Source organism: Hyaena hyaena, unplaced genomic scaffold (assembly GCF_003009895.1).
Source record: "Hyaena hyaena isolate Hyena2069 unplaced genomic scaffold, ASM300989v1 scaffold_673, whole genome shotgun sequence".
Classification (NCBI taxonomy): Eukaryota; Metazoa; Chordata; class Mammalia; order Carnivora; family Hyaenidae; genus Hyaena; species Hyaena hyaena.
Genome location: NW_024081308.1, coordinates 957,923 through 1,080,030, shown reverse-complemented (window position 1 = coordinate 1,080,030; position 122,108 = coordinate 957,923). Strand labels below are relative to the sequence as shown.

Here is a 122,108-nt window from a genome sequence, read left to right as displayed (position 1 = left end):
TTCCAATGGCTTCAGATCTTTTCTGTGTGATGTATGGGCGCGAGTGCAAGTACGGAGCTCCTTACTTCTCCGCCATCTTGCCCTCTCTCCCACAGAGCTCCTTTCTATTTGCTAGATGGGATTCTGCTTGATTCATGAGTTTTGCCAATTACATATTCAAATGTACTCAGTTGAATTTTGTGGGTTTTAGAATTTTTATATGTTTATTTATTTATTCTGAGAGAGAGAGCAAGTGGCGGAGGGGCAGAGAGGGAGAAAGAATCCCAAGCAGGCTCCCCAATGTCACAGGGCCTGACGTGGGGGTCGAACCCACAAACTGTGAGATTATAACTTGAGCTGAAACCAAGTGAGTTTTTTTTTTATTTTTGAGAGAGAGATAGAGGGGGAGAGAGAGAGAGAGAGAGGGAGAGACAGAGTCCCAAGCAGGCTCTGCACTACCAGGGCAGAGCCCAACTCAGGGCTCAATCCCACAAACCCCGAGTTCATGACCTGAGCCAAAATCAAGATTTAGATGCCTAACCAACTGATACACCCAGGTACCCTGAATTTTGTGGGTTTTAAAAAATACCATTAAAGAAAATAAAGATATTTGGATCTGTTGGTAAATATGTGTAACATTGAAAGATTACACTGTGAAGAAGGATATGCTTCTAGAAATTACAAAATATATTAATAAATTTGCCAATGTAGAGAGTGCTGGTATGACACATTTTACAATTACTACTTTTTAGTTTTTACTAGGAATTAAGGTTTCTAAAGGTTAAGAATTCTAATTAATATCTGTGACTAATTAATATCTGTGACTAAAGAATTCTAACTAATATCTGTGGAAAATGTTGGGGTCTGGAACCAACAGCCAAGAAAGAATTCTTGAGATGCCGTTGGTGCAAAAAGGTAATTTTATTAAAGCACAGGGGACAAAACCCATGGGCAGAAAGAGCTGCACTGGAATTGTGATCAGTGACTGATTATATACTTTCAAATTGGGAGGGGCTTAGGGACAGCATAAGTCTCTAAGGAATTTTGGAAGCAAAATTTTCCAGGATCCTAAGGGGGCTTGCTGTTGCTAGGAAAAGGTCATTTCTAACTGTCTAGTAAAACCTCAGTCATGAGACCCTTCGGATGCCTATCAGTGGGCCATATGCTTAGAGGATGAATGCTAACATATATTTGGGGGGGAAGTTTTCAAAGCACTTTTTATATGCTAAAGTAAACTTACAGGATCCTGGGGTGAGAGATTGGGGTAAGACTGCCTTTTGTCCTTAACAAAGTATCATCATCTTCAAGGCAGCTGAGCTCCTAGAGGAATGTCACTTTGCCTGTTTTAAGGACTTGTCAATAGGTTGTAAGTTGCAAGGAAATTTAATTTTTTCTTTTGCCTTTGTTTCCCATATTAATTAATGATGCTGGAAATAATAAGGGAAACATCTTTGTTTGCAAGGAAAGTTAAGTGTATGTTTTGTTGAGGAAAAAGAAAGTTGTAAAAGGTTTGTAGAAAAGGAATCTTTGGAAAAGATTTTTTTTTTTTTTTTGGTATGGTCAGGGCTGTCTAGGATGGAAATAAACTTAATTAAGTGAACAAGCTTTAATATCAAAGGTAGGCTGATGCACAATTAAAGTTTGGTTTTCTCTCTGTTAAAAGGACAAACATTTCTTGGACTATTGGTCTGCTCTTTTTTTTTTTTTTTTAAGTTTATTTATTTGGTGAGAGAGAGCAGAGAAGGGGCAGAGAGAGAAGGAGAGAATCCCAAGCAGGCTCTCCACTTGGGACTTTATCTCAGGAACTGTGAGATCAAGACCGGAGCTAAAATCAAGAGTCAGATGCTTAACTGACTGAGCCACTTAGGTGTCCCGGCTCTTGCATCAGCAAGAGATTGTGAAAGGATTTTCTTTAATCTTTTTTTCAAACTTTTATTTTGAGAGAGAGAGTGCGTGTGTGAACAGGAGAGGAACAGAGAGAAGAGGGGGGAGACAGAGAGAGAGAGAGAGAGAGAGAGAGAATCCCAAGCAGGATCCATGCTATTAGCACAGAGCTGACACAGGGCTCCATCTCTCCAACCATGAGATCATGACCTGAGCTGAAATCAAGAGTTGGTTGCCTAAGTGACTGAACCACCCAGGTGCAACAGGATTTTCTTTGCTCTTAAATTAATCTACCTAGAAAACAAAATTTCTGTGTTTTATCAAAATAATGTCCTATGCTTCGTTTTGTCTTAGTTAGGTCTTTGATTACTTAAGAAAACTCAATCTTCTCCGTATTAAAAGAGCTAAGTTTTGCTGACAACTATGTAATCTTCTGTATTTGCCTTTAAAATATTTTACTGTCACTTTGGTTAAATAGATAATTAAGTATTGTTTCATAATGGCCTATGATGCTATTTAATCAAATGTTCAAACATTTTGATATTTTTGACAAATTTCCCATAATACAAATTCTAATCAAAGGCTTTTTGGGGTACCTGGGTGGCTCTGTTGGTTAAGTCTGACTTCGGCTCAGGTCATGGTCTCACGGTCCATGAGTTCGAGCCCCATGTCAGGCTCTGTGCTGACAGCTCAGAGCCTGGAGTCTGCTTTGGATTCTGTGTCTCCCTCTCTCCCTGCCCCTTCCCTGCTCACACTGTGTCTCTCTCTCTCTCAAATATAAATAAACTTTAAAAATTAAAAAAAAAAAAGGTTTTTTGACTTAGAACTAACTTTGAGACATAAGATATTCCAGAGGATCCCTGGAACATCTCAAAGAATTTGTTATCTCTTTTTATAAAAGAGAGATATTAAACGGATTCAACTTACGTAATATGTTAAATTACATGGGAAGCATTGTCAAATAAGTGATGATAAACTTTTTTAGGTTATATTGTATGGACAAATATTTTTAATACAAGAGTTCTAGATATTGTATAAAATTCTTAAAGTTCTGTTATCTTAGTATAGTCATTATTCAGGTTACTCTCTTAAGATGTATGTCATAAAAACAACCCAATTCTCTTGTCACTTACATTATGATGAACTCTCATCAGATTTTTAACCATGGCATTTTAAAGTTTTTGCTACTATAGACAGTTATTGTTTTACTCTGATGCTTCTGCAAATATATTTCATCTTCAAGGAGATTTGTGGAAAGGATTTTGACTAACACAGGTTTCTGGTAATTTTAAGGTCATAAAGCTGAACTAGGTAGGAATTTCCAGAATTAATGGGAAAGAAAAAAACCCGGATTCAAGCAAAACAAGTATTAATTACATGGGACTACATGATCTAAGGATAATAATTATAAATACTTAGGAGTTTTTGTTTAAAATATTGTTAATTCTTGGGGTGTCTGGCTCAGTCAGAAGAGCATGCAACTCTTGATCTCAGGATTGTGAATTTGATCCCCATGTTGAATGTAGAGATTTCTCAAAAATAAAGAAACACACAAACCTTAAGAAAAAAAATATTGCTATTTTTTCAAATTTTTATTTTTCACATATAAGGAATCTTTCCTGTCAAGCTAACTATGACTTAGAGAAATTTGGTAAGTTGGGTGGCTCAGTAGATTGAGCATCAATCAGACTCTTGATTTTGGCTCAGGTCATGATCTCATGGTTTGTGAGTTTGAGTCCTGCATCCAGACTCTGCACTGGCAGTGCGAAGCCTGTTGGGATTCTTTCTCTTCCCCTCTCTCTCTGCCCCTCCCCTGCTCTCTTTCTCTTTCTCTCTCAATTTGGTAAATTATCCCCTTGTAAGTAGAGCTGAAAATTTTCCATTTTTTCTCCTTACTGGATACCTTCAGAACTCAGAAACTCTTAGTGAGTATTCTTACTTTCATGGCAATATAGTCATTGACATGAGTTTAATAAGAATCTATTCTCCTTGTAACAGGACACAATTGGAAACATTGGTTAAATACCAAGGCTTTAACTAAATATTGTATTTGAGAGAAATATAAATAGACTTAGATGCAACCAGATAGCTTTAAGGAGCTAATGTTGACCTTATGGAGCCAATAAGCCCATTGGAAAAATTGGCCTGGTGCCTGCTTACAGCGTTCCCAGCACCCTTACTAGGTAAGAAAAGTCACTTCCGGGCAAGCACAGGAACTTCAGGATATTTTGGGGATCTTGAGAAGAGAGGAATTCATCCAAATCTCTAGGTATTGCAGTTAAAGTTTTATGGTAAGTCCTTGGTGTGGCTTCTTAGCCTAAAGAGGTTTTAAAAAATTCAATCTTAGATTCCTTATGAAAAGGTCCAGCCAAGTAGATTTAAAAGAGCCTATATGGTCAGTTACTATACTTGATGCACTTAAATAGTAAATAATCAGGCCAACTTTATTAAAACTAGATTTGGTTTGCAGGTGAATTAATCTTGCTGTGATTATCTTTGATAAAAATGAGAGCAATTGTACAGGGAAAAACTACGTTTCAGTAATATACCTTTGTGAGTATAAATTCTAGTGCTGTTAATTGTTTTTGAGATTTTGTTTTCTACCTGTAAAATGGACTGAAGTGAATTCTTCTAATTTACTCCATTTTTCATCTATAATTCTTCAAACTAACATTTCCAATTTTTTCTCACCCTTCTGACTTGGAATCATTGAGAATTAAAACTGCTCTATTCCTGAAGCCATGCAAGCTAAACCTGGACAACTCGATACAAACTTCAGACAAATCACCACAACCATTAATGTATAGACAATCTTCATGCCTGCTGCTGTCCGGCCATTCAGAAAGACCACCAGAGACATTGAAACTGCAAGTCAGGAAAATCTATCAGATTGTTACTGCCAATCTAAATTGTTACTCCATCCAAAGCTGCTTTAAGATGGACATCTAGAAGTCTTGTCTGGCTGCCTTCAGAATTCAGAAACTGGGATTATAATCTACTCCAGTTTGAACCTCTGTTTTTCTTTCTCTCCCCCCTCCTCCACCCCCACAGAAAGCGCTCCTATTAAATATGTGATTGCACCATAGACCTAATATTGGGAGCCCACCTCAATCACAGTCTTTTGAAATGTAACACAACCGTTTTTTTTAAATGTTTATTTATTTATTTATTTTGAGAGCGCGCGCGCACACGAGAGAGCACGCGAGAGTGAGAGAGAGAGAGAGAGCGCGCGAGAGTGAGAGAGAGCAAGAGTGAGAGTGAGAGAGAGAGAGAGCATGAGCAGCAGAGTGGCAGATAGAGACAGAGACACAGAATCCAAAGCAGGCTCCAGGCTCTGAGCTGTTAGCACAGAGCCCAATGTGGGGCTCAAACCCAAAAACTGTGAGATCATGACCTGGGCTGAAGTCAGACGCTTAACTGACTAAGCCACCCAGATGCCCCTGAAACGAGACACAACTGTTTAAATTAACTGGCCTATTCTCAAGACTAATATCCTAGTTGACTGAGCTGGAGTTATCAACCAGGTTAACTTCTGGACTGTGAAAATTCTTGGGGAAGTTTCAAAGGTGCGAGTGAAGGGGTTCACAACAAGTCTCCCAAAGGGCAGGGCAGCTCAGTCAGTTAAGCGTCCAACTCTTGGTTTTGGCTCAGGTCATAATCTCATGGTTTATGAGTTCAAGCCCCCAGTCAGGCTCTATGCTGACAGTATGGGGCCTGCTTAGGATTTTCTCTCTCCCTCTTTCTCTGCCCCTCCCCTGCTTGTGCTTTCTTTCTCAAAATCAATAAATAAACTTAAAAAAAAGAACAAGTTTCCCCAAAATGTGCCACTTTGGCATGTGGACTATTTTCAGTTGAAGGCACTTAAAATCCAGCAGACTCAAGAAAAATTTTTACTTCTCCTTAAACTACCTAAAAGAATTTAGATAGGAGGCTTGGTCCAGAAAGAGAAGTTTACCAAGAGAAAACTTTTTTTCCCCATATAACAGGATAAACATCTAATTACCAAATACCTGCTCTGCTCTCATTGTTCTATGAATCACCCCCCTCCTCTTTGATCCCCTAGACCTCTATCCCATTCCTTAGCTTACGATGGCATATAAGCCTCAATTGCCAGGTTTGTCCTTGAGTTTCATGACCTTATGGCACCCCATATTCATGTAATCAACTTTGTTATTCTCTTGTTAATTTGTTTTATGTTAATCTGATTATTAGAACCAGCCACAGACACTGGAAGTGTAGAAGGAAAACTTTTTCCTTCTCAACAATCTCGGGAGATACCATGTCTTTAATATAAATAATCAGTTTCAGTACCAGAACTTTGGAAACCAGGACCATTAGATTGTGGGATATTTCCGGAGGGAGGTTTCATGTATTTACTTGTAAATTACACTATGTAAGGGGAAAGGCTGGCTGACTGCTCAATTTTCTGTTACCACGACTTCTACTTCCCATAGATTATTGTCTTTATTGATAAAAATTTTCACTATGTATCTAAGGACCTTTTAAAAATTTTCACTATGTATATAAGGACCTTTTGTCCCCCCCATGTATTTCAATCCTTTCAGGCAGCTCTGTCTCACAGAACTTTGATGATATGTGTGTTCTGTGATACATTAGCCACTAGGTATACGTGGCTATTGAGCGTTTGAAATGTGGCTAGTGCAACTGATGAACTGAATTCTTAATTTTTGTGAAAGAAAAAATTATTCACATGAAAGAAAATTTCACAGAAAATTATTCTGTGAAAGAAAAAATTATTCATGGGATTTCATATTGAAAATGGTGAGGTAGGAAGACTTTGTTCAAAGTGTGGGGGACTACTGCAATGGGTTATGCAGTGGTGGAGAGATTGAGATCAACTTTGAATGAGGCAGCATCCAATCTACTAGACAGAGATGACCTGAGGAGCTGCATAAATGGAAAGACCTTTAGAGGCAGAAGGGGGCAGTAACCACTGACTTATACTAAGCAGAAAAAGAGATTGGTGACTGCAAAGTTACTTTCCTTCAGAGGCTGGCATAGGTCTATCAGGCAGCTTACCTAACTAGTGCTGATCAGGTGACTCCTAATTGACTCATTTAAGATCCCATTAGAGGGAGACCTGAAACATTAATTAAGGGTAGGTTTGGTGACAGGGGGCTTAAGAAGCAACTCCATTTTAGGACTGTTGTCTTGTTTTTAACACAGAAAGCAATCTGCATTCTGACTAAACTAACCTAATTGGATTCTTGCTGAAGGCAGGCCAGGGTGATCAGACATCACCTGGGGGATAGCGGAAGATGAGGAACCTGATTAAATATCCAGGGTGATCAGATATTGAGAATGGGGGATTCTGGATAAATTGGCTTAGTGAGATTCGTGCTAAAATTGGGCAATGCAGAGAAACACGAAGTCCAAAGTCAAGGCCTAGTTGAAAAAGTGCTCAGAGGAACTTGCATAGAATTTGGTCAAGAAATGACTCTTCGTCATTTCACTTAATTTTAATTAAAATTTAAACTTTATATTGGACAGCATAGCTAAAATTTTTCTAACCCCTCACATTTCTTATGATGATATAACAAATACTATAAGCATTTAGAGTTTACCAGCAATGAATTACCTTAATCTGAAGAGATGATTTCCATAACCAGCATGTTTGTGCTGTAAAAGATGATTTGTCATTTTTATAGGTAACAATTTTTAAGTCGTATTGACACCTGTATTCTCCCTAACTCCAGGAGAGGCTGCCTCTCCTTTTGCTATAGTGGCTTATGTGACACAAACCCCTAAAGTATACAAGAGCTGGCATCAGGGCTGGTTTATACTCTTTAAGAGAACTGAGAAATTTGTTTCAAACTTGGACACAGGTTGCTAAACTGACCTAGAAGACACTGAAAATGACAATACCGCATTAAAAAAAATTAGGACTAAGGAGAGAAAGAAAAATGGGACAGCAAGAATTAAGGAGGTCTTCCCAAGGGACCTTGTTAGCCTGCTCCATTCCTGGGAAATTCGCGGTACTGCCCCTCCTCTCCTGGGCCAGTGAGCGCAGGTCCAGGGATCCCGCCACCTTCCGCCCAACTTTCCGACAACCGCCTCCGGGTGGTCCCCTTGGCCCCGCCCCCTCCACCTGGGCGCCCTATGGACCACGCCTCTCCCGAGCGCCCCGCCCCGCCGCCGTCCGATTCCGGGAGGCGCGAGTCGGCGCGCTGACGTCCGACGCTCCAGGTACTTTCCCCGCGGCCGGCCGGGCCCGGCGTGGGGGCGGGGCGGGGCGCGGAGCGCGCATGCGCCGCAGCGCCAGCGCTCTCCCCGGATCGTGCGGGGCCTGAGCCTCTCCGCCGGCGCAGGCTCCGCTCGCGCGAGCTTGCTCCCGCCGCCATGTCTGCCACCGTCGAGCGGGAGTTTGAGGAGTTGGATGCTGAGAATCGCTGGCAGCAGCTGTACTTGGTGAGTCACGGGCTCGCGCAGCAGCCTCAGTCCTCCGCCGAGGTCCCAGGCTCGCGCCCGCCGGCTCCCTCCCGCCTCCCCCGCCTCCTGCTCGGGCGGAAGTGGTGGCGCGCGGGCCGCGTCAGGGGCGCGCGTGCGCCGACCGAGTCTCTGGTCCCTGTGGAAAAAAAAGACTTTAGATTGGGGGTGTTCTTCGTGAGCGCAAGCGCAAAGTCAGTTCTCGAAGGCGGCTCCACAGCGGCACCTGGTGGCGGGCGAGGACGGGCTCCGCGGCCGGGGCGCGGGGGGAAACCCGGGAGGCGGGGGGTACCGGTGAGACCCGCGGGCGATCCGAGAAGCAGCTGGGGGCCGTGAGGAGCCCCGGCGAGGCGGGGGCGACGAGGCTTGTGGGGGGCGCGGGCGGGCGGCCGGGAGCCGGCTGCAGCCTCGCGGTCGCTCGCACGCCCCGGTGCCAGGCTCTGCCCGTGGACACCTTCTTCGCTGGCCAGGTGTTCTGTGCCCGAGCGGGCGGAGGCCGGTTGCGGCACCCATTTCCGAACGCGCGGCGGGCTCTTGCCCCGGTTGTTGTGAGTGGCTCCCGGGCCTCTCGAAATGGCAGTGCCTAGCCGTACTGGTGGCGGAAGCTCCTGGGGAATCAGCAGTCTTCAGCGCGTGGGTCGTCCTCCACAAACAGCTTCCAGAAACGAGAATAGGATTTGGTTGTGTTAGTTAAAAGAAAGAATAAGGGTGTTCTCTTTTAAGTTTTCCTTACTGAGAAATACTTAACATACAGTAAAACTCACAGATTTTATCCGTGGAATTCAGCGAGTTTTCTAGATGTATATACCTGTGCAAACATCAAGTCAAAATAAAGAGCCTTTCCTCGAAGGTGCTGTCATTGCCCTTCTTCCGTCCCATAGACCACCTCTGTTCTGCTTTCTTACCACCATACGGTAATCTTGCTTGTTATCGAGCTCATCTGAATAGAATCATGTAGTTGAATTCTTTTGTGACTAGCTTCTTCAGATCAGCTAGAGAACCCTTTAATTCAAATAGGACTTTATGCCTTTTAAAATGATTTAGATGCCTGTTCTGTACCGTTTAATTATTAGCATATTATTCCCAAGATTGAATTGAGTGGTTGGTCAGTTAAATGCTGCTCCTGCTGTTCGGTTCAGTCCTTTTACAGTTCAAAAAAAAAAAGTTTTCCTGTAAATTTGGATGATCCTGGTTTCCCCCCATTTCATTTAATTAAATAACAGTAAAAAAGTGTTTCCTTGGTCATTATGATTAGAATGTAACATTTTCTTCTTGAACGCATTAGCAGGAAGTGTAATAAATACCCTGATTCACAGGAGTACAGAGTATGTGAGAATAGGGTACTAACTTTCGAGAATGCTGGTAAGGGCTTTACCATTTATAGAACATTTTAAATGCAAATTCTAGTAGGAATCTTTATGTGAGAGCCTGCCAGCTGTGTCTTCTCCAGTTACGTTTGTTTAAATAGAAGCTACTCTCTCCAAGTTGCTAGTGAGAAATCAAAATACAGATTTGAGAAAAGAAAGGTGAATACTGCAGCTTTATTCAGTGTAACAATTGGGTGAGGCAGTGTGATTTTGGGGGAGGGGATGGGGGTATATTTAATATCTTTGAAAATTTAATGAAAAGTGTAATCCTCTCACCAGAAAAATGTACTTTCTTGCATCCACTGAAAATTTCACATTCAGTTTCAAGGAGTTCAGGAAACTCTTCTATGGACTAATGCCAAGGAATCCTTTAGTGGGTTGGTCATTGCACTTATTATTTTTTCGTAATGGAAGAAGAAGAGCATTAGTTTGGTCAGTAGAAATCACGTAATACACATGGTTTTACAGTAAAAGTAGGTCACGAACCAAGAAAGGTAGTAATGGAAAGCAAGTCTAGGAAGAGATTTTCCTTTGACTCTAGAATATCTATTCAGCTGGATTGCAAATGTACTGAGCATCAGTGGTGTGCCAGCCCTGGCTTTGGACCTTGGAGATTCAACAGAGAATGCAGCAGAGTTCCTTCCCTTGAGGAGCTCACATTCTAGGACTTGTTCTTTAGAGGTCCTCATTGCAATTCCCCATTTTCACTCATTTACTCATTAGACTGTGTCCCAGCCTTGAGGATCCAGCCTGCCATAGAGTAGTAAATGGGTAAGAAGATGAACACACAAAAGAAATGCAAAAACACAGGGTGCTGCCTAATCACCCAGAGGGGTGCACCTGGGAATTCTGGTTGATGCTTCCTGGAGGAGGGATGACCTTACCTAAGTCGTAAAGGACAAGTTGGCCAGGTGAAGAGAATAAGGGAGGGGGAAAGAATTTGTGTTCCAGAGAAGGAAGGAATGTGTACAAAGGCACAGATCATAGCATGCCAAGAGGACTACCAACAAATTAGCAAGATCAGTCTACTAGTGTGATGGATGGGGCTAACTGTAAGCAAGTAGCACAGGGAAGTAGTCTGTTGAAATAAACCTGAAGAGAAATGGTGATCTCCTGAACTAAGGCAGTGGCAGGAGGAATGAAGGAAGGGGAGATACAGATTTAAGTTCTAGAGGGATAGATGTATTTGGTCTTGAAACTGTTCAATTCAGTTTGAGATACCTGTGAGACATCAAAATGGAAATGTTTAATATGTAAATTTGGAGATCAGGAGAGGCCTGAGCTGTAAATAGGATTTTGGAAATCCTGAACACATAGGTAGTACTTAAGGTCCTAGACGTGGATGAGATCCTCCAGGGGAAATATGAAGAGTTTGAAAATGCTGAAGGCCAGCAACAGAAATCTTGACCACCAACAACAATTAAGGGCATAGGTAAAGAAAGAGAAGCTTGCTAAAAAGAGTGGAGAGGAATAGCCATGGAAGTGGGGAGAAAATCAATGGTGAGTGTGAGAGGAGTTGATGGTTAGGAGGGCCACATACAGCAGATGGCACAAATAAAGTCAAAACTGAAAGGGTCCATTGACTTAATCAACAGATACTTTTTTTAAAATTAAAAAGTGTTTTTTAATGTTGATTCATTTTTGAGAGAGAGGCAGAGACAGCGTTTGAGCAGGGGAGGGATAGAGACAGTAAGAGGGACAGAGTCAGAGGAAGACACAGAATCTGAAGCAGGCTCCAGGCTCTGAGCTGTCAGCACATGAGGCTCAAACCCATGAACCATGAAATCTTGACCTGAGCCAAAGTCACATGCCTAACCGACTGAGCTGCCCAGGAACCCCAACAGATGCCTTTAAAGAGAGCAGTTTTCAGTGGAGTACAGAAGTCAGATGCTGGGCATTGAGAAGAGAAAGTGGGAAGAAGTACAAGCAAGTTTAGACCTTTCTTTTAATAAGCCCAGCTTGACCAGTGGAGTGGGGAAAGTAGCTAAAATGAAGCACAATTATGCCCCTTCTCTACTGAAAACCTTCAGTGGTTTCCCATTGCTCATAGTGTAAAATTCAGATCCTTCTGTGGCTCTTAAGACCACATGGCCTGTCTGCCCATATGACTTTCTTCCCTCTTTTCCCCTGGGTTCTGTTCCTTGAAATGTGCATGACCATTCTCCCCTGAGGGCCTTTATAATTGTAGCTGTCTTGGCCTTAGCACAACTTCTCCCCCTTTTCCCCGCATTTTTGCTTAAGTACCTCCTACTCCTCCCTGTAGTCTCACTTCCTTAGGGGGTGCCTTCCTGACCCTCCCATGCAGGATATGATCCCCTGTTACATACTCCATAGCATCCCACGACTTCCCCTTTCATAGCAATGCGTTGGATGTAATGCAGCAGCAGATTATTTAGGCAACACAAATTTGCCTTAAGCAAACCGCTATTAAATAGGAAAAAAATGCTAAAGTGAACTCTGCTTTATCACAGGACTGGGTGATATTTGTGTTAGGTTTTTTTGTTTTGTTTTTTGTTTTGTTTTTGGATTAGGAAAAGAAAAGCTTTGCTCTTGTTAAAAAAATTTTTTTAAACGTTTATTTATTTGTTTTGAGAGAGAGAGAGAGCACAAGCAGGGGAGAGGCAGAGAAGAGAGAGAATTTCAAGCAGGCTCTGCACCATCAGCACAGAGCTTGATGCAGGGCTTGAATTAATGAACTGTGAGATAATAACCTGAGCCAAGATCAAGAGTCAGCCGCTTAACCAACTGAGCCACACAGGCACCCCAGAAAAGCTTTGCTCTTAGGCAAAAAGTAGATATAACTAAAAGTTGTACTTGCTTAGTGGTATGAGAGTTTTTACTTTAACACCTTCTTGAAAGTCTTGCAGGAGCAGTGTATTTATTATTTTGAGTCTGAGACTCTTTGGCCCCTTACTTCTTTTTACCCAGGTTGAAAAGTTGGTTTTATAACACAACTTTTGATAATAGGAGCTTTTGGGTCAGAATGGAACAGACTATGAATTTATCTTCTTCACTACCTCATCAGATCAGTGCCAGTGCCTTGTACAGGTACAGTATCATATACTAGGTAAATGGTAATTATTTGTTGAATGATGATTTCTTACCAGAAAAGGGTGACTTGATATGTTTACATGTTGGGGGAGGAGGGAGGGATAAATCTAAAGAGGGAGGTTGGAGGTTGAAGAAATAGAAGGGATTACTGTTGGAGCTAGAAACCTTGGAAAGTAGGAGCTGATGGGAGCTCAACAGGTTGAAAAACTGGCCTTGAAAGGGCACAACTAGCAGAAGTGTGAGATTGCTAGAAAAATCTAATTCAGTCTGACTGACAAACTAGTGACATTACTGTAGTCTAAGGTTAACTCTGGCTTTTTGAGAAATGTTCATGATTGGTTTTTTTTTTTTTTTTGGCCTTTAGTCACTGTTGATTGCTGTCTGAATCAGGCTGGGCATGAGAAGGGCAGAGAAAGAATGGAGTTTTGTGAGCTTTCAGGGAAGGGAGTATGACTGTAGGGAAATAGCAAAAACAAAACAAAACAAAACAAAACAGAAACGTAAGCCATGGAATAATGTTTCTAGTAAATGGTAGCTCAGAAAGAATTTAGTTGACTAATCAGAGTTCGGGAACAACGGAACTCTTAACTGGTCATTTTTCTTTGTTAGAAATTTGTAGTTCAGGATGCCTGGGTGGCTCAGTCCATTAAGTGTCTGACTTCTGTTCAGGCCATGATCTCATGGTTCATAAGTTCAAGGCCTGCATCTGACTCTCTTCTGTTAGTGCACAACATGCTTTGGATCCTCTGTCTCCCTCTCTTTCTGCCCCTTCCCGTTTGCATGTGCGTGTACACTCCCCGCCCCGCCCCCCTAATAAGGAAACATTTTAAAAAAAGAAACTTGTAGTTCAAATATTGTCAGAGTGCAAGCGGGTGTTTTTTGTTTTGTTTTGTTTTGTATTGTTTGAGAGAGAGTGCGCACAAGCAGGGAAGGAGTGGGGGGAACAGAAGATCCAAAGTGAGCTCTGTGCTACCAGCAGCTACTCCTGTGCGGGGCTCAAACCCCATGAGTCACAAGATTATGACCTGAGCCGAATGCTCAATTGACTGAGCTGCCCAGGTGCCTCAAGAGCAGTTTTTACCACTTGGGAATCAGCTAAGTTTTGGAAGTAAGGTATTACGGGAAGTCTTCCTCTAGTATTTATAGTGGGTGGTCATAGGGTAAAGCAGAGCTTTTTTACTCTAAAACAGTTCCTTTGCAGTGTGTACTACACTTTGTCTTACAGTTGTTTAATCTTAGGGCTTGGGGTTTCACATCATGGTATGTGCTCCTGCTGTATCAGACTCCTTGAATTTCCTTGAAAGTAACCTGTTTTCTCACACCTTGGAGTCTTTGCACATGTTGGATATATTCTGTGCCTACCTTATCTATCTAGGAAACCTCTTTCAGACTAGACTGTGGCAAATCTTAGGCAAATCTTTATGTTCCTTCTGTGATTCCTGAACCCTCTATGTTCTTTTATTGGAGTATAAATCACATCGTTTTGTAACTACTTGTCTGTCTAGCTCCTTAAGGAATGCTTTGTTTTTGTTTCCCCACAATTTGCCTGTAGTTCTGAGACATGTTAGCTGCCCGGTAGTCACTAAACAAAATAATACTGTTTTCTTATAAAATGTCACTACCTTGGGGCACCTGGCTGGCTCAGTCAGTGGAGCATGTGACTCTTGATCTCAGGGTTGTGAGTTCGAGCCCAACATTGTGTGTAGAGATTACTTAAAAATAAAGTCTTAAAAAAAGAAATGTCAGCACCTTGGTTTATTTTAGATCCCTTATTGACAGCTGAGGAGACACCTGTCCAACATGAGGTTGTGACAAGGTTATGTAAGGTTACCATATCCAACAGTGATACAGATGGGACCCAAATCCTGTCCTTATGATTCTTATTTCTGTGTTACCCCAGTTTGTCAGTGTGACTGCTTATGTTGCTTTCTCCTTAAGATCTATCTACTTGAGATTAATGGAACAGATTTGAATTTTTCATAGCAAGGAGGGAGTGGAATGTGTTATAATAGGTAGAGATTTTGGGATTGGAGGCCTTTATTTAACACAGTATCTGGGATCCATGGATTAGACTGGAAAGTGATTTCCCGGTCCCCTGAAACTGTATACTAAATTGTGCATATGGGTGGGTATACCTGAGTATTTCATTTCTAAGTGATTCCATATCTTTTGTCACATCCTCACATGAATCTCTGTGACAATAGGTAAGGACCACTGCTTTAAGGGAGGGCAGCCTTGGGAATGGTGCCCCAGTAGAGAATATATAGCTGGAAGTTATAACTAGGTTTGCCTCTGATGTATGTTCTGTAGTATTGATGCCTGCCTGTAATTATGGAAATCCAGACAGTGACAGTTGTCCTCTAGCCTTTCTAGCTTGCCTCTTTTTCAACTTCTTGATTTCAATCAGAAGTTCCAAGAACTCTTTTTGGCTTCCTGAAGATTGCTAATATGTGCATGATTCTCTATCCCAGTTGAAGACCTGTTACAGCTCTTGCAGCCTCCTGTTCTGTCTCCCTGCTTGATATCCTCTTACCCTGCACAATCTTGTCCAGAGAATAAACCAGGGATAGGGACTGATCAGCTCTAGGGAAGCAAGATGAAAATTCACATGAGTGCGTTCTTCACATTCTCGAATGAGCATACATAGAATTTTTCTCCCTTGGAAATTCTTATCCAGATACTCTGTGTTCTCTGTTACTGCCCATGGTGTGGTATTTTCACTTAGTACTCTGTTAAAGTCACTATTTTTTGGTGGTAAGCTTTTGGGGCTTGTTTAAACCAATTGGCAGATTATAATTTTTATAATACTCTCCATTACTTTGGACAATATGCTTAGTTAGGTACTAAGTCAGTCTGTCATGTAAAATTTAAAGCAGCTAAACTGAGAAAGAAGTACAGTTTAGCAGGATAATTTTAAAGATTATAAATTCTGATGCTACTGTTCTGAGTAGAATAGTAAACTTTTCATGTTACAATCTTAATTGAAATGATGTTCTAGCTTGCTGGGCTGTTGTTTGAAATAGCTGTTAAAAATGAATGTAGTGCTATTTAAACATTTAAAAAATAATTCATTTTTGAGAGACAGAGACAGAGAGCATGGCGGCGGAGGGGGGGTGGGGGGGGGAGAGAGAGAGAGAGATACAGAGAGAGATACAGAATCTGAAGCAGGTTCCAGGCTCTGAACTGGTAGCACAGAGCCTGATGCAGGGCTTGAACCCATAAACCGTGAGATCATGACCTGAGCCAAATGCATAACCGACTGAGCCACACAGGCGCCCCAGTACTATTTTAAATGTATTTAATGCAGTGCTAATTTAATGTTCTGTTTATGGTATAGTAGTTATAAAGATTTAGGCAGTTATTTTGGCTTAACAGTGAAATCCTTGCTTTTAAAGAACTTAAACATCTTTAGGCGCCTTTAAAAATGGAACCTATGAACAATACTTAAAATCCTCTAAAATTTAGCTTGTGATTTCAGACTGTTGGGGTTGATGACCTCCAGGAAAGAAGTCTTGGTCAAGAAACTGATTTCAGATTACATTTTTATCTGTGGATTTCTGGTATTTTTTCAATGTGTTACTTTTATGTTTGTTTTAATGTGCTCTTCTGATTCTTTTTGCCATTCAGTATGTCTCACTTAATATGCTCTTTGTTCTGTTTATTTCATTTGGTATATGTTGCTGATCATTTCTAACTTTGTTTCAACTACTTTAATTCCTCTGGATAAAATCTCATACCGAATTATTTTGTTTCTTCTTTCACTATACTTGAACAGTTTTATACTCTGAAAGCTCTCCTTTTTGCAGTTTATAGTTGACCTGTGAACAATGTAGTGTTAGAGGTGCTGACCCCTGCACAAAAATCCACATATAACTTTTGAGTCCCCGAAATTTAACTACTAATAGCCAACTGTTGACTGGAAGCCTTACTGATAACATAGTCAATTAACATAGTTTGTACGTTATGTGTATTATATACTGTATTGTTACAACAAAGTAAGGTGGAGAAAAGACGATGTAATTAAGAACATCGTAAGGAAGAGAAAGTACCCATTTTATTCAAGAGTCAGCTGTAGTTAATACTGCTTCCAGGAATTCTTTAAATAGGTTAGGTAAGGTGATATGATTCCCAGAGTGTAAACCACTCACTCTTCCTAGTCAAGGTCAGTATGCTGGTGTAACTTTAGAAAACTGCAGTTACTCCATGACAGTGGAAACTGCTTCTGCACTGATTTATGTTTTTATGTTTTTTTTTATTTTTTTTATGTTTTATTTATTTCTAGGAGAGAGAGAGAGACAGCATGAGCAGGGGAGGGTCAGAGAGAGAGGGAGTGACAGACTGAAACAGGCTCCAGGCTCTGAGCTGGCAGTCAGCACAGAGCCCGACTTGGGGCTCGAACCCACTAACCGCGAGATCATGACCTAAGCGAAAGTCGGACGCTTAACCGACTAAGCCACCCAGGCGCCCCTATGTTTTTATGTTTTAATCATTGCTTGCCTCCCTCATTCCCTCCTTCTGTTTATCACACCCCTCTGAAACAAATATTAGCATACTGTTCTATACCTTGATTTTTTCACTCAGTGTATTATTGGAAATCTTTCCATCTAGATGTGTTCATTTTAACAGTTTAATAGTATTCATTATTTAACCATTCATCTATAATGGACCTGCAGATTATTTCTAGTGTTTCAATATTATAAACAATGCTGCAGTGAATAACCTTACAAAGAAGTTGTATCAATGTGCACTTCCATCAATGGTATAAGAAAGTGCTTGTTTCCTTATACTTTCACCTACTGAGTTATATTATCCAACTTTCTGATCATTATATGAGAGGTGAAAAATAGTCTTACTGTGGTTGTAATTTGCATTTCTACTGTTATGAGTGAAGTTGAACAGCTTTTCTTTTTTCTTTATTTACCTAAATTTTTAAAAAAATGTTTATTTCTTTTTGAGAGACAGAGGAAGCATGAGCAGAGCGGCAGAGAGGGAGGGAGACACAGACTGTGAAGCAGGCTCCAGGCTCTGAGCTGTCAGCACAGAGCCTAGTGCAGGGCTTTAACTCACGAGCTGTGAGATCATGACCTGAGCTTAACTGACTGAGCCACCCAGGTGCTCCACTTTTCTTTTCTTTTTTCTTTTTAAAGCCATTTGTATTTCCTTTATTTTTTTGATATATTGGAGATCTTTATACATTAAGGAAGTTAAGCTTTTGTCATATATTGCAAATACTTTTCAATCTATCAATTACATTTTGACCTTGTTTATGGTATTTTTTTCAGTAGAAAACTTAAGTTTTTATAAAATCAAGATTTACAGCCTTTCTAGGTTTTTGTGCCCTGGCTTAGAAAGACCTTGTCTATTCTATGATTACAAAAAATTTCCTCCAGTATTTTCTTATACAATTTTATGGTGGTTTTTTTTTTTTTTTTTTTTTTTTTTAATGTTTAAAAGCTCCATCAGGACCTTATTCTGATAAAAGGAATGAGGTAGACATCCAATTAAATTTTTTTGTGTGTGGCAAAATATATATAAAATATGCCATTTTAGCCATTTTAGGTGTACAATTCAATGTCATTGATTCCATTCATAGTGTTGTGCAACCTTTACCACTGTTTCCAAAACCCTTTCAGCGCCCCAAATAGAAACTCTGTACCCATTAAGCAATAACTCCCTATTTCCTCTCCCCCATTTATTAACTTCTGCTCTACTTTCTATCTGTGAATTTGCCTATTCTAGAGACCTCATGCAAGTGAAATCATAGTGTTTTCCCTTTGTGTCTGACTTATTTGACTTAGCATAATGTTATCAAGGTGGAACTATGTACTACCCTGTTCTCAACTTCATTCCTTTTTATGGCTAATATTTTTTTTTGGTATGTATACACCACATTTTGCTTCTCCGTTCATCTGTTAATGGACATTTAGGTCGTTTGTACCTTTTGACTATGAATAATTCTTCTGTGAGCATGGCTGTGCAGATAGCCATTGGAGTCCTTGTTTTTAATTGTTTTGGATTTGGACCTAGAAGTAGAGTTGCTGGATAATATGGTAATTCTGTGTTTAGCTTTTTGAGTAACTGTGAATTGTTTTCTTTAGTGGCTGCAACATTTTACCTTCCCATTAGCAGTGTTTAAGGATTCTGATGTCTTCATACCCTCACAAACGTTTATTTTCCATTTTTTAAAATTATAGTCATGCCAGTAGGTATGAAATGGTTTAGATTGCATTTCTGTAATGACTAAGGAATGTTGACTGTCTTTTTCATGTGTTTATTGACTGATTGTATATCTTTGGAGAAATGTCTATTCAAGTCCTTCACTTCCCCGCCCCAAGACTTCATTTTTAAGAGCAATTTTAGGCTCACAGCAAAATTGAGGGAAAGATACAGAAATGCTCACATACCTCCTGCCCCCACACATGTATATCCTTCCTTTTATCAAAACCCCTCACCGGAGTGGTATGTTTATTACAAATGATGAGACTACATTGATATATTGTAATCATCCAAAGTCCATAGTTTACCTTGGGGTTCATTTTTGATGGTGGACATTCTGTGGGTTTGAACAAATGTATCCAGCATTATGGCATCATATGTAAAAATCCTGTGCTCTCCCTATTCATTCCTAATCCCCGTCCCCAACCACATTGATTTCTTTTACTGTTTGCATAGTTTTGCCTTTTCTAAAATGTCATATGGTTGGAATCCTATAGTAAGTATCTTTTTCAGATTGGCTTCTTTCACTTAGTTATATGCATTTAATATTCCTACATGTCTTCATGGCTTCATAGTTCATTTCTTTTGAACACTGAATAATAGTCCATTATCTGGATGTACCATAGTTTGTTTATCCCTTCACCTGCTAAGGGGCATCTTGGTTGCTTCCAAGTTTTGGCAGTTCTGAATAAAGTTGCTAAAAACATCAGGTTTTTGTGTAGACATAAGTTTTCTACTTCTTTGGGTAAATACCAAGGAGTGCAATTGCTGGATCATGTGGTAAGAATATGTTTAGCTTTGTAGGCCAAAACAGCCAAACTTTTTAAAAGTGGCTGTACCTTGGGGCGCCTGGGTGGCTAAATCTGTTAAGCGTCCGACTTTCACTTAGGTCATGATCTCACGGTTTGTGGGTTCGAGCCCCGCGTCGGGCTCTGTGCTGACTGCCAGCTCAGAGCCTGGAGCCTGTTTCAGTCTGTGACTCCCTCTCTCTCTGACTCTTCCCTGCTCACGCTGTCTCTCTCTCTCTGTCTCTCTCTCCTAGACATAAATAAAACATTTAAAAAAAAATTAAAAAAAAAAAGTGGCTGTACCTTGTTGGTGGGAATGCAAACTGGTGTAGCCACTCTGGAAAACCGTATGGAGGTTCCTCAGAAACTTAAAAACAGAACTACCCTGTGGCCCAGCAATTGCACTACTAGGTATTTATTCAAAGGAGACAAAAATACTGGATTTAAAGGGTACATGCACTCCCATGTTTATAGCAGCACTGTCAACAATAGCCAAATTATGGAAAGAGCCCAAATGCCCATTGACTGATGAATGGATAAAGAAAGATATGGAATGAGTGAATACACACACACATATAGAGACACATATACATATGCACAAACACACACACACAATGGAATATTAGCCATCAAAAGAATGAAATTTTACCATTTGCAACGAAGTGGTTGGAACTAGAATGTATTATGCTAAGTGAAATAAGTCTGAGAAAATACCATATGATTTCACTCATATGTGGTATTTTGTAAAAATGTTTAGTTTTCAGAGAGAGACAGAGCCAGAGCAGCAGCAGGGGAGGGGCAGAGAGAGAGAGGGAGACACAGACTCTGAAGCAGGCCCCAGGCTCTGAGCTGTCAGCACAGTCCCGATGCGGGACTCGAACCCATGAACCATAAGATCATGACCGGAGCCGGAGTCGGATGCTCAACTGACTGAGCCACCCAGACTCCCCCATATGTGGTATTTAAGAAAGAAAACATGAACATAGGGGAAGGGAAGGAAAAATAAGATAAAAACAGAGGGAAGCAAACCTGTAAGAGACTCTGAATTATAGAGAACAAACTGAAGGTCACTGGAGGGGAGGTGGATGGAGGTGGGGGGATGAGCTAGATGGGTGATGGGTGTTAAAGAGGGCCCTTGTTGTGATGAGCAGTGGGTGTTATATGTAAGCGATGTATCACTGAATTCTACCCCTGAAGCCAATACTGCACTGTAGGTTAACTAACTTGAATTTAAATAAAATCTTGGAAGAAGAAAAAACCAAAACACAACAACGTGGCTGCACCATTTTGTATTATCACCAACAATGAAAGAGAGTTACTGTGTTTTATGTCTTTATCAGCATTTGGTGTTGTCACTGTTCCAGATTTTGGCCATTCTAATAAGTGTCTGCCTATTTTTATGTTGTTTGTCCTTTTGTTGTTGCTTGGTAGGAGTTTTTTGTATATTGTGGTTATTAATCCCTTGTCAGAGATATGATATGCAAATATTTTCTCCCAATATATGTGTTTCCTTTTAGCTGTGTGTTGTCATTTGACGTTCAAAAGACTTTAATTTTGATGAAGTCCTATGTATTTTTTGGTCACCTTGTGCTTTTGGTGTCATAATTTAAGAAACCATTACCCTATCCATGATTATGAATATTTTCAATCCCTATGTTTTCTTCTAAGAGTTTTGTAGTTTTAGCTCTTACATTAGGTCTTTGATCTATTTTACTTAACTTTTGCATATGATAGTGGGCCAGTTTCATTCTTTTGCTTGTGGATATCCAGTTTTCCCAGTACCATTTGTTGAGAGACTTTCCTTTCCACATTGAATGATTTTGGCCTGCTTGTTGAAAATCAAATGACCATAGATCTGAGGTTTTATTTCTGAATTCTGTATCCTCTTCCATTGATTTCTGTGACTGTCTTCATGTTATACTACATTGATTTGATTACTGTAGCTTTGTGGTAAGTTTTGTGATTGGGAAGTAGGAGTCTTCCAACTTTGTTATTCTTTTTCAAGATTGTTTCAACTCTTCAGGGTCCTGTGAAATTCCATATGAATATTGGGATGAGTTTTTTCATTTGTGCAAAAATTGTCACTGGTGTTTTTATAGAGATTGCATTGAATTAGTGTATCACTTTGGGCCGTTTTGCCATTTTAGTATTCATATCTTCCAGTCCATGAATATAGGATGTTTTTGTATTCATTTAGGTTGTCTTTAATTTCAGCTGTGTTTTCTATTTTTTAATATACAAGTCTTTCACCTTTTTGGTTACGTTTATTCCTAATTATAGTATTCTTTTTGATTCTATTGTAATTGGGATTGTTTTCTTAATTTTCTTCTTTGGATTCATTGCTGGTGTATAGAAATACAGCTGATTTTTGTGTGTTGATTTTGTGCTTTGCAGCGTTGTTGAATTTGCTTATTAGCTCTAACAGGCTTTTTCATGTGGGTTCTTTAGGATTTTCGGCATAAATAAAACATTATATCATTTGTGAATAAAGATAGTTTAACTGCTTTCTTTCCCATTTGGATGCCTATTTTATTTTATTTATTGCCCAGTTGCTCTGGCTAAAACTTCAGTATATATTGAATAGAAGTGCTGAAAATGGAGGAGGGGGGCCGCCTGGCTGACTCCATTTGTAGAGTATGTGATTCTTGATTCTTGGGGTTTATTAGCTGGAGCCCCATGTTGGATGTCAGGATTGCTTAAAAATAAAATAAAATATTAAAAAAAAAAAAAAGTAATGAAAGTGGGAATCCTTGTCTTGTTTCTCACTGATTTTTCCCCCTATATAACTGCCTGCTTTTATGATATGGTTTGTTGAGTATCCTGTACCTCATTCCTTCCTCTGTGGAATTCCTCTGTGTGTATTGGGTGAATGAAGCATGAGCAAATGCCTGTATAGTCTGATCTCTGCACTTGTTCATCCCCATTTCTTGTATTTTCCTCTCTTAAGCACCACAGGTTTTGTGCTGCTTATCCTTCTTGTAAGATACCAGTTATTCATGCTTTCATTTATTTGCTTCTTATGTACCTTCACATCTTTGTGACTATGAACAAGCTGTGTTGTCTGTTGGACCTGTCATTCTCTACTTGTGTCATACTCCTGGTCATTCTTCAGGTCTGTTCATCGAGTGTGCTCTTTACTCCTCCCAGTGAAAATAAGTCCACTTTCTGTGTTTAATCAATTAATTAATTAATTTAGTTTGTTTATTTCTGAGAGACCGTGCAAGTGGGGGAGGGGCAGAGAGAGAGGGAGTCAGAATCAGATGTGGGGCTTAAACTCATGAACCATGAGATCATGACCTGAGCTGAACTCAGATGCTTAATCTATTGAGCCACCAGATGCCCCTCTGTGTTTATTTTACATGTGAGCATACTTTTCTTATGCTACTTATTAGACTGGCTCCTTGATAGTCTCATGAAAATTCTCAAGTCTGATTATAAAAAAAGAGAAAGTCATTAGATACAGTTGTACAAATAGCAGTAAACATTAATAACAAGAATAGTGATGGATAATGATAAATGGACATAATTTTCCAGGTCCTTAATCTCATGCAATAGAAGCTTTTTGTTGTTGTTCTTATTTATCATTGAAATAACCAAAATGCAGTGATAAGAAAAAACCTACATTATTATTTAACACGAGAGAAGGGTCTTACCCATATATTTGAGGCTTAGAGGATTTTTTTTCCACTTTTATTGAGAAATCACTATACATTTAAGGTGTACAGCATGATGGTTTGATTTACATGTATTGTAGAATGATTACTACGGTAGATTCAGCTAACATCCATCTTCTTGTATAAATACAATCAAAAGAAAAGAAAGGAAGGAGAAAATTTTCTTGTGATGAGAACTTTTAGGATTTACTCTCAGCAACATTTCTGTGTATCACACAGCAGTGTTAGCAATAGTTACCATGTTACATTACCTCTCTAGTACTTATTTATCTTATAACTGGAAGTTTGTATCTTTTGACTACCTTCCTCCAATTCCAAGATTTAGGGGATTTTGATAGTAAACAGTGTAAGCATCTGCAAAAACTTGGGTAAGAGCTGATGCCTACATATTCTGTGAAGATGGAACAAATGTTAGACATATGAAAAGTTCAGCTCAAAGACTCACGGGGCGCCTGTGTGGCTCAGTTGATTAAGCATTGACACTTGTTCTAAAGTCATTCATGATCTCATGGTTTGTGAGATTGAGCCCTGTATCAGGGTCTGCTCTGAGGAGCCTGCTTGGGATTCTCTCTCTCTCTGTCCCTCCCCTGCTGATGTGTGCGTGCTCTCTTTCTCCTTCAAAATAAATTAATAAACTTAAAAAATTTAAGACTCACTAGCAGAATAGTGCAGAATACCAAGTTAGCTTGAGAAAAATCTCTGAATTTGGGAAAAAGATTTTTTAAACCGAATATTCTGATACAGTATTTAAAACACATAAAGATCTCAAATCTTTGTGATAGGCAGTTCTGAAAGAACAGAGGACCTTGAGACAAAGCAATGACCAAAGAAATAAGGGAGAATATCTCTGAGCTGAAGAAAGCCTTGAATTTCAAGATCAAAGGGGACCACAAAGCCTTCATCAGGAATATATTTATTTATTTATTTATTTATTTTTTTACAAATAGTTTATTGTCAAATTAGTTTCTACATAACACTCAGTGCTCATCCCCAAAGTGCCCTCCTTCATGCCCATCCCCCCCTCCCCCCCACATCCATCAGTCCTCAGTTTTTGTCAGCATTCAAGAGTCTCTCATGGTTTGCCTCTCTCCCTTTCCCCCACCATTTCCGCCCTTCTTCTCCCCCTTGGTCCTCCGTCAAGTTCCTCCTAATCCTCCTATACGTGCAAACATATGGTATTTGTCCTTCTCTGCCCATCAGGAATATATTTAAAAAGCATGAAAACCTAGGTGCATCCTGATGAATTTTCTAAGTATTCAGGATAAAGAAAAAGATCTGCAAAGTAGAAAAACAAGTAATCTTTAGAGAAGAATCAATCAGATTTGCATCAGGCAAATACACTCTGACATTGAATGCCAGTAGATAATGGAGAAATGTCACCCAAGAGCTGAGAGAAATGGAATAGGTATAGAAAGTAGGTTTGGGCAGTGAACCCAAGTACAATCTAGAGTTAATGCTATATAGTTATAATTATAGTTGTGAACCTTACTTAGAGGATAAGAAATATTTTTGAAATAGCTGCAAATGTAAAAAAAAAAAAATAGGAATCTAAAGTTCTAGATTATTTCAAGAAGATATGGGGGATTGAGCTTTAGGAAGAGGGAAGTGAAACCTATGGTAATTGTACTATAGATTTTACCAGTAAAGATTTATTAATAGGTGCTTTCACATTAGTAGAAGAATACAAGTTCAAACATAGTTTTGCAAAATTTTAAGACTAATTCCTGGTAAAATGGGAATGGTGCTTTTACTTCTAAATTACTAGAAGGAGAGAGGAACAAAGAAAACTTGATTAATACAGAAAAAACAGGGGGAAAAGGAAATATGGAAGCATTGTATTGAAAACAGCTGATCATCTTTTGCTGAAAAAAGAAATCAAGAGTGCCGTTAAAGACTCTAGAAAATAATGAGATGATGCTATTCTAAACTTACAGAATTTGAAGTTTAGAAGTTTGGAAGTCTTTAAAGCAAGAAAAACAAAAAAAAAATGAGCTAAGTATTTTATTCAAACTAGAGGAATGATAAAATGAAACATAGCTTTAGAAAGGCAGATGGAATACAAAGGAAAGGTAGAAATACATGAGTAAGCATTTCCTCTTCCCTTTCCAAATAGGTAGTTCATTTTTACCTAAGATTATAGCCCTAAAACTAATGTGTGATTGACAGATATTTTCTAGAGATAAAGTATAAAACACCATTTCCAGATTTATTCTGGGAATATAAAGATGGTTAGTGTGAGGGGTTGTAACAATATAGAATTCATCCTCATTGATTAAAGGACAAAGAAAAGTGTAGTCATGAGATCAGATAAAATTAAGCAACAAAATTTTTTTAAATACTTAAGAGTATACTTAAGAAATGTGTTGGGTTTTATTTACAATGGCACCAAAACCCATAAAATACCTAGGAATAAACCTAGCCAAAGAGGTGAAAAATCTACACACTGAAAACTATAGAAAGCTTATAAAAGAAATTGAAGAAGACATACAAAAAAAGGAAAAATATTCCATGCTCCTATACTGGAAGAATATATATTGTTAAAATGTGAAGTCTACCCAAAGCAGTCTACGTATTCAATGCAACTCCTATCAAAATAACACCAGCATTCTTCACAGAGCTAGAACAAACAATCCTAAAATTTGTATGGAGCCAGAAAAGACCCCGAATAGCCAAAGCAGTCCTGAGAGAGAAAACCGAAGTGGCAGGCATCACAATCCCGAACTTCAAGATGTATTACAAAGCTGTAATCATCAAGACAGTAGGGTACTGGCACAAAAATGGACACTCAGATCAATGGAACAGAATAGAGAGCCATAAATGGACCCCCCATTGCATGACCAGCTAATCTTTGACAAGGCAGGAAAGAATATTCAATGGAATAAAGACAAGCCTCTTCAGCAAATGGTGCTGGGAAAACTGGACAGAGACATGCAGAAAGATGAACCTGGACCACTTTCTTACACCATACACCAAAATAAAATGGATGAAAGACCTAAATGTAAGACAGGAAGCCATCAAAATCCTAGAGGAGAAAGCAGGCAAAAACCTCTTTGACCTTGGCTGCAGCAACTTCTTAATACATTTCCAGAGGTAATGGAAACAAAAGCAAAACTGAACTATTGGGACTTCATCAGAATAAAAACCTTCTGCACATTAAACAATCAGCAAAACTAAAAGGCAACCCACAGAATGGGAGAAGATATTTGCAAACGACGTATTAGAAAAAGGGTTAGTATCCAAAATCTATAGAGAACTTATCAAACTCAACACCCAAAAAAACCAAATAATCCAGTGAAGAAATGGACAAAAGACATGAATAGACACTTCTCCAAAGAAGATATCCAGATGGCCAACTGACACATGAAAAAATGCTCTACATCACTCATCATCAGGGAAATACAAATCAAAAGCCACAATGAGATATCACCTCACACCCGTCAAAATGGCTAAATTTAACAACTCAGGCAACAACAAATGTTGTTGCGAGGATGTGGAGGAGGATCTCTTTTGCACTGCTGGTGGGAATGCAAACTGGTGTAGCCCCTCTGGAAAACAGTATGGCGGTTCCTCAAAAAGTTAAAAATAGAACTACGTTATGACCCAGCAATTGCACTACTAGGTATTTATCCAAAGGATACAGGAGTGCTGTTTCAAAGGGACACATGCACCCCTGTGTTCATAGCAGTGCCATGGACAATAGCTAAATTATGGAAAGAGCCCAAATGTCCATTATGGATGAATGGTTAACGAAGATGTAGTATATATATACAATGGAGTATTACTCGGCAATCAAAAAGAATGAAGTCTTGCCATTTGCAACTAGGTGGATGGAACTAGAGAGCATTATACTAAGTGAAATTAGAGAAAAACAAGTAACATATGACTTCACTCTTATGAGGAATTTAAGGTACAAAACAGATGAACATAAGGGAAGGGAAGCAAAAATAATATAAAAATGGGGAGGGTGACAAAACATAAGGGACTCTTAAATAGAACAAACGGAGTGTGGCTGGAGGGGGTGTGGGTGGGGGGATGGGCTAAATGGGTAAGGGGCGTTAAGGAAGGCACTTGCTGGGAAGAGCACTGGGTGTTATACATGGGATGCATCACTAGACTCTATTGCTGAAATCATTATTGTACTATATGCTAACTAACTTGGGTATAAATTTAAAAATAAGTAAAATTTTAAAAAAGAAATGTATTGGGTTTGTTTAAATAAAAAAAAAAACAGTGAGGAAGACTTAAATAAATGGAGAAAGATAAGCAGTTCCTGGTGAAAGAGTTGGTGTTATAGAGATGTCAGCTCTCCCTAGATTGACAAATAGATAACATGTGTGTGTAATTTTTTACAAATTAGCATAAGGAAGACTTAAATTTAAGGTTCATCTGACAGGGTAAACAGTCCAGAAAAATCAGACATTTAAGGACCAAGAGAAAACAAAGGATAAGATGTTAGTCCAACTGGTATTGTTGAGAATGAGACAAAAACCTCATTTCTAGCCTTTTTTGAGAAATACTGGCAAAATATGCTCTTGATCCAGAAGTTCCATTTTTAGAGGGTTATGAAAAAAACATTTTTGTCACATTGTTTTTAATAATTGTGAAGTTTAGGAAATCTAATTGTCCAAGGAATTGGACAAAATAAGTTATAGTGTATTTTATGACAAAAGATTTTACATTCAGTAATTAAAAATGATGGTTGGGAGTATATGGACAGGAAAAAAAATCCATGCTATTTTAAGAGATTAAAAGCAGGTGTATAGGGGCGCCTGGGTGGCTTAGTCGGTTAAGCGTCCGACTTTCGCTTAGGGCATGATCTTGCGGTTCGTGGGTTCGAGCCCTGCGTCGGGCTCTGTGCTGACTGCCAGCTCCGAGCCTGGAGCCTGTTTCAGTCTGTGACTCCCTCTCTCTCTGACCCTCCCCTGCTCACGCTGTCTCTCTCTCTCTCTCCTAGAAATAAATAAAACATTAAAAAAAATAATAAAAGCAGGTGTATAAACAGTATGAATGTATAGTTCCATTTTTATTTTTAAAAACTTAAAATTAAGGAATATGTTAATATCTATTTATCCATAAAGTGAAAAGTCCAGAAATCTTGATTATTTCTGATTGTGTGGTAGTGGATAATTTTTCTTTTTGCTGATCTGTAGAGTTCTCTTAAGTTCTGACAATGAATAGATATTTATTAAGCGGCGCCTGGGTGGCTTAGTCGGTTAAGCATTGGACTTTGGCTCACGTCATGATCTCAGAGTTTGTGAGTTCAAGCCCCGTGTTAGGTTCTGTGCTGACAACTCAGAACCTGGAGCCTGGTTAGGATTCTGTGTCTCCTCTCTCTGTTTCCCTCCCCTGCTCATGATCTGTCTGTCTGTCTGTCTCTCTCTCTCTCAAAAATAAGTGAACATTAAAAAATACATGTATATATATTTATTAAAAAGTCAGTAAAATTTTTTTCTCTCCCAGCAAATCACATATAAAACCTCAAAGTAGAGCACTCTGGCCAGTTGATAGAGAGACAAAAAACTATTTATAATAATCCCTTGAAGCTATAATTGTGTTATCATCCAGTTAAATTAATGTTTTTGATGACTCCTGAAGGGGTTAGATGATGTTGAGTATGTTCTTGTTTTAGGAGACAAATAGGTAATGAATTTTAGAAATCATTTCATTAAGATGTAAATATTTTGTGTTTTAAAAAAAGTTACGGGTTATTTGGAATTTTACTTTTATTTATTTATTTTTAAAAAATTTTTAATGTTTATTATTTTTGAGATAGAGAGACAGAGGGTGAGCGAGGGAGGGGCAGAGAGTGAGTGGGAGACACAGAATCTGAAACAAGATCCAGGCTCTGAGCTGTCAGCGCCAGAGCCCAGAGTGGTGCTTGAACTCAGGAATGACGAGATCATGACCTGAACTGAAGTCGGACACTCAACCAACTGAGCCACCCAGGTGCCCTTTTTTAATATATTTTTTATAGTTTATTTTTTTGAGAGAGACAGCATAAGTGGGGTAGGGGCGCAGAGAGAGAGAGAGAGAGAGAGAGAGTCCCAAACAGCACAGAGAGAATCCCACACTGTCAGCACAGAGCCTGATGCGGGGCTCAAACTCACGAACCATGAGATCACGACCTGAGCCGAATCAGACACTTAACTGACTGAGCCACCCAGGTGCCCCATTTATTTATCTTTAAATGTTTATTTATTTATTTTAAGAGAGAGAGAGAGAATGAGAGAGAGCATGAGCAGGGGAGGGACAGAGAGAGAGGAGAGGATCCCAAGCAGGCTCCACATTGTCAGAGCAGAGCCTGACACAGGATTGGATGCTACGAACCATGAGATCATGACCTGAGCCGAAATCAAGAATTGGCAAAAAAGAGTTGCTTTTACTGAGCCACCCAGGTGCTGCTGGAAAGTTTACTTTTAAAAGTATATCAGAGAAAACAAGATGAATGGAATCTTAGGCTCTTAGGGTTAACAAGATTGTAAAGGAAATTTTCAGTCACTTAGAACACTAACATTTTTATGGGCGTATCCATTTGAAACCAGATGTTTATATTTTATTTTTTTAAGTTTATTTATTTAGAGAGACAGAGACAGCATGAGTGGGGGAGGGGCAGAGAGAGAGGGAGAAGAGAGAAAATCCCCAGCAGGCTCTGCACTATTAGCCCAGAGCTGACGTGAAACTGCAAGATCATGACCTGTTCTGAAACCGAGAGTCGGACACTTAACCGACTGAGCCACCCAAGCGCCCCTGAAACTAAATGTTTATATTTTAAAATACGTAGGGGCGCCTGGGTGGCTCAGTTGGTTAAGCATCCAACTTCAGCCCAGGTTATGATTTCACAGTTTGTGAGTTCTAACCCTGCTTTTGGTTCTGTACTGACAGCTCGGAGCCTGGAGCCTGCTTCAGATTCTGTGTCTCCCTCACTGCTCATGCTCTCTCTCTCTCTCTCAAAAATAAATAAGCATTAAAAAAAATTTTAAATATGTAACTTAAGTCATTCATAAAGATACATAGAAAATATTTTTCTTATTTCACTTCTAGTAACTATATGCACTATCACGATTTTTTTTGTTCTAAAGAGTTTGTAATTTAGACTTAGTTCAGATTGTTTTGTTTATAAGAGCTGTCTCTAGAAGAAAAATAGATATCAATGTCAAACACTGTACTTATATTTAAGAATTTCTTACTCTCAATCTTGCAAAATGAATAGTTTTTCAAATAATTTTTCCATTTTTGTCCAGGGCATGTTATTGTCTTATATCGAGGAAAATAAACATTTTATTGAGCTGAATGGTTTCATGTGGGACTTGTAAAAGGTTGACATTCAGTCTTCTGTCAAAATAAGATCCATAGTAACATATAGTAGTACAGTGGTACTATAATAGCAATGTCATGGGATAGATGGTAGCTATACTTATGGTCAGTGTACCATAATGCATAAACATGTCAAATCACTAAGCTGTACATCTGAAACTAATGTAACACTGTGTGTCAACTATACAAAAAAATAAATATTCATAGATGTGAATGGCATTCAAGGGTATATGTCAAGGATAGGCATGGCTATTGTTTATGAAGTGCAGAGTAGCTGGATAATTAACAAGGAAGTATCTTTTTCTTGCATGTTACCCTAGCATTATTTGAGCATCACCCAATTTGCTTTTATAGTAGAGTCATTTTAGCTCCTTACTCATCATGTCAAAATAAATTTCAAGATAGATGAAATGTTATGGTAGATGAAAATATTAGATAAAATAATAGGAGAAAGTAGGTATGTTGAAGGTAAGTATGTTCAGAATTTAGAGTTAGAATCTTCTTTTTTTTTTTTTTTTTTTTAATGTTTATTTTTGAGAGAGCGCGCACATGTGCAAGCGGGGAAGGGGCAGAGAGAGAGGGGGATAGAGGGTCCGAAGAGGACTCTGTACCGACAGCAGCCAGCTGGGTGTGGGGCTCAAACTCTTGAACCATAAGATTGTGACCTGAACCAAAGTGGGACCCTGGACTGATTGAGCCACCCAGATGCCCCTAAAGTTAGAATCTTCTTCCTGGAGATGGCCGGGTGGCTCAGTTGGTTAAGTGTTTGACTCTTGGTTTCGGCTCAGGTCGTCATCTCACAGTTCCTGGGTTTGAGTCCCACATGTGCTCTTGTGCTAACAGTGCAGAGCCTGCTTGGGATTCTCTACCGCTCTCTGCTCCTCACTCTCTCTCTCTCTCTCCCCCCCTCTTTCTAAATGAATGAATGAATGAATGAATGAATGAATAGAATCTTCCGCCTGTGTATAAGTTATAAGATCATTGGCTGAAGTGGATTGTTTTATGTTCCAGAAATTAGGCTTTGTTGGAAAGGAGGTGATGGGCAATCTTAATAGAGTCATGTATGTATATAAATTGCAAATATGCCAAAGAGCTAAATGAATTTTTCTCCCAAATAGCAAATAGTGGCTCAGTTCCATTTATTGATTTTGTTATCCCTTTGTTTATCTCATGTATTATCATTCCAGGAGACTATGTGAGTTTATACTACTGCTGAGATGGTAGAACTGCCTGGTTTTTAAACAGCTATGTGATATTCAGTTGGATGTACCACAGTTTTTTCAACCCGTCTTTCCCCTGTCATTGGACATTTAGGTTATTTCTAGCCTTTCAACATTATAAGTAACTCCGTGAAAGAGGTCTTTGTACATGAGTTACCTACATTTTGGATTATTGCCACTGAAGGAGAAATAACTAATGCGCCCATAATTTCTAGTGGTTTTTTTTTTTTTGAGCCAAAATCATATAAAAATAAATTGGATTTTTAAAATTTTTTGCTTAAATTACTCTTTGAAACAAAGATCCTTCCTGTTTAGATTTAGCTTTAATTAGGTGAGAGTTGGTATTAGAACAGTGGTTTTCAACTGGATATTGGTGGGGTATATTTGTGGTGGATTTAGTTGCACATGGACATTGGCAACATCTGAAGCGGTTTGTCACAGCTGGGAGGAGGGATTCTGCTGCCATCTGATGAGTAGAGGTCAGGGTTGCTGTTGCTAACCAGCCCATGGTGCACCTGACGGTCCCCACAGCAACAAATTGTCCAGCCCCAAATGTCAGTGGTGCTGAGGTTGAGAAACTTTGGATTTGCAGGTTTTACTGCTGACAAGAAACATTCTTGTAGTCTTTAAGGCCACTGTTGATGGGTTCACTCTGCTATTGGAGGGCAGTGTTTTAGCATCAAACATCAGTAGAGTCTGATTTTGACAAATATGATACAGACCTCATGAATAGCTCAATGCCTGTCTTCCCATTCGCGTTTTGAGAAACACCATGTATATTATTTTTTATACAAAATGCTTATAAAATTATTTATTTTTGTGTGTTGAGTATTCTTGAAAATGCCTCATCAGCGCCAGGCCTAGTTATTGTTGAGATTTGGCTACACTGTGTGAATTAGTTAGATATCTGGATTTAGCTGCATGAAGAAGAATATCATGCAATAGTTGACTTAACAAATAGAGGCTTACTTTTCTTATTTGGTGATAGTTCTGGGGATTGGAGTCCAAGCTGTTACTGTGGCTCCACGATGTCATCAGTAACTCAGCTTCCCTCTTTCTGCTTAGCCTTCCTTAGAACGTGCTTTTTACCTTGTTGGCACAGGGAGTCTCCTGCCCATTTCCATCCCTTACTCCTAGCATCCAAACCAGTACCTCGGACAGGCAGATGTGAGAAGGACACAGGTCAGCAGAGCCAGCCCAGTGATTTCTGCTTGTTCTCTGGCTGGAACGGTGTCCCATGACTATTCTTACCTGTATTGGAGGCTGGGAAATACGGGTTTTTAGTTAGGCTAACTGTACGTTGGAAAGTAAAATTAAGAACTTTGGGTAAGAAAGAATGGGTATTGGGATAGATAGGCAACTGGTATGTACCTCTGGAGCTGCTTTTTTAAGTTTTGCGGGGTCTGTGTTGAGCTTGACTATAGTCTGGCATGGTGACGAAAAAAAGTATTAGGGGTTCTGGTCTTCCTAAATGCACTGAAATTAAAGAAAGGTAAAGAGGAACAAATAATAACACTGGAAATTTGAGAGGATGGACCCAGTAAGAGTTATGATGGTTTTTTATTTTAATTAACTGAGAAAATAGAATGTATTTGTTATGAATGTATCTCTTAACTCCAAGAGCTTGGCTGTTTCACGGTGCTTTGTAAATTAAAATGTCTTCCCTACCTCTATATTTGGGGCTCCATCCTATTAAAAGATTTTTTTTGAAACATCAGTAATAATTTGTCACAGTGTTCACAAATAAATAAGTGTGTTTCTTTAGGCTAAAAATTGGAATCAGATACTGACAGATGGACTTAACTGTGGAAAAATAGGTTTAAAAAAATGTTTAATGTTTATTCACTTTTGAGAGACAGAGAGAGACAGAGTGTCAGCAGAGGAGGGACAGAGAGAGGGAGACACAGAATCTGAAGCAGGCTCTAGGCTCTGAGCTGTTAGCACAGAGCCTGACGTGGGGCTGGAACTCACGAACCATGAGATCATGACCTGAGCTGAAGTTGGACACTTAGTCCACTGAGCCACCCAGGTGCCCTTAAATTTTTTTTAATGTTTTGTTTTTGAGGGAGGGGAGAGAGAGAGAAAGAGCGCGAGCGTGAGCGAGGGCCCGCAAGTTGGGGAGGGGGCAGAGAGAGGGAGACACAGAATCTGAAGTAGTCTCCAGGCTCTGAGCTGTCAGCGCAGAGCCTGTCACGGGGCTAGAACCCATGGATTGGGAAATCATGACCTGAACGAGATCATAACCCACTGAGCCACCTAGGTGTCCCTGGAAAATAGGTTTATATGCATAACACAAGCATTGAAGAAGGACTCATGTAATGGAGGGACCCTCTTTGCCTATTAAAAAAAATTTTTTTAATTGAAGAAGTTCTTTATATAATGTGGGTAATAGTCCTTTATCAGATACATGATTTGCAATGATTTTCTCCCATTTTGTGGATTGTAACAACTTTTCAATCTGATTTTAAAACTATATAGCATTAGGACTGATATTATACTAGTATTTATTAGAATTTTATTTTATCTTAAGGTAATAATATTAATTCAAGAATATATAAATATATGGTTTAAGATCCAAATGGCACAAAAAGTGCCCAATAAAAAGGAGTTAAAAGGACAAGTTACTTTGGAAAGAAAGAGGGGCAGGGTAGGGGGGAAACTCTTTAGCTATATCTGATGTATGGGGTTTTCTTTTTTTAATTATGTACATTTCAGGTGTACAACTTTACTATTTGACATCTGTATGCACGATAGAGTGATTACCACCACAGGACTATTTACATTCCATCACCATGTAATTGGCCTCCTTCACCCATTTCATCCACCCATAAACCCCCTTCCCCATAGGTAATCTCTAGTTTGCTCTCTGTATCTGTAAGTTTTTTATTTTATTTTGTTTTGTTTTTTTAGATTTTTACATGTGAGTGAATCATGCAGTATTTGTCTTTCTCCTGTGACTTATTTCATTTAGCATACCTCAGGGCCTGTCTGTGCTGTAACAAATGGCAAGGTTTCATTCTTGTTTATGGCTGAGTACTAGTCCATTGTTTTATTTATATATATTTCATATCTTCTTTATATATTCATCAGTCAATGGACGTTTAAGTTCTTTTCCACATCTTGGCTATTGTAAATGATGCTGCTGCAATGATGTGTTTTATTCCTTTTCCAAAAAGAGATTTGAATGAGATATTCAAAAGTGGCAATAAATATTTAATTTCACTGATGGTAACATGAGTGTGATATTTTTCTGTTTTTCTGTTTGATATCTTTTTTTTTTTTTAAATGTTTTTTTTCTTTGTGAGAGAGAGACAGCGTGAGCAGGGGAGGGTCACAGAGAGAGGGAGATACAGACTCTGAAATAGGCTCCAGGCTCTGAGCTGGCAGTCAGCACAGAGCCCGACGCGGGGCTCGAACCCACGAACCGCAAGATCATGACCTAAGCGAAAGTTGGACGCTTAACCAACTAAGCCACCCAGGCACCCCTGTTTGATATCTTTTATAATTAAAACAACTTTTTTAGTTACATAAATCTGTACCCTTCCCTAGATGTTCAGTCTTCCTCCTTGGAAGTTACGAACATCTCTTCTAGAATTATTCAGTGTATTCTCAGGCATATTTATGTTTGAGTGGAGTGCTCACTTCCCCCATGGGAGCCTGTTCTTTTGTACTTTTTTTCACTACACAGTGTATCTTTGAGATTGTGTCGCATGACTGTCGCACTTGGTGTCCTTTTTACTGATTCTCATGTATTCTGCTGCATTGGTGCATTATGATTTATCTCCCCAGTTCACTCCTGAAGGACACTTATATTCTTGCTAATTTTTTCACTTCTATGTACAGTGCACATCCTTGTGCATAAATCTTTGCACATAGCCGTGTGGCTATGTGATCTAAATTCCTAGAGGGTAAAATGTGTGAGTCAAATTTATGATCTTAGTAAATCATTCTCAAACGCTGCATCTGTGTACATTCTGTCAGTCAGAGAGAGAGAGAGACAGAGTGCAAGTGGGGAGGGGCAGAGAGAGAGGGAGACACAGAATCTGAAGCAGGCTCCAGGCCCCGAGCTGTTAGCACAGAGCCTGTGGGGCCTGAACCCAGGGATCGTGAGATCATGACCCGAGCTTAAGTCGTATGTTCAACCACTTGAGCCACCCAGGCACCCCTTTTTCCAACTTCTTATATGAGGCTGTGTAACTTTGATACTAAAACAAATAAATAACACGCAAATAGAAAACTAGAGGTCAGTTTAACTTAAAAACACGGGTGCATACATTTTAAATTAAATAATGATGGTACATCCAGACAGTGGAATATTATTCAGCACTAAAGAAAAGTGAGCTATCAAGTCATGAAAAGACATGGAGGAACCTTAAAATCATATTACTAAGTGAAAATCTGTTAATTGTAGTTTAGCACATTACCAGAGTACAGGAGAAAAGCTATATGATCACTTTATAAATGTAGGGAAAACATTGAATAAAATTCAATACCCATTCATGATTAAAAAAAAATGTTTAGCTAACTAGAAGTTGAAGAGAACCATCTTAATTAAAAAAAAATTTTTAATGTTTTATGTATTTCTGAGAGAGAGACAGCATGAGCAGGGGAGGGTCAGAGAGAGAGGGAGATACAGAATCTGAAACAGGCTCCAGGCTCTGAGCTAGCTGTCAGCACAGAGCCCAGTGCGGGGCTCGAACCCATGAACTGTGAGATCATGACCTGAGCCGAAGTCGGACACTTAACTGACTGAGCCACCCAGGCACCCCAGAACCATCTTAATTTGAAAAGGGTTTTGATCAGAAACCCAAAGCAAGTTATGTTTAGTGGTTAAATCTTAGAGGCAGTTGTTTCCAAATCGGGAGAAAAAATATGTCTATTTGATATTGAGTAGGTGATCCTAGCCAAGGAAATTAGATAAGTAAGAGAAACAAGAGGTGTAAATAAATAAGAAATATGAAATATAGGGAAGAGACAGAATGATCACTTTGGTTTTATTGAGAAATTCAGAGTCACTGGAAAATAATAGAGAGCTCAGCAAGATTGCTGGATGAGACAGACATATTAAAAGTCAGTAAAAACAATTGTAGAGTGTGTGTGTGTCACATTGAATTTTCCAAAGTGGCCAAACCAACATACCCTCTGCACACACAGTGTGACTGAGACTTCCTGCCACTGGTCTATGTCTCCCTACTCTTTGCATCTTAGAAGGCTCAGTAGGTGAAAATATGAACTAGAAAGTTACCTGTGCTGGGGCTGGTGGCATTTAAGAGGGTGAAGAACCCATAGTAAGGTCATTTGCTAAGTGACTTCAATAATTTATTTATGCCTAAATTTATAAAATTATCTGGTGCCTAACTTTTAAAACCCTTTTTCTCACACGTGATAGTGGACCAAAGACCCAATGAATTTTTGCTGGTAATGCACACTTTAAAGCAATTTTTTAAATGTTTGTTTATTTTTGAAAGAGAGGGGGAGAGAGAGAGCGTGTGCCAGCGAGCATGAGCGGGGGAGGGGCAGAGAGAGACAGAGACACCGAATCTGAAGCAGGCTCCAGGCTCTGAGCTGTCAGCATGCTTAACCAACTGAGCCACCCAGCTGCTCTTCACTTTTTTTTTTAAATGTTTCTGTTTTTACCAAAATTCTCAGAATAACGTGTTCTATTTGGGTGAAAAAACCTGGTCATGCTGGATATACCAAATAGATGAGTGCCTAGTGCAGCTGTATCCTCACAGAATTTCTCCCATTGGGGAACACAGAAAACTGTAAGGGTCCTAAAATGAGCTTCTGTCCTAGTGGTGGTTGCTAAGCACTTAAGGCTCTATAAATAAAATTTGAGGATATTTCTGGACTCAGAGTAACAGTAATATGGCATAAAGATGAAGAAATAAAGTGTTTTTTAAAAAAAATTTTAATGTTTATTTATTTTTGGGAGCTAGAGTATGAGCAGGGGAGGGGCAGAGACAGAGGGAGACACAGAATGTGAAGTAGGCTCAGGCTCTGAGCTGTCAGTATAGAGCCTGACACAGGCTCGAACCCGCGAACCATGAGATCATGACCTGTGCTGAAGTTAGATGCTTAATTGACTGAATCACCCAGATGTCCCAGATAAAGAAATAGATTAAAGTTTTAAGGTAGAAACTCCAAATAGAGATAGATATTATTGGTAGTTTAGTCAGAAATCTGAGTGTGATGTGGTTAGCCTAGATACCGCCAATGCATTAGTTCTGTATTACATGAAGTGTTTAAGGTTGCTTGTAGGGGTTGAATATTGCATGGCAATATATAAATTCATCAAGAGCAGAGACTTTGGTGCCTGAACAACCTTTGTTCAGTCCTGGGGTCTGCCACTTACTGGTTTTGTGACCTTTGACAGATTATTTAATCTCTCAAAGCCTGTCATCCCTCACAGGGATAATTGTTCCTATTGGTGTTGTGAGAATTGAAATAAATAATATAGGCAATGTGCTTTGTGTTGTACTTGGCATATCATAAGTGTTCAATAAATGTTACTTTATACTGGCTGGGAAGGTATCTTTTGCTATATACAATTTAAGAGGAATATTAAAATATATTTTTGTTATTTTAAGGAAATTCGCAATGAGTCCCATGACTATCCTCATAGAGTGGCCAAGTTTCCAGAAAACAGAAATCGAAACAGATACAGAGATGTAAGCCCATGTAAGTACTTGTGGGTTTGTGTGCATGTGTATGTTTGTTGGTTTGTTTTTGGAAGCAGGTTACGAAGAAAAAGATTTGGGATAGGGTTGATAAGTGCAGTGGTTTTTTTGCATATTAACATAATAAACGTCTTTAAAGAAAAATTTCAAAGCCTAGAACAGTAGAAGGAAGGAAAATTGCTCATAATAATTTAATCCTTCAAACGCAGCCACTGTTACCTTGGTGTATTTTCTACTAATCTTTTTTTCTTATGCATAATTTCCTTTCTTTAAAATAATTATAGTCATATATGTGTGTATATGTATTCATAAAATACTTCCTTTTCATATTATTCTATAGGCTTTATAAGTATTACTTAAAATATTTATCAGTATAGTTTGCTTTTTTCCCCAAATTATAAAGTTGTATGTACTCACTGTAGAAAAGTTTTAAAACAGAAATGTGTAAAGGAAAAAGACCCATAAATTAAAAACAAATAAAAGCTTTTGGGTTTATAGTCTTTTTGTATTTTTTCTGAATAAACATATATACACATTCTTTTAAATTTAAAATTAGAATCCTTCACATGTTAATTGTAGCTCTTTTCCCACCTAGCAATATATTATAAACGTTTTCCTATACTAAGTCTTTTAGTGGCTTTCATAGCGGCTTTGGATGTGCCATTCTTTTGTGTAACGGTCCCCTTGTGATTGAACTTTTGGAGTCTGATGTACCCAGTCATGTACACACAGTGATGGTTCGGTTTTAGTGTGCCGAGTCCTCCTGTGTAGGCTGAATAATCTCACTCTACTCAAGGTGGTAGAGTATATACCCTTATGTATATTGTATTCCTTGTTAGAAGGGTATGGACATTCCATTGAAAATCTTAATTACTGGGGGAAAAGTCCATACTTTATTTATTCCATGAACAGAATGTTTGTCTTCCTGTTGACGAAGTACATGTCCATGAAAAATATGTTGGCTAAGTTTGGACAAATCGAATGAGAACTAATCTGTTAAAATACTTCATGTCTACTGTCATCAATTACTTATTAAATACTGTGTTTCTCTTAAATGCTTTTTTCCTTACCAATTAGCAGTGTTTGTAAATATTAGTAGCCCGCAGAGAGTGGTTTTCTGCTTTTTCACTTAAAGCACGCTTGAAGATATGACCAACTTCCTCTGAAACCTGGCCCACTATGGGTCTGTTTGTGCAGGGAATGGGGGTGTGAGCAGTGCTTCTAACATGTAGATGCTCCTTCCCCCTGTCCAAATTTCTGGTTGAGTATCCTTGAGCTAGAGACACTAATCTCCAGTGTTCACCATGAGTTTGGAGACCACATGTTCCAGTTGTACACTTCGCTTTGTTGCCTTTAATTAAAAAAAAAAACAACAAAAAACAAAAACTTCTTATTTTGATCATTGTAGATTTGCTTGCAGTTGTGAGAAATAGAACTTAGACGTCCTGCATACTCTTCACTTGGTTTTCCCCGGTGTAACCTCTTAGGTAACTGCAACCAGGAAATCAGCATGGATGCAACTCATTCAGATCTCCCCAGTTTTACCTGCACTTAGTTGTGGTTGTGTTCAGTTCTGTGCAGCTCTGTCACACAGAAGAGCATGGGATCACCACAGTCTGGTCACAGACCAGTGGACCAGTCCCACCACAAGATTTCTCCCTTTTGTGGCCCCAGCCACCTCCTTCCCTTCCTCTTGCTCCAAACAACCAGTTGCTTTTGTTTTTTGCATAGATCTGTTGTAATTGCAATCACTGGATATGCTAATTGATGTTTGGATTCCCTCATTAGTTTGATCAAATTGATCTAAATGGAGGAATTGGTAAAAATTGGAACTGAGACATTTAAAAGTAAGACATTTGTAACTTAAACTCCTTCCAGGTTACACAAATCAATGAAATAGTTGTGACTTGTCTCTTAAATGTTAGACTCTTTACCCAACTGCCTATTGGACAGGTCAAGTTGAAGGCTTCAAGGAGAGCTTAGTTTTTACTAAGTGTCCTTACTAACTCTGCCTCCATCCTCACTAGCTTGGGCTCTTATCTGTTGTATTTTCAGGAAGAGAGCCATTCGCCTTGTCTGGCTACCTAGTATTAGGAACAGGTATTTCTTCCTCAGAGGAGATGTGGCCCCGTGCCCCCTGCTGTCTTTCTGGCCACTCTCTATATATGGTGGTCCCTGGAGCTGCACTCTACTCTGGGCATGCCACTCAGTGAACCCTGTCCCCTCATCTTCCATGGAAGCCTGGCTGTCTCCTGAGTAAACTACCTTTCTGTCTTTCAGGCAGGGGCTACTTGTTCTTGTTTCCCCTGTAACCACAGAGCTTCCTAGTCCAAGCCATTACTTTCCACCTTGCATATTAAAATAATCTGCTCTGAGGCTCATGCTATCCAGACATATCACATTAGCGCCCTTAGGTCTCTCCTTTCCCAACTTCATAGTTCCCATGTCACAGCCTCCTCTCACACGTTTGCCAAAGGCTTGAATGCCAAGGACGTTGTTCACTATCTTCCTCTTTGCCCTCTTCTCTCAGTACTTCTTTTATCTTGCCTGGATGGCGTTGTGTCCCTGGGAAGGAACCATATGATGCCATAGACTTACGGTTCTGGGCCTCTCGGTTCTCAACCTGAAATCTTAAACACCACCGTCTTGAGGGCTACTTTCTGTCTTCCCAGCCCTTGACTTCACCAGGATCTTTAGTTCTTGACTTTTTCATGTATTGTAGTACATTACTTCCTTCCACACCCTACTTATTGCATAATGACTTTCTTTTTTTTTTTTTTTAAATGTTTTATTTATTTCTAGGAGAGAAAGAGAGAGAGCGTGAGCAGGGGAGGGTCAGAGAGAGAGGGAGTCACAGACTGAAACAGGCTCCAGGCTCCGAGCTGGCAGTCAGCACAGAGCCCGACGCGGGGCTCGAACCCACGAACCGCGAGATCATGACCTAAGCGAAAGTCGGACGCTTAACCGACTAAGCCACCCAGGCGCCCCAATGACTTTCTTATTCTAATATGTTAGAAAAATAACCTCTGTGGATCTCTGATTCTACCTAACCCTGTGAAACCTTGCCTCGAATAGTCCGTCGTTGAGCTTCTATAATCGTTGGGCTCGTGTGTGTGCCTTGGGTGAGCTTGGGCACTGGCTGGGCCTGGGATGCCTCGCTGTCCTCCTCCACACCCTCGTCATTCCCACGGCCCCTCTGATCTGGCTCGTCCCAGAGGAAGCCGGCTCTCAACCCACTCTCAATGTCTGCTCCTCTCAGAATGTGATCTGCCTTCAGTCTTGCAGAGAAACATTTTAAAAATCAGGAAGTAACTCTTCAGCTTCATATTCTACCACCTGGAAACTTACTTCTCTCTGCATTCATCTTTTTCTAAAGTCCCAGGAGAAAAACCTCCCTTCTCTGGTCCTAGGTTCTAGGTATCCCAATGCCTCAATCCTCCTCAGGGACCTCATTTTCTGCCATTACCATTCTTACTCATGTCTTCTACCTTTTTTTCACAGCTCCTTTCCCTTATTCTGTAAATGTGCTTCAGCCTCTTCTCATCTCAACCCTCTTCTCCTATCTTAGCCCCACTTGCCCTATTACCTGTGTGGACATAAGCACACGCACAGCTGTGTGCACACAGAGTCTCAAAAGAAAACACCATACTGTTTGCCTCTCCATCCTCATCACCTGTGCATTCTTCAGCCCGTGGTTCTGCTCCGACCTCCCCACTGAAACTTTTATTCTAAAGTACCGTTTTGAAGCTTTCTAGTTTTCAAATGCGATGAGACTTTCCGTTAGTTGCTTTTCTTATCGCTTGTGACTTTTGACAATGTTGACTCTGCCTTCCTTCCCTAAAAGCACATTTTTTCTAATTTTGCTATTACTTCTCTGGCTAGTCACCCATTTCAGAGCTTACCTTTCTCAGTTGACTTTGTCTTCTTCAGGGTGCTGTCTCTGTGTCTCCCTCCTTCTCACTCTTAACACTTGTATGAATGGTCTCATCTTCTGTGGTTTATTGCTGTGTCTCTCTGCTTATCACCCTAAATCTCATCTTCAGCCTAGATCTCTCCTCTTAGCCATAGACCCATTTATGCAGGGCACTCACCTCTGTGTGGATGTCCTGTAGCTGCCTCAGACTCAGTATGCCTAGATACAGAGCTGGCATTCCTCCCCACACAGGGTCCCAGCCCTGAGACCTGCTTTTTCTGCCTTTCCCCCCCCATACCTGTAAATGGTACTACTATTGACATATTTGCTGCAGTGAGAAACTCAGACTCCTTTCCCATTCAGCTCCCATATGTACTTAATAACAAAGTAATTATAATTCCATTTCCACAATGTATTTTTTTAAGATTTTATTTTTAAGTAATCTCTATACCCAATGTGGAGCTTGAACTCACAACCCCAAGATCAAGCATCACATTCTCCACCAACTGAGCCAGCCAGGCTGTTTCTTTTTTTCTTTTCTTTTCTTTTTTTTTTTTAATTTTTAATGTTTGTTTATTTTTGAGAGAGATATCGAGTACGAGTAGGGGAGGGACAGTTTCTTTCTTTCTTTTTTAAAATTTTTAATGTTCGTTTATTTCTGAGAGAGAGATAGTGTGCAAGTAGGGGAGGGACAGAGAGGGAGACACAGAATCCGAAGCAGGTTTCAGGCTCTGAGCTGTCAGCCACGGAGCCTGACGTGGGGCTCGAACTCATGAATTGTGAGATCATGACCTGAGCTGAAGTCAGACACTTAACCAACTGAGCCACCCAGGTACCCTGACCAGTTTCTAATATCATTACCTTTTTAGAACATCCTCCTCTTTCTGACCCACATCAGTCAAAATCTTCCAAATATCTCTACAACCACTTCCCCTTGGATGTTATTCTCACACAGTGGAGGAGGTTGTGGAGGTGGTGACTCTCACTAAATCTAGGCAGGCCCAGGAATGTATATTTTTTAAACACTCTCAAGATGATGTGGATGTACCTTACCTGACTGATAGTCACTGTATCATTTAAAAATGTATTTCCATACATAATACTTTACAGTTGTTTGGTTCAGAAAACATGTATTGAAAACCAGCTACAGACAATATGCCTTGCACTCAATACCATGAATACGTGTACCCTGCCCTCTGGTAATTTGCAGTCTAGTGAGGGGGATAAAGACCTGTTGTGCTGTATGTGTCATGAGATAATACTGTGTATTGGTGGAGCTGTTCCTGAGGAGTTAGGGTTGGGTTTTAAGAGAATACATGGTGGGGCACCTGGGTGGTTCAGTTGGTTAAGCGTCCGACTTTGGCTCAGGTCAATGATCTCATGGTTTGTGAGTTTGAGCCCCACATAGGGCTCTGTGCTGACAGTTCAGAGCCTGGAGCCTGCTTCACATTCTGTGTCTCCCTCTCTCTGCCCCACCCTGCACGCACATGCGCTCTCTCTCAAAAATAAATAAACATTAAAAATTTAAAAAAAAAAAAAAAAAAAGGAATACATAGTAACCAGCTAGGTAAAGGGGAACTGAACATAATTTTTTTTTTTTATGCGTCCCAGATTTTTCTAGGTTTTAATTCAGTAGGTCTGGAAATCTGTGTTTTTAAATAGTCTCCTTATGTGATTCTTATATACACAGCTTGGCACCAGTCCTCAGACTGACATATAGAAACTACATTTGGAGGTGTGAATATGAGAACCATATTCAAACAGGGATATTTTGAAATAGACTTTGAAGAAGTCCACAATCTTCCTATAATTGCCATGACCAAAAGATGCCTCCATTGTCTCAATTAATTGTGAGACGATTGTGAAAGAGGCAAGAACTTGGTTGGTTGAGAAGGGAGTAAAAGATTGTAGTAATCACTTTAAGAATTGTGTTGATACTTTGAGAGACTACTGCTAAATTTTGAAATTTTCCTTACTCTTTGCTTTATAGGTAGAAATTCTGTAAATCCTGTATTTGGGTCTGTCACTTATTTTCACTGGCCCTGAAACAGTTTTTTGTTTTTTTTTTTAATTGTGGTTAAAAAAAACACATGACATAAATTGACCCTCTTAACAATTTTTAGGTGTACACTGCAGTATTGTTAACCATATGCATATTGTTATACAACTGGTCTTTTTATCATGCGTGACTGAAACTCTGTACCTATTGAAGAACAACATTGATTTTCCCTTCCACCAGCCCCTGGCAACCACCATTCTACTTTTTGTTTATAACAGTTTGATTACTTTAGATACCTCGTATAAGTAGAATCATGCAATATTTGTCTTTTTGTGGCTAGCCTATTTCACTTAGCATAATATCCTCAAGGGCCATCCATGTGAAACTGTCAGTTTTTAAGGGAAAGTAACGGGCACCTAGGTGGCTCAGTCGGTTAAGCATCCAGCTTTGGCTCAGATCATGATCTCATGGCTCGTGAGTTTGAGCCCCACATTGGGCTCTGTGCTGACAGCTCAGAGCCTGGAGCTTCCTTCTGATTCTGTGTCACACCCCCCCCCCCCCCGCCCTTCTCCCACTCATGATCTCTTTTAGTCTCAAAAATAAATAAAACATTAAAAAAATAAATAAATAAAGGAAAGTAACACAGATTTCTGATTCTGGTAGTGTGGCAGGTTAAATAGTCCATAGTCCCTTACTCATACAAAAAAAGAAGATTCTCAATAAACTTACTTTTTAAAAAGTTACTAGGTGAGGAGGAAGTAAGGAAAACTTCCAGACTTCCTGTGCCCCCCACCTCCTAAAAAAAAAAAAAAAAATCTCAGCAAATGGCATAGCTACTCTGAATGCAAATGCCAGTATTAGCTCTGAAATTTGTATTTACTTAATAAAATAACCTCAAGATTGATTAAGCAAAAAGGAATGAGTGATAGGAAAAACTGACAAGTCCATTTTTATGGACTTCTTAGTAAGATGAAATAGAAGTAAAGAAATAGAAGATTTAACCATGCAGTTAAGCTTAATTTAATAAGAAAAATATGTAAAACCTTATTTCCAACAATTAGAGAATACATTTTCTTCTAGGACTTTGGAATATTTATTAAAAATGGACCATTGACTAGGCTGTAAAGTAAATCTTAACAATTTAAGAATTGCTGTCTTACAGGCCATGTTCTTTACTAGGCTGTAGAGTAAATCTTAACAATTTAAGTATTGATGTCTTACAGGCCATGTTCTTTGACCAGAATTCAATTAAATTATAGATTATTAATAAAAAGATAAAAATTCACATAAATTTGGAGATTTAAAGATTTCCAAGTTAATTCATGGGTCAAGGAGAAATCATAATAAAATGCTTAAAAGTGAACAAGATGTAAAATATGTAAATAAAAAGTGAACAATATATAAAGTACTTAAAACTTTGATAAAGCAGCAAAATAGTAATGCAGGGAAAATATGTTATCTTAAATGTGTTACAATAGAAAGATAAAAATTAATATGTAAAGAATGTGCCCTAGTTCTTTCTATGATCTCATTATAGAACTTTGTTATCCAAACCAGAAAAGTCTAGTAAGAAGACTAAAAGTTACAGGCATATCTCCCTCATGAATATAGATGTAAAGATTAGCAAACTGAATACAGCAGAGTCTGTAAGTTTATTTTAGGAAGATAAGAGTGCTCAACATTAGAAAATCTTTAAAATGTTGGTTCACAACAGTAACTAGGTAAGGGAGAAAAAGTCATGAACATTTCAGTAGGTGCAAAAAGATTATTTAAAGTCAGTTCTTGCCCATGATTAAAAACAAAACACATAGCAAACTAGAAAGGGAGGGGGAACTTCTGTAACTTAATATAATGTAAGTCTAAATGATAACGTGTTAGAAACATTTTTTTAAAAATGAAGAACAAGACAAAGATGCCCACTGTTACCACTTCTGCTTAACATCGTGCTTTAGTCCTAGTCACTACAGAAAGAAGAATAAGAAATAAAAGGCATACAGATTGGGAAAAGAAAAAAGAAACAAAGCTGTCATTTTATCTGACGCTATAACAAACCACCCCAAAACAGTGGCTTAAAACAATAGCAATCAGTTATTGTATATGCAAATCCGGGGATTGATTGGACTCAGGAGATTCTTGCTCAGGGTCTTTCGTGCTGAGTAGCTGGAGCTGGAGTCCCCTTGAGGCCTTCCTCACTCACTTGTGGGCTGTCAGCTGGCACACCTACAGGTGGCATGTCCCCGTGACCTGGACGTCCTTGCAAACAGTAGGCGGGTTTCAGGAGTGAGTATCCGGAGAGAGCCAGCTAGAAACTGCATTGCCTTGTACCACCTGGACTTAGACGTCACATCACTTCTGTCACATTCTTTTAATTAGTGGCCATCCAGGTTCAAGGGGAGAGGACTGAAGCTCTGCCATTAGGTTAAAGAACTTCCAAAGAATTGTGGACATGTTTTGAAACCATCACAATTATAGATGATACTGTTTTCTTCATAATCCAAAAGCACAGATAAATTAAAAGAATTACAAAGAACCACTTTGATAGTCTCAGAATTATAAGACAATTATAAGATAACTTTGAGTTATTAAAACCAGTCTTTATACCTGACAGGAATACGTTTATCATCTTCCTTAGCAGATTTAAATAAAAGCTGTTATACAATAGTAATCAGAGCAAGTAAAGATATAACCTAAATTTTATAGTAAGTGTTATGTAAATATTTGTTAATATTCTTCTTACCCCACCTAAAGTTCAAAAGTAAAGACCTGATAATGTGCCTCATGTTCTCAAAGTCCATTCTGTTGTCTGCTTTCATTCATTCTTTTCTTATTCTTCATTAGGACTTTGGCCTTTGGTTCTATCTTTAATTTTGTTTTATTGTTGTTGTTGCTGTTTTTAATCTTTGATTTTAATCAAGGCAAAATCAAAGCTATTTTGGACTTTTAATAATTTACTTCTACAGGTCACTGCACTGGAGTGTATCCAAGGAATAAGAATTAGAACTCTTAGTGAAGAAGCTAGTATTGATTAGAGGGGGAAAGAAAACTTTTTACTGGAACAACATGATAGCTGACTTTAGATACTTGAATTTCAGATGACAAAAGGAATTCATTATCCTGTATTAAGCTTGAACAATAGAAGTGAGGCTCACGAATGAATAACACAGTTGGTGAATTTCAGGTCTGAATACGCAGGATCTTTCTTGCTCTGAAGAGCTATTTAAACCTACAGATAAACTATACGAACTTAGTGCAGTCTCATTCTTGTAGGTGTTTATTCAGAGTGTGGACTTCTCATCAGAGATATTCTAAAGAGCATTGTGAATAAATTGTAGAGGGTTGGCTAGATAATTTTGAAACATCTCTTGTATGCCTCACTTCTTGCCCCATTCCTCATCCCTTCCTCACTTTCTTCCCCCATTTGCCATTCTCTCCTCTTACACTGTTAATTCCTTAATAGGTGCAGCCTTTTTTTTTTTTTTTTAAACTGAACTGCCTGTCCCCCAGTAAAGTTTTGTTCAGTCTTCAAAACATAGGTATCACTCCTCTGAGAGGTATCCACCAAAAGTTACTAGTTTGCTTTAATAGCACTTTATTTCTGTATTCTGGCTCTAATCTTACTGCCTTATAATTTATTGCATTTACTCTGTAGAGCAGTGACATTCAACAAGGGTGCTTACCATCTCCTAGAAGACATTATGGAAATTAGTGGGGGCTTTTTTCTTCTGGTGTATTTCTATTCAACTATCTACATATATTGAACTATAAATTACTTTCCATTTATTTTATAATTCAGTTAGGGCATTATTGATACTAAAACATTATAGTTTCTGGGGCACCTAGGTGGCTTACTCGGTTAAGTGTCCAACTTCAACTCAGGTCATGATCTCACGGTCCATGAATTCAAGCCCAGCGTCAGGCTCTGTGCTGACAGCTCAGATTCTCTGTCTCCCTCTTTCTCTGCTCCTCCCCCACTCATGTTCTCTCTCTGTGTGTCTCTCAGAAATAATCGTTAAAAAAACATTTAAAAATTATAGTTTCTATTATCTCTAGTAGGGTAGCAAAAAAGGTATTAAAGACATCATTAAGCCTCCCCTCTCTCCTCTGAATAATTCAATCTAAAAGCCCTTGGGTTTGGGGACCCACATGTGGAAGGCATGTAGGTAAGGGAGGGCATCTTGGGGGGCATATTTGAAGAGTTGGGGAAAGGTTGAGTGAACCCTATAATGTTAGGTTAGAATTAGTATATCAGTGGGGTGCCTGGGTGGCTCAGTCAGTTAAGCTGCTGATTCTTGATGTTGGTTCAGGTTATGACCCCATGATTCTGGAGATCGAGCCCAGTGATGAGGCTGCGCTATTGGCACAGAGCCTGCTTGGGATTCTCTCTCTCCCTCTTTTTCTGCTTCTCCCCCACTTATGCTCATGCACTCTCTCGTTCTCTCAAAATAAGTAAAGAAAACATTAAAAAGAAAAGAGTAGCCTGGAATGTCTTATAGTCCCAGAAGGTTAGGGATGCTCAAGAAATGATGAGCCTATGTCAAACGGATATAAAAACCAGCTTAAACCCATGGGCCAAATTTGGGAGTGATTTGAGCATTGAAATAAATAATGGTTATAACCTACTGAATAAAATAGGAATCCATGAACTTGTACTTATATCAGTAACAGGAATAAATAAATGGTGAAAAAGGAAAGATCTACCTTAGTGTAGGATGTCAAGTATTAAATGTTGAAATAAATGCTAAACTTGGTGGGTGAAACTTTGATGAGAAACAAAGTATTTACATAGTCTTAAAGTGCCTTTCTACAAAATACTTATTAATCAGGAGGAGAATAGTAAGTGTGAAGTGGAGAAGTCTTGCAGACACCAACCTTAAACAGGTGATCATGACCAATTATGGGATACATCACATTGAAATCCTGAACTTTCCTATAGAATGCAGTGAGTACAGAGCATCACTCTGTGCTGAACTTGCCAGATGTGTGTTACCTGAACTCATTCATGAGGAAATATCAGACAACTCCAATGAATTGATACTCCATAGTCTTCAGGGGGTTATAAAAACCTTTCCCAGGGAAGACTGAGGAATGGTTCTAGTTTGGAAACTAAAGAAATATGAAATCTAAATGTAACATGGTGATCATGTATTGGATCCTTTTGTTTAAAAGGTATTATTGGGAGAGTGCCTGGGTGGCTCAAGTCAGTTAAGTGTCCAACTCCTGATTTTGGCTTAGGTCATGATCTCAAGCTTTTGGGTTTGAGTCCTGCCTTGGGCTCTATGCTGGGCATGGAGCCTGCTTAAGATTCTCTCCACCTCCCCATCTTTCGGACCCTCTCCTGCTTGCACTCTCTCTCAAAAAAAAAAAAAAAAAAAGTATTCCCTTAAGTACCATATGATCATTAAAAGATTCCAATAAAGAAGTTAAAAAAAAAAAGGTATTAGGACATTTGGTGAAACTTGTCAGGGGTCTGAGTTAATAATGTATCATTAATTTTATGATTTTGATGGCTGTACCGTGGTTAAGTACGTTTGAGTCCTTCTTTGTAGAAAATCTTCAGGGGTAATCAGTTATCATATTTGCACTTGCTGTCATGATTTAGGAAATAATTCTTTGTATTTTCTTGGAATTTTTCTGTAAATTTTGAAATTATTTCAACTTCTACATTTAAAAAAATTTTTTTAGACGTTTTATTTATTTCTAGGAGAGAGAGAGAGAGACAGCGTGAGCAGGGGAGGGTCAGAGAGAGAGGGAGTCACAGACTCTGAAACAGGCTCCAGGCTCTGAGCTGGCAGTCAGCACAGAGCCCGACGCGGGGCTTGAACCCACGAACCACGAGATCATGACCTAAGCGAAAGTCGGACGCTTAACTGACTAAGCCACCCAGGCGCCCCTCAACTTCTACATTTTTAAAAGATTACTTAAAAGGGAGGATACTGAATCCTAGTCAGCGTAAAGGCAAAAAATAAAATAAAAGGCATACACATTTGAAAGGAAGAAATAAAACTGTCTCTGTTTGCAGATAGTCTAGACATGTTATTCTACATAGAAAATCTCAAGAATCTCCAAGGACTAATAAGTGAGTTAAAACAGGTTGCTATATATAAGAGCAGCATATAAAAATTATCTTTCTATATACTAACAATGGACACATGGAAACCAAGATTAAAAATATAAGGTCATTTGCAATTGCTCTTAAAAATGAAATATTTTGGAATAAATCTAACAAGACATGTATAGGGCCAATATATCGAAAACAACAAAACATTGACAAAAGAAATCATTGATGATCTAAATAAATGGAAAACATACCATGTCATGAATTGGAAGTGCCAATGTAGTAAAGATGTCATTTCTCCACAAATTTTTCTGTAGGTTTGACACAATTCCTATCAAAATCTCATGAAGATTTCTTGTAGATATAAACAAGCTTACTCTTAAATATGTGTGAAAAGGCAATGGAACTAAAATAACTAAAACAATTTCAGAAAGGAAGAAGATGATGAAGAATCATTCTGCCTGATTTTAAGATTTACTGTATTAATTATGTATTAATACATTATGTATTAATACTTATACTATAATTATTAAGTATGGTATCAAGTTGATGTGATCTTGGCAGAGGGATAGAAACATAAATTGGAAAACGGAACAGGGAACCTAGAAATGGACTCATGCAAGTATGGTGAACTGATTTTTGACAGAAGTGTAAAGAAATTTAATGGAAGAAGGATGGTCTTTTCAATAGTCAGTACTAGAGCAATTAGACGTCTACAGCACTCCCTAACCCCACAATCTCAACCTAAACTTCCTTATACAAAAATGAAAATGGATCATAGACTTCATTGTAAAGTGTAAAACTTTTAGAATAAACAGGAGGGAATTCAGGACCTAAGGCTAGATGAAGAGTTCTTAATGTGACACCAAAAGCATAGTCCATGGAAGGAAAAAAAATCAGTAAATTGGACTAAACCAGAATTAAAAGCTTTTGCTCTGCTAAAGACCCTGTTAGGGAATTGATGATGAAAAGACAAGGACAGACTGGGAGAAAATACTTAAAAACCGCAAAGAACTCAGACCTAGAATATATAAAGATCTTTCAAAAATTCAACAGTGAAAGACCAAACCATAAAACCAAAAGAAGTCCAGTTAGGAAATGGACAAAAGATTATGAATACAGATGTCAGGTAAGCATAGAAGCATATGAAAAATGTCCTTAACCATTAGGGAAATGAAAATTAAAACGATGGTGAGCGTGAGAGAGTACTACACACCCACTGAACAGCTAAAATAATGAGGCCACAATACTCCAAGAATGTAGAGAAATTGGATCTCATATAAGGTTAGTGAGAATGTGAAATGTGTAGCCACTTTGGAAAATAGTTTGGCAGTTTCTTAAACTGAATGTACCTTATACAACCTGGCCATTGCAGTCCTGGGCATTTGAGAGAACTGCAACTTTATGTCCATATAAAAATGTGTACATGAAGGTGCATAGCAGTTTTATTTGTAATAGCTCCAAATTGCAGACAGCCAAAATGTCCTTCAACAGTTCAGTGGTTAACAAACTGGTATATTCATACCATGACATACTACTCAGCAATAAAAAAGAAATGACCTTTTGATAACATGCAGCAAGTTGGATAGATCTCAGAAGACTCATGCTGAGTCAAAAAATCCAATCTCTAAGGTTACATATTGTGTGATTCCATTTTTACAGCATTCTTGAAATGATAAAATTGTAGAGATAAAGAACAGATTAATGTGTTAGGGATGGGGTTGGTGGGGAGTGTGACTGTAAAGGGATTGCACAGAGGATCTTTGTGGTGATGAAACAGGACTGTATCTTGATTGTGGTAGTGGTTACACAATCTCCGCATGTGATAGAATAGCATAGAACTGTACACACCCCCACAAATGGGTGCCTATAAAATGAGAAATTGGAGTGCATTCTGAGTTATACCAGCATCTTTCCAGGTTTCTGAATTTGATGGCTTCTTGATTTGGGTCCTGGGTAAGGGTACTGTGGTGGGCAGTGGGAATACATGATGAACATGACAGGGTCCCTGGCTACAGAGAGTTTAGCCCTAACAGAAGGCTGCAGATGGCTGGTGGTCTGGCATTACTGTTGCCCCATGGGCTGGGTGGATCAAAAATCTTGTCATAATGGTAGCCTTCTAACAGAGGGCCCCCACTGTAGCCATGACTCATCACTGGGCAGCTCCTATAGAGTACTGGGGACTGGAGGGAGGAGCAGAAATGTGCCAGGGAGGGAACTTAATATCCTGGGGAAACATGGCACATCTTCTAGGACCACCGATTATACTTGGAATGTGGGGAGGGAAGGTGTGGTTGCTTATATATTAAAATACAGATGCATGATGAGGTAGAAATTTTAAGTTCCTATAAATTTTTGAAATAGGACTTTCCAAGGAGTTTTGTATTGGATACTTGGAGTATATTGGGTCAGTCGGTAAAAAATAATAGAGAAGGATTCATTTAGTCCAGCTGAGACTAGTGATGTGGCTCTTACCACAGGGTGTAGTAACTAACTTGGATGCTAGTAATGTTTCTCAAGTAGCAGGTTACTCTTTTCTGTATAAATCACAGCTGTGTCTGTGGTCATGTAGGTTGGTAGAGCTGGGACAGACCTCGGAATCTACATCTTTAGGCCCCGTAGATTTTCTTTCATCTGGACCACAGAGTTCCAGATACTTATACTGGAAAGTTCTGGAGATGTCTGAGCTCTTCCTTTTTACTGAATTAGGTCACTCTTCAAGTCAAGTAACAATCTCCTGCGTAAGTTTCACAATGGTTTAATAGTGATTTGTCATTCTAACAAAATTCTACCATAGTTTAACAATTTAAATGTGAAAATGTTCTGGAATTCAGTGTATAAACAATGCTTGAACACTTGCCAACCTAAATTGTTATGACACTGTACTGGGTAGACACTAAGAAGATGGAAGTAGAAACTCTTTTTCTCAGGGTTAAATTTAGGAGGTGAGGCTAATGAATCAGTACAGATTTTCTTAACTTTCTGAACCTAACTTGCAGGCTGCTTCTCTTCCCTTTTCATTGGACTCAAGCTCCATTATCTGTGTCCCTCAGACATGTTAGGCACATACCCACTTTAAGGTATTTACTCTGTGCTTGGAACACTCTTAACCAAAATATCTGTATGATTGACTCCTCCAAGTCTTTGCTTAAATGTCACTGTGTTAATGAGGCCAGCCTTCCCACCATATTTAGAATTGTAACCAACCCTGTTCCTGCTCCCCAACATGATGTTCCTCTTCACTCTACATTTTCCCCCATTGCATTTGTTACTGTATAACATAGCATTTACTTAGTGGTCTTGGCTGTTGTCTCCCTTTCTGAGAAGGTAAGCTCCACAAGGGTACGGATGGGTCCTAAGTGCCGAGAGCAGTGCCTGGAATGTAGAGGGAATTTAATAAATATTTGGTCTGTATTGTTTCCATGGTGTCCCATGGACTTTTGGGTGTCAGGAAAGTACTTTCCCCCAACTCCTTCTACTCTCCATGCTCTCTCTGTCTTTGAAGGAGCAGTTCTGAGTTTCAAGGAAAATGGTTGAGGTGTTTATTGAGAATATTAAAGTTTAGTATGTCTTATTTTATGCACACTATCAAAGAGAGATGTCAGTGTTCCAAAGTATATTAATGGGTTTTACACATTTTTAAAGGACACTTCTTAAGTCTTCTCTCCATTGCAGAGACATTTAGGGATAGATTAAAGACGTATTTTCAGATTTGGAGATATGTGGAAGTCAAATTTAATCAATTAACATTGTCCTATCAAGTTTAGAAACTTGAAATCTTGATGGTTTAAACAAGATGGAAGTCTCAGACAGTCAACCTATTGTTTGAAAAAGATTGAACCTACTGGAACAACACATACTTACTTGGTTAGCAAGTTGGTGGTGGTGTGCACTGGGACATGTTCCGTTGTAAATCTCTCTGGTCCTACCATGGTTTGGTTTTGTGCTCATCATCTCCTGATTAAATTGTTAGTGCATCAATGTGTTAAGGTGTCTTCTTGTTCCAGTCTATCCTCTAGAGTGCTGGTAGTTATTTTCTTGAAATCAAATGTGCTTGTGTCAGTCCTTTAAAGAGCTTTATTAAAGTAGCCTGTGCCTGGAGCACAGCACACAAGACCCTTCAGAGTCTGACCTTAACATGTTTTGGATCTTTCTGTCTACCCAGTTCTTCAGCCTTTTTGAATTTGCCAGTCTGCGTTATATCATTCCCTTTTATTCCGTGTGTGTGTGTGTGTGTGTGTGTGTGTGTGTGTGTGTGCGTGTGTGTGTGTTCCTTCCTTCTTCATCTATGTAGTGAAGCCTGCTCATCTCACTTGGCTTCCTTAGGCATCAGTTGGTCAGCTTTCTTCCCACGATGCAGTGCAGTTAAGGTAGTGGTAGGAATTACTACTTAATAGAAATGTTAAACTCTTGTATGTTTTCTTCATTAATAAGGTAGTGCTTATGATGACTTGGATTTTAATTCTAGCTCTTCTTTTGGCTCATTGCTTGTTTCATGAGAGGAAATCATAATTATATTTTGGTGTCAATTATTTAACTTACAGAGTGGAAGATGGTTGATATATCTATAAAATGTTTTGCGTTTTTTTTTTTTTGTTTGTTTGTTTATTTTTGAGAGTGAGTGAGCGAGCAGGGGAGGGGCAGAGAGAGAGAGGGAGACAGAATCCCAAAAAGCTCCAGACTCTAAGCTATCAGCACGGAGCCTGATGCAGGGTTTGAACTCACAAATGGTGAGATCATGACCTTAGCCAAAGTCTGACACTTAACCACTGAGCCAACCAGCCACCCTGAAATGCTTTGCATTCTTGCAGGGAGGTCACATATGAATATAGGCATCAGTATTTGAAAACTTACGGTTTCCCCCTAGTTGAGAACAGGAGAATCAATGGGGAACATCTTTCAATGCTATACTAATGGAGATGGTCTTCTTGCCCAGTTGATGATAACAGTTGTTTATCTCTGCCTTGGTGTAACCTAGGGAGAATAGTTATGATGGATGTAAATCCTTTTTCCTGTTTGACCTGGAAGACTTCCCAACTTTCCAAAAGGAGATCTTTTTACAATTATGATAAAAGGTGAACCAGTGAAGGGGTGTTTAAAAAAAAAAGAGGCTTATTATGACATTATTGAAAGAGGAAGCTAATCTGTATTGTCAGCTCAGGCCACAGCTAGAGCGTCACTTCTTGACAGATGAAACCATTTCTCAGAAAACATACTGTTTGAGGGTGGGAGGTGAAGGGAATCTTCATCAGACGTTTGCTTAATTTTTATCCAGTTTACAAGCTGCAGGTCTATTGGATATTGCATTTCTTCATTCTCTTGGTGACAAGAATTAAGAGCAGATGATGCCCCCATTAAAGAAAAAAAAGCATATATTCTTAGTAGTTCAGCCTTTGGTGTTATTAGATGTTGAGAAGTAAGATTTCCTGTGAAGCATGGTTTGGTTGCTTTTCAGTATCTCTTGGAATGTAGTTTGAACTGTCTTCATTTTTCTACCTTTGCTGAATTTTTAAAAAAATAATAAAGAGGGAGATAACCATATATTTACCTAGAATGATGATAAAGTACTGTAGGCTTTAGGCTTATTACTTGGAGCCCAGGTGCTAGAGGATTCCGTGTATTCAGTCACATTTCAGAGGTTTCTGGGCAGAATAAACTCTGGGAGAGGAGAAAGCATTTAACCTTTTGGTGTTTTTGTGTTTGTGTATTTGTACTAATTCAGAAGTCTGAAGTTTGTTTTGGAATGAAGACTTCACAGATTTGGGGCCGACTGGCAGAGAAAGAGGGAACATTTGACTCCCGGTTGTGAGGGGACCTGTGTCCACTCTCACAGATATTTTAAGCCATTACGTGAAGTGATTCTGAGTTGGAGAAGAGGCATTGCCTGTTATCATTGCTAGAGAAATCATAAAGTCAGAATTTCTCATAAAAAGGCGGTGATAGTTTCACTTCCTGAAATGTTCTGTATAGTTACTATCTTTGTAGATAGTTTTAACGTTATATGTTTTATTTAACTCTAGAAACTGTCTTACTTTTGTTTCCTTTGGAATCCAAAAGTTAAATACACTTTAAAGTTTTATTAATCTCCCTAATAGAAAAGAAGAATTTAAAAAAATTCCTAATAATTTAGGTGAATTTGAGAGTTTTGTTTTTAATTCGTCCTGAGGAGAAAATGTAGGTTCAGAGACCATTTGTAGGCAGCTCTAAATAGCTATGGACTTTTCCTAAGGATTACCTTTCTTTTTTAGTCTTAATCTAGCAAAATTAAAAAAATTTTTTCCTTAGAAAATTCAGTGTTCTTTTGCTTTTGTTGATTATATAAATAAATGTTAGAGGGAAGCAGGGCCACTGTTTGGGGCCAGACTCTGCACGACCCTGGGTGCCTTTCAGGTAGCACCAGACCCCGGGGCTCCAGGGAGTGTGTCTGTGCTTTTACCATTGTATGATTCAGTATTTTCCATGTATTGGAGTGACAGCTGGTATAGATTTTGAAGCTAACGGGAAAATAACTGAATTCTAGTTCAAGGTCCTGAGGGGGAGGATGGCAAATATTCTTAAAAACAATCAGCCAGAAGTCTTTCTCTGGGCTTATTTCCTCCATAATTGTGGAAGGGTCTTGGAGGGCAACCTGTAAAATAACTGAATTCCTGGGAAGAGACCGTTTATGGATTCTTGATTCTGTTGGCCAAATTACTTTTTTCACTTGTGCAATAGATATGATTAACCCTTGGGGTTTGTGTTTTCTGTGATTACAACATGAGGAAATACATTCCTTTAGTATTATATTTTAGTGGAACGTGAATTTTAGGGATTGTGTAGCATTCTAAAAGCATACATTCTCCTGATATATGTTTTACAGGAGATTTGTGGTCTTTATTTTGCTAATTAAGTAGCTGACCTTTTTACCATCTCACATAATTTAACAGTTAAAGGGTGATTAAGCTGTTAAAAAAAAAAAGTGACTGTTTAAAAAAAAAAAGTGCTTGCTGACATCATCTTTCCGAGAACACTAGTATAAGTGATTTACTATAACAAGATCTTAGTTTTTCCTGTTGGCAAATGACATGTAATATTTACAGAGGTCTTGGGTTCAGTCCAGCAGAAACAGCTCAGATAAATTGATGTGTGAAACTGTAGCCATTTAACATTTTCTTTCATATGGAGACCATGTGAACAGTTTTTTTTTAGTTTAAAAGTGGGGAGAGAAAGGACATTTAGTGTAGATTTCCTTCAGGGGAGCAGCTTAAATTGAGTGTAATCTCCAGAGTTAAACATCAAACATATGTTCAGTTTATAATTCAGTTATTTGCTTCTGACAGTTGTATATTTAGGATACTAAGCCAGTGTTAATTCTGTTGTATGCACATGACTTTTGTCCCTGAGAAAGCTTCTCCTCCTTTTCTATCAAAATGCTAGAAGGTTGGGGTGCCCGGGGGCTGGCTCAGTCTGTGAAGTGTCAGGCTCAGGTCATGATCTCACTGTTTGCGAATTTGAGCCCCGCATTGGGTTCTCTGCTGTCAGCACAGAGCCTGCCTAGGATCCTTGTTTCCCTCTCTCTCTGTCCCATTCCCCCTCTTCTCAAAAATTAGTAAACATTAAAAAAATGATACAAGGTGAGGTTTTGTAGTCCACATATTTAAATTGGCATAAATTCTAAATCTTTTGAGATTTTTACTCCTCCCCCCCCAGCATGATTTTTAATGGTTTCATTAAAGTAGTACATCTTTCATATATACTGTAATTTACCTGTTAGGCATTTTGGAAATTTGTATTATTTCCCCGTGTGTGTGTGTGTGTGTGTGTGTGTGTGTGTGTGTGTTACTATTGAACTGTTTTTATCTCTGGCTATCATTGTTTACCATCATTCACAGAAATGGAAACCTTGGATTTTAAAGAGTTTACACCTGTAAACCGGGCATCTGAAAATTCTCTTACATAGTCTTATCTGGTGCTTACTAAGGGGTTAGTCATGGCCTGGGCAGCACTTCCAAAAGGTTTTTGGGGAAAAAAAACCTTTACAAAAAATTTTTAATTAAAAAATCATTTTAATTTGCATGTTTTGATTAGTAGTGAGATTAAATAAATGTTTTTCACATTGGGGGTTCCTGGGTGGCTTAGTCGGTTAAGCGTCCGACTTTCGCTTAGGTCATGATCTCGCGGTTCGTGGGTTCCAGCCCCGCGTCGGGCTCTGTGTTGACTGCCAACTCAGAGCCTGGAGCCTGTTTCAGAGTCTGTGACTCCTTCTCTCTCTGACCCTCCCCTGCTCATGCTGTCTCTCTCTCTCTTCTAGAAATAAATAAAAATATTTTAAAAAAATGTTTTTCACATTTATTAATCTTTTGTGTATTGTCCTTGTTCATTTTTTAAAATGGGGCCTCTGTCATTTTCATACTGATCTGTAGGTACTCTTTGTATCTTAATGCTTCTTTGGTTGTATACGCTGTAAATATGTTTTCTTAATTTTGAGGCCTGCTTTTTTTTTAACTAAAGTATATGGACATATATTATTATTACTAGCTTCAGGTGTACAATATAGTGATTCAGCATTTATATACATTTTGAAAGCCTCACCACATTAAGTGTAATTACCATTTGTCATCAGAGAAAGTTTTTACAATATTATTGGCTGTATTCCCTGTGCTGTACTTTTCATCCCTGTGACTTTTACTTACTTTATAACTGGAAGTTTGTAACTTAAAAAAAATTTTTTTTTAAAATTTATTTTTGAAGGAGAAAGAAACAGAGCATAAGTGAGGGAGGAGCAGAAAGGGAGACACAGAATCCAAAGCAGGCCCCAGGCTCTGAGCTGTCAGCACAGAGCCCAATGTGGGGCTTGAATTCACGAACTATGAGATCATGACCTGAGCCGAAGTCGGATGTTCAACCGACTGAGCCACCCAGGCACCCTGGAAGTTTGTAACTCTTAATCCCCTTCATCTGTTTCACTCATCTCCCTACCCTCCTTCTCTCTGACAACCACCGGTTGTTCTCTGTATTTTATTCATTTTATTAATCTTACTATTTTGAATTTTGAATTTTTTAAATTTTAAATTTTTTAAAATTTTATTTTAGAGAGGGAGAAAGAAGATGAGCAGAGGAGAAGGGAGAGAGGGAGAGAGAGAATCTTAAGCAGGCACCATGTTCAGGGTGGAGCTTGACACGGGGCTTGATCCCATGACCTGAGCAGAAATCAAGAGTCAGATGATCAACCAACTGAGACACCCAGGCCCCCCTGTTCTCTGTATTTATGAGTCTGTTTCTGATTTTTGTTTGTTTTATTAATTTTTTAGATTCCATATATAAATGAAGTCATATGGTCTTTTTTTCTTTTTTTGCCTGATTTACTTCAATTAGTGTATTACCCTCTAAGTTATCCATGTTGTTGCAGATGGTGAAATTTTTATTTTTAAAAGTTAGAAATATATCTAAACTAGATATGTTTATCTGTTGTGCTATAATAGTCTACGTAATGAGGCATCTTTAGTTGTCTTATAAAGATTTAGAATAGTCTGGAGTCATACAGCATATGACTCAGTCTCAGGGTCGTGAGTTCAAGCCCCATGTTGGGCATGGAGCCTACTTAAAAAAAATTAGAATATTCTCTCTGTATTTAAATACTTTTAGCACTTAATTTAAATATAGTTAAGTACTAAAAATTATTTAAATATAGTTGAATGCAGATCTATTTTTTTTTTTTAATATTTTTATTTATTTCTAGGAGAGAGAGAGAGAGACAGCATGAGCAGGGGAGAGTCAGAGAGAGAGGGAGTCACAGACTGAAACAGGCTCCAGGCTCTGAGCTGGCAGTCAGCACAGAGCCCGACGTGGGGCTCGAACCCACGAACCGCGAGATCATGACCTAAGGGAAAGTCGGACGCTTAACCGACTAAGCCACCCAGGCGCCCTGAATGCAGATCTATTGAGGAATGAAGCAAATGTAGTTACCATGGAAATCAAGTCATCTATTTGAGGCCAGTTTTCTTTATTGTTGGCAGATCTATCAGTTCTTAGACCCCACGATTCTAAATGGTCCTTTTACTTTTAGGAAGGTAGGTGCTTTATTCCTTTTACTATATTTTACTCTTTGGTCAATTTTTCTAGTTACAATAGCTTACCTACTACAAACAAAAGCATTTCCAGTACCACAGTAAGAAGCAAAAAGATCTCATTTTTATACTTCCAAAAAAAGGAATAACTTAGGACTTGATGCAACTCTCTTGTGGTGCTATTTTTCTTTTTTTGTTTCTTTTACCATTTTATAAATACCTAAAACATTAATATCAAAGCAAAAACTGAGAAATTTGAAATGACAATTATGGTTTATCATTCTCTATTTCAGATGATCACAGTCGTGTTAAACTGCAAAATGCTGAAAATGATTATATTAATGCCAGTTTAGTTGACATAGAAGAGGCGAAAAGGAGTTACATCTTAACACAGGCAAGTGATAACGGTGTCGAGCAGATACTCGGCAATGCAGCTTTTGTGGTTGGTCTGCTTTGAAACATAGCTAAAAGTATGCCTTTACTTCTTTTGGAAATGAAACACTGTTTTGGTTTTTTCTGTTCTTATGTAGTAGAGTGTAGACATTTTAATGTTTTGTGGGTTTATATGTGAACATGAAAATAATTTTTTAATGTTGTACGTTCCAAGAAGGGAAGTGTTTTTAATGAAATGGCTTAAGCCAGTTCTTTTCAGCCAAATTCTCTTCCTTGCTTTACGTTGACACAAATCATTTGTTAATGCTGTTAAGTTCTCTTCACATAACTTGTATCATAATCAGAGGCCCTATGAAAGCCCTTCTTGACCCACTTCTCTGACATATAGTTTCAGAGAATTTGAATGTGTCTTCAATGGGTATCTGCCCTTTGTTCGGAGTGAGGGTGGTAAGACCAGGTGCCCAGAATACTGGCTAGGAAGCCAGAGAACATAACGGTTCCCTTTGGCATTCTGCCTGATTGCTTCTTGGCACATTGGCCACACCTATATTCCAGCACGACTCTTCCATTCTTAGATAATAAAAAGTATTTTGGTTTATTCACACCAGCTTCCCTTTATCAGATGACAGAGACTTAATGAACAGTGCTGCTATATCTCTCAGTTAATGATTTTTAAATTTTAAATATAAGCTGAATGTTCATAATATTTGAGATTTTTAAAAATGTGGATCACAATAACTTGTTATTGAAAGAGAAAACAGGGGCGGCTGGGTGACTCAGTCTTTTAAGCGTTTGGCTCTTGATTTCGGCTCAGGTCATGATCTCATGGTTTGTGAGAGCAAGCCCCGCTTTGGGCTCTGTGCTGACAGTGCAGAACCTGCTTGGGATTCTCTCCCCTTCTCTCTCTGTCCCTCCCCTGCTCATCCCACCCTTGAAACAAATAAACATTAAAAACAAAAAAGAGAATTGGGGTACTGGGTGGCTTAGTCGGTTAAGTGTCCAACTTTGGCTCAGGTCATGATCTCCAGGTTTATGAGTTCGAGCCCCGCATTGGGCTCTGTGCTGACAGCTCAGAGCCTGGTGCCTACTTCAGTTTCTGTGTGTGTTTCTCCCTCTGCCCCTCCTCTGCTTGTGCTCTGTCTCTCTCTGTCTCTCAAAAATTAACGTTAAAAAAAAAATTTTTAAAAGAGAAAACAGTTTCATATAGTAAAAAGATATTCTATTAGACTATTTCTCGTTGACAGGAAATGAAAATTAATTATTTTAAATAAAATGAAACAGCTCCTGTATGTCAAAAATGAAAAGAGAAACAATCTAAATTAAAAAAAAAAAAAAAACTGGCAAAGAACATAAATTCACAGTTCAAAGAAGAATATAAAGGTAGGCAATATACACATGAAAAGATACTCAGTATTTTTATTCATGAGGGAATATAATTTAATAACCGCTTTTCACCATTTAGGACAGCAGAGATTTAAAAGTTCATAATATTCAGTGGTTAAATATGTATGGACATAAAGATACATGTGAGGGTGTTTATTGAAACTTAATTTTAATAGCATCAGACTAGAAATAATCTGTGAGGGACTGGCTAAATAAATTGTACGTATACTATTAATATTGGTTACTTCTAAGAATTAGGAATAAATAGACAAAAAGTCATTTCCTGCCTTTTTGTAATATCTGGCATTTTTCTTATGAGCATTCATGATATTTTTAATAAACTCATTTTTAGAATTCCAATTTACTTTCTATTTGAAAAAACTATAATGTTCAAAAATAGAAAAGAGTAATTAGTCTAGATCCCTGTTTATCACAACCCTCTCTTTCTCTCTTTCTCCCTTTTCCAGTCTCATTTATTGGTTCTTCTTATTGTAGTCCAAATTCTGTAGGTGTATCTCAGGATTCTGATTTAGGTATTTCCCCCCCTTTTCAGTTTAACACTCAAGACTTCAAACTCTCTGGAAACATATGTTCAACCTTTGTATCTTTAGAGAATTTGGACTCTGGATTCATAGTATCTGTGCCCAAATCCTGGTCCTGCTGCTTCACTGGGTGTTCATTCATCTAACAAAGATTTATTTGAGTACCTACTATGTGGTAGGCATTGTTAAATAAAACAGCCATTAAGTAAAAAGGCTGTTATGAACTTTACATTGTAGTGGGGGATAAGATTAATAAGAGCTAGGAATTTTGTAACATTGTTCTGTACTTTGTGTTTTGTATGATTTAAGGCTCAGGCTAACTCTCTCTGGTAAATACTGCCATCACTCTGATTTTATGCATGAGGAATCATCTAAAGAGACCAGGAACATTAAACAGCTTTACCAAGGTCATTCAAGAAGTGACCTGAAGCCAGAATTTGAAGCTCCATTGGCACCATGGGTCATGCTCTTAATCATTCACCTCTACTAGCATAATAAAATTGCCATGTGACCTTGGACAAGCTACCTAATTCCCCAAGCCTGAGTATATGTCTTTATTATTGATATATTATCTATGTATCTATGGAATGATGTTGAACAAAACTCTTATAGTGCCTGGTACTATGGTAAGCCCCCCAGTGACTGTTTGTTGTGGCATTTGTTATTACTTTTTATTATCAGTAGTAGTAATGATGATAATAATAATCCTCTTATAAAATATTATAAATCCCATAACAATAAAAAAATGCCTGATTAATGCCTTCCTAATTGTGTTTAAGCATCCTGTCCCTGTTGGACTGCTGTGCATGTCCTGACAGAATCTCACACATTCAGAGCTGGGAGACTCAGAAGACTGTTTCAGTTTTTTTATGCTTTTGTGAATTTCCACCCTATATTTTCTAGGTCTTTACTGGATATTTTTACCCAGATGACTCATTGACATGGCAAATTCTTCATATTCTACATCTCTCTCTTTCTCTCTCTCTCCTTTTAACCAAGCTATCTCCCTTCCTGTTTTTCTCACCTGGGTTAAAGCTGCCCTCATCATGTACTGAATCCTAATGCAGCAGCTTTTTAGCTTGTTCCCTTGCCACCAGTCCCTCCCATCCTAATCCATCTTTAACAATGCCACCAGAATTATTTTTGTAACATACAAATCTGATCATACCACTTTACTTCTTAAAAACTTTGGTGACTGTTTCCTATGTTCACTTTGCAGGTGGGGTTTCCTACACACTTCCATACTTCCACTTCATCCTCATTGAGTGTTTTGCCCTGAACTTGCACGTGTCTTGCCTTCTGCTTGGAACGTACCCTGACTTCCTCCCCATCTTCCCATGACCCCTCCCTGAATCAGTGCCCTCATCATTTTTAAGGCCCTGCAGTAGCATCCTTCCTACTCCTGAATATCTGATGGTTTACCCCTAATTCTTGGGGCACTTGATATGTTTCATTTAGTAGGGCAAGGACTTCTCCTTGCCTCCTTACTTAGTAAGCTCTTTGAAGGCTGAGAATATTTTAAAGGACAGAGAAAACTAGAGATGCTGTATGTTTATTAAAACCTTAGCTGTTCTGATAGTCCTTTGTTGCTTATTATTTTTGTCATCTTTTCCTTCTGAGTTTTTTGAATTAAAAATAACAACAGCAAAAATATATATATCAGTCCTTGGTCTAAATCTCCACTTTGCAGAAAAAATTGATAGTATTGGGGTGCCTGGGTGGCTCAGTTGGTTAAGTGTCTGACTCTTGGTTTGAGCTCAGGTCATGATCTCATGGATTGTGGGTTCAAGCCCTGTCAGGCTCTGTGCCTACAGTGCAGAGCTTGCCTGTATTCTCTCTCTCTCCCTCTCTCTCTCTGCCCCTCCTCTACTCATGCTATCTCTGTCTCTCTCAAATAAACTTAAAAAAAAGACTTTTAAAAAATTGATAGTATTGCTTGTAGATGGAAGAACTGAGCGATAAACCCACCCTCCTTCTGTTTTGAACCACCCGTGGAGCCTATTTTGGTTTTTTGTGTGTATATACATGAAAGGTGTGACTTCTCTGGTAAATTGATAGATCCATTTCTCTTTTTTTAGATGAAAGAAAGGGCATTCATTTTACTGAGGATTTTCTCATTGCTCTTTTTTATCTTTACACTTTGTTTTGTTTTAGAGTAGCTCAAGTAGATAGTATGCACTGTGGACAACAATGTCTTCAAACATTTGGTTGCAGTTTCTCAAGATTCGAGTAGATTTCTAGCCTTTTTATAATTCAGAAGCTTAGAATTTATTAATTCAAATAATATTTCAGAGCATCTGCTGTACACTAGGGAATACAACTGCCCAAAAGATGCTTTCAGCCTCAAACCACTTGAGTCATCTTGTTTGACATGGGAAACTGATGCTCCAGGACACCTGGCCTCCAGCCCCTTGATGCTGCCCGTCACTCTGCCCCATGAAAGGGATGCGTGCTGACTTATTAGCTGCAGTACAACCTCTCACTTTCACCTTTAAAATTAGTTACAATTTGGCCATGGCCTTTTCATCTCTTATTTGCCCTTACTTCTGCCCTGTGCTACCATTAAGCAAAATGTGAAGATAATTAGAAGTACATAATATGATTTGGTTTTTTCCCCAATGGCAATGTTGTACTATGAACCATTGCCCCTTTTAAATCTGCTATTGAGATTGTACATGCTGTGGTTTTTGTAGATTAACAGCTTTGTAGTGGTTCATGTTCTTTGAGATTTCTGGTTTTTCTGGAATTCTTTTTCTAGTTAACTTGGGGTGGTTGGTTGGCTAGTGATGGCACAGATTTCTTCTGTTGTAAGACTGCCATGATCCATGACAGGGCCTCTCTTCCTGCTGTGAAAGCTGAAGGGGACAGAAATTTCCTTTCTCTACCTCCTTTGCAGCTAGAACATGATCAGTCTTATACATCTGCCCGTGATTTGGACTCTGGTTTCTTTGTAGATTATGCATGAATGTAGATTATGAATGAATGCACCTTAGTATGGCGATGCCAGCAAAACAAGGTGAAAGGAGTATCAGTGTCAGGAGCACTGTCCCAGGCTGACTCCTTTGAGCAGAATCTTGCCTTGACATCGGTTCCTACCAAAGCCGGGCTCTCCAGCCCTCAACAGTGAAAGTCATCTCATAGCCTGAAAAATTCCTTTCCTGCCTAAGTAAATTAAAGTCAGTTTTGATCATTTATAAACAACTAGTACAGACCCGTTTTCTTTTTTAACTCAAATGGATTTAAAGTCATGATTTACTTATTACGATCCAATAGACTATTTTAAACAGGAAACATACTTGAAGGAATTTTCTTTGAGCCTTGTTCCATCTCCCATCTCTTAACCCTACTTTTTCTTGTCTGATCTTACAGGGTCCACTTCCTAATACAGGTTGCCATTTCTGGCTCATGGTTTGGCAGCAAAAGACCAAGGCAGTTGTCATGCTAAACCGAGTTGTGGAGAAAGAATCGGTGAGTAATACTTAATATTTACAACTTGGTGTGTTGCCTGTATCGTTAGCTTACATATGCTTTCATATTTCTTTTGGGATATTGATTCATTCATTAGTTTTGGCCTTGAATTGCTGAAGCCTAGAGGTCAGGGTGTTTCTGACCAGAAGAGCGCTAGTATGTCCTTTTCCTTTCTTGACATAAGCATTTAGGTGACAACTGCACACCACTACCCTCCGAGATGTAAATGTCATGAAACAAATATTGACCAGTAGTGATACATAAATCTTTGGAATCCCTAGGCTTTACTAGAATTTTTATAATTTACTGGGGCTTCTGGGTCGCTCATTCAGTTAAGCATCCGACTCTTGATACCAGCTCAGGTAATGATCTCACAGTTTGCAGGCTTGAGTCCCTCGTTGGGCTCTGCGCTGACAGTGCAGAGCCTGCTTGGAATTCTCTCTCTCTTCTCTCTCTCTGTCCCTACCCTGCTTACACACTTTCTCAAAATAAATAAACTTTAATAAAAATAATTTTTATAATTTATTATTATGAAAATCTTGACATTTTTGTAAAAGATTAAAGTGACAGTTTTTTTTCTTTTTAATTAAAAAAAATTTTTTTTAATGTTTTTTATTTATTTCTGAGAGAGTGAGATAGCGTGAACAGGGGAGGGGCAGAAATAGAGGGAGACACAGATTCTGAAACGGGCTCCAGGCTCTCAGCTAGCTGTCAGCACAGAGCCCGACGTGGGGCTTGAACCCACGAACTGTGAGATCATGACCTGAGCCGAAGTCGGACGCTTAACCAACTGAGCCACCCAGGCACCCCTAAAGTAACAGAGTTTTTTCTTAATGTTTATAAATTTTAATTGGCTGTTAGGTCATGAGACACATCTACATTTACGTGTATAAGTGTGGGTATGTATAAATTTATGAAAACTTGAGGTACAGTCTGAACAAGTACTCATAATTAAGTCTTTAACTTTTGTAGCTTTAGGTTCTTTTTCTGTCAAAGAAGCCAAATTGGAAAGTATTGTCAGTAAGGTCTCTACCAGCCTTAAGATCTTGGACTGTTATACTTCTCAGATCCCTGATTCTTACTTTTTTCTAAATTCATAGTTGGTGGCTTTTAATGATGGTACTAGTTATTCGACTATCTTTCTCATCTGAAATGACAGTGGCATACCAGAATGTTCAGCAATGTTGGCATAGTTATTTATGGTGGCTTTTTCATGGTTTCCCGTGTAACTTAAAAATTAAGTGATAATGACATTGTTTGAACAGTTTGAGCAGCATTGCAAACTAGATGACTTTAAGTTTTATCTCTCTTTTTGGAGTATAATTACTGTATTAACAAGATTAGGCTGTCTCTGGAAATTAGAAATCAAATTTATGGTGCTTGGATCTAGATGCTTAATAAGATTCAGATTTAATATTTTGGGGGAAGATTATTTCATGGGTGGTGTTACTTTGTTTATGAAGAGACCCATAATGTCTTTTTATGGTGTTAGTGGTCATTACTGGTCAGTGCTTACTTAGTTCCTTAATTAATTAGGGGTTATGAAATAGTGATACTTCAGTTTTATCATGCCTTCTTGAATTTCTGTTCGAATACTTAAATAAAAAGAAACTTCCATTCTAGTTAGTTGACCACTTTTATATAGGGAAAGCAGTTTTCAAAATAGAGTTGATCTCCTAGTGTCCTCAGTAGGTGACCAGTTAGGTTTTTTTTGTGTGTGGGGGCAGGGTCTGTGTTCATCAATTATTATGAACTCATAGATTCAAACATTTTTGATTCATTTCACTCCATTGCACTTATTATCCTTATTAGTAGTCAAATTATCCCTCCACTGGTTGGCAAAAATCTCTTCAAGTTGGGCTCTGAGTCAGAAACCTAAGAGTCAAAACCAAAGAGGCTTTAATAAGTTTCTTAATATCTGGAATGACTACTTGTTGCAGGCTCATGTTAACCTCTTCTTCATAGAGTCAGCCATTTCTCTAAGGAGCTTTGGTTTCTTTTATTTTTTTTTTTAAACATTTACTTATTTTTGAGAGACAGAAACAGAGCATGAGCAGGGGAGGGGCAGAGAGAGAGGGAGACATAGAATCCGAAGCAGACTCCAGACTCTGAGCTGTCAGCACAGGGCCTAATGTGGGGCTTGAACCCACAAAGTGTGAGATCATGACCTGAGCCGAAGTCGGTGCTTAACCAGCTGAACCACCCAGGAACCCCTAGTCTTGGTTTCTTTTAATGGGCAATGATGACAATAAAAATAGGGATGTTTACCGATGCTGGGCTGGTCATTGTTTTTAGACGTTTTCGGTGAAGAGAGCTAAGAAAAAAGTATGTTTGTGAGTTAGATAACATACTTCAAGGGTTCATAATGATACTTCCGATTCAAATTTAGAACTGTAGGGGTTACCTTAACCCTTTTACCTTATATCTGTTATCTTCTTTTGCCATAGCATGAATCCTGCTTCTCAAAGACACTGCAGATAAAGACTATCTTATAATGACTCATTAACTTTGTTCTATATTACACACCAGAAATACTCATAGAGTATCAACTCCATTACCAAAGTAATTACTAAACAAGTTTACATTTTTCCCTCTTTTGTTTTTTAAGTTGTGCTTTACCTACATTTGCAGAGTATGTAACATACTATATTCTCTTACATCCCTTTTAACTTCTCAGTTCTACATGTAAATATATATTTAATATTCATGGACTGTTTTGTTGCTGTCTCCCCAGTGTCCTGTTGATAGCTCATTCTCTAGTGGATCCTAAGGAAGGACTCAGGGGCATTAGAGTTCTTCATTTCTTACCTGTCGATGACAGTTTATCTGCTGTCTAATGCTTAAAAGTCACTTTGGCAGGATATAAAATCTTGGCTCACATTTGTTTTTCTTTGAGCAACTTAAATACATTACTCCATTTCTTTCTGGCATTACAGATTACTGCCAAAGTCAATTGGACATCTTATTTTTAAGTCACATGAGTTTTTTGTTTGCTTTTATTTTTATTTTTGTTTTATCTAGGTTACCCAAAGTATTTTTTCTCTTTAAACTCCATTAATTTTACCAAAATATGTCTTAGTGTTGGTCATTCTGGTTCAGGTTTTTCCAAGTGTGGTCTTTCATTATGTGACTTTTAAAGAAAAATGTATTGATTATACTTAATTAATATTTACTGTTTGCTTGCTTTGGTGTTCTTCTTTGGGTTCTCCAATTATGCATGTTAGATTTTCTTTGCTTATTTTATTGTCACTTTCTCTCAAATCCTGTCTCTCTCTTCATCTTTATTTCAGAAATGTCATCCTTTTCTCTTCTTTTATTGTCCAAAGACAGTATCTGCTGCATATATTCACACCTCTTTTCCTTTGAATTTAGTCTTCATTTTGGAAATGATGTGTTTTTTGATTCCTTTTTTTTTTTCCTGTTTCCTATCACCTCGTTTCTGAGTTTTTCTCATTCTGATTTACACTTTCACTTCTTGTATCATATTTAAAATGTCTTTTAGCACCTTTGAAAGTACCAGCTCATAGTATTCATTTGTTTGTGGGTATTGTTACTGTTTGTGATTTGTAGCTGTTTTTGTGATTTGGAAAGGGAGAAATAACCATATTTTTATAAGGTTGTTTTTCTGGTGTCTTTTTCCTAATGAAGTGGCTCTTTATCTCATCTTGCCTCAGTCTGCTGTCTTCATAATTTGGCTTTGGGGAAGATGCTTTTATTGTCACAAATAGGAATTCCATCTCAGTAGTTCTGCCAAAATCTGACAACTCTAGGTAGAGAGAGCTTATCTTCTGATTCACTCCTCTGACTTCCTTTTAGTAAGTTAACATACAGTGTTATTTCTAGAATAGGTAGTATTTAGTAGCAGATTCATAGGTATTTTTAGAAAATACTTGTAAAATAAAGCCTTTTCAATACTGCTTGAAAAAAGATTCCTACAAGAGGTTGATACTTTTCAGAATGTAAAGTGAATGCCAATATGATGTTAAACTTTAGGTGATCGTGCTTTCAAAATGACAGACTCATTTTATTTTATGAACATACCTACCTGTTTATGGCTTTTTTAGTAAAAGTTACAGGAACATTGTATAAACCTGCTTTTATAAAAATGTCAATCTTATTAAAATACATTAAGCAACAAATATAGTGTAACTGTTCATAGATTTGGGTACATGGAAAAAATATGGCATGAATGTGTGTGGTTTGTCTTCCTTTCCCAGCTTTTCACGGTTTCATAATGTCTATAAACTAATAACATATTCTTAAATTTAGGTTAAATGTGCACAGTACTGGCCAACAAAAGACGACCGAGAGATGCTATTTAAAGAAACAGGATTCAGTGTGAAGTTCTTGTCAGAAGATGTGAAGTCATATTATACAGTACATCTACTCCAGTTAGAAAATATCAATGTAAGACTTTTCATGCCCTAAAGATGGGACCTTATATGCTGGTTTTCAGAATTATTCTTTGTCCTTAGATTTGAAGTTTGGGGCTGCACATACATTTTGTTATTATCTGTTATAGTATATAATCATAATTGTTGTGTTTTGTATATGTGGTAGCTCTCTGAGGACTCTTGAGAAAATCTAGAAACTAAGAATTTTAAAGTTCAGCTTGATATATGAGGATTGAAGATAATTTATTAAAATTTCTTGGGGATTAAGAGAGAGAGCTTTAGAATCAGACCAACCTGGATTCAAATCCCAGCTCTGTTGTTGAGTTTAAATGTCCTGTGGGACCTGTTTCTCAGCTTCCCTCATCCTTTCCTAATCTGTAAAGCGGAGATTATAATAACTCCCTTTCAGGGCTGTCGTGACGATCAAATGAAGATGTGTACGCAAAGCACCTGATGCAGACTAGGTGCCCAGTAAACACTGCAGCACTTGGTACTTGCAAGAGTAGCAGGCTATTCACGAAAATAACTTACCGGAATGTTGTTCATTTGAATGATTTCACCACAGAGAAATTTGAGGGAAATGGTGAAATAAGTTTAACATATGATCTCAAGAATATTTATTTGGATCTTTCCCAGAAATCTAAGAATTGTTTCTTATTTCTTGGTTGAGATACGTGTGCTGGTGGATTGTGAGCCTGCTGCTGTCAAGCTGAGGATCAGTACATTTCTACCCCCTTTTACCACCTCCTGGTTTTGCCTTTGTGCTGTGATCAGGATAATGGGGAAATATGAAATGAGAGTGATTCTGAGATGCTCTTAGGAGCTAGGAAAACTAGTAAATAGGAAAATGTTTGCCAAAAAATAATTTCAGGAGTATATCTGTTTCAGTTAACCATTAACTGAATTAAGTGATTAACGTGTGATCATTGATCAAAAAAAAGCTTTATAGAGAAGAGAAGGGATATATAAAGTGCACTCACGCGTGCACGCTTGCATGCGCACGCGCACACACACACACACACACACACACACACACTTTTAGTTATGTAGAAATACCTTGTATAGTTGATCTCCTGGAACCCCTCTGTTTTTTGCTGCCCACTCTAAGCAGAGGTGCAAACTGTGCTTAGGGCCCAGGCCCAACTTCCCATGACATCCATCACTAAGCTTTTCATGTGATTGCTTAGGTTATCTAAGAAGTCTCAGGGTTGGGACTCACAAGGCTTAGATTTATTTATAAATTTCCCTTACTGTAGTTACTTTGCACCAGCTCTTCCATTTACATATGTCTTAGGTTGCCCTGAGATACATCAATAACTGTTTGATACTAGATTGTGCAGTGCTGATTCCCAGAAACAGAACTGCTTTTCCATAAACTTCTCATACTTCTCTGACTCATCTTCTCTTGGTATTTATCCCAAGTACCTCATCTGCTTCTGGCATTAAAATTAATTTGGACAGAGAGGGTCATAGATGTTTTTCCCTGTTTCTGAAACCTATCCTAATTAAGAGTTGAGTATACCTCACATAATAAAATATGTGAGGTATAAATAGACTTTTGCATTTTATCATTTTGCAAAGCACGTTTACATATATATCATTTGACCCATATTCCTCCTATAATTTCATAGAGTAGATATTCTTAATATCTGTATTTCATGTATTTTTTTAAAAACCTAAAGTCCATTAGGTTATAGGAATTTTTCTGGAGATCGATTGATTACTCAGCTAATAAGTGACAGGTTCTAGAACTCAAATCCAAATCTCCTGACTTGTAATGACATGGGGCTAAGTCTTTTGAAAAAAGTATGAATTGCCAAAGTAAAGGAAAACTTTTGGTTCTAAGGCATCTTTCTGGATTTGAGGCCAGCATGTGAACTGGCTAACCACTAGCCAAAACTGTGTTTTAGTTGCTAACAACTGTGAGATTTCCTATTGGCCTGGGTTCAGAGTCTACCATAATTAATAGCACTATTATGTTTACATCCTACTTCACAGTCTTTGGTAAGAGCTAGGAATGTTAGAAGAATAAAGTAACATTTCAGTGTGAGAAGCAGAATTGCATTTGGCTAGGTATTTCAGCTCTGGAACCAGATGGTCTGAGTTTAAATCCCAGCTCTACCAATCCTGGCTGTATGATTGGTCCCACTTACATATTCCCTGTGCCTCAGTTTCTCATCTACAGAATGAGGATAAGGACACACATACCTCATAGGGTTGCTATAAGGATCAGGTGAGTTAATGCTGTAATAGGCCTAGGACTCTGTGCAGGAGTCATAATTATTAGCATTAGTTGTGTGTATCTGTTGCCTTTGTAATATTATTTAGTTGGGAAGGACTGCAGGAGCAAGGGCAATTGACAAGAACAAGCTGAGGGAGACAAATACCAAAGGACAGAGAAAGGTGATAATGCAGTAGGTGAGTGGTCGCCCACCTCACTCTGAGCCACCTCACCCTCACCTCACAACAGCTATGATCTTACACTTCTCTCCATAATTTGAATTTTACCATTCCCTGAGCTGCAGAGAACCAGTTTGCTTCTAAAGGAGTGTGACTTGTATGTATTAACAAATCTGAGGCCAGGGCTATTGTCTGTGCGGGCCCTACTCTTTTAGAGACCTCTGGTCTAAGAGAGCAGTAGAGCCACACACCAGTAGTGCTTCCTAGTGTCTTCGTCAGAGCTGAGAGTTTGAATTTTTGCCCCTGAATCAAGAGATTCCATCTCTGCTTTTAAAGTGGCCCTGTGGCTTGAGCTACAGAGAAGGTTTTGTAGGGCTTTTAAAATATAAGGTGATGTAGAGTGCTTATTTGTCTTTGAGGATTTTCCTTTTAGTTGCCCTTCATTATTTTCCATAATATTGTTGGCCAGCTTTATGTTTATCAAGTTCCAGGAATACTGTTGTAATGCTGGCTGCCTTCTATTTCTCTGTCCCTGTAGAGTTGCCCAAAACAGGATGAGTGCCTAATTAGTATGATGCTCACCTGGGATTTGATTCAAAGTAGTTTAAACAATTTATCCCACCTGGAATGTCATCTTCTCTTCTCTGCCTGTTTATATCCTGCACATCCTTCGGTACCACCTTGTGGCCCGTTCCTTACTTAGGTCTTTCTCAGCTTATCTCTTACACACTCATTCCTGACAGCTATGATCTTACACTTCTCTCCGTAATTTGAATTTTACCATTTTACAGTATATGTATTTACTTTGACTCCATAACAAGGTTCTCAGCTCCCTATGGATAAGAGTCCTTACCTGATAACTTTGTGCTCCCCTCTGCATTGCACTGGGTGAGTGGTATTCTAAAACAGTCATGATCCCTTTACCTTGCTCAGGGGTGCCTGGGTGGCTTAGTCAGTTACGCATCTGACTTTGACTCAGGTTAGGATCTCACGGTTCATGGGTTCGAGCCCCTCATCGGGCTCTGTGCTGACAACTCAGAGCCTGGAGCCTTCTTCACATTCTGTGTCTCCCTCCCACTCTCTCTCTGCCCCTCCCCTGCTCATGCCCTGTCTCTCAAAAATGAATAAACGTAAAAAAAAAATTTTTTTTAAATCCTTCTGTGGCCAGTGCAGAAGTCCAGGGCCCAGCCCAGCCTGGTCCTTCCTCCTTGTTTACCTCCATCTCCTTCTCCTGAACATCTCCTTCAGGAACTCAGGATATGTTCTTGCTAACAGTCGTACACTTCTCAAATAGGTTGTTCCTTGGGGGCCCACACCTCTGTGTATTGCTTTTCTCTCTGCTTAGAATGCAAGTCCCATCCCTACCTGTTTCTGTTACTCTCCTCCTGATCTGGTGAGTTCTGTTCATCTTTCAAAATGAATTACAGTAACTATATCTTTAATACAGATTGTGTGATGAACCTAGCAAAAATTGATGAGGGACTGAACTAAGACAGATCTGATAAAAAAAAAAGTCTGTATTTAGGAGATAGGGTTCCTAAACTTTGCTACTCCTTCGTGTAGAGGCAATATTAAGTGAAATATTAAGTAAATATTTCTAAAACATTGAAAATGTGGAGAGGTTTACAATTGATCGGAGATTTTTAGGGGCTACGGTAGAAGCAATTGGTATAATTATTTCAGAAAAAGTATCTGTTAAGCATTTACCATGTGCACGCATAGGTTGGGTACTTTCCATTTAGTGTTTCATTTATTCCTCACAGTAGCTTTATGAGGTAAGTATTGTTTGTAACAATTTACAGATGACAAAATTGGGCTAATGAAAGTCTTCTGGGAACATAATCTTGGTACTTCTGGAAATACCTGAAGTGTGAAAATAATTGTGCCTAGGACCAAAGAGCTGTAGAAATTTCTTCATAATAATTAGAAAATTTATACTCTTCTCTCTCTGTATAAAATAATAGTTAAACTTGAATTTGAATCGCTTTAGATAACATACACTTAAATTGCCATATGCCAACTGTTCCCCATTGTCTTACACCTATTCAGTTCACAGATTATCTTCCTGGCCTCCATAGATAATGAATTAGATATCCTTCTTCAAGGATAAAATTCTCCTTCAAAAACTGTAAATAAGATTTTGCCTTAAAAAGAGCAGTGAACCACTGACATTTTTTGCAGTGTAGTGTACATCATGCAGCATTTTGCAGAGAACATTTGGCAGGCACATGCACATCGGGATGGAGATGGGGACAGCCACCTAATTGCGGTTGCAACCAGGTGTGCGTGGGGTGTGAGGTCAACAGTGAGGAGATGAGAGGCCAGCTGGGCAGCCCAGGTGGACTGATGTGATTTGGTAACCTGGGAGAAGAAAAGGGTGCTTCCACTAGTTTTGAAATAAGGAGTTTGTCAAAAATTGTAAAGTCTACTTGTAGATCTTGTTTGGAATAAATATGAATTGTGTTTTAGCTCTCTAGCCTTTGGCTGTCCTTTTTTTCCTCCTCTCATTTTTTTTCCAACATGAAGAAGAGAGAAGAGAGATCTAATCAAGCATATAAACATTTCTTTTTTATCTCAGTACTAAGCATATGGATCTTATTGCTTCACGAAGTGGTCTGTTGGGAATTGTATGAGTTTTGTGAGTTGTGATTTTGAATCTTGTTTCGGTAGGGGCACATTAATAAAAATTAACTTCTCAAGAAGTTCTTTAATCTGGTTCTGTTAGGGGAAAGAAAAAGACTGATTCTCAAAAATCTATTAGTGGGGAAGACTACATCATACAAACAGTTGTGAACATTTCTGGGAACTGGCTTTGAGTATCCCAGACAGCATGACCTGAATTTGAAAAAAAAAAAAAAAAATCGAGAGACTGCTAGCCTTGCCAAAAATCATACAAGCAAAGAAAAAGGAAGCATTCGCTCAGGATTGTGGGTTAACTGTAGGTTTTGAGCCAGGAGGTGATGCAGTAAGTGAGCATATAACCACGTTGGAACATTGGGTCACACCCTGCAGAACTCAGCTTGCAGGAGAGAGGGGTTCTGGTGCGACCCCTCCCAGACCTGGATGCTGCAGCAGGTCCACACGGGACCTGGTTGAGGCTCAGATGGACCAAGTCTGAACCTCCTGTGCACTGTCAGCACTGCATAGTGGCAGATGACCACAGCAGGGCAGTTGTCAAGGGGAAAGGGGGCTAAACACTCCCACTTAAATCTTAGACCCTATTTAAAGTAAAATGTGACTGAGTTCTCTATGGCTCTGGGCTAGCCATGGGCTCTAAGACCAGCCACTTGAGCCCATTCCTGTGTTGGTATTGTGTTGTTACCTGCCCATTTATGGCTTTGTAAGAGGAAACTGAAGTTTAGCCTTCTTCATTTGGAGTGTTTTAAATATCTTTTTTAATAAAGTAAATTTAATCCCTCCTCTTTAAAATATATAGTAAGATGTAATCTTTTTAGTGTATAGTTCTGAGTTTTGACAGTACATTCAGTTGTATAACACCCCTCCCCCAGCAAAGTACAGAGCAGCTCCATCACCTCCCCCCTGTGAGCTTCACAAAGTTTCTCAGGTTGCCTGTGTAGTCAGCCTCACCCCATTTCCAGCTTCTGGCACCCTCTGAGCTGATTTTTATTCCTATAATTTTGCTTTTTCCATACTGTCATATCAGTGGGATCATATAGTATGTAGCCTGTAGGGTCTGGCTTACTCTCGAATTTAAAAGGAAATGATTTGAAATCTGGTAATCCCAATGATCATTTTAATTAGTGATAGAGAAATCTTGTAGTGCTTTCAGTATATTGAGAGCCTGTGGATCAGAGTATATTTGGAATTATGAAAGCTGAATGTTAAGAAAAATCAATCACTAAAAGTATGTAATTTGAAATTTTAAAAACAATTTCTGCACTATATTCTATCAGTGTTATACCTCATATAAACAAGTCTGGGACTTAGGCATCTCAATCTCTACTGAAAAAAAAAAAGGAAAATTCATTTTCTGAAAAATTAAAATTAACTTTAATTTTGAAAACTTGTACCCAAAGCACAGTGCTGCAATAATAATCTTTAGCTCTTAACCATTAAAAATATCTTTTTTTATTGTTGCTTATATGGCTTCTCCCTGCGAAAACGTCCTGTAATGAAACTGAGAAATTGTGTAGAGACATGCTTGAGGGTTACTGCTTCGTTTACAGAAATAAAGACTAGAAGGCACTGAAGTGCTCCTTGGGGCAAAAGGCAGCTGGCAGGAGCTTAGGAACATTTTCATAATGAGTTAGTCAGAAATAAAGCTCATCAGGAATATCCAGGAAGTGATCGTGAATGCCAGGCAGGCTTTAAGAGACAGGAAGCATTTAGCATATTGGTAAACCATTTTAGCACATCAGCAAAGTCATATAAACAGTTTTAGGATTGGAAATTATCACCATGGGGAAGAGCAGCAATTAGAAGAGCAATTCCAATTAAAAACGTAAAGATTGTTTCTTTAAATTAATTATTGAGTTGCTTCTCTGAGCCTGTGTAGCAGAATCTACAAGATAACTCATTTAATGAGAAAAATTATGTCTGAAAAATCTTGGGAGTTCTTAAAAAGGAAACCATTAAAGAGTGTAAAATTATACTGATAGAGATTTTTTTAAAATAGAAGAAAAAAACCACTCATCAGGATACATGAATTAAAATACTGGCAACATGTATGGTACAGGTTAGTAGCTAAGAACCCAGACTGCTGCTTCAGCTTCTGGTCTCCTGTTTTCTAAATTTGCAACCTTGGGTCAGTTGCTTAATCTTTGGCCTCTTTTCTCATCTGGAAAATGAGTTTTAATAGGATTGTTGTATGGGTTGAGTTAATACATAAAAAGCTTAGAACGTGCCTGCAAAATAATGTTTTAGAAATGTTAGCTGCTATTAATAAATTCCAAACTCTCCTAAAGAACTCCAAACTTGTGTGAGCGATTATCAAAAACCAAACGAAAAATCATGGTACAAAAGTCCATAAGGATTAAAAGCATTACACAAAATACGTAATCTCTCTGAAATAGTTTTTTTTTTTTTTTTTTAAGGAAAAGAAATTAGAACTAACTTTTCCCCCCTTGATTTTCACTTTGTAGAGTGGTGAAACCAGAACAATATCTCACTTTCATTATACTACCTGGCCAGATTTTGGAGTCCCTGAATCACCAGCTTCATTTCTCAATTTCTTATTTAAAGTGAGAGAATCTGGTTCCCTGAATCCTGAACACGGGCCTGCAGTGATCCACTGTAGTGCAGGCATTGGGCGGTCAGGCACCTTTTCTCTAGTAGATACCTGTCTTGTTCTGGTAAGTGCTTCTTATGATCTCATTTTAGTCTTGTTTAATTTTTACTATTTCCACTGGCAGAAGTGAGCTCTAATGCCACTACCCCAGAACTGTGATCTTTAAACTTAGACTTCTGCCTTCTTTTCAGAAAAACCTAAACAAATCTCATTTATACCCTTTGAACTGCCTATTTGTGAGTGGTGGGACTTGTCCAAGGTGATTCCAGAGATCTCCCAGAAGATTTTTTTTTTTTCCTGGTAGCTTATTTTACAGAAACAATAAGCCTCCCCTTCCTTGTTTTTCAAATATAAATTGATATGTAATATTGAATTCTTTCCTCCTCAGACAAGCACTTCATTTCTCTTGCCTGAGTTTCCTTATTTACAAACTAAAAATAATGACACTGTTTTCCTCACAGGGTTGTTGTGAATATTAAATGAATTAGTACATTTAGAACACTTCGAAGAGTCTCTGATATTTTGTGAGCACTCAATAGATGTTAGTACTGTTATTCCCCAGAGACTCCAATTGGTGCCCTTAGGGACTGTATTCTTTCTTGCCAGTGCATTCCCAGCCCCAGCCTGGACACAGGACATTTTTTAAATATCCATGTTTCCTTACTTGGGGTAGAGAGCACCTCTAGAGAATAGGAATAGTTGAGTCTTAATATACCTACCGTATTACTTTACCACTCTGTCTATATGTAACATATCTCAATCAAAACCTGGATTGTTACATGGCACCTGGCTAGCTCGGTCAGTAGAGCATGCAGCTCTTAATCTTGAGGGTCATGAGTTCAAGCCCCATGTTGGGCATAGAGCATACTTGATTTAAAAATAAAATAAAAAGATGTTTAAAAGAAAGCTAGATTGTTACATTAAAGTGAACTTTGACCTACTTAAAAACTCTGGTGTCTATTTAGTTAATGGTGAATATTAAAAACCAGATTGTGTGTTTGTACCTGTTCCCTGCCAAACAGAACTTCCACTTTTTTCTTTTTCATTTGGAGTGAGGAATATGGTAGTTATAATAACCAGATCTGTAGTCCAGGGCTGGTGCAGGGACTCAGCAGTGTCATAGTGCATCTGGCTTTTTCTGTCTTCACCCTCTCTGGGTGGCTGCTGGACACGGACCTGAAGGCAGAAGGGCACTAGGGAGAAAAATATTTCTGCCAAGACCTTTAAAAAAAAAAAAAGAAGAAGAAGAGCACTAATCTCAGTGGATTTATCTTTACATTAAGTCAGAACCGGCCATAGATCCTCCCTTAGACAAACACTGGCCAAACTGAATGAGATTACTATGATTGGTTTGGAATCAGTTGTATATCAGCTAAAGGCCTCCACCTGCTGCTTGAACAGTTGATGAGTGGGGGTGATGGTGGATTGGGGTACCTGTTTTGTACGGAAAAAGTTACAGCTGCAGTGGTAACTTCTTGTTCTTGGGGGGCACACACCGCCTGTTGTACAGTGCTTCGCAGCCATCCTGTATTGCTTCTCTTTTCCCTAGACTCTAACAACAGAAGGCTTGAATAATTTTTACCTTTCTTGCAGATGGAAAAAGGAGATGATATTAACATTAAACAACTGTTACTGAATATGAGAAAATATCGAATGGGACTTATTCAGACACCAGACCAACTCAGATTTTCATATATGACTATAATAGAAGGAGCAAAATTTATAAAGGGAGATGCAAATATACAGGTAAACTTTTTTAGGGGAAAAAATAATACCTGTGTATTATCTATGATTAGCATCAAATAACTGCACTCCGTTTAAGCACGTGTTTTCTCCCTTCTTTCCAAAAAGCATATTTACATTCACGTGCTAACTCCAGCTGGCCATCTTAAAATGAAAATTTAAGTTTACTGTCTCGTATATACCTCAGCCTCATGTTAAATCTTTTCTGTTACTCAAAAGCCCCAGCGGGAATGAGATTTCATTAAAGAAAGTGAAATGTTCATGTAAGGAGGGTGTACGCATTTAAGTATTTAAATAAACCAGGAAATGTTGGTACTTTCAGCTCATTAAAAACTAGAACTGTGATTATAGAATACTTAGTTTATGTAATAGATACTTAATTTTACAACAGTGAGCGAGTTAGTACTTATGGCAAACATAATGAAATTCCGTAGAAAGTTCTGTTTCTCTGGGTTGCTGGCTGTACTCTCATGAAGATATTTTTATCCACATTTGCAAAAACTAAGTTCAAAGACTGATACCAGAAATCTGTGTAATGTACTAACATAAAATGTAAAATAGAAATAACAGCAGATCCCCATTTCTTGTCTGATCTGACCACATAGTATTTATTGAACGCAAGTAGATAGAATCTCTTTATATTTCTCTTATAAACACATATACCGGCTCTTTAATTTCTGTGATTACTAGCCAAGATAGGAATATTCTGAATAAACTGCCTTTTATAACTCAGATCACACCATCTGTCATACTGGAATTAAATATAAGTTAAGTGTCATGTAGATGTCAGAGACATTAAAATATTCTTAAGCAATTCTGTTCCTCAGCTAACTTTTCTCATCATTAGTATTGTAACTATACAAGACAAACTATTATCAGTAAGATAAAGTTTTATTAAAATCTTGCCATTTGTGACAACATGGGTGGAGCTAGAGAGTATAGTGCTAAGTGAAATGTCAGTCAGACAAAGACAATTACCATATGATTTCATTTGTATGTGGAATTTAAGAAACAAAACAAACAAGCAAAGGGAAATAAGAGAGAGAAGCAAATTGAGAAAGAGACTCTTTACTATAGAGAACAAACTGCTGGTTACTAGAAGGGAAGTGGGTGGGGAGGTGGGTTAAATAGGTAATGGGGATTAGGAAGTGCACTTGTGTTGATGAGCGCAGGGTGATATATGGAATTATTGAATTACTATCTTGTATACCTAAAACTAATGTAACAATGCATGTTAACTGGAATTTTAAAAAAAACAACTTAAAAAATAAAATGAAGAAAGAAAAAGTTTCATTTAAAAGTTTTTTTCAAATCTTTATATAGCATTAAAGAGTAATCTTTAATAAAGAGAAATATGGTATCAGTCTATAAAATACTCAGTATGTACCTTAGGTCCACAAAACATGAGACCCTTCTTCAGAAGTCAGACTTTGGGAACGTTGGGTTTGCTTGGCAGTGAACAGTGATTGAGAAGAAGTAAAAGTTATCTCAGATGTTTAAGATTAGGAAAATGTCTCTTTTTTACCCCAGTGAACTTCTCTGCAGTTTAAATCTGGAGTTTAAGAAAGTTAAATAGTTATACCAAACTTTTTTTCACACTCTTGTACCTTCCCTAGTTGTTCATTGCTCATTTCCTGGATCTTCTTAACACACTGATTGTAGGGAAAGTGTACATCCTTTGGATAGTATCCCTCCCTCCACATTAAAAGGTTTTCAAGTTTCTTTAGTTTTAGAATATATATGTACTTACTGTGGGAGTCTTTCTCACTACGGAGATGAATTTTATGAACATACTTTTTTGTGGTCTTTACTATTATGATAGTGTAATTTGTGGCTAGGGAGAGTTTTTTCTGTCTCAATTTATCTGGTATGGTGTAGCCATCAGAATTCTCCATTTAACTTCATTAGCACTTCATACAAACCCAAGGCATTCTCTGCCCTTTCTTCAGGTAAGACATTGGAAATATCTCTGTTTTTCAGGTACTAAGGATCAGAAAAGTCTGTTATCCATTTGGAGGGATCAGTTTCCACAGAAATGATCTTAAGGCTCCTATAATTTATGTGGTGCTGTAATTTTTTAATTATAAGGATAATTAGTATATGTATTTTAATGAGTAAATATATATGGATTTGTTTATTTTACATAGATATTTTTCTCTGCCTGTAACTTTGCTATCCAATACTGTAGCTATTAGCCACATGTGTTACTGAGTACTTAAAATATGGCTAGTTGGAATCAAGATCTGCTTAAAGTATAAAATACATACCGGATTTTGAAGATTAAATACAGGGGGAAAAAGTATAAAATCTCAATAATTTAAGAAATATTTATTATATGTCTGGGGCACCTGGATGTCTCAGTTGTTTAAATGTCTGACTCCAGATTTTGGCTCAGGTCATGATCTCACGGTTCGTGAGTTCAAGCCCTGTATTGGGATCCATACTAACAGTGTGGAGCCTGCTTGGGATTCTGTCTCTCCCTCTTTCTGCCCTTGCCTTGCTCTCTGTCTCTCAAAGTATATTTTAAAAAAAAACACTTTAAAATATTGATTATATGTTCAAATGATGGTATTTTTTATATTGGGTTAAATAAAACATTTTTAAAATTCATCTTTTTCTAACACAACTACTAGACATTTGAAACTTGTAAGTATCGCTACACTGTATTTCACTGGACATTGATGTTCTAGAAACTTAGCTTAAAATAAAAATCTAAGAGAAGGAAAGTTCCCTGAAATCCTGAATTATAAGACCTACAATCCTAAATTGTAGAAACCCCAAACTGCATGAATATAATTGTCGCCCATAAAACTATCTCTTTTGACATATAAGAATATGATAGCCAAATTATAAAAAGATTTTTCTTTCGCTCCATATGTCTACCTCCTCCTCTTTACCTCTGAATTTTGGGGAAAGTTGATATTTGTAAGAAGAAAGAAGGAAGATTCTGTTTGAGCCTGGTGGCCAGGGGTGTGGGAGGGTGTTACTTCCTGGTCCTGTGTCCCCCCAGAGAACTATCTGTTCAGCAGCACCCAAACCATATTTCTGAGTCTCTGGTATTTTTTCCTAAAGGGGACATCTGTCTTCACCTTCAGTCTTAATTTAGATTTGTACTATGTGAGTGGTATTTTCATTATTGGATACAGTTTTATGTTAGTCTTCCTATGAAGAATTCCAACATAGGTGAATATAAAGTGATTCAGAACCTGTTGGGGGCAAGAAAAGCTGTTAATATACACATCTAAGGCGATTGTTTCTGAAATCAGTAAGGACATGCCATGTGATTATAATCATGTAGCATGTATTTATTTTTGGAAATTTCCAATGACTTTGACCTATATAGATAAATACAGATAAGTTCTAGTTGTCTCTAAGCCATATCATTTACCTTACATCTTTCAGCCTTGGCTGGATATAAAACCACATTGTAGTTTCTAGTATAACCACTTATTAGCATCCTCCCCGTATCCATGATGATAGCAAACCTCATAGAATAAAATATCCAGATTGGCAATTCAGAATTGATCTTGTAAGATCTTTAGTTGGTAATTTGACACTACTAATAAAGCAAATTATTTATTTTTAACAGGTTACAGTGGGTTTCTTCAGTGAGAGATGGGTGGGGGTACAGGCACTGTGCAGGGTGATGTGCAAGCAGCACATGATGTGCGGAGTGTGGTTCATCATGAGCATAGGATTAGAAAGGAAGATGAGAAGTTCTCAGTCTAGATAAGCTGTCCTCCAGGCCTTCAGATGAGAGCTTGAATGAAGTTGTAACTGAGCGCAGTATTGATTCCTTCCTTGGCTTCACTAAGGCAGTGGCAGTGACAAGTAAAGGCAGGAGACTCTGGAGTGCCTGCTTGCTTGTGGGTCACAGGAAAGGCAAAGTTGAGTGAGTTTGCTGCCCAGAGACATGACAGAATGACATTTTCTTTAAAAATTCACTACCATTAAATATCTCCTTTCCTCCACTCCCATTCCCTTTTTCTGAGTCCTTTGCATGTTTGACGGATTCTGAAATTTGTTGCATATTCTGGGAAGTGGTCCAATAAGACTTGATTTTTGTCATTGTCTTGTTTATTGACATTGTTTTGTCCAAGTATAAGGCCACGTTGTTATAATTACGTTCCCCAGTGAAGAGTCGAAATTAAAAAAAAAATTTTTTTTGAACAACCTAAATTCTGGAGACAATTTCTCATTTTTATTGGGTACTTTCTTAAACTGTCTGGTTTAAGAAATTGATGAGTATCTGAAATTGATGACCTTTTTAGACATGCAGTTAATTGTGAGGGATTATAGCATTAAAATCTGGGGGCCTGCTGTTCATTAGCTGCGTAGCCTGGCAAATTACTTCTCTTCTTTCCAACCCATCTCATCTGTAAAAGGGGGTAATCACAACAGTGGTAACACTTCCCTCCTGAGGTTCTTCTGAGGATTAAGAGCTGGTGAAGTTGAAGCATTAGGTCAATGTGAGTATAGTAAGTGCCTGAGAAGTTACCCTGCATGCATCTTCAGTGTACAAAATGCTTCCTGGACTGAGTAACAAAAATGTAAAATGGGAAGAAAGAAACCTGACATAGTCTGATACAAAGTGAAAACATCTTGCTCTTGGGGCACCTGGGTGGCTCAGTCCATTAAGTGTCCCACTCTTGGTTTTGGCTCAGACCATGATCTGATGGCTTTGTGGGTTCAAGCCCCACATTGGGCTCTGCAGTGGCAGTGCGGAGCTTGCTTGGGATTCTCTCTTTGTCTCTCAGCCCCTCCCCTACTTGTGCTGTCTCTCTCTCAAAAAAAAATAAATAAACTTAAAAAAAAACATCTTACTCTCACATTCTGTTATAGTAGTTTCTCAAATATTGGCAGAACACTCTTTCTGGATGTGTCCTACATCCTGTGAGGTCCTTGCTTAAGAGAGGTTGGTTCCATTCCATAATTTCTCATAAGTTCAGAGACTTCTTTCCTTGATGTCTACTCTCTTTCTGGCCTCATCTCTCAGGGCCAAGCTCTCAAGTTCTACCAAACTGTACTGCTTCCTGTCCTCCAAATGTAGCAGGTTACAAAATTTTACATTCTCTGTTTTGTAAATCTACTTTTAAAAAGAAATACATTAATTGTGCATCTTAATAAAATAGCTTTATATGGGAAAGGTGGAGTGTGGTAAAATGCCTTTTTCCTTTTTCAGTCCTCTGTTGGATAATGAAGCAAGTTTGCAACTAATTTATCAGGGTCTCAGTGAATTTTCCAGGGATTTTTTTAAAAAATCTGAATATATAAGCATTGTTTTTAACCATGCCGTTTTTTTACCAAAGCAACTCCAAGGAAAGAATATTTCATTAAGTTCCAGACAAGTATAAATTACAGTGTTACATCTCTGTTCAAGAACATTAAAATCCTCAGGCAGTAAATTACAGAGTCTCTTTCTTATTCATTAGATTCTAGACCCCATGCTTCTCTGATAGGATCTTCTAAGAGGGCCACCCCTGTCCATACCAGGTCATTTTGCACTAGTGTCAGAGTCACAGATCATCAAAACCGTTGGCTCTTACTGTCACCTAGTCTTATCATTGGTAGGGAGACGGATGGTTGTGTTCCTAGGTCCCAGCCCTTGAAGGACTTGAGAGATCCCCATGCCGAGGTTATGCTTGCCTTCTCTCTCTCTGGCTAGCCCTTTGTTGGTGCCTTCATCTTCCTGGTGCCCACATACACTTTGCACCTCTTCCTCTCTCACAACGGATGGTGGCAGTGAGGGCAAAGGAATCTAACATTTGCCAGACATGGTGCTGGGCATGTTGTCTCATTAATCGCAACAGTCTCCCGTGGTAGGTGATGACAGCCTGTTTCATAGATGAAGGAAATGGAATTTCTCTCCTCTTGGTCTAAACCCCTCCTCCTCGCTGAAGTGCAGGCATGCTAGCAGAGTTTTTTCTAACCTGGTGGTAGAGTTGCTACCTGAATCTGCTAGCATATGTGATAGAAAAAAACCAAATTAAAGTCCTTTGACATCAGAGAGACCTGCCTGGAGATCTCACTGTTGTTTCTCCATTAGACCAGACCATGGCAAAGAACTGGGAGATGCTAGATCACATTCAAGTGCCATCTTGGTCACTGTTTGCAGTGTTAACATCGCTGTGGGTTAGGCGTCCAGCAGAATCTGTCTTTGGCTAAAATCTTCCCATGACTCATAGTTCGGTGAGGTCCTGGTATAGTTTGTCTCCAATAGGTTAAAGTCCACTAAATTTCATTAAGATTTAACTGTATAGTGAGGTACATATTAAATGCTTTATTATGTTTTAATTTTGAACTTAACCATCTACAAGAGGTTTTGGCAAAATGCCTTTTTTTCCCATTCATCTGTAACCATCACAGGGATTTCTTAAGTTGAATCTAGAATTTAAGTCATACATATATTTATTTAAAGAAAACCACAATTTTAGTGTTTGCATTTGTTTTTCATTTCTCTTCCCTACCTAGAAACGGTGGAAAGAGCTCTCTAAGGAAGACGTATGTCCTACTTTTGATCATTCACCAACCAAAATAATGACTGAAAAATACAATGGGAATAGGATAGGCCTAGAAGAAGAAAAACTGACAGGTGACAGATACACAGGACTATCCTCTAAAACGCCGGATACCATGGAGGAGAACAGCGAGAGGTAAGCTGATGGTAATAACATGCTTGAAAAGAGGAAACTTTATTTTAATAAATTCAGTGGATATGAACTAATATAGGCCTTTTGTTTATTGAATTACTGTAGCCCTTCATTTATTTATTACCTATGGGCATTTGAGTGGTACGTGATGACCTCCTTGATCTCAAAGAACTTCAGCCCTGTTAAGAAGCCAGTACTGATAGAAACCAGCTGGAAAATGGTTTTAACTCAATACTAACTTGACTCCTAAAGTTAATATAATTAGATGCTAAAACCTATAGTTTATAGAATATGAGTTGTACGAATACCTGCCATTTGTACAAGTATTAGTGTTCATACTTACGGTTGTAATGGAATTGATAACATGCCTTTAATGAAATGATAAAAATATGTAAATGAATATTTAAAAGTCATTCCATTATTGGAAAGGGAAAAGTCTTTTTAAAAAAAATTAAACAAAATACCCTTTTATACTTCTTGAGTTTTGACTCCATATGAATCTGTAAATAATTTCAGGTTTTAAATTAAACAGTTACATTTCTAAGGTTCTAATTATCTCTCACCCATTAGGAAGCTGGTATCCTGAGGTATGAGTGAAAGAGCTCATTCATTTCCCCTCTTCATCTGTCAGTGATGTACTCTCTCTCCTTTTTGTCAAGTAGCTTTATTGTGGAAAATTTCATGTTGTAGTTCTCTTTGTTACATTGGGGTGTTGGGGCACCATGAAAATTGTTGAGTTCTCCTATAAATTACAGTAGCTTCACTTCTGTATTTCACCAGTATAAAAATTATCTGAAATCTTATGAAAGGTAACATTACAGTAAATACATAGTACGTGTGTTATGTATTATACTGAAGGCTTTAGTAACTTAGCATTGTTACACCTTATTTATGGCTCTAGTGGTTTTAGGCTAAAGTTGCTTACTTATTCCTTCTTTCACTTTAAATATAATACTTTTAAGTCAAGAGTTCATATGGTTTTAAATTACCTTATCTTTATTGGTAATAAGATTCTCAGGTTCCTAATGTTGTTTTGGCTAGTACCATGTGCAGAATTAAATGGAACACAGGCGTGATGATTGAATCGGTACCCTTAGTATTTCAGAAGTGTTGATTTTTAATCTTTCCCAAAGAGGAAAACCACTCAGGAGTTATATAGAGTGATTGTGGAGGTGGTTTTATTGGGGGCAAGGAAGGTGGTGCATGCATGCGTATGTTATTTGCTCTTCCCACCCCCCAGGATAGAGCAGACCAGGTCAGGCTTGAAAACAGGCAGGGCCCAGTAGGAAAGTAAGGATTGTGAGCAGAGAAGACTAATTGAGGGGGCAAGGTTGTAGAAGAGTAAAAGGGCATAAAATAAAGATTGCCGTGAAAAATTATATTGTTCAATTCTAATAAATTTTAATACTGATCTTACAGCTTTGCATGAAGGAGGCTAATAAAATAAATCAAGATCTTATTGAAGGAATTTTCAGTTTCAAGGGAATAGAACACAATACTTTCTTTTCTTTCATTTTCATTATTAAATATCCTTCAAGTCAGTTTTTTCATATTGAAGGTCACATTCCTATAGTCATGAAATCAATTTAGTGAATTATAAAAAAAAGCATTTTTTAAATAATAGAATACAATATAATAGAAATTGGAGTTCAAATTAGAGAATAAAATAGATCAGAGTGTCAGAGATAATTACTAAGTATTTTAACATCTTTGCATAATATAAATTCTATATATTGGCATATATATTGTATACATGTAAAAATGTATCTGTATGTGAGGCTACTATGTTGTGATGGTAAGCTATTTCTTGCTGTTGAAGTTTAAAAGCCAGTGTTCTCAATTATAGTGCAACCCATACACCCAAGTCACTGAGTGGAGAACAGTTTGGATAAATGAAACGTCAGTTCGCTTGAATCCTTCTCCTGTGTGTTTGTATAGCGTGAAGTATGTTTGTCAAGACATGTATTGGTAGTAGCCTGTTGTGGGTGTCACTGTAAGGAATTCCATGTGGTCTTCTGTGGACAAGGGTCCACAGGAGTCATTCCCTGCCAATTTGTGGCTTTTGAATTATAGAATTGTGTAGACCAGGGCAGGTTATTACTTGGGCACAATTTCCCTAGGCCCAACTAAGCAAATAGTTTATTGCATCACAAATTGAGAATAGTTCTGGGGCATCTGAGTGGGTCAGTCGGTTAACTGTCCGACTTTGGCTCAGGTCATGATCTCACGGTTCGTGGGTTCGAGCCCCGCGTCGGGCTCTGTGCTGACAGCTCAAAGCCTGGAGCCTGTTTCAGATTCTGTGTCTCCCTCTCTCTCTGACCCTCCCCTGCTCATGTGCTCTCTCTCTCTCTCTCTCTCTCTCTCTCAGAAATAAATAAAACATTTAAAAAATTTAAAAAAAAAAGCAAATTGAGAATAGTTCTTCTCTGGAATTGCATTCTTTTAAGTAATGGCATCTCTTGGTACTTGTTTTCATTCCATTACTAAAAGCATGTATAGTACATTTTTGGAAAGCAAGAGCCTCTATTCCATTTTTCTACATGGGAAAAAAATTCTGTCTTCAACTCAACCGAAACCATAACCAGTTTCTCTAAATATCATGAAAATCCTCTTTAAAAAATCCTCTTGGGGCGCCTGGGTGGCTGAGTCAGTTAAGCATCCGACTTCCGGCCCAGGTCATGATTTCATGGTTCGTGGGTTCGAGCCCCACGTCAGGCTCTGACCCTCTTGGAATTCTCTCTCTGCCCCTCCCCGACTTGCTCTCTCCCTCTGTCTCAAAAAAAAAAAAAAAAAAGATCCCCTTAAACTCTTATATAATACTTAAAGGACTAATTACATAATCCTATAATACTTGGTGAACTCATATTGGGGTGATATGGTAAATATGAACACTGGATAAAAATCATAATTATCTTCTGTATTGTAATGAAAATTTTAAGTGAAATAATCTGTTAAAGATTCTATCTAAATTGCAGTCTGGTTGTTTGGCCTCAGTCTCCTAGCAGAAGCAAATGCATGTATTCTTTTACATATTTTATATATGTTTTACCTGCACTTGAATACAATTTAATTTCTTTTCACTGGCAGGTACACACATATTTGTTAATAATGAATTTTAAATTCAGAGTGAATTCTGGGTAATAATTTTTGCAAGTCATTACAGTAGAGTTCATAGGTATATGGCAGGTAAATGATAGGTATATGATAGGTAAAGTGAGGAAGACATTAAAATCCGAAAAGTACACAGAGATAAGCAAAATAGAGCCCCAAGTTGCAAATATATTTAGGGGGTAAAACAAGATCCCAAATTAGCAACATGACTTATTTACTATAAATTAAATGCTGTGAGGTAAGAATAGAGGGGCTCTAGGGATTGAATGGAGGGAGAAATGGAAAAACAGAATTGAAATTAGAACATTGTTAAAATAATCTAATATATAGTCTGTATTCAAATTTCTCTAGTTGTCTAAAAGACCCACCTTATAGCTTTTAAAAAAAATAACTATATTGAGCATACAGTTCAGTGGATTTAGTACATTGACAGAGTTGTGAAGCCATCACTATAATCTAATTTTGGAATATTTTCATGATCCCAGTCTCTGTAGCTATTTAAAGACACAGTTTGAGATCTAATCAAGGATCATGCATTGTATTTGATTGATCTTTAGTCTCCTTTAATCTGCAACTGTCCACTGCCACTTTTCTGCCTTTCCTTGCTTGACCTTGACAGTTTTGCACCTGCTATACCAGTTGCCTTCTAGAACACCCCACAATCTGGATTCCTTTGCTTGTTTCTCATTATTAGATTCAGGTTAAACATTTTGGGTAGGGAAAAAAAAGTTGGCTCTTAATGTAGTAGACTGACAAGGCATCCAAAATTTTTAATCAAGATCTACAACCAGAGAGTTGTACTTAAGAAAAATTACTATGGTGATAATGTGTAATTCAGAGGCAAGGAAGCTGGTTAGGTTTTTGCTGTATTATAGGAAATAAGTGAAAAGGATATGGATTTTGTGAAAAATTTTTAAAGGGAAGATATAGTAATGTACATATTGCCATTGGCCATTCTTCTTTACAGTGTCCTAGGACCATGTGACCTGGGAGTCAGAGAGCTTCCAGTGGAACATTCTGTATTGAATAGGAGGATGGAAGCTAGAAATAAGAGTGGACAAACAGAGAAATAGACATCCCATGGTAGCATCTTCATGGAAGTATGAAGTAGATAGCTTTTATGAGTGGCCTTTGTGGAAAATCACATGGAAACAACAAAAGTGGCTTGGATGCCAGGGACTCTTCTCCCTCACCTCTTCCGGCTGCTTAGCAAGAAAGCAAGCTGATGGCCTCCAGCTCACATTTCAACAAAAGAAAGCCCCGTACTTATTTTCAGGTCCTACTAAAAGCATTTATTAATAGAAAATTGTACCAGAAATTGCTGAATTATTAGAGTACATCTCTGGACCACTTAGAATATTGAAAATCCTCCCCTTTTTTTCATTCCAGTGTTTTAATGTAAAGTTTTAAAATGGGCTTGGGAGGTGGGTATTTGGGCTCAGGTCCTCTGCATTAGAGTAATTATGTCCTACCATACACCTCCTTTTATTTGTTTTTATTTATTCCTAGTGTTCTACGGAAACGTATTCGAGAGGACAGAAAAGCTAACACGGCTCAGAAGGTGCAGCAGATGAAACAGAGGCTAAATGAGACTGAACGAAAAAGGAAAAGGTGGTTATATTGGCAACCTATTCTCACTAAGATGGGGTTTGTGTCAGTCATTTTGGTAGGCGCTTTCGTTGGCTGGACACTGTTGTTGCAGCAGAATGTCCTATAAATAACAACTCTGCCCTGCAAGCCCCCGCACTCGTAGCTAACAGTGTTGCGTTAGTCACAAGGGTTTGTCTGTTAGCAAATCCTCACGCCCCAGAAACGGTGCGGTAGAATAGACACCAACCAGATAAGCGATATATTCAGTCCCCAGCCCAACATCTCAGGACACTGTCCCCAAACTGTAAACAGCTATCCGAAATAAAGACTTGAATGCTTATTGAAAACTGGTACATTTTGCAACTGTATTCGTACATGTTCAGCATAATATTTCACCTGGCCAGATTGAGAATTCCTCAAAACAAGGATTTGTTTTTGGAGGCTATCTGGATTTTAACCTGCACTTGATAACAAGCAATAAATATTGTGGTTTTATCTACATTATTACTGGAAAGAAAATGACCTTTAAATAATGCGTGTAATGTATAATGTACTGTTGACATGGGCATCAACGTTTTATATTCTTAACCATTTCAGGGTAAATATATTTTATAAGTATTTAATCTTTTGTAGTTAAATGTACTTTTTAAAAGCTCAATATGCAAAATCTGTTACCGTAAAAAAAAATAAATTGTATGTTGATTCAATTGTACTGGATACATTTTCCTAAAGAGAAGTTTGATATGAGCAGTTAGAACTACTCTGAATAAGCACTTTTTACTCTATATTTGCATTTCTTTTATGTTTCACAGTTTTCCCAAATTTAGAAAGAGAAAGAAACAAAAACTTTCCTTAAAAATATCTTTGAAGGAAAATTCTCCTTACTGGCATAGTCAGGTAACATTTTGGTCTCAAGACTTTGTAAAGAAATTGGTTACTGTAAAGCCCATGATGGTACTGTTTATTTTTCGTGAACATTTCAATGTAATTACCCTAATTTATAATTGGGGTAAACCATGATTTAGGAAATAAAAAGAAGGAGCAGCATTTTATTATCCACAATTTCAGTTTACTATACTGAAGTTTTGAAGTAAAAAATTTTCAGGTTCTTTCTACTTCAATAAATAGTATGATGATGTACAAACCTGACCTTGTCCCTTTAACTTCTTAATGGGTATTTTTAAAGCATATTGTCTGATGAATTTAACTGCTCATTTGAGTGCTAGCCTTCTTCATATCCCAACATTCCATTCAGCGTTTCACTTGTTTAACTTAAACTTTAAATAGTTGTTATAAATTTAATTGCTGACATAATAAAATCACATTATTTCACTGGTTTCAAACTACGCTCATTGGATTTCTGAGGGGTCTCCCAGAGATGGTTGGAAGGACTCCAAGCTACCAGCCTTTATTTTCAACCAGAACATGTCTGCTTTATCTATTTTATATACTATATAAGATCACTGCATGAGGTTTAATTATTTTAAGGGGACAGTTAAAATCCTAAAAACAGTTTGAAAACCATTGGTATAGATAGGTATTTTGAACTGATTTTTAGCAGCCTTCTTGAATGTGTTAAATTGTGCTGAAAGTCTGAAAGCAGGATGTAGGTGGTACTACATATTAAATAAGATTTGCGTAACTTGTGCCTGTGTCCTAATTCAGTATTACTGTGTCCTGTAACCTTTAAATGGAGAGGAGGTAAGAGGGACATTTTTTTGTTTTAAATGTCTGTCTGCATTAAACCTGTGTTCAGGTACTGGGACCCGTCATTATTGGTTTAAAACCTTTCTCATTTGCCTTGGTTTATGTTTGCTAAAATGCAGTATATTACTCTGCAAGTAAAATACGGTTAGATCGTACTGAATTTCCAATTGAAAGTAGCCTTGCCTTAAACAAAAAAGGTAAAGACTTCTTACAAAAAAAAAATACTGATAATGATGCCCCTTTGCAGGGTAAATGTGCTTCCCTGGAATCAGGATTTTAGCTTTGCTTTTTGTCTGCTTTCTTTCCTTCTGAGTGGTGTTTGTTGTAATCTATCTGAACAATCATATTCAGTGTAGTAAACATTTGTCGATGAACTTCTGCAGGGGTTAGTCATCTTTCTCCTTTCAAGTAGATCCTGAAGGGTAGTGTGTTGAGTTTTTACCAGTAATAATAATTTTGGTGGGTTCCATGTACTAATTATTAAAATTACATGGCAATGTGCTGTGGTACTCAGGGTCATCATCCTGGCCCCTTTATTGAAAGAGGCGTGGTTGTCACAGGGAAGGATACAGGCTGGGCTCCTGCCTTCTTGGGTAATAGCCAGGTGACAAAGTTAGCAATCCGTGGTAGGTTCTACATTTTACAAAATTTGTCCTTAGGTCTTCCTAATATTTTCTAATTATAACAGATTTTAAAAGTCAGTTCTGTAGTTTGACTTTAATGGGGTAGTATTATTTTTGGAATAGGTTAAGGAAGAAAGAAAGATTTTTTAAAATAAGCCAGAGGCTGTATCGTTTTTAAGAAAGGTATTTACATTAATAGATAGTGCATTTGTGTTCATCTCTGTCCCTGCCGATAAAAACAACAGTCTTTGATTTAATGCCGTCTTCTCTGGTTATACCAGCTGGTCACGTATTTGTTTCCAAGTGTAGCTACGTATTTTATGCTGGCCTATTAGCAGTTTTTATCTATGCTTGCATATATATAACATGTAAAAATATAATTCTCCATTTTTAGTTTATCCATATATAAAAATAATGCCTTTACCTGAATTCTTGGAGGATTAAAAACAGTAACATGTAAAAGTGTATAGAGAACTTCAGAACAATATAAAGATAATTCCTCATGTTTAGGATATATTTTATATATGTGTTCTGTCGTTTTCCTCTTCTACCTTCAAATTAATGCTGACTCTGCATTGATACATTTCTACCAAAATGGATGGACAAAAAAGAGAAAGGAAGTAAAAAAGTGTTGATATTTTTTGTAAATAGCTCTGCTTTAACAGGTATGTTATGAGAAGGAATTACAACTCCTGAGTTAGTTTTATGTACACTGTGCTTTTGTCCCTTTCATATTAAATAAACTAGAATTGATGGAATGAATCAAAAAATATGTATCGGTTTAAAAAGTAGCTTATGATACAGAGTGATCCTCCACTCTTTATAGCAAGTCCTTTGTTTTCAGTGTCAATTCAGAGTGTTGGTTGCTCCCATTTATTGATCATTTTCTATGTACCAGGCACTGTGCTAATAAACACTTTCATAGATTATCCTATTAAATCCTTACAACACGCTTTTGAAGTAGGTGTTATTATTAAGCCACAATCAGCCTGAGACTTAACATTGCTACATTCTTTTATGCTGCAATCATTGAAAAGGCTTTGTAGTATATTTTAGAATTCGATCATTCTCAAAGAAAGACTTACCTTCTACAAGTCATTCCCCTCTTAGAAAAATATCTCAGACTAGATTCTATGTAAATTGACACAGGCCAGAACCTGATTATATTAGAAATATTATCATTAACCTTTGTATATTCTATTTCAACAAGTATCTACATCCCCAGGGTGCCTGCCTGGCTATTGTACAGATTTTAAAATCTAGTCTGCCTTGGTTTTTACTTTCAGACACAAAACTTACAGAGGTTTTTCTTAATGTAGTCTGTTATAAGCCTTATGCCATTACGTGTGTCATCAGAAGTCTAGGAATCACCCCTTCTGTAAACATCAATCTATATTTTTGTCCAGCAGTCCACGTGGGTTTGGCAGGGGAGTGGGGAATAAGGAGTAAAGGTGTTGCACCCCAGTGGTGAGGGGAGCCGAGGTCAGACCTTGGTGCAGTGATCTAGGCTGAAATTAAGTGCGGAAACGTCTGATCTGTGTTCTCCTTTCTACATCAATAGCTAGTAATAAAGTCTCTCTTACTTTAAGAAACCTTTAATTTGGCCTTGACTATTTAGAGGATAGGGGCTCAAAATCTTATGAATAATATTTTGAAGGTAATACTCTTCCACATAACCAAACTAATTTCTCCTGACTTAATATGCGGGTCTTGGTCATTCCCTGAATGACTTATTCTGGAGTCTACCTGTTTCTTTCATCTTCTTGCCTCGTACATTTATTTGGATTGGATTCCATTTTTTTTCTTGTACTTATCTTCAAAGCACTATTTGTTTATTTATTTTTTTAAATGTTTTTATTTATTTCTAGGAGAGAGAGAGAAACAGCGTGAGTAGGGGAGGGTCAGAGAGAGAGGGAGTCACAGACTCTGAAACAGGCTCCAGGCTCTGAGCTGGCCGTCAGCACAGAGCCCGACGCGGGGCTCGAACCCACGAACCGCGAGATCGTGACCTAAGCGAAAGTCGGACGCTTAACCGACTAAGCCACCCAGGCGCCCCGTCAAAGCACTATTTATAGGACAAATCATCAATAACCCCTACAAGAGTGAATATGTTAGAACTTCCAGCTCTCTCTCGTTCCATCGGGTATGTTATGCATAAGTGATGACGTGCCTTGGTGGAAAGAAACTCAGGCTGTACGAGCTGCACGATGCCTGCTCTGCCTGGGAGTCCTCCCCAGTCCAGATACTGCATGCGTTAGGCTATTTCCATGTCCTCGCCAGCGATAGCCATTTCGTTGTTCATCCAGACTTGAGAATTTAGACTTTTAATTTGGGAATTTTAAGCTACTCACTTCCTTGGGTGGTGTTCTAAAGAACAGACTTAAAGGAAAATGGTATTAGTTTGACAATCTCATTTTTCCCTCATTAACAGGAATTTTCTCATTATTTACCACATTCAGATGTGGTACTGAACTCCAACAATAGCAGTTCTGCACAATTGCTTTTCCTCAACATTCTTCAGGAAATAGCTACTAAATTTTGGAAACTTCTTCGGGGAAAATGTTTTCCTCACTGTCATTTATTCCATCACAGAGCATTGCCAAGTGGTAGCAGTGAATCAGATGAGAAGCTTTTACTTGATTTGAAAGGCTTCATCTTTATCAGTAACAACCTGACAGTGAAAAAATTTTAAAGAGCTCTGACCATCTCTGGGTAGTCCACAGGGAGAATGAGAAGTTCAGTCTTTTGAACTCTTTCTATTTTAGTTTCATAATGTAGAAAGGAACATGGGAATTACAGGGTATATTGGCCATATTATGGTCTACTTATATTGTGGCTTTTCATTAAAGAGTGTATTATGTATACACGATGCATATATATACTATATATATATATATATATATACACACACACACACACTATATATATAGTACCTGTTGCATAAACAGTGTTATTATATATAGTGTATATTACATAGTATATATAGTATATAAGAATTGCATGGAAGGTTTTTTTTATTTATAGAGACCATTTTTAAAGAATATCATCAATTCTTTATTGTTGCTCTAAGTCGACAAGATTTTGTAGACACGATGATGTTGGTATTTTAAAATCCTGCTATTAAAAAACTGAAGTTAAGGGGCGCCTGGGTGGCTTAGTCGGTTGAGCGTCCGACTTTCGCTTAGGTCACGATCTCGCGGTTCGTGGGTTCGAGCCCCGCGTCGGGCTCTGTGCTGACTGCCGGCTCAGAGCCTGGAGCCTGTTTCAGTCTGTGACTCCCTCTCTCTCTGGCCCTCCCCTGCTCATGCTGTCTCTCTCTCTCTCTCCTANAAATTAAAAAAAAAAAAAACTGAAGTTAATTTTAGTTTGGTGAATTCGGGAAAGGGAAATTAGATACGTTTGTTTCCTCTATAAGGCGATGCTTTCTTTGCTCACCTTACAGAAGGTTTTGTGATTCTTTTCAGTAAAAAGTAGTGTGAATATGTGGTAGCAGAAAATACTTCAAATGCAGCTTGACTTTCTGTTACTTCAGGTGTGGAGCCAGCTTGGGAAGATTATGCTCTGTCTGTAAACCTGGCCCCATTCCACAATGAGAGTAAGCAGTGTGCGCAGGTGCTTTCTCCAAAGACAGCTTGCAGCATGCATGGCTAACTCTACTCAATTTGTCTGAACCCATTTTACCTTTGACTTGTTAAACAAATCAACAAAAGAGGATTCAAATGAACATATTTTTTTCCTAAGTTAAAGCTCATATGTCTTCTCAGTCCTGCAGATAAACACATTCTTTTAAAATAGTTAAAATAGTTAACACTGCCTATGATTTCATCTTAATTTTCTTATCCCCCAGAATAATATTTACAAAGAAAAAATGAATTTTTAAAAACCCTGTCCAGTTCTTTTAGTTGTTGTAAGTAATGGTTTATCATTGGCAAGTGAATCTGTAACACTGTGCTGGGGAAGATGGCATGGTATGTCAGACACCTACGGTTCTGCCATTCAGCTTAACTGCATAAACTAAATTGAACCTGCTTAACACCTCTTCTACATACATTACCCTATTTTAAGATAAGAAAACCAAGTCAGAGGACGATAAGTAACTTGCCTGTAGTTGCGCAGCTACTACCTGACAGCTGAAGTTCAGACTCCTGTCTGATGGAATTCCAGTAGCTCCAACATCACTCTGCTTCCTTTATGACATATGGACTCTTTTATGGAATATTCAAATACTTAAGTGGGAAAAATCAGACAACCATTTTACTTGTTAAAAACCAAAGTAACACTCTTCTTGTTTTTTAAGTGAAACAAATCAAAAGTTTTTCTCTTCAAAAAATTTTGCGAAAACAGTTTGAACTGCCACTGAACCAGAGAAAAACTGGCACATCAGAATATTCTCTAAACCAAACCATGATTTCATTCGCTGTGATTGAGTGGATTAAATTGCTTTGTTTTGATGAGCTGATTTTCCCAATGCATGGGAAAGAAATATACTTTTTACGTCAGTCAGAGGCAGTAAGAAGTACCTCTCCTTACTCCGTCCGCTTTGGTTGAGGGTTCAGCAGAGCCCAGCAGCAAGCATCCGCAGTAGATTTTGTGACTCATAGACACCTAATGAGAATGTTTCTTGGAGATTTGACATTTCTCTGTGCTGGACAATGAGAGAAATGAGGTATTCAGAACACCAGGTGCTTGGTATTGTTATTCTTCAGTAGGAAGAGTCAGTCATCAGGAAGAAGCCCAGTTTTGTAGTATTTGAAGGTTTTTGACTAAATGTTATGGGAGAATGTGTGGGTGTGGTTTATATTCCTATTTATACATGTGGAGACGCAATAATAACAAGTATTTATTTAGATTTGGGGTGTGTGTGTGTGTGTGTGGTAGCGAAGGAAGTCCGAAGAAGAATAGAAATACCGTTTACCTCCAAAGTTCAGTTACATGTAAATATTGTGAAATACCATCAAAAACTGCCCTTAAAGTAGTTATTTCATCTGTCTGTTGCTTGTTTAAATTCTCATTAATCTTTACGTTTTGACATTAAAATACAATATGTCAATTATTTTATGTCTGTGTTTTCTTTTATATTGATAGAAACCTAAATCATGTCACTTCGGTTCTTTATTGCTATAATCTTTAGTGCTATCCTTCAGGACAAAAAAGCATGCTGCTAACAGTCCGTCACTTAAAGATATAAGCCAACTTTGTGTTCAAACATTACGTTCATAGTATTTTTAGCAGTATGATACAGTGGAGGTCCAAATTGGATTAGACTTTTGCATTGAATTCCAAAGTATTGGTAAGTCTAGCACATACCATATAAATCTTGCTAAACTGTTGTGGGTACATTTTTTTTTTAACCTGTCTGTCTGTCAGTATCTCACATGGAGGTCATTTCTTGAGTAATACAGGATGACCTGAGAAATACATAGTTAGTAATTCTTGCAAAAGCCTGTATGAGTTACGGTGCTTTAACATGAGTCTACCTCAACACCACCAATTCTGTTTGAAAATCGAGCACATAAGCAGATTTACAAAGACAACAATGAAGCACTTAGTGTGGTTGAATGTGATATGTTGGAATGTTTTTTAGTTGCCTTTTTAGTTCATTGTTAGTCCTTTTATGTTTGTGTGTATCTTTGTACGTCTGTGTGTTTGGTAAATATGAATTGAATAGATGACTTCTTATTTTATGTTTTAGGCCAAGATTGACAGACACCTAAATATTCATGACTTGAGAATATTCTGCAGCTATAAATTTTGAACCATTGATGTGCAAAGCAAGACCTGAAGCCCACTCCGGAAACTAAAGTGAGGCTTGATAAACCTGTAGATTGCCTCACATTTGTCTGTTTACAAAGTAAACTTTACATCCAGGGAAAGAAGAGCACCACCAGCAGAAGACTTTGCAGAACTCTCTAATTTGATGTATTGTTAAGTTTTTTTAATGTGTGTATGAAATGTAGAAAGATGTAAAAGAAATAAATTAGGAGAGACTACTTTGTATTGTACTGCCATTCCTACTGTATTTTTATACTTTTTGGCAGCATTAAATATTTTTATTAAATAGACTATGTTGGTTTGTGTGCCTTATCTTAGGACAGCACTTCTTTAGATAATGAATGTTTCCTGAAGGGTTCACTCTCACTTTTTATAACTCACAGTTGATATTTAAATTGAAATTCGTTCAAAACGTTGGTCACTTGCTTTTACAGACTTTCTTTAGTTACCTCTTAAAGAGTCTTCCTGTCAGGATAGGTTAGATGAAAGCACAGAAGAAAAGTTATAATACTCCTTTTGTTACTTAGGAAAGTATTAACATGGATTGCGCTTTCCTCAAACATTTCCTGTTATAAAAAGACCAATGGTCCCCTCCTGAATGAGGCTTTTGGCTTCTTTACCATCGAATTTCCCAACCAACTGATGTGTTTGGGCTGTGTATCCACTCAGTTGTCAGGTTACTGGCAGTATTTTTCTTGTCTCAACACACGCAAGCCTCTGTGTCATGTGAGCATCACCTTAACAGTATAACAAACTCATAATTGGTTTTGTTTTGCCAACTGTGGAACTTTTATAATACTGTTTATTGAATACATCTGTTTCATCTTTTTAAAATGTAATGACTCTCCTTATGTTCATTTTGCCTTGCTTTCCAGCGTTTCTGGTTTATTTTAGGAGTAAGCAAACTCTTGATCCCTAGTAAATCTTTCATAAAGAATGCATGAAAAATTCATTATACCATAAAGTAGTGCAGCAGGATAATCCTCCTTTTTAAAAAATGTTTGTTTATTTTGAGAGAGAGCATGCACGTCTGTGTGCGAGCTGGGGAAGGGCCGAGAGACCAGGGAGAGAGAGAATCCCAAGCAGGCTCTGCACTGACATTGAGGAGTCGGACACAGCTGGCTGAGCCACCCAGGTGCCCCAAGATCATTCTTTTTTTGTGTCAACAAAGTCATTGAAGGTCATCCACACTCAACTTCTATTTCCTCATTTCTCATATTCCCTTTATCCCACAAGTGTCTGACTTTATCTTGTATCACTCCAGAAATGCCCCAGAAAAGTCATCTTAGCTCGCATTGTAGCCAAATATAGTTAACTCTTCGGTTCTTACCTTATATGACTTCTTGACAGCAACATTAAGAACTTCTTCTTTGAAGCTTTCCCCTTAGGCTCCATGAGACCTCTCTCTGCTTTCTTTGCCTCAGTTTTTCTGCCTCTTTGTTTTATTGTGGTAAGAACACTTAGCATGAGGTCTACCCTCTTAACAAACCTTGAAGTGTACATTATTGTTGACTATAGTTAAATGTTTCATAGATCTCTAGAGCTTTTTCATTTTGCTTAACTGAAGTCTTGTGCTTGTTGAATATAATTCCCACTTCCTCCTGCCTCCCCCTCTCCCTGCCATTGGCAATTACCATTCCATTCTTTGATACAATCAATTAGACTATTTTAGGTACTTTATGTAGTGGAATCATGCAGTATTTGGTTTTCTGTGACTAGTTTGTTTTACTTGGCATAATGGTCTTAAGTTTTACCCATGTTTTTGCATACGGCAGAATTTCTCTTTATAAGGCTGAATAGTATTCCATTGTATATATACAGTTCACCCTTGAATGACACAGGTTAGGAACGCCAACATCCACACAGTCAAAAATCTGTTTATAACTTTTGACTCCCCCAAAGCCTAACTACCAAAAGCCTACTGTTGACTGGAAGGCTTACCAATAACATAAACACTTAACACATATCTTATGTTTGTGTTATGTGCTATTGTTACAATAAAGTAAGCTAGAGAAAAGAAAATGTTAGAATCATAAGGAAAAAACATTTCAAGTACTGTACTATATTGACACTATATGTTCTTTGTAAGATGAAATTGTCAGTATCTATATCAGTATTACATGATTCAAAGACTGTAGATGTGATACATATTACTGGATCAAAAATGAAAAGAATGTGAAAAAGAAATTCATATTTCTTTATAGAAATAGTGACTTTGTGTGTTGATAACAAAGAAGCAGCAATATGATTGCATTTTGGTAGCTTGTTGTGATCAGTACAGTTATTTCTCAGTGGCTTAGTGTAATCAATATGGTAGTTGCAAGGGAGCCTAGCATTACAGTAATGAATGGTTATAAAATTTTTATGACATACTGCATTACAGTCGTATTCATAATACAGTATTGGAAACATTAACATTTGATGTATCTAGGCAACATGGTTCATTTGTGAGTTTTTTCAAATTGTTGCAAATCTCCAAAAAATATTTGTAATATATTATTGAAAAATAGCCACAAATATGTGGATCCACAACAGTTCAAACCTGTGTTTTTCAAGAGTCACCTGAAAAGAGTGACTCTAAAGAGTCATTCTTTATCCATTCATCTGTTGATGGACTATTAGGTTGTTTCCACATCTTGACTATCAAGAATAGTGCTGCAGTGAACATGGGAGGGCTAATCTCTCTTCAGAATACTGATTTGATTTTGATTCTTTTGAAAATTTTTTTAATGTTTTCTTTATTTCTGAAAGAGAGAGTGTGAGCAGAGGAGGGTCAGAGAGAGAGGGAGATACAGAATCTGAAGCAGGCTCCAGGCTCTGAGCTAGCTGTCAGCACAGAGCCCGACGCGGGGCTCGAACCCACGAACTGTGAGATCATGACCTGAGCCGAATCGGACGCTTAACCCACTGAGTCACCCACACACCCCTGGATTCTTTTGGATAAATACCCAGGAGTGGGATTGCTGGATCATGTGATAGTTGTATTTTTAATTTTTGAAGGAACCTTCATTCTCCATAGCAGCTGCACCATTTTGCATTCTCACCATCAGAGCACAGGGGTTCCAGTTTCTCCACATTTTCAACACGTGTTGTGTTATTTTTGATAATGCCATTCTTACAGGTATAAGGTGACATCCTGTGTGTGTGTGTGTGTGTGCTCGCGCATGTGCGCACAAGCGCTTATTTCCCTGATGATTAGTGAAGTTGAGCGTTTTATTCTTCTACCTGTGGGTCACATATATGTCTTCCTTGGACAAATGTCTATTCTTTACCTTTTCAACGGGCTTAATAGTTTTTCTGCTATTGTAGGAGTTCCTTATAAATTTTGGAGTCTAACCTTTATCAGGTACATGGTTTGTAAATATTTTCTCTCATTTAGGAGGTTGTCTTTTCATTCTGTTTCTCTTCTGACTCTTGAATATTGGAGCTCCCAGGACTCCATCTTTGGACCTTTGATTTCAGTGTTAACACACTTAACATTGAATGATCTCATCTTTGCCCAAGTCTTTATCTGATTCCTCTGTGATGTTTATATGCAACTTCTTCCACTCCTGCCCCAAATGTCAGTTCTGAGTTATAAACCATGTATCCAATTCCATAAATTTCTTAAACTCCAACATTGAATGCTATCTTCCTCCTGTATTTTCTAGTTAATTTGGTGCCACCTACCAGAAACAGGAGATTCATTCTAAATTCCTCTACTTAGGCTCCACATTCAGTCGGTCACAAAGTTCTCTTAATCTTACTTTAAACTTGCGTTATGGTGGGGAGCACAGCAGTAGCCTCTCGTGCCTCCCAGGCACGCCTGTTTGTGCCAGTCTAGTCTGCACAGCCCCCCAAGAGATTTGAAATAAAGATCTGAGTGTCACCCTCCTTAAAATGATCTAGTGACACTGTAGAAAAACCCACCTTCATTTTAAATCCCGAAGCGCCAGCATGCTGTGTACACCATTTCGTCTTCTGGCTGTTTCCTGACTATCCTCTTTTTTTTAATTGCTTTTGTTTTTTCCCCAGTTTTACTGAAAAATAAGTGACACGCATCACATGATGGCTTGATCTGCATATATTGTGAAATGATCCCTACAGTAGGTTTGGTTAATATCCACCTTCTCACATACATAGGATAAAGAGAAAAATTCTCCTTGTGCTGAAAACTCTTAGGATCTGCTCTCTCAACACCTTTCGTATGTGTCACCGACAGTGTTAACTATAGCAATCGTGTTGTACATTCTGTCCCTAGTACATGTGACTGGAAGTTTGTACCTTTCCCCACTTCTCTCCTCCCCATGCCATCTACCTCTAGTAACCACTAACTTGAGCTCTTTTTCTATGAGTTTGCTGTTTTGTTTACAAATATAAGTGGATTCCACATAGTAAGTGACATTATACAGTATTTGTGTTTTCTCTGACTTCTTTCACTTAGCATAATGCCTTCAGGGTCCATCCATGCCTACGAATAATGCCTTCAGGGTCCATCCTACGAATGGTAGGATTCCCTGTTACTGTTTTTTTATGAATGAATAATTTTCCGTACACATCGCATCATTCTTACCCATTCATCCATTGATGAACACTTAGGTTGTTTCCATGTTTTGGCTATTGTAAATAATGCTGCTATGTGTATGGGAGAGCAGATGCCTTTTTGAGTTTTTGTTTTTGGAAATATTCCTAGAAGTGAAATTGCTGGATGACAAATAGTTCTATTTTTAATTTTTTGAGGAGCCTCCATACTGTTTTTGATAGTGGCTGCACCAATTTACATTCCCACCAAGAGTGCACAGTGTTCCCTTTGTCCATGTCCATCCTCTTATCTTTTTGGTCATGGCCATTCTAACAAGCACGAGGTGATATTGTGGTGGTTTTAATTTGTATTTCCTTGATGACTGATGATGTTGAGCATCTTTTCATGTGTCTATTGGTCGTTTGTATATCTTCTTTGGAAAAATGTTCAGGTCCTTTGTCCATTTTTCAATTGGATTATTTGGATTCTTCTGCTGTTGAGTTGTATGAAGTTCTTTACATATATTTTGGATATTAACCCTTTATCAGATACATAGTTTGCAAATATTTTTTCAAACCTTGTAGATAGTCTTATCACTTGGTTGATGATTTCTTTTGCTGTGCAGAAGCTTTTTAGTTTGATGCAGTCCCACCTGTTTATTTTTGCTTTTGTTGCTTATGTCTTAAGCGTGACTGCCTGTCGTTAAGGGGCACCCTAAGTAGCCGCTATGCCAAACCATTTGGAATTAGTGGAATAATCCTTGCTCATTCATTTGTTGAATGAATATTTACTGAACACTTATGTGGTAAGCACTGTACTAGGCCTTTCGTATTCGGTGATCGGAGGGAGAATATGGTTGTGGTCAACTACAGGACTACAGTCTTGTGGGAGAGCTAAACAATAAGCATGCAAATAAGCAAATGTGCAGTTAAAACTAGTGATAAAGTGCCATGACGAACAGAGGTACCTGCTTAGATGTGGAGAAATGGGCTTTTCAGACTTGGGAAATCAGAAGCAGTTAACTATTCAGGGATGCTAGCACACTGGGGTACTCTCCCTGGATAAGGCTAGGGCCTTATAAGAAGTTTGGCTCAAGAAAAGGAGAGGTCAGTTTATGAAGGCCTTAGGTTAAAGAAAAGGGCATAGATTGCTCCTATCTATTCTTTTGGGATGGCAACAGAAGCCCCCAGAATGGAGAGGGCAGTGGCAAGGCAATGGGGAGCCACTACCCTATGGCCTTTGAGACTCACAGGCCCATCGCTCCTGAGGGTTCTGGCCTTTAAGGGAAGCTCCTCTAAAATAAACTAGATCTGCCACTGCCCATATGATCACCTTTTGATAAAAGTTCATCTTAATTGAATTGGAGATTTAATGTCACCTGGTGGGTCTTTGGATGGTCTCTGCCCAGTAGTTCTTAATGCACCTGAAATGCTGCAGCTAATGACAAACTGAGACCAATGTGAAAACCCCACCACCACGATTGTACTTTGGACAGGAATGTTGGGGAACCCTAGGAGTGAGCAGTGACCAGACTCCTCCCAGGTGGAGACCCATTGGTATGTGTCATGAGACATCTGGGTGCTTGAGGGACTCATTAAGAGCCAACCATACAGCAAAATTCACCCACTGATGCGGTACTTCAAATTGCCTGGCCCAGCAGACAGTTTAAGGAAGCCGAGATAACAGCATGTCAGCCCAGTGCACAATTCCCAGCTTGTCTCAATTGAGGCTGGAGGAAGACTTAAGATCCTCCCACCAAAAGTTGATCAGTTGGTGGGACCCAGAAGGTGCCAGAGACACCCTCTCTGGCTGCCATTCCAAGCAGAAATGGAATAACTACCATTTTAGGTGCGAAGGAGAGAACGGAGTTGAAAAATGCCATAACTTCATGTCTTGAGGGGGGAGATGTGCTGTGGGGTATACAAAATACAAACACACTGCAAGGAGGGGGAGAGAAATCACATTCTTTTATATAGTAATTACATTGGCGTGTGTGGATCAGCCTTGCTGTTGTTACAGGTAAGATTGGAAAGATCTGTGGTAAGTTGTGCACACTAAAAAGAGGCAAAAAACAAACAAAACCACGAAAGAAGTTTATATTAAAACAAGGAATAGAAACTAAGATTATGCCTGGAAAATAATGGTTTCTAAATAGAAAATTAAAAATTCTTAAAAAAAATTTTTTTAATGTTTATTTATTTTTTTAAAATGTTTTATTTATTTCTAGGAGAGAGAGAGAGAGTGTGAGCAGGGGAGGGTCAGAGAGAGAGGGAGTCACAGACTCCGAAACAGGCTCCGGGCTCTGAGCTGGCAGTCAGCACAGAGCCCGACGCGGGGCTCGAACCCACGAACCGCGAGATCATGACCTAAGCGAAAGTCGGACGCCCAACCGACTAAGCCACCCAGGCGCCCCTAATGTTTATTTTTGAAACAGGGAGAGTGCAACCAAGGGAGGGGCAGTGAGACAGGGGAACAGAGGATCCAAAGCAGCTGGGCGCTGACAGCGGAGAGCTAGATCCAGGGCTCGAACTCCTGAACTGTGAGATCAGGACCTGAGCTAAAGTCAGACGCTTAACTGACTGAGCCATCTGGGAGTCCCTGAAAATTAATTCTTAATGCAAATGACCATGATTCCATTTAAGTGTTAAATCTGATTTCAGTGTAGAACTTATGTCAGGGACAGAGACCTTTCCTCTTTACCAAATATTCTGTTTAGTCTTCGTATTTCTGTTCCCCAACCCCACCCCCGCAGCTGCATGGGGCATGTGACTAGTTCTGACTGTGAAATGTGAAAAAAGAAGTGAGGTGGGGAAAGCCCATGCACAATTCTCCTGGCCCTTCCCCTGCCCAGGCAACTGAGGCCAGGTGCTCTGATGGTTTAGCTAAAACTGGCAGAGTCTGCGGGCCTAAGTCCCTAAAAGTGATACCATCAAACGGGATTTCTTGCTAGCCTTCAGGGAACGCATAACGAGAGTGAGAAATGAACTGTAGTGTTAAGCCACTGATATTTTGAGATTGCTTTTTATCCATAACATAGACAACTTAGATACAAAAGGATGGTAATACACTAGCAGTGTTGCGATTGGAAAGGGAGGTGCGTATTTTGTGTTTTGTTTTTTTTTTTTATATTTCCTGTCTCATGTAATACATAATCAGATATATTTTATTGTAAGGATTAGTTTTAACATCTGCCAGATAGATTTTGTACAAATTGGCTTACTTGGAATTTGATCTGAAGACATTCATTCTGGATATTTTTAGAGTCATTTCCAGATCCCTTTCCTGCTATATTGCTGCCAACCAGACTCTTTTGGATGTTCATTTAAAATAATTAGCAGAAGGGCAGTGTTCATAAGTTATCCATAAGACAAAATCCAAATTCTTTAGCCTATAGTTCCAGATAGGTTCTTTGCAAACTTGCCTCTCTCTATCTCTAGCTCTGTGTCTAGCCACTGTGAATGATTTTACATTGTTCTGTTTTAGCATTTTATCTTAGTACGTGTATATAAATGACCATGTTCCAAGAAGATGGAGGCAAATAAACCAGATTTGGTTTTTACCCTTGAGCTTATCAGTCTAGTGACAGCCAGAAACAAGTAAAATTGGAATGTAGTAAGATAAAATGCGTATTTTGTGTTTTTATGGAAACTTTGCTTGAGTCTGGGGCTTTTAATCTGAGGAAGAGAGGCTACCTCACTCTTAATACAAGATCATTGTCATGCAGCCCAGAGATTCTACTACTTTTTTCAAATTTAGATTTTAGTTAACACACAGCGCAGTATTTGTTTCAGGAGCAGGGTTCAGTGATTCATCACTTACAAACAACACCCAGTGCCCATCACAGCAAGTGCCCTCTTTAGTACCCATCACCCATCTAGCCAATCACCCACGCACCTCCCTCTATCAACCCTCAGTTTGTTCTCTATCATTAAGAGTCTCTTGTGATTTGTTTCCCTCTCCCTTCTCCCCCCCCCATTCTACTACTTTCTACCAAACATTTATATTGATCTATTCAAACCGAGTGAATTCTACAGTTAAGTTTTTAATCTGTCACCTAGATTTAAAATGCAAAGATGGACTTCCTTCTACAGGGAGATAGAAATTTTAAAAGTACATTAAGTGTGGATATACACAGCAGACATAACAGATATGGAAGAATGTTATGGACATTGCTGAGCAAAGAGGAAATCATTTGTATTGGAGGAGGACAAATTATTGGTGTTCATTAGTAAGAATGTGTGAAGTTGGGGTAAAGGAAAAGTGAATACCTTGTGAAGAGAACAAACCAAAGCACTGGAGGAAGTGGACCTAGAGGGGCCATGGCACCTTTTAGAGGTTAGGAGAGAGGAGCAGTTGCAGAGAGAGGCCTCGTGACCAGGGAGGCTCACTGAGCTTTGGGAGGCCATCATCCCGGAGCACCCAGCCAAGCCGCGCTGCCATTTCTAGCCTTGGAAACAGCTTACGTTGCCTGTCTAGGCACGACTCAGTGGGCTGAAAGAGCCATGGCAGCAGGAAGTAGACTGAGATGTGGGGGGATACTGCACTCCCCCGCTGCCAAGTGAGGAGAAATGGAATCAAGTTTGGATGTGTTGTTTCTCAGAATAATGAGCCTCCAGATGGAGATGTCAGCTGCTCTCTGAAAGGAGGCTAAGCTCTCATAACCTTCTCACCCTTTCTCACCCCAATGGCCAGTGACCATTTGTGGAGGTGACAGAATGGGTTTGGACCGTCCCATTATCCATAACGGCCCCAGTGCTGTTAGTTCACCTGGAATATGGAAATCCTTCAGGGTCACAAAGGAGGTCAGTTAAGAAATCTTGTGGCTACTACGAACACACTGGAGGAAAGAATGGCCTTTACAGGATAGAAATTCAGGTACATGTAGTTCAGGACTGGTTGGGCAACTCAGGGAGCCATGTGCTATCTATTTGTCTACTCTACCATGCATGGGTCTATTCTCAATGTTATCTGAAGTCCAAGAGAGCTGCTGGACCTCCAGTGATCACATTCGCATTCTGGGAGAGCAGTAGCTGCCCTGGCTCGTTCAGCTTGCATAAGCAGGCTCCCCTGAAGCTGGCGTTCCACTTCCACTCTCACCTCCTTTGCCAGAATTTGACCACAAGGAGTGGCCAAGGACGTCTAAATATTTCAGCTGGGTATATTGCTGCTCTGTGTAAATGGAGTTCAGCCACCCCCACACAACCTAGTATAGGCATTAAAAATAAATCCATCGCTCTTTTCTGCTGACATCCAAGCAGGAAGCTGAATGCCTGGTAAATGTGTTTGGTTTGGGGAACAATCCCTCAGTACGTTCCTGGGTCCATGTAGCACAAGAGAAGTGTCTTCACATTTCACCTCTGTGGTGCTCAATCAATAATTATAGAATGCAAAACTGGAAGAATGGACATGGCACCATTTTGTCCATGTAAGGCTTCATGTTTCTGCACTGAGCTTTCTATGACCGTACTTTCTCTACTAGAAACTTCAAGGATATCACTACTCTAGCCAGGATTTGAGTGGAGGGTATGGTATGTATGGAAGAATGTATGGTAAGCATAATAATGCAATATTACTATCAAGATGTGCCAATTTTATGAACTGATTCTTATAGGACCCAGACATCGTTTTTGTAAGCTATATGAAACAAAAGAGATTATTTCCACTGGATTTTTTTTATGTTACTGAAGTATCTGAATAATTCTTAATATTAATTTGCTTGTGTTTGGGACATTCACTTCCACACTCACAACTTTGTGGATGTTTCTGTCCTTGGCAACCAACAAACTGGAGCTATACAAGGAGGAAGATTCTAGGAAATTTGTTCTTCTTCTGCTTCATTAGAACCTGCCACATGGCCCCATTCCAATTGTCTGCATCCTTTCTAGTCGGCGCCCTAATATTAACACAAGAGACCCTGGAAGGCAATTAATTCAATCCACGTTGTAATTAAGCCATGCTCGGGTTAGACTTGGGGGTGTACTTTTCAGAAATCTTAGTCTTCCCTATGGGCGCCTGGGTGGCTCATTTTGTTAAGTGTCTGACTCTTGATATCAGCTCATGTCACGATCTCACAGTTCATGAGATTGAGCACCACATCTGCTCCGTTAGTGCAGAGCCTGCTTGGGATTCTCTCTCTCCTTTTTTCTCTCAAAATAAATAAATAAGCATTAAAAAAGAAAAAGAAATCTTAGCCCTCCCTGTGGATATAGTATATTAGGGTTTTGTTTTGAGCAGCCATAGAAATGTTCAGATGCCTTATGTGGACTTTGAGCTGAGAATTTAGAGCCTTGAGATTCTTATTCTCTTTCTTCCAAGCTCTCCAGCACACTTTATTAGAAACAAGCAACCGGCTTTATTTTTACTAAAGGCCTCTGTGGCCGCAAGTGCTTGATCATCTAGAGCCTTGCCTTCTCTAGGTATCTATTTGGTTACATTTATCTACAGATGATAATTTGAGCCAACTGTTTTGCCAGAGCATGCCATAGACCGTCAGGGTCCCTGTTACCACAGGAAATAGAGTCATTAATATCTTTCAATCTAATCAGACCAGACAGCCAAATTCAGAAAGCCCAGTATCAACTGAGAGAATTCAGCTTTAAGATTGTGTTCCTCGGGGCTCCTGGGTAGCTCAGTCGGTTAAGCAACTGACTTCGGCTCAGGTCATGATCTTGCGGTTTGTAGGTTCAAGCCTCACGTCAGGCTCTGCGCTGACAGCTCAGAGCCTGGAGCCTGGTTCAGATTCTGTGTCTCCCTCTCTCTCTGACCCTCCCCTGCTCATGCTCTGTCTCTCTCTTTCTCTCTCAAAAATAAATAAATATTAAAAAACTTTTTTTTAAAGCTTCTGTTCCTCTGGAAGCACCCCACTACCAGTACCAAATTCTGTTATCAGTCAGGGATCAATCCGAGAAGCAGGACCACTGGGAGGTATGGGTATATGTAGGTATAAATGAAACTATTTGTCAAGGCCTCTCGCATCTGTGGAAGCCAGTTAAGCAGGCTCTTTAAAGCTGTTGTCTCAGCATCTGGCCTAGAACCTGAAGTCCACAGAGTGGGCCAGGGTTACGAAGGGTTGTAAAGTGGGGAAAGCAAGGACAAGTGGTGACCAACAAGCCTAAGCTGGACCCATGAGGTTGGACTGGACACTGTGACAGCTCTGACAGCCTCTAGTGGTATGGGTGTCCTGCAGGAGAAGCTGGCACCGTTTGCCCCAACCTGACCCAGGGCTTGGCTCAGGGAAGGTGGAACGGTGCAGCCCACTGCTTTCCCATACCCACAAGGTGAGCCCACTGGCAAGCGGCAATGTGTACAAGCCATGTAATGCCTACTGCTTCATGTCTACCCTCCAAATCTCCCATAAGCACGTCTCCTATGGCCACCCTAACTGGAAATGCACAAGGAGGTAAATTCTGGGAAATGTAGTTCAGCCTAGCAAAATTGGACATATTCCAAAGCCACCACATTGCTAATATTTGTATACTAGGATTAGATATCACAAAGGATTTCCGGAACCAGATCAACAAAACTGCTGCAATAGACCACTCTCTAAGAGAGAACGGAAAGAACTTATTCTGAATCCTCCCTTGCAATGGTATTTACTGTAAGCAGTTGTCTCTGTAACTGGTCAAGTGCTTCCCCAAACTGCTAATACTGGTGTTATGAATCTGCAAGTCATGCTGCCTTCAATTAAAGCGGCTCCAATTCCGGAGGTAAGGAACAGTATTCTGGTGTGCAGTGTGGTTTGTCTTAGTAACTCTCCTGTTAAATAGTCCTTGGCCTAATGATCCTCTAGTCTGCAGGGAAAGAAGAAATTCAGCTTTTAATAGCCTACTAACTTGCCCCTATCTGTTAACTAGCCCCCTATCTTGGGTTTCCCAGAAACCAAATCTAAATGACTTGTAAACTAGAAAAACTGCTGATAGGCAGGAAGAGAATACATAAAGGTGTATGCACACACACACACACACACACACACACAGAGTATGCACATGTACATGCATAAACCACATCCACATAATTGGTTTTGTTGTTAGTACACATTTCACAGATCACAGTCTAGGTATAGAGAACTGTTAATATTTTCCTATAATCAAACTTAATTTTTGCCTTGAGTGTTCAATCTGCTTGATAAGCAGAAGAGCAAAGTACTCTCTTCCAGGTAAATGTGGTCAGTGGAGGCAGGTAGAGGTGCCAGCCTGAGGTTCTACCCCTCCTCCTCTCTGCAGAGGCATCTGAATTCTCACCTGCATCTTGGCACAGAGGATGGGAAGGGTGGGATCGTGGTCCCGGCGTATCTCCTGCACGGCCTCGGGTTTGAGCAGCCTGGGGGCACGCTGGCTGGAGGCACAGTCCGGAGGCCTCTGCAGCCCTCTTTCAGCCTCCCAGGACACTTGAGGATGGGGAGGGAGGCTCAAGGGGCCGTCTCGTACTGCTGCCTCTTACATCTGCTCTGTGCTATGTCCTGTGAGACCAGGGACAGCTGGGGGGCTGGCAGTCCCCCAGGCTGTACCCTGAAAAGAGGGCCCAGGCCTCTTCTCTCTCAGACTCTCTCTGGGCTTTCTATTGTTTCTTGCCTATAGTATTACAGACCAAGCCACAGACAGTGGCTGGGAACAACAGACATTCATCTTCTCGCAGTTCTAGAGGATAGAAGCTCATGATCAAGGTGCCCGGGAATTCACTTTCTGGCTAGCGCTCTCTTGGTGGCTGGAGACTCCCGCCTTCTCTCTGTGCCCTCACATGGCCTTTCCTTGGTGCCTGTGCACAGGCAGAGCAAGCTTTCTGGAATCTCTCCCTCTTCTTGCAAGGACACCAGCCCTGTTGAATTAGGGCCCCGATCTAATGACCTCATCTAACCTTCAGTGTCTCCTTAAAGGCCCTGTCTCCGAAAACAGTCACAGTGGAGTTAGGGCTTCAACATGTGAATTTTGAAAGGGGGACACAATTCAGTCTGTAACACCCCATTCTTGGCTCTAATGGGAAGCAGGGTGCATGGTGTCTCCTGAGAAACAAGTATTTTCTCCTCGAACATTTTATGTCTTTTTGAAGACATTTGACTGTATAAACTCTTTGCTTTAATCCTTTTGTATTCTTGGCCTTTTGGCACTTAAAACTTCAATTCCTTTCTCCAGAACTGACTCCTTTCTGGATGTCTGGGAATGTTTCCTATCTTACTTTGGAGAGGGCTACAAGGGAGTTCACATATTATTATTTTCTAATTTTTTTTTAACATTTATTCTTTTGAGAGGCAGGGAGAGACAGATTGTGAGCAGGGGAGGGGCAGAGAGAGAGGGACACACAGAATCGGAAGCAGGATCCAGGCTCTGAGCTGTCAGCACAGAGCCTGATGCGGGGCTCGAACCCACGAACCGTGAGATCATGACCTGAGCTGAAGTCAGATGCTCAACCGACTGAGCCACCCAGGAGCCCCAAGAGTTCACATATTTGAAACTGAATCAAGCTGTAAAGTTAAGATTTGTGTACTTCACTATCAGTAGGTTACTACTCAATTTTATTTTTTTTAAAGAAGCCCAACTCTAGGGCGCCTGGGTGGCTCAGTTGGTTAAGCTTCCGACTTCGGCTTAGGTCATGATCTCACCATTGATGAGTTCGAGCCCCACGTCAACCTCAGTGCTAACAGCTCAGAGCCTGGAGCCTGCTTCAGATACTGTGTCTCCCTCTCTCTGACATTCCCCTGCTCACGCGGCCACTTTCTCTCTCAGAAATAAATAAAATATTAAAAAAATTTTTTTTCTTGAAAAAGAAGCCCAACTCTTATTAGCAAAAACATTTGCTTTCATGAAGACTCGGGGGGTTTCAGGAACCTAGATAACCTAGATTTTAAGTCCAGCATTCAGCACGGGCCATCTCTTGTATTCTTTTCAGGATAAACCTTTCGAGGCTGAAGCATTGGATTTGGATGTGCCTGACTGAAGGGGGAGATGGTCACCCTGTGCCTTGCAAAAGGACTGGGGAGAATGTCAGTTCATAAATACACAGCAGTAGCAGTAGCAGTGTCTTTGGTTGAACCCACCAAGAAGAAAAACCCCAATAGCACAGCGGGGGATCTAGCAGCCTGGGAATATGAGGGTGAAATAGTTTTTGGTACATATAAATATATATGTATATATTTATATTTATATGTTTATATTTTAGGTATATTAATATTAATATTTTATGTTTTTAAAAATTTTCATTTATTTCTGAGAGACAGAAACAGAGCACGAGCAGGGGAGGGGCAGGGAGAAAGGGAGAGACAGAATCTGAAGCAGGCTCCAGGCTCTGAGCTGTCAGCACAGAGCCCGACGCGGGGTTCAAACTCACAAACTGTGGGATCATGACCTGAGCCAAAGTCAGGAGCTTAACAGACTGAGCCACCCAGGTGCCCCTTAAAATTTATTATTTTAAATATATACTTCTATTTCTATCTTACCATGACCATGTATTGCATAAAAAGTAACATCTGCACCGTTAAATAATACTTCATACAATCTACTAAAAATGACACGGACGATGTCATTCATATTGTGAATTCAAGAGCGAAAATTCAATAACAGTGGGTGTAGTAAAAGTACAGCTTTGCTCGCTCACACACACCCAGCTGGAAAGAATCACTCTAAAATGTAGGCCTGGGGACTGAGAATTGGGGCTTTATCCATTTTGTTTCTCCACATCGTCTCTGTTGGAAATTGTTTGCAGCTAGCCTCTGTTCCTTTCATAACTCAAACTTCTTCCTGACCAAAACATTTTGCCAGTGGGAGTAAGTCTGGGTATGACCTTTTCTATTAAATAATGTGACATTTCATTAAGAATTTTAAGCTCCATTTTTGAGGCTGATTCAAACCCTTTACACTGAGGGGAATTCCACTTGGGAAGTAATGCATGGGAGGTGATGCCGAAAACGCAAAGCATGTGTTCTCAGAGGACATGCCTTCTAGTCACTTGGGCCGAAACTGGAGCAAAACTGGTTACTTCAGTTCAGACTTCCCATCTTTAAGGAAGTCTGTAGGGTCCTGCCCCCTGGCCCTGCCCACTTTCAAGAAATTTGAAGCAGTAGAAATTTTAGACCAGATTATTTTAAAGACTTGGCTAGGGTTTAAAGATAATGAGAGGAAGGGAGAACAGTGATAACTCTTATAATGATAAAATACCATTTCACAGAAAAATGTTTATACCAGATATAGGCTGTGGTGGCAGATACAGGTATTTTGAAAGAAAACTAATGAAATCTTTACAGGATGTAAAGCAAATAGTTCAAAGAAAAGATATTATCTATCCTGATGCCTTATCTCAGAATTATTGATACTGAGGCTGTTTCATGGTGTTTTAGATTTTCATCATTCTTTCTCATTGCTGTCAATCTATATTTGTGCACTTGGAGGCCTAGCCTTTCTATACTACACTAATACTTAATACTGTTTCTGTCATCTTTTTTGTTTTGGTGATGTGACATTGGGCTAGAGGTTTATAGGCTGCACCCAATGTGACACTGCTTCCCATCTTCAAAGAGAGCATAGGGGACAGAGAAGGACAGTCACATGCTATAACCAGCTGCGTCTGCCCAGGGATGGCACTGGGGTGGGGGGGCGGGGGTTACAAAATGACATGTGCAGGGGCGCTCGGTTGGCTCAGTCGGTTAAGCGTCTGACTTCAGCTCAGGCCATGATCTCATGGTTCGTGGGTTCGAGCCCCACATCAGGCTCTGTGCTGGCAGCTCAGAGCCTGGAGCCTGCTTCAGATTCTGTCTCCAGCTCTCTCTGCTCCTCCCCTGCTCACGCTCTGTTTCTGTCTCTCAAAAATAAATAAAATGTTAAAAAAAAAATTTAAAAAGGACATGTGCTATTTGTTTTACCAACACACATTCTCGATTACGGTGCTAGCAGAAAGAAGAATGAGCAGCTGATCTGGTATCTTCTGTTCTTTTGTAATTTAATACAATTTTTGTAGCTTGTTAAAAAGCCCAATAATAACATCTCTAGCCCCTTCTAAATTTGAGGAGGAGATGAGCATACCCCCCGCAAAAGAGACTTATAAACTATTTTTCAGCTTAGATGAAGTTGTGAGACAGTTTTGCAGAGCTTCGAAGCACAGAAGAAAAGATTTTCCTTGATAGAAGGAGGACAGTCCTAATCTTCTATGAATATAACTGCATATCAGTTCTCCTGACTTCAAATACCATTATTTCTTTTTAATTAGAACAATTTTTTAATGTTTATTTATTTTGAGAGAGAGAGCACGAGCAGGGGAGGAACAGAGAGAGAGGGAGACATAGAATCTGAAACAGGCTCTGAGCTGTCTGCACAGAGCCTGACGTGGGGCTTGAACTCAGGAAGGGCAAGATCATGACCTGAGCCGAAGTTGGACACTTAACTGACTGAATTATCCAGGTGCCCCAGAGTTTTAGAAAAATTTTTAATGTTTATTTTTGAGAGAGAGAGACAGAGCATGAGCTGGGGAGGGGCAGAGAGAGAGGGAGACACAGAACCTGAGCTGTCGGCACAGACCCTGAGGTGGAGCTCAAAGTCACAAACTGTGAGATCATGACCTGAGCTCAAGTTGGACGCTTAACTGACTGAACCACCCAGGCACTCCCAATATCATTATTGAATCAATCATAATTGTCTCTAACAATGAAGACTATGTAGAAAAGGGGCAAAAATAATTTTAGTTTTCTAGATTAAAATTAACCTCTTTCTTTCACCAGAATTAAATAAAAATGTCCACATAAACAACACTGTATTTAATATATAAAGTATATAAAGTAATTTCACATTTCTTTTTTATAAGAATGTATTCAAATCATCAGAAACAATTACATCTCACCTTTGGCTGTATTTGTAGGAAAGGGAAAAAGGGAAAGAGGAACATTATTCTGGTTGTTTTTGGACTTGGTTTTGGTTTTGGTTGTCTTCACTTATTTCTTCTCTAAGTTTCTTCTTTTCTGTAGGTAGGTCTGAGCTTCTGACCTACATCATTTTCCTTCTCTCCGGGGGAACTTCTCTATAACATTTCTTGCAAGGCAGCTCTTCTGGCAACAAGTTTCCTCGATTTTTGTCTACCTAAAAAAGTCTGTATTTCTCCATTTTTTTCCCCAAAATTTTTATTGTGGTGAAATATACAATACATAAAATTTCCCAGTGTTAACCACTTTTCAGTGTACAGTTCAGTGGTATCAAGTACATTCACATTGCTGTACAAACATCACCACAGTCCACCTTCCGAACTCTTCATCTTACAAAACTGAAACTGTGTCTCCATTAAACAGTAATCTCCCATCCCCCCATCCTTAGTCCCTGGCAATCAACATTTTACTTTCTGTCTGTGTAATTGTGGCTCCTTTTAGTACTTCATGTAAGTAAAATCATATGGTATTTGTCTTTTCGTGACTGGCTTATTTCACTTAGCAGAAGATCCTCAGGTATCATCCATGTTGTAACATATGTCAGAATTTCCTTCCTTTTTAAGACTGGCTAATATGCAGTTATAGATACATACACATTTTGCTCATCCAGCCATCCATCAATAGACACTTGGGTTGCACCCACATTTTAGCAGTTGCGAATAATGCTGCTGTAAACATGGATGTAAGCTCTTCAAGACCTTGCTTTCAATTCTTTTGGATATATAACCAGAGGTAGAATGGTTGGATCATGTGATAATACTAGTTTTAATTTTTTAAGGAGTCACCATACTGTTTTCCACACCAATTGTACCATTTTACTTTCCCATCAACAGTGCTTGACGGTTCCAATTTCAACATCCTTGACAACTCTTGTTATGCTCTGCTTTATTTTTTTTTTTTTTAAGGTAGCCATCCTAAGTGGGTGAGTGTCAGGTGGTATCTCATAGTTTTTATTTGCATTTCCTTAATGATTAGTGATGTTGAGCATCTTTTCATGTGCTTATTGGCCATTTGTATATCTTCTTTGGAAGAATGTCTACTCAAGTTCTTTGCCCACATCTTAAACTGGGTTGTTTGTTTTTTTTGTTGCTGAGTTTTATGAGTTCTCTATATATTCTGAATGTTAATCCACTATCAAATATATGAATTGTAAAGATTTTCTCTCATTCCGTAGTTTACCTTTCCACTCTGCTGATACTGTCTTTTGATGCACAATTCTTTTTAATCCTCATGAAGTCCAATTGTCTATTTTTAATTTTGTTGCCTGTGCCTTTAGTGTCATAGCTAAGAAATCGTGCTAAATCCAATGCCATTAAACTTTGTCCTATGTTTTTATCTAAGAGCTTTATAGTTTTAGGTCTGAGTTTGATCCACTTTGAGATACTTTTGATATATGATGTTAGGTACGGGTCCAAGTTCATTTCTTCACATATGGATATTCAGTATTCACTTTTTGTTTAAATACTGCCCTTTCCCCATTGCTTAATCTAAGCCTCCTTGTCAAAAATCATTTGTCCATGTATGCAAACTTTTACTTCAGGGATCTCTGTTCTATTCCACTGGTCTATACATCTCTCCTATGCCAGTGTCACACTGTTTTAATCACTGTAGCTTTGTAGTAAGTTTGGAAATCATGAACTATAAGACTTCCAGCTATGTTCTTCTGTTTCAAGATTGTTTTAGCTATTTAAGGTCCCTTGTGATTCCATATGAATTTTATGTATGAATTTTTATATATTTTGCAAAAATCGTCCTTGAGATTTTGATAGGGATTGAATTGACTCTGTAGATTGCTTTGGGTGGTATTGATATTCTAACAATATTAAGTCTTCCAGTCCATGAACATGAGATGTCATTCCATTTATTTATCTCTTTTAAAAATTTTCACCAACGTTTATAGTGTTCAGTGTGCAAGTGTTTCCTCTCCTTAACTTTATACCTAAGATTTTATTAATTTTGATTGCCTTCTTAATTTCCTTTTAGAAATTTTCATTATTCAAGCATAGAAATGCAACTAATTTTTGTATGTTGACTTTGAACCCTGTTACTTTGCTGAATTTGTTTGTTAATTCTAACAATTTTATGCAGTCTTTAGAGTATATCATTTGCAAAAAGATAATTTTACTTCTTCCTTTTTAATTTGGGTGACTTTCATTTCTTTTTCATATCTTTTTAAAAAATTTTTAAATGTTTATTTTCGAGAGAGGGAGAGACAGAGTGTGAGTGGAGGAGGTGCAGAGAGAGAGGGAGACACAGAATCTGAAACAGGCTCCAGGCTCTGAGCTGTCAGCACAGAGCCTAACCTGGGGCTTGAACTCACAAACTGTGAGATCATGACCTGAACCAAAGATGGATGTTTAACTGACTGAACCACTCAGGCACCTCTCATTTCTATTTCTTACCTAATTGCTCTGGCTAGAACATCCACTACTCTATTAAATAGAAGTCATGAAAGCTGATGTGCTTGCCTTGTTCCTGCTCTTAGAAAAAAAGCTTTTAGTCTTTTATTATTGAGTATGATGTTTGCTGTGGGTTTTTTGTATATGGCTTTTATTAACTGAGGTAGTTTCTTTCTATTCTTAGTTTGTTGAGTATTTTAATCATGAAAGGATGTTGAATTTTGTCAGATGTTTTTATTGCATCAATTGAGATGATCATGTGGTTATTGTTCTTTATTCTGTTAATGGGATGCATTACATCAATTGATTTTCTTATGTTGAACCATCCTTGCATTTCAGGAAAGAAAATCCTATTTTATCATGGCATATAATCCTTTTAATATGCTGTTGAATTCTGTTATTTTGTATTTTGTTGAATATTTTCATAACATTTTCATCGATGTTCATAAGGGATATTGGTCTTTAGTTTTTTTGTAGTGTGTTTTCTGGCTTTGGTACAGGATAATGCTGCCTTCATAGAATGAATTAGGAAGTTGTTCCCTTCTCTTTAATTTTTTGTAAAAGTTAGAGAAAGATTGAAATTACTTCTTCTTTAATGTTTGGTAGAAGTCACCAGTGAAGCCATTACGTCCAGGGTTTGGTTTGTGTGTGTGTGTGTGTGTGTGTGTGTGTGTGTGTGTGTGTTTATTAGAGATTCTTAATTACTAATTCTATCTCCTTACTAGTTATATATATATTTCTATTCAGATTTTCTATCTCCTCAGATTTAGTTTGACAGGATTTGTGTTTCTAGGAATTTGTCCATTTCACTTAGGTTAAGCAATTTGATGGCATACAATTGTTCATAGTGCTCTCTTATAATACCTTTTATTTTTTAGAATTGGTATTAATGTCCCCACTCTTTTCTTTTTCTTTAATTAAAAAATTTTTAATGTATATTTATTTTTGAGACAGAGAGACAGAGTGTGAGCAGAGGAGGGGCAGAGAGAGAAGGAGACACAGAGTCTGAAGCAGGCTCCAGTCTCTGAGCTGTCAGCACAGAGCCAGACATGGAGCTTAAACCCACGAATTGTGAGATCATGACCTGAGCTGAAGTCAGATGCTTAATCGACTGAGCCACCCAGGCATCCCACTACACACTTTCTTTTCTGAGTTTAGTGATTTGAGTCTTCTTTTCTTAGTCCATGTAGCTAAAGGTTTGTCAATTTTCTTGATCTTTTAGAAGAACCAACGTGCAACTGCAGTGAAGTGAAACTTCACTGATTTTCTCTGTTGTTTTTTATTCTCAATTCTGTTTATCTCTGCTCTAATCTTTATTATTTCCTTCTTTCTTCTGGTAGCTTTAGGTTTAATTCTTCTTTTTCTATTACCTGGATACATTTGCTCATATGAGATCTTTCTTCTTTTTTAATACAAGCATTCACAGCAACAAATTTCCCCCTTAGCACTGCTTTTGCTGTGTTCCATTAGTTGTGGTTTGTTGTTTTCATTTATTTCTATTTATTTTCTAAATTCTCTTGTGATTTATTCTTTGATCTATTGGTTGTTTAAAATGTGTTGTTTAATTCTTTCTCATTGCCATGTAGTATTCCATGGTAAGTGTAGCAACATGGATGGACCTTGAGGGTGTTATGCTGAGCGAAATAAGTCAGGCAGAGAAGGACAAATATCATATGTTTGCACGTATAGGAGGATTAGGAGGAACTTGACGGAGGAACAAGGGGGAGAAGAAGGGTAGAAATGGTGGGGGAAAGGGAGAGAGGCAAACCATGAGAGACTCTTGAATGCTGACAAAAACTGAGGACTGATGGATGTGGGGGGGAGGGGGGATGGGCATGGAGGAGGACACTTGTGGGGATGAGCACTGAGTGTTATGTGGAAACTAATTTGACAATAAACTATTTGTAAAAAAAAAAAAAAAAAGTGTTGTTTAAATTCCTCAGTCCATGAACTTTCCAATTTTCTTTCTTTAATTGATTTCTAACTTTATCCCATTGTGATCAGACAAGATACTATATACATTATCTGTCTTTTTGAATCCATTGAGACTTAATCTGTGACACAACAAATGGTCTATCCTGGAAAATGTCTGATGTGCCCTTGAGAGGAATATGAATTCTGTTGTTCTTGTTGGGTAGAGTGTTCTGCATATGTCTCTTAGACCTAGTTATGTTATTGTGTTAAGTCCTCTGTTTTCTCATGGGGCACCTGGGTGGCTCAGTTGGTTAAGCGTTCGAGTCTGGCACAGGTCATGATCTCACGGTTTGTGGGTTCGAGCCCCGTGACAGGCTCTGTGCTGACAGCTAGCTCAGAACCTGGAGCCTGTCTTCGGATTCTGTATCTCCTTCTCTCTCTGACCCTCCCTTGCTCATGCTGTCTCTCTCTCTCTCAGAAATAAGTAAAAATTAAAAAAAATTTTTTTAAGCCCTCTGTTTTCTTATTTCACATCTGGTTGTTCTATCCACTGAGAATGGAATATTGAAGTCTACAACAATTATTTTAGAACTGTGTATTTTTCCTTTCAAATGTTAATTTTTGTTTCACATATTTTGATGGCCTGTCATTAAGTCTGTAATTGTGTATAATTGTTTCATCTTCTTCTTGTTGAATCTTTAATCAATATGTAATATCCTTCTTTGTCTCTTATAAGCTT

General features: G+C 38.6%; 1 protein-coding gene across 2 annotated transcripts; it reads left to right on the top strand.

Moving 5' to 3' along the window:
- The first annotated feature begins 8,106 nt into the window (after nucleotides 1-8,106).
- On the top strand, nucleotides 8,107-99,947 carry PTPN2 (protein tyrosine phosphatase non-receptor type 2). Of its 2 annotated transcripts, XM_039217245.1 has the most exons (10): nucleotides 8,108-8,292; nucleotides 38,531-38,621; nucleotides 60,927-61,027; nucleotides 66,321-66,419; nucleotides 70,689-70,826; nucleotides 78,316-78,525; nucleotides 80,055-80,207; nucleotides 86,676-86,857; nucleotides 91,475-91,576; nucleotides 99,578-99,947. In XM_039217245.1, the coding sequence occupies exons 1-10, from the start codon at nucleotides 8,224-8,226 to the stop codon at nucleotides 99,597-99,599; spliced, it is 1,167 nt and encodes a 388-aa protein (XP_039073176.1). In that variant the 5' UTR covers nucleotides 8,108-8,223; the 3' UTR covers nucleotides 99,600-99,947. The 2 variants fall into 2 exon arrangements, with proteins under 2 accessions (XP_039073174.1, XP_039073176.1); XM_039217243.1 differs by lacking the exon at nucleotides 99,578-99,947 and having other exon boundaries at nucleotides 8,107-8,292; nucleotides 91,475-93,317.
- The last annotated feature ends 22,161 nt before the right edge of the window (nucleotides 99,948-122,108 follow it).

Coding starts and splice junctions, on each gene's coding strand:
- PTPN2 (XM_039217243.1), top strand. CDS start 8,224: ATGTCTGCCACCGTCGAGCGGGAGTTTGAGGAGTTGGATGCTGAGAAT. Junction 38,622..60,926: donor ATACAGAGATGTAAGCCCAT/GTAAGTACTTGT, acceptor TCTCTATTTCAG/ATGATCACAGTCGTGTTAAA. Junction 70,827..78,315: donor TCCAGTTAGAAAATATCAAT/GTAAGACTTTTC, acceptor TTCACTTTGTAG/AGTGGTGAAACCAGAACAAT.